This window comes from Miniopterus schreibersii (assembly GCF_964146895.1).
Source record: "Miniopterus schreibersii genome assembly, chromosome: 11".
Taxonomy (NCBI): domain Eukaryota; kingdom Metazoa; phylum Chordata; class Mammalia; order Chiroptera; family Miniopteridae; genus Miniopterus; species Miniopterus schreibersii.
Window position 1 is genome coordinate 70002843 of NC_138111.1, and position 142644 is coordinate 70145486.

Here is a 142644-nt window from a genome sequence, read left to right on the forward strand (position 1 = left end):
GCAGAAAACTTCCCTAACCTGGTGAAGGAAAAAGCCACACAAGTTCAGGAGGCACAGAGAGTCTCAAGCAAGAAGAATCCAAAGAGGCCCATAACCCAGACACATCATAATTAATGTACCATCAATTCAAGACAAAGAGAGAGTATTTAAGGCAGCAAGAGAAAAGCAATCTGTTACCTACAAAGGAGCTCCCATAAGGCTGTCAGCTGATTTCTCATCTGAAACTACAGGCCAGAAGGGAATGACATGAAGTATTAAAGGTAATGCAAAGCAAGGATCTGAAACCAAGACTACTCTATCCAGCAAGGCTATCATTCAAGGTAGATGGTGAAATAAAGAGCTTCCCAGACACAAAAAAAGCTAAATGAGTTTATCACCAAATCAGCATTGCAGGTAATGTTAAAGGGACTGCTGTAATAATAAGAAATAGAGAGAGAAACATAGGCATAAAGAATCGAAATGGCAATAAATAAGGTCCTATCAATAATAACCTTAAGGACTTTAAGGGAGAGATCAACAGCAATACAGTCATAGTTGTGGACTTAAACACCCCACTGATTTCACTGGGTAGGTCGTCCAAACAAAAAGTCAACACAGTAACAGTGACTAAATGGCACACTAGATCAGATGGATTTAATTGATATTTACAGAACATTTCACCCAAAAGCTGCAGAATATACATTCCTCTCAAGTGCACATGGGTCATTCTCAAAGATAGACCACGTTAGGACACTAAACCAGTCTCTACAAGTTCAAGAAGATTGAAATAATATCAAGCATCTCAGATCACAAGGGCATGACATTAGAAATCAACTATAGTAAAAACACTTAAAAACATTCAAACACGTGGAGGCTAAATAGCATGTTATTAAACAATGAGATCAAGAAAGAAAGAAAAAATTTCCTGGAAATAAATGAAAATGAACACACAACAAACCCAAGTCTATGGGACACAGCAAAACAGTCCTAAGAGGAAAGTTCGTAGCACTACAGGCCTCCCTCAAAAAGCAAGAAAAACTTTTAGTAAACTATCTAACCCTACAACTTAAGGAATTAGGAAGCTCCCCTGTGAGGCTGCCCAGACCAGGGCTTTTGTTTGCTGGGAGGTTTTTTTATTACTGCATCTATTTCATCAGTTGTTATTGACCTATTCAGGTTTTCTGATTTTTCCTGATTCAGTTTTACATGATCTCACTCATATGTGGAATCTAATAAACATAATGGGCTGAGGAACAAACTAGATCCAGAGACATAGATGCATAGAACAGACTGAGGGATCTCAGAGGGAGGGCGGGGGTGGGGGAGTGGGTGGGGAGAGATTAATCGAAGAACTTATATGTACATAGGCATAACCCATGGACACAGACGGCAGTGTGGTGAAGGCCTGGGGGAAGGGGTGTGCAGGGGGAGGGGATCAAAGGGGGAAAAAAGGGTACACATCTGTAATACTTTCAACAACAAAGATAAATTTTTTAAAAATGCAGAAAAAGCATTTTACAAAATTTAACATCCTTGCATGATAAAAACACACACATAAACCTAGAGCCCAGCTGGTGTGGCTCACTGGTTGACCACTGATCTAGGAACCAAGAGGTTACTGGTTCAATTCTCTCTCTCCCTCCCCTTCCTCTCTCTGACAATAAATAAAAACATATTTTTAAAAACCTACAAATAGGCCCTGACTGGGTAGCTCAGTTGGTTAGAGCATCGTCCTGACACACCAAGGTTTGGGTTCCATCCTGGTCAGGGCACATACAGTTAACAACCAATGATGCATGACTAAGTGGAACAACAAATCTCCCTCTCCCTCCTTTCTTCTATCTCTTTTTTTTTTAAAGAGTTTTATTTATTTATTTTTTAAATATGTTTTTATTCATTTCAGCAAGAGGAAGGGAGAGGGAGGGAGGGAGAGTTGAAACATCAATGATGATCGAGTCATTGATTGGCTGCTTCTCACACAACCCCCACTAGGACTGAGACTGTAACCCAGGCGTCTGCCTTGACTGGGAATCGAACCGTGATGACCTCCTGGTTCATAGGTCGATGCTCAACCACTGGGCCACGCGGGCCAGGCTCCTCTCTTTCTTGAAAATCAATAAATTAAAAGAAGAAATACTAGAAATAAATAAATAAACAGAAGGAAACGACCTCAACTTAACAAAGTCCATGTATGAAAAGCCCACAGCTAACCTCATAGTCAATCAACAGTGACAACCTGAAGGCTTTTCCCTGACATCAGCAGCAGTCAGGGCGCCCATTCTGTTCGACACAGTGCTGGGAGCCAAGTCCAAGCCAGAGCAATCCAGAGCCTGTGCTCTTGACCTTGCTGGTGACTACATTCTCCATCTAGGCTGCTGTGACAATAGAGGGTTAAGTATCAGCTCCAGAAGGCACCCTTCCCACCAAAGGAGGGAAGTCAGGAGGTGCAAGTGTTCATTGATATGAGAAAGAACTTTGCAAAAACTGGAACAGAGGCTCTAGGACTGCCCTGATCCTGGGTGGGGCCCCCTAAAAACAGAATAGCTGGATGCCCCTCATGCACCCCAGTGGCACAGGCACACAGGCTGGGAAGCAGGGAGCCTGCCTTTGCAGGAGGTCCGAGGCCCTGCCCCAGCTCTAGTCTAAGTGGAAGCTCACGTCCCCCAGCACAAGTCAGCTGGGAGAGGCGGGCTGTCCAAGCCCCAGCTGGGAAGGGGTCTAGGCTACGACAAGGCCGCCCGAGAGCAGCTGGAGGCAGAGGCCGGCTGTGTTTCTAGAAGCAGAGCTGCGGTCCAGAGGGCAGGTGAGTGAACTCGATTCTCCCCCAAAGGCCTCAGCAGAAGGGTGCTGTCTGGGAACATCAGAACACGTGGTTTCTTCAAATCAGGTTTCCCCCACTGTTTTAACAGGAAACAATTTCAAACACAGAAGCACATGCTCGGTGTGAGAGCTCAGCCTGCAGGAGGAAACTGTGTTCCCTGCGGCGAAAGTGACGCGCTGAGAGGTTTTGCTGGAGGGGAAGAGAGGCTGGCAAGTTTTTAGATGTTTTTGGCTCCTGACTTTGATTTCCAGGCTTCTGTGACTAAAAGCCTGATGTTCTCCTTGCCAGCCTGACGTCTCAGGGGAACTGCTGCCCCTGGGAGCCCCCAGCCTCCAGGGGCTTCCAGTACTCACAAGGGGAGAGGAAGGAGCACCTGGCAAGGCCCAGCTGGTGCTCTCCTGTCCCTCCTGCCATTGCCCAGACTGTCCCCCTGATTCTGGACATTGCCTCTCCTCTCTGATGGCCACCAGCTGCCAGGTCCCTGGCTCTCAGGACATTAACCAAGCAACCAGTGATTATATTTTAATAATTACAGTGGTAAAGTCTTTGTCACTCCTGCTGAATTAGACTGACAAAGGAGGGATTTATTTGGAACTTAAGAACTTTCTGATTATGAGTTTCGAGTCTCTAGGAAAAATTACCATGGGTTTCCTCCTGTCAGTATGGGCTGGGCATCTACCCAAAGATCCTTAAAGCAGTTAGATGTAAGCAGGGGGATTTTCTCTCTCTCATGTGGTTTTTATGTTACAGAATTTTAAAAAAAGATCTGAAAGGAATCTTCAAAAGCAGAAGGTCCAGTCTTCTTGCTTTAAAACCCTAAATGATTGAGATGTGATAGGTAGCGAATTTTGAGCAGGGAAGGCCCTGAGCCAGCACCGGGCCTGGGGCTGGATCCCAACACAAGGAAAAGACGTCTGAATACAGTGTCAGTTCAGTTCGCAGTTGTACCAGTGAGCACCTGCCCTGTGGTGTGACTGCCCCATGGTCACCCCCCGGGGGAAGCCAGGAAGCATGCCCGGCCCCTATCTGTGCCATCTTTGCAGCTTGTCTGTAAATCTAAAATTACCCCCCAATTAAAAGTAATTTATTAAAAATAAAGAACAGACTTCATTTGTTATTTGTTTCTGAGTCAAATTTGTTTTCTATATTGAGAGATGAGATTTTTAATCCTTGAATGTGTATTTAACTCAGGGTCTCCATTCAACGTTTCCGAAGATTATACTAACCAGCAAACTTCTCTTTCACATTTAAAGTAAGATTTAATGCAACCCAAGACAACCTCCGGCTTGTGGGGAGTGCCAGGAGGGCAGGTGGACCTGGTCCCTGGAGGGCCACAGGGAAGGAGGCGGAGACGAGCGGGCAGGCATGTCAGAGGCATGTGCTGCTTCTGACTATGACCAGCCCCAGGTGACCGCATACGCCTTTCAAAGTGGGACGTGGCCTCAGGTTAAAGCGCTCTGTCTATGTAACTAAAGTGTCATGCGCAGCTCTGTGCCACCGTCTGGCAGGCGTCAGCGCCAGAGGACCTAACCCTCCCCAGGAGCTCCTGGATCAGGCGGCACCTGTCAGCATGCTCTGCAGGCAGCCAGCAGGCCACACAGACCCTCTGGGACAGAGCGTACTTTGCTTCATTTTTTTTTGTTTTTAAGAACCCTTTAAAAATGTGGAAACCAGTCTGGGCATGGAGGGGCGAAGGGCACGTACAAGACGCCAGTGCGCGTGGCCCACGGCTGCTAATCCTGCTGTCTGTTGGCAATATCTCTAATTATGTTTTATGAAAATGCCAAAGGAAAAAACAGATGAAAAGTCCTGTCAGTGATGACAAAACACTCCAGATTTAGAGGGCTCAGGGCCTCTGTGAGTTCCCCGGGGGCTGTGGTGTGGGCTGTGCAGAGAGCCAGAGGCTTCCACAGCCAGGCTCGGGATCTTCCCTGGGGCACGGAGGGTCCCCAGAGCTCACGGGCACTGAGGCTCCAGTCCCTGGGGAGCGGAGGCTGGTCTGCCTCTGTCTCAGCTACTCAGCTGTCACCCGGGCACCTGAGCTCAGTGGCTGCCGTCCCTCCACCTCTCCCCAGCCTTTCCTGCCCCCTCCACCACAGTCACTGTCCCTCCAAATCCTCAAGGGCCCCAGCCACATTCTAAAATTTACATTTTCTCATACTGAAAGGTAGAGTAAGGGACGTGTTTAATTCGTTGCTTGTGAGCTGGAGAAATCAGGAGCAGGAGCCTCTAGGTACTAAGGTCCTGTGTAGGCCCAGCGTCTGTTTTATTTGACTGACAGCCACTCAATGTCCAGTTCTCATGGAGGGGTCCACTTCCTATGGAGGGGTCCCCTCCTAATGTCAAACACTGAGGGGGGAAAGCTGGTTAAATCAGTTCCTCAAAGAGATGTCAATAACAGACGCGGGCCTCCCAATTACACAGTAAGTTACCGTGAGCATGTTCTACATTCAGTTAGAATCTCATGAATTTATTAAAAATGCGCCCTTCAACTACCTTTGTAACAAGACAGAGTGCGGGGCACTCTGCGGCATCCTGCGCTGCGCCCTCGCGGCCACCGGAGCCCGGGGTTCGCCCAGGGCAGGCCCTGCTGACCGGCTCTTCTACCCGCGGCCAGGGGCGGAGGACAGCTTCCCTGGTTTCCTCCTTTGTCTCCTCAAGTGGAACCAGAATGTAGTGACCTAGGAACCCCCCCACAGGCACATTCTCAGCCCAGGGACCATAAAGGCAAAAACCCTGTCTGCTGGGGGAGGGGCTTTTTCTGTCCAGGAAACGTCAAATCCTGAAAAAGGTGACAATGATGCAGAATTAGGAAGCTACAGCCGTCAGAGCAGCAACACCCCAACACATCAGATGAAGAAAGCAGACGGCAGGCCAGACGCGGCCTTCGTGCTGACGCAGCTCAGTGTGGACAAGGTCGCCGAGCCGCCCGGGAAGCCGCCTGCTGCATCAACGGGCTCACCATTTGGGGAAGGGAATGAAGCCCCTCTCACTGCTTATGAACAAATACATTCCAGGGGGTTATAAAGATCTAACTGTAGAAAGTTGTGAGCATTTTATACGCTTGAGGAAAACAGAGGCACTAAAGCTAGAAACCACGGGTGATTTTTCTATGTAAAATGTTTGAAATCTTAATTTTGGCATAAATAAGTAAACACATGAAACATGGAAAGTTGAAAACAAAGGACACGTTGCAGAAAGTGTTTACAACGTAACTGGTAAATACAGACAGGAGTAAGGTTTACAGTCACTGAAACTTTTTTACAGATGCACAGAGAAGCATTAGCAAAACACAGTATTGGAAAAGGCGATAAATGGGTATTTCACAATGACGTTCAGGCTCTCCAGTTAAAATGACACAAGTTAGAAACACGAATGGGGTTTCTGTCACCTCCCACACTGCTTGGGATGAAAGCATGAGCAGAGCTTGGAAGTCATTCCTCTGGGCAGGAGGAGGGGCACCCCCACGATCTGCTGCCCGCAGGCGCCGGCCGCCCGCCCTCGGCCTCTGCTCCCGCAGCTCCTCCTGCTCCCGCAGAGCGCGTCCTGCACGGATCCGCCTGACCCCGCGCAGGCACCAGGCCCGAGTGCAGCCCCGCCGGCGGCCGGTTCCTTCCGAGACCGTGGGGGTCACGGGTGTGGGCGCGGCTGTTGGCGGCAAGGTTGTCCGTAACAGCGAGGCCCTGGAAACAAGTAGCCGCGGGTCATCAGGGTCATAACCCATGGTTCTCTGATTCAAGAGAATACTATGTATGTAGCCAGGGAGGAGGTGGAACAGTGTTTCCACACCGAGCTAACCCAGTAATCGGGTGACAAAACAACACACAGCCACACTTCACGTCCATGCGCCCGTTTGCACACGGACGGCTAAAACCACGGCAAGGCACGTTTAAGAGTAGTCCCCTCTAGTTTGTGATTTGGAGTGGCCTGTGTATTTCACCCTCTTTATTAAGGCTCTTATTAGACACGTATTATCTTTGGAAAACAGAGTTCTTTACTGACTCAGTTTTATTTATAAATGTTCTCATTTTTCCCCACCTATATGTCTTCATGTACCTGTTGACCATCTGTATGAATTAAAAGAGTAAAAGTTTTCGCTCTTATCTGACCTGAACCCCAGTCAGTCCTGAAAGATTCAGTCAGTCAGCTTTTTCATGACAGAGGAACAGCTGTGTGAGCAAGCAGGAAACGCCACCATGGAACTGAAGCGTATTTGAGTCAGAAAATATAATCTCTGTTCCTTGTTTCTAGGCATGCTTTCTTCTGGGTTCACCTAAAATAGGTTGTGCTTCCCAGGGTGGTACTGGTTAATAGGATTTCATACCCACACACTTAATGCTTTACGTTAGAAGACTCTTCTAAAATCACGTGATAGTTACTTTAGGTTTATTTTTCCAATGAATCATTAGCCCTCCCCCTAAGGCCACATATAGATGAAAGGAGCCAAGTCCCTTTGAGTACTACTGAAATAAAAGAAAAATGCCAGTCATTTGTCACAGTGTCTACTGTCTGGGATAGGCATTTATAATCTCTAGCACACATGCCAAGGACTGTCTGGGTGCGCACGAGCAGGTTGCTACTAATACTTCAGCCCCAAGGACATCATTATAGGCAGTCTTGCTTTCAGCCGTCTTCCCACTGCTGGATCCTTTCCCTCTACTCAAGGCCCTCCTTCCGGCAACCCCCTGCCCTACCCTCCCTTCTGCTGAGAGACACATGCTCTCTCCACCCCAAGCCCTTCATAAAAACCCTCAAACTTCAATGCCTAAGAGAAAAAAGAAGAGTCAGGTTATTTCTGGAATAAGGAGTTTGGGGAGTTTGGTGGAAACTCTCCAGCGAAACTATTATGTAACTGGAAAAAATTATATATATACGTGTGTGTGTGTGTGTGTGTGTGTGTCTTCAAACAGTTCCAAATCTCTGGAAATTGTTCTAAGGTCACACAGCAAATAAAAAATATTTATTAAAAAAAAAGCAAAACATCAGTAAAAACAGGAGTGTGTGCATCTGAGTCATGACTTGCTCCCACCTCCTCCCCCAAGCCCAGCAGGACAGAGCCTCAGTCTGGTGGATGCAGCCAAGAAGGCAGGCTCCCTCCCACCTCCTAGTCTACAGCTGTGGCTTCACCAGGGAGGTGCCGCCCACCGGGATAGCTCATGCTCCCCACACCCAGCTCCATGTTGCAGAAGTTCTACTCCAGGCAAGTTCATCCAAGAGAACGGGGCTCCGTCACCCAGCCCACAGATGTAGGGCAGAAGTTCCACCAGGAGAAGCCCCAATGTCCTGCTAGGGCATAACTCTAGGAGCAGCAGGCCATGGTCCTCAGCCCAGCCCCTGGGCAGAAGCGCAGGGTTTCTCGAAGGGAGAGGTAGGCTGTGAGAACGGGGGCCTCCCAGTGCTTCCTGCAGGGGCTAATGTCAGTTCCTGGGGTAGGACAGTAAGAAGTTCACACCTAAGAGTGCTGTGAAGACAGCACAGGTCTTGGAGGTGAGCAATTATAAGTTGGCTGGTAACTTTATGAAATTAGTAACCACAAGCAACATATAGACCAGCTGGAGCGTCAGCAGAGAGAAGCAGGGCAAGAGGAGCTAAGGAGATTCCCCTCCCCCCCAGCCTCAAAGATGCCTGTCCTTTCCAGGAGAATGAATTTTAATTGGATCAAAGAGTGAAGCAAGTTATACCCCAGGGTGTTGTAGAAAACAACAAAGAAATGAGCAGGCAACTGAAAAAGGCTGAAATCTGGGTGTTACCCACCAGCAAACCATCCAGAAGCTCATTGGGGAGGCCAGAGAGAGTGAGAGAGCCCTTTAGACCAGTCATTAATGGTGGTCAGAGATGTGGCCCCACGTCCAAGGCTCCCACGTCCCTGGGAGGAGCAACTTCATAGGCTGCCCGCAGCCAGGGACTAGTCCAGCAGGAGACTAGAGAAATGCACACTCCAACAAGCAAACATCAACAAGCGCTGGAGGGAGAGATCAGTGTTCTGACTTCTCCATATATTACCTAAAATGTCCAGTCTAGAGCCGAAAAAGAAAATGAAACCTGCATAGATTCAGGAAAGCACCACCTATGTGAGGTTTGCATAGATTCAGGAAAGCACCACCTGTGTGAGATTTGCATAGATTCAGGAAAGCACAACCTGTACGAGACCTGCATGGCTTTAGGAAACACCACCTGTCCACAGAAGTAGAAAGCAGGCAATAGAAAGGGCCTTTGTAGGACCCAGGCGTGTGGACCTAGTGGACAGACTCCCGAGGAATTATTATAAATATGTTCCAAGGAGTAAAAGAACCATGCTTAAAAATTAAGCAATTAAAGAAGATCTAAAAACAAATGAACCATGTTCATGGATGAGAATATTTGAAATTGTTAATATGGCAATATTCCAAAATTGATTTATAGCATCAACACAGTCCCTGTCAAAATCCCAGATTCTGTTACAGCAGAAATTGTCAAGTTGATCCTAAAATTCTTATCACAACTCAGAGCAAGCATAGTAGCTAAAACAATCTTGAAAAGGAACAAAAGTAGAAGACTCAAACTTTCCAATTTCCAAGGTAACTACAAAACTACAGTAATTAGGACTCTAATTCTGGTGCAAGGAGAGATACATAGATCAGTGAGATGGAGCTGAAGAGTCTAGAAATAAGCCTTCATATTGATCTTCAGCAAGGGTGCCCGGACAATTAATTGTGGACAGAATACAGCTGACTCTTGGACAACACAGGCTTGAACTGCATGGTCCATTTAGAGGATGTCTTTTTCAGCAAATACATACAGTAGTGCAAATGCATTGTCTTTTCCTTAGGATTTTCTTAATAACATTTTCTTTTCTATAGCTTAATTTATTGTACAAGTGCAGTATATAATAAATATAACATGCAAAATATGTGTTAACTGATATGTGTTTGTTATGGGTAAGGCTTTCAGTCAACAGGCTGTGAGTACTTAAGGTTTTGAGGAGTCAAAAGTTACATGCAGATTTTTGACTGCAAGGGGCTTGGTGCCCTTAACCCCTGCATTGTTCAAGGGTTGACTGTATTGTTTCCATGACTACTGTTGTAGGAGGACAACTAGCTATGTGCACACACCATTCTACACTGCACATACTAATTCAAAATGGATCTGAGACACAAATGTAGGAACCAATGAAACACCTAGAGAAAAACAGGACTACATCTCATGACCTTGGGTTAGGCAATGATTTCTTAGCTCTAATACAAAAGCACAAGCAACGAAAGAAAAACTAAGTAAATTTAACTTCATCAAAATTTAAAAAAATAAGTGAGTCAATTGTGAATAACCTGCGTTTGTATTATAGGCAAATGAGTATATGCAAATGCGCCTACACACCACTTTATTTGTTAGGGGCAGAAATAGAATATGGGGACTAGCTGTAGTTATAAGAAATATTACTCATGCTCTATTACCTGTGATTGTTCTGTTCTGCTTAGAGAAAGCACATTCTACTCTGGCTGGGAGTTGTTCGACTCGGGACATGGGAGTTACCCTTGGAATGCAATGCGGTCCATTCTCTTCATCTGAGAACTGCCTTACACAGTGGAAAGATTAACAACCCTATTCCTGAAACAATGGAGTCCTGGAGGCACCCGCCCTTTGCGACCAGACCCCCAGCCCGAGTTGCCTGTAACCTGTTAGCCTTATACCTTGCCTACTCCCCCATGCCTGTAATTCCTACTTTCCCATGTAATCTTTGCCCTCCTACCCAATAGAAGCAGCTGGCTTATGGGGGGCGGTAGAGCAGATTTTATGTGACTGGATCCTGCTGCTCTCCCATGCTGCTGGCATTATTGGAATAAATGCTCATACATCAGTCAACCCTGTCTCTGCTTAATAAGTTCAGCCCTGACCCCTTCACTGTCTGGTTTCAGATTCAGTGTAGCACTCAGATGGGGTGAACTCAAGTTTTGCTTTTTGGAAATTTCTGGGGTTTTTTCCCTAAATATTTTTGATCTGCAGCTGATTGAATCTGCAGATACCAAGGGCCGAATGCAATTATATTTTGAAAAAGTAACCAAGGCAGGTGCATGGCTACCTGGTGAGGTTTATGAAAGGGAAGCTGTTTGTGACCAGAGTTTTCCCTCTTTTTCCTTCCTTTCTAATCTCTAGTGCTTAGGATCATCTCCAGCAGTAAAGACACACATTAATTGTTTGATGATTTGAATTTCGCAGATAATAATAAATCAGAGGTACGGTACACAGAGGAGACCTGACTTGCTCAGCGCCACAGGCCCAGGAAAGGAGCAGCGTTGGGATGACAGCAACGTTAGACTCTGGGCTGAGACTCTGCACGTGCTCTAAGTTCAGATGCTATCCTGGGACCTTAAGTAGCCTTTGCTTTCTTGTTCAAAACCTCACTGACAACAGAAAAAGAAGGAAGTCCACCATTTGTAGGTGAAAAGTCACTTAAAATAATTATTTTTTTAATCTTCACCCAAGGATATGTTTTTATTGATTTTAGAGAGTGAGGAAGAGAGAAAAACATGGATATGAGAGAAACTGGGATCAAACCCACAAACTAGGCATGTGCCCTGACCGGGAATCGAGCCCACAACCTTTCAAGCTAATGGATTACGGTCCAACCAACTGAGCCACATGGGCCAGAGGGAAAGGTCGCTTTTACATCAGGGCTGGAATGGGAAGGGAAGCAGAAGCAGAAGGAGGCTGCTCTCCTGCCGCGTCCTGTGGCGTGCTGGCAGGCAGAGGCGGCCAGGTGGTGGGCGTCCCTGAGATCCGGGGACTCTGGCCGGGCAAAATGAACTTGCCTACAGGGAGGATTAAAACAGTTAAAATGGTGAATTTCATGCTGTGTCACTTTTCTCAACTTAAAATAATTTGTATAAAAGTATACCTGATGCTGTCCTAACTCTGGAGATTTTTCCTTTCTGTGCCAATAAAATTTTACCACGTCAATAGTTGGAGTTAAATGTTCTTTTACTTCCAAACTAAAGCATCGACTGTATATCAGAGTAACTCATGTATTATTAACTTAAAGGAGTTAAAAGAAGGGCCTTGCAATCCAAATCTTAAAGTGTACGCTGTACATTCTACAGTAAAAATGTGTGGCTCCAAATTCTGGAAGAAAGTGGTGAAACATTTAGGGAGTATCAAGGCCCCGCATGTAGAAAACAAAAAGGTCCCTCCCTCCTTGCACCCAAGACAAAAGGGAAGAAGACAAGACTGTAACAGTTACAGCAGTGAACCAACAAGGAAAGGAGAAGGGCTGGGTGAGATGAACTCGGGAAAGTGCTGGCTCATGTGAAAAACAGAAGTCGGAGAGGATCGGGGTGAGGTCATGCTCCCACCTCCCAGAAACCACTTCTGGCGAGTCTACAGAATCCTACAATTCTTACCCAAATCTTGATAGAAGAAAAAGGAGTCACAGTGCATTCTTGGCTTTTCCCACTTTTGATTATGAGGTAGTGAAAATGGCTGCAGTGCAGCTGAAAGAAGAGAGAGAAATGTCAGCCATCTGCCTGCCTGCCAGAGTCTGAAGCCTCCAGGGACCCCCATTAGTTGGTGAACTGAGCTGATGCTTAAAGCTGTCTCCAAAAAAGTGGGGTAAGCTATTCTCTCTCCATCTCTCAAGGAGGGGCGAACCCTCCTGTCTTGTGCAGGAGGGAGGCGCCCAGGCACCGCGACATGCTCAAAGGCTACGGAAAATCAGGCCTAAGGGGGCAAATAAGCCCTCGAACTGCCACCCAGAAAGGGGAAGATAAAAGGATCTGATGAAAGGACCAGCTGTCACCCAGGAGGAGAAGAGCACCTGGAAGGTCTGCACAAAGCCCACAAGCATGGACAACTACCGTCCAGGGATGAAGAATCAGAATGAGGGAACAAAAGACGAAGACTCACATGGTTTGGATTTTTCAACAGCAGCACCGGAAGCAAAAAAAGCCCAATAGGTTAATGACTTAAAACAGTGAAGAAAAGCAAGATCTGAACTAGAATTCTATATAATCCAAACCATCCATCAAACTTGAGGTTAGAACTTTTTGGATATGGAAGGACTTTAAAATATCTACTTCCATTTCTCTGGAAACTCGTGGAGCTCGTGATTCACCAAAATGATGGCTTAAGCTAAGGAAGTGAGCCCGGCCGGGCGTGGCTCAGCGGTTGAGCATCGACCTAGGATCCAGGCGATCAGGGTTCGATTCCCGGTCAGGGCACATGCCCGGGTTGCGGGCTCGATCCCCATTGACTCTCTCATCATTGATGTTTCTGTCTCTCTCTCCCTCTCCTTTCCTCTCTGAAATCAATAAAGATATATTAAAAAAAAAAAAGCTAAGGAAGTGAAGGCGTAAGCCCAAGAGGCAGGACCCCAACAAGAAGAAAGCGAAAGGAAGCACAGAGCAGAAGCAGAAGAAAATGCATCCTGGGGAAACTGGAGCCGCGCATTGACCGGAACCATGCCCAAGTTCACATCACTTAGCTGCTCCAAAAAACAGAAGCTGAGAAATTTTCTTAATTTGCCCAAACACTAGTTGTACCCTAGGCTTCTGACAGAAGCACAGGCAAATTCTCTCTGAAAGAAGATACCCTCTTCCTAGGCCTCAACCGATTGCCACAAATAATGATTCAGGGTAAATCAGTGGCTCCAAGGGGAACCAGGCCACGAGCACAAGGGGGCCAGGCCCACGGACAAGATCCACGCAAACCCTCAGACAGCGCGAGCATGCTCGGGAGGGACTTCGTGTGGTGGGATTCTCACAGCAAGCCCAGAATTACCTGCTGACTATTTTTAAAAGAATTTTTAAAAAGACTCTGCAGGGAACGGGAGACTTTAAAAACGGACTTGTGGGGTGTCCCTGAGATGGCCGTGGCCCATGTATTGCTAGAAAGGCTTCCAGGACTCAGTGCACAATCACACTTAGAATTATACAGCAGCAGACACAGGGCGAAGCCAGAACACGAGGCAAAGCAGGGAAGCCTGCGAGAAATGTGTTCGCTTCTAGGAAGACTTTTGCTAGGTATCTGTGTGGTGATTTTAACATTTGAAAAAAAATCACTTCAAGCATACTGATGAACTTTGCTAAGTTTACTAGTAAAGGACCCCAGCACTGCTAAAGGGAAGCATGAAGTTGGACCTAGAACATCTCATCCCCGTTAGCAGCCCCGAAGGAAACATGCGACCTTGGTAAACTCAAGACCGATGTCCTAGTGCCCATTTCCAACAATATCACCAATTCTGACAACCTGCATGGACATCCTGTAGCCTTCATTTAGAGAACAGCGGCTATTTGGTTGGCTCTTTGAAGCACTATTAAGTCTGGTGGTTAACAAATATAAGCATGATAAAAACCTTTCACTTGGGTTAAAAAGTTAATGGCAAAATGAATAGAAGAGAATGTCCTTGTGGAAAGGCTGAGGGGCCAGAATGGAATGTAAACATTCCCCGGTATAATCGGACACACTAAATACTTTGTTTGGGTTATCCTATTTAGGCTCAGGGGCTAGGGAGATTTATTTATTTATTTATTTTTTAAAATATATCTTTATTGATTTCAGAGAGAGGAAAAGCGAGGGAGGGAGAGAGAGAAACACCAATGATGAGAGAGTCAGTGATTGAGCCGCAACCTGGGCATGTGCCCTGACCAGGAACTGAACCCCCATCGCCTGGATCCCAGGTGGATGTGGGCAGGGGCTGGGGCGATGTAAACAGGGCTGTCCAACAGGACAAAAGAGAAGGGAGGGGGAGGGGGAGCCAGGCAGGAGCGTTTATTTATTCATTCATTTATTTATTTTAATCCTCACCTGAGGATATTTTTTCCATTGCTTTTCAGAGAGAGTGGGAGGGAGGGAGAGAAACATGACTGTGAGAGACACATGGACTGGTTGCCTCCCTCAGGCCCTTTCCTGAGCCCGGATGGAGCCCCCGACCCAGGAGCCTGCCCTTGAAAGGGGCCCGAGGGAGGCCCTTCGCCCCGGAGGACGCGCTCCCACCGAGCAGCCGCAGGACCCCCGGGTTTGTAAACCGTTTTCAGGACTACAAATAAAGGGTTACACTTCTTTATTTTTTTTAAGACATCTATTGATTTCAGAGAGAGAACAGGAGAGGGAGAGAGACAGAAACGTCAATGATGAGAGTCACTGATGGAGCCGCAGCCGGGCGCGTGCCTGGCCGGGAACCGAACCCGATCGCCTGGACCCCAGGTCCACGCTCCACCGCTGAGCCGCCGCCGGGGTTGCACTCCTGACAGCGAGCCTCTGTTGGTGAAGCGAACGAGTTAAACTCACTGTCCAGAACTCTGTAGTAAGCAAAGGCCCCAAAACAGGCTGCGTTGGACGGGCGGGGCCAGCCAGCGGTGTGCGGTGAAGTCCGGTGCTCGCCGGAGGCCACCGGGCCTGATTCCGCGGCCTCCTGGTCCCCGGTCAGCAGGGGCGTCTTGGGTCGGTGGCTGGGAATACACCGCACGGGGACAAGGTTCTCTCCTGGGCAGTGGCAGGGGAAACGGGCAGCCCGAGGGCACGGCTGCAGGCGGCGGGGGCGCGTTCTCCTCTTGGCTGTGGCCTCTTTGTAAGAAGTCCCCTGGCCCTGGCTTCTGTGCCCCGGAGGCGGCTTCTCGCCTCCCCTCGGGCCGCCCGCCTCCCAGGCCAACCTTGCGGGCGGGTGCCGCGCGCTCAGGCTGCCGCCGCCCTGCTCCGGGCTCGGGGCGCACGGGGCGCAGGGGGCGCAGGGGGGCGCACGGGGCGCAGGGGGGCGCACGGGGCGCAGGGGGGCGCACGGCGCGCAGGGGGCGCACGGGCGCTGGGGCGGCGGCCGGGAGGAAGTGCGGGCCTGCCCGGGCGCGTTAAGGAAGTTGCCCAAAATGAGGAAGCGCCGCGCGCTGGGCGGCTGAGGCGACTCTGGCGGCGGGAGGAGCGAGGAGGAGCCCGTGGCCCGCGCTGCTCCGCGACAGCCCCGCGGACGCGCCGCTTCCCTGCGCCCGGACCCCGCGCCGCCCCGCCCTTGGCTCACCTGCGCAGGTAGGTGTGGCGCGCTCCCGCCCAGGGCCCGCGGGACGCGGCGTCCGGGCACCTCCGGGCTGGGGAAGGCGGCGAGGGCGGGAGAGGCCGTGCGCCCGCTCAGCCGGTTTCTGGGCGTCCACGCGCTGAGGCGGGGACGCGCGGAGCCTTTGAAAAACAGGGGGGAATTGGTGAGAATAGAGGCAGGGAGGTGGTGCCAGCTGTTCTCCTAAACCTAGAGCCTCGCGGGGTCTGGCTCCTGTTCAGGGAGCGAGGCCTGGGCCGGGACTGTGCGGGGACCCGGGACCCCAGGGGTCCCGGCCGCACAGACAGTGCGGAAGCAGCAGGTCCTGGGAAACGGGCTGCACTCTGCAGGCACCGCAAACTCGGTCCCCGAAAGAGCACATTTTCGTTTGGCCATTTACATGAATGGTCTGGAAAATTCCACAGTGTTCACTGAAGTGACTCAGTGTGCGGCGCTCCCGTGCCAGCAGTTTGATACGCACCGCGCTCCTTAAGGACAGAGAGGCGGGCAGAGCTCGGCGGTGAAACTTGCTCCCCGCTGCCGAGTTCAGGGCGAGTGCTCCTCGCACACGTTCTCACGGTGAAGTGGTAACTTATGCGGCCAGGGGCGATTTGGAGGCAGTAAAGCTTTAGGCAGCAATGTGTAATATATGTTTGCAATACGGTTCCAAAATTTAAAGCGACCTAAATAATTCAAAGGCCCTTCATTATTTCGGTTTGTTTGAATGTTCAAGCATTAGAACAACAGCTAAGGGAGAAGTTCGGGTGTGGATCCTTCCCCGGTGGAAACAGTGTTGCAGGTTGTTCTAAGGAGCTCGCCTGGCTCGCCACAGAGTCCACACTGTCGGGTGGCGGAGTTGCTCTTTTTCTTAACGCCTCAGAGCATTTCAGCCGGTAGTTGAGCTGATGTCAGAAAATTGAATATTCGTAATAAAATCAAAAACATGCAATGACGGAGAATTTCTGAAAGAAATGGAATTGACTCTACTATCCGATTTCTTTGTTTTAGTGAGAACAAAGTTGTTGTTACACAGCAGCCTTTCAATGCAACTAAACGCTCCCTTCGCCCCCCCCCCCCAAGTCTGGATAGTGCATGGATGTATTTGTATTTGAACTAAAAGGCTTAAATGCTTGTAGAGTATTAGGTGTTTTAAGTGAGGAATCTGGTCAGTTAAAATCTATATCATACTTCTGATGTATTTAGAGAAATTTTGCAGTAAAATAGAAATTAATTTGTCACTCTGCGTTTGTAGTGCTTAGACATGTAGGATTATATAAATAGCCTTAACTGGAATGTTTTTAATGTTTAAGCTAGGATAAGATTTAGGTGTGTACTTTAGGTCTTTGCCTTTCCCGAGGGGTGAAATTGACAGGGAGATCATTTTATTGCTGGGTTTGCATTTCAAAACCCCCTACCTTCCTGAGGCTTATAATTAGTAATCTAAGTATAGGTCTGATTTCTCTGTTTTTAAACCAAAGACTTCTTAGTAGGACGACACTTATGCAGCACGTTGCATGCCCTATAATCACTATTCAAGACCCCTGTGCTTAGATGCGTTTTCAAATTCAGGATTTTGCAGAATTTAAAATTCAAAGTTCAAATCTGAATTTGAGCACTGAGAAAGACATTTCCCAGAACTTAGGAAGGTGCGCATGCGTGCTGACATCCAGCACTCCAGTGCAGCGTCCTGTGATCCACGCAAGCTTTCTGCACCTGTACTGTGAATAATCTCATTAGGTGACATAAACAAAAACTGTGAATAGCTGAGCATCAGTTTAGGGCAGGTGTGGTCGCTAAGTAAGGGTCCCTAAATTTCCTAAGAAGACTTATTTTTTTAGGGCTTTTTTTGAGTTAGGCTAAAGAACTGAATCTGGATTTGACTCCATCAAGCTACTGTTTGCTTTTGACAGCAAATTACTCTTCCGTTGCCCAGTATTGACACTTTCCATTAATTAGATGGGCAGTTTCCCCCTTTTAGAGAGTCTGAAATATCAGGATTTCATAGAATTTTCAATGTTAACCATCAAAATATGAATTCTGCAAGTGAGAATAGGATGTTTTATCCTTACTGATATCCTTACTGATGTTTTATCCTAAACAGATTTTCTGACAGTCTAGGATTGTAGGGCAAAAGCACAGTTGCTGAAGGAAAGGGCATTGTCACCATTTCCAGCTGCAGTGTGTCCTTGGAAGAAATAGGGTCTCCCGTCTACTGTGCAGCTGGCTCTGTCCTCTGTGCCTGAGGAGTGGAGCGCACTTTCTACACTCTGAGCTAATTTTTGCTTTTTAAACTTTAACCGTATTAGATTTTTTCTAACTACACCCTAACTCACCTTTCTCTCCTCATTTGCAAGTTTTAACATTTTCTTCCCTTTTGGAATAGTTTAACTATAAATGAGTGGAGAAAAAAATGGCAGTTTAGGTCTTTGGGGAAAATTTTTCTTAAATGTTTACATACTTAACTTTATTTTTCTTTGAAAGCAATTAAAATCAAGAGGCAGAGTCTTAGCGAGAGTTTGGAGTTAGGTTGCCTGACATGTCCTTTCCTACCTTACACTTTGGTTTGAACAGGTTAGTTTCTTCTCACTTGAAAGAGTTTTTATTTTTTTAACTGAAGAATTGTGGGGAGATTTAAAAAATAAAACTAGGCTAATTCAATTTTAAAGGAAAAATTTATTCATTTTGATATTATATTATCAGAGAAATTTTCTGTTAGCTTAAAACTTCATCTGACAAAGTTATCTTGTATCAACTTGATTTTTTCGCCCTTAATAATTAATTATGTAAGTTTTGCTATGAGTCTTGAAAAGTGGTTGAATTGGAATCTTAAGTATAATCAAATTTAGCCAAGGCAATAGATACCAGTCGAAAGAGAGCATTTAGTTCATGTTACAGTAGATGGAACAAATAAAAAACAACTCTCTCTTGATTCTTTAATTTTTGGGGAAAATCATGTATTTATTTTTGGAGGCTGCCAAAGGTGGGTGATGAGAGGAGGAAGGTAGAAGCGATTTAGACTATTGGTGATGCCTGGATGACAAAGGAGGGTGTACGGAAAGCTTTTATGGTGGGCGTTGCCTGGCGAGCAGCATGCTCTGTGTGGGGTACCAGGATCTGAACCGGGAGCCCTTGCTCCTGAAGCTGGTGGCAGTACCCCTCACTGCTGGGCTGGAGGGCTGGAGGGCCGGAGGGGAGCCCGATGCGTGCGGGGTGGGGGCTGGCCTTCCAGACCGGCTCGCCGAGAGTGAGAGGCCTGGTCTGAGCGGAGGCCGAGCGGGCTGGCGCGCTGGTGAGCGACCCAGGCCGCACAGTCAGTGGGGCTGTGGAGGAGGGAGGCGCCCTAAGGCAGTGGCAGCTCAGGATGGGCCTGAGCTTTGGTTCCATGGGTTGTACTCTGTGTGGCTACAGAGTGCATGCAAATTCCAACCCGTGGCCTTCTAGTTTCTCTCTCTGTCTTAATTGGCAAATCTTCATTCTGCTCTGGCCAGTCTGATTAGTTTCGTTTATTAAATCTATCTGTTTCTGTTGAGTTGTCATGGAAATGTTTTGGTATGACAGGAGCCAATTTTTCTTTTTATTTAATTTTAATTAATAACAATACTTTCCCATTCTATAGTATTGTTCCCCGAAAGAAACCTTTTTAATTTTTTATTGCTATTTCTTCTAGAATTCTTCTCATTTTCTTATAATATGTTTATTTGCTTATGATTGGATGTATCAGTTTTAGACAGTGTCTGAGAAAGGAGCCGTGGCGTCCGGGACTGGCCGCCACCCAGCATGAGAGTCCTAGAGCGGGGGATAGGGTGCTGTTTGGTGTGCACTTTATTGTGGTGATGTTTACTGCTAGTGCAAGGCCTATAACATAGCTCCATCTTCGTTGTCCCGGGGTAAACTCTCGTCTGGCTCTGTGCTTTCTCAGCGGGCCCTGTGCCTGTTACACTTGTCCCCTGACTCTCGGAGACTGAGCTAAGACTCCTCTTGGCACAACCTCCCACTGAGCCAGACCAAGCTCTCTATTGGTTCCACTTTCCTCTCTTTTTCTGGAACCCTCCACCCTCTTGCTCCAGACTGTTTTTCTGCAGTCTCGCTACACACACACTAACAATTGAAGCACCTGTGGGGATTGGCTGACTAAATACATTTTCTGCAAATTACTTTATCAGACCCTTTGCTTTGCCCTGTAGGGTCTTAACATACCTCTCACTAACAGTCATGTACATTTCACCTACTGTAAAACCATGTCATACTTGTTGAAAACATTTTCCCAACCTTGTTATTTCTATGGCTATTTATTTATTTGTAGCATAGAACTGTTGTAATTTCTTCCATCAGAGCATGTTCTGACTCATGTTAGTGAAAGATTATTTTTAATTCCACTTTAGCCATTGGTGTCTCCCTTTAAAACCAGTCTCCATGTTACCTCTGTATTTGTCTGACACTGATGTATTTTAATCTGATTGTGGGAATTTGTCCTTTCCTGGGAATGTTGAGTCTGAGGCTTTCTTCCGATGGCTGGCCAGGCTGCCCTGGATCCCTGAAGCAGTGCTGTGTGGCTGTGGGTGGTTTTCCTCGGAGCACCTTGGGGACTGGAGCTCCTCAAGTCCGCTTTCAGAAATACTGGTGACCTTCTACTGCCCCTTTACAGGATTCTCAGTGTTTGCTTGGGTAGAGGCAGAATACTGTGCTCAATTTTCTCTTAAATGCTAAGAATATTTTAATCATTTGATTGCCATAAAGCCTCAAAGTCACATTTACTGAGTATTTGTACCGACAGTAGTTGAAAGTAGGGCTGTGAGATTAATCAAAGAACTTATATGTTTATAAGCATAACCTATGGACACAGACGTCATTTAGGGAAGGCCTGGGGGTGAGGTGGATGTGGGGTAGAGGGGATCAATGGGGGGGGAGGGGACATCTGTAATACATTCAATAATAAAGATAAATTAAAAAAAAAAGAAAAGAAAGTAGGGCTCTGAGTCCTCAGTGGGTTCAGATCCCATCCCGTGTTTTAAAGCTACCCTTAGTCCTTGCAGATGGAATGATCACAGCAGGTTTTACTGTGATGGACGGAGGGGATCACATGAGCAGTCCCCGTACCTGGCCTGTGGTCAGAGTGGACACAGCTGTCACAGCTCTTCCCCCCCCCCCGTGGCTCAGGGAATCTGCCCTGCAGCCCTGGACAGAGGCAAATAATAGACTCTCAGGCAGGCCCTGGGGCGGGGTAAGTGCCATTGATACAAAGGTTAGCTTCTCTGACCGCCAAGGTGGGAGAACTTTCGTCATTTTCTTTCCAAAAAGTGTTAGGTTGCATACCTGATGCACAGGTGCAGTCCAATAGTGGAGACTTCAGACAGGACAGCAGCACCATCCTGGCCTCTGCCCGAGCCCGGCCACCCCCACCGTGGGGGCCACTTGGGGTATTTTCTCCCACATGGTCCTCCTGTGTATACATGTGTGCGTCTTCAGAACATACACTCTCGGGTGTGCGTGTGTGTATGTGTCTTCTTATTACCAATATCATTAACTTTTTTTTAATCAACATCACCATGCCAGGCGTGGGGCTCCCTTCCCATCAGTGACTGCTGTGTTTTAATCTCAGAGGGGAAAATACCTTTTGCTGATAGACATGTGGAGGCTCTGCTCTAACCCTGGTGTCGCGAGCTGGGCATCAGCAGGGCGCCCCTGTCCCTCTCCCTCTTTGCCCTTTGCACTGTGCGTCATGCAACCATCGAGTCAGTCTTTAGATCAAGAAAGACCTCAGCCCTGTCTGCCCTGTTGTCCAGGCCATCCGCTGTCTTTTACATTTTGGCAAGTAGGTGGTTAAAGTCAAGGAGTGTAATTCGTCCTGTGTTGTTTAAGGACACATTAGGCTCTTGGTTTTTCATTTCTGGTTCCACTGGGGACGATCTCTTGCTGCTCCCTGACCCCCCCCCCCCTTTGACAGCCGCTCATCTCATTGGTGTCGTCCTTCATGGGGTTTGCTTTCCTGGTCTGCTCGTATCTCACCCCACCACTGAGCGGGTCTTTATTTTTGGAGGGTGCCCTAAGATGGGTCTTTTAAGGCTGGATCTGTTGCGTGGCCCTGTCGCAGCCTGTCCCCATGAGCGAGGGGGCAGGTGACCTGTGCACGGGGAGGATGGGCCAGTAACCAGTGGGAGGGGACCAGGCTCCCTGCTCTTTGCTGGCCATGCCTGCTCTGCACAGGAAGGCCTTCCTGCAGAGGGGCCTCTGCCGCTCTTTGGGGAGCCACAGCTGAGGGTTTGGAGAGGGCTTGGCTGTTCCTCCCCCACCCCACCCAGGCTCGGCCATGTCCAAGGCTTCTCCCATCCCCACAGCTGCCCCGCCTGCGCTTGCGCTGTGGTTTCCCTCTTCAGCTGGAGCCCTTCGTGCTTTGTGTCCGTGGCGCTCGTTTCCAGGGCATCAGCTTTGCTCCCCGAGTGATCATGGATTTATGTCCTGTTACTGCCTCTGGTGCTGCTTCTTTCTCTGCTTTAAAGCTGCTGCTTGGGCTCGCAGCGGAAGTCCACCGCTTCCTCTTTTGCTTTTTTAGCAACACCAATCAGCTGCTGGCCCGAGCTGCGAGGGGAGTGACAGGCGAGAGGGAGAGGGCTCGAGGGCTCGAGGGCGCAGGGCTGGGTCCCAGCACCCAGCTTCTCCGTTGCCCTAGGAGCTGGGCTCAGGCAGAAAGTGTGTGTGAGGAGAGGGCGGCATTGTGAGGCCTTCTGGTTCCAGGAACCCCCAATGCACACGCGTAGTTTCTCAGCAGCCTGTGAGGACACCCTGAGTGTCAGGGGTGGCCGTGGTCGGGGAGCCCTCTAACCCAACCTGCGGAAAAGCAGGACACCCCGAATGTTGCTGCTAGGCGAGGCCTCAACCGGGTGTTTCTCGTTCAGAGCCAGCATTACCAGGACTCTAATGAGAGTGTAAAGAAGGGCTGCCACCGCACCAGCACCAGCACCGAGGCGTGAGGGCCTGTGAGCGGCCCCGGGAAGCCGCGAGTGCAGCGTGCGGGGCGCTCTCAGCTGCACGTCAGTTTCCCGCGCTCGCCAGGAGCTCTGGGAAACATAGTTATCTTTATAGCGTTGCGTTGAAAACTTAAACAAATTCAATATGAGTTGGACCAAAAGAATCCCAAATCAGTGAGAGTTTACTATGAAAACATCCCTTGGGCTCAGACGAGGCTGACGCGCCCCTGGCCCTCCAGCCGAGCCGGCCCGCGGGCAGCTGCTGGGGAGGACACGCGGCCACCGGTGCGCACAGCGGCTCCGCACGGCCGCCCTCCCGCCGCGCCTGCCTCACACGGGGCAGGGGGCTGCTTGCTGCACGCGTCACACGTCACTGTCACGGGGCCGGAAGGACAAGGTTTCCCTAAGGGTTGGGCTAGAGCAGGGGGAAGAGGACAGTTTCAAGTTCATTTCCGTTCCATGTGGAAACACTGATGATGCAGGCGGGATTTCGGCAGACATCTGCCTCCCGGTTCGGAGGCTAGGAGCTCGATCCCAGGGTGTCACAGGCTGGTTTCTCCTGAGGCCCTCTTGGCTCTGGATGGCGTCTTCTCCGGGTCCTCACAACATCTTCCCTCGGGGTGTCTTGTTCGAGTTCCCCTTTTATACGGACAGCAGTCATATGGGTCAGGGCCTCCCTGAGGACCTCATTTTAACTTAATCAACTTTGTGAAAGCCTGTGTCCAAGAGTCCCATTCTGAGAATGGGGTTAGGGCACCAACGTACGAACCTGGGGACCATGACGACTCAGCCCGTAGCGGGCTGAGTGGAGTCTGGCCTCCCTCTCGGTGGCCTCGTGCGGGACAGAAGCTGTCGTGCCAGCTGAGGCGAGCGTCACATGGTGATGGAGCACTGCAGACGTAAACACCAAACACACTGAGCAGGCATGATGCCTGAAATACAATTTTTCTACCTAGATAGATGAAAAAAAGCTCTAAAGGAACTTAGGAGAACACCCAGAGAAAACATAAAAAATAGGGGTGATAAGGGGAGACAAATTCTACAAGGTCTACGGCAAAGCTGCAGTGTAGACCCAGATCATTTGTGGAAAGTTAGTGCAAGGCAAGGAGGGCATTTATTTCCCAGCAGCCAGGGGAGGGAGAATGGGCTGCTATCAATTAATTGTCTTGGGAAAATTGGCTAATACTCTGGAAAAACATAAAGCTTTGCTCTTTATACCAAAATAAGTTCCAGGTTGAACAAAGAATAACAATATAACAGTGAAATCATAAAAGTTCTGTAAGAAAAGTTATGTGAGTTTTTGAGTAATTGTGGAGAAAAGAAAGCCCTTCTGAATATGACAGGAATATGAAACCGCAATAGAAGAAAGGCCAGTGAGCATGGTTTCTAAAGCTTTGAGCAAGTCCCCATGTGAATGAAAAATACATATAAATACGTGGGAAAACTGTAAGATACGTGTATTTTTAATGCCTGTGGTAAAGTGTCAATAGACTTAATATGCAGTGAGTTCTTTTAAATCACTGAGAAAAGTAAATACAGTCCAGTGGGAAAATCAGTCAAGGACACTAAACAGCAGTTAGACATGCAGAGGGACCCGAGGTGCTCAAGCACCCCTGCTCCCCGCAGGTGACCAGATGCTGGAAAGCTTTATGCCCAAAAGCTGGGGCACTGCCACAGCTTTTGGGCAAAGTCTTCTGAAGTGTTTGTTTATTTATTTGTTTGTTTTATTGCTGGCACTATTTCTGATGTGCCCATTTCCCCGTTTCAACGCACATGTCCTTTGACTCAGCAGTTTCAAAGTTAGGAACCTGTTACACACATGAAATGACAAAGGTGGAGAAACGTGTGCCTGCAGTAATTCATTGCAGTGTTTTATTTTGTAAGGCAACAAAGGAAGAAGAAAAGGAAAGGAACCGTGTGCCCGTGGGGGCTGGTAAGTCCACTAGGGAGCGTCCATGCCCTGGGCCCCCTGTGGTCTCTGTAAAGCGTGGAGTCCTGTGAACCAAATTATGAAGATGCCCAAGTGATACTCAGCTAAAAAGCAAGATGTAACTAATTCATGTTTAAAAATCACATACATGTTCTTAATGATGTAAGCTGCAGTGTTATTTACTACATACAGATGCAGGTCTGCCTGTACAGGTGTGTGTGTGAGAGAGAGAGAGTGTGTTAGTGTTTGGGTATGTGAGTGTGAGTGGGTGTGAGTGGGTGTGTGCCTGAGAGTGTGTGCACAGGTGTGTCTGGGTGTGTGAGTGTTGTGTGGTTATGCGGCTGTGTGAATGAGTGTGTGTGAGTGTGGGGGGGTATGGGATGTGAGTGGGTGTGTATTTGGGTGGGTTGTGAGTGTGGGGGTGTGAGTGTGTATGAGAGAGAGAGAGGAAGGGAAGGAGGGAGAGAGCGAGAGAGGGAGAGACAGATTGAGAGGGAGAGAAGGAGCCCAAGTCTTTATGTTGTGGACTCCGTTCCTTGGCAGCTGCAGTCAGCAGGTCAGGAGGTCTGTGGAAGCTTCAGAGGAAGGCTGCCAGGTGAGATGCCAGGTGTCCTCAGCACATTCTGTGAGACCTCAGGAGACAGGTGAGCGGGGCTGGATTCTCAGAGACAGAACGAGTGCCTGGTCTGATGGAAAACCCACCTGTAACATTTCTACACAAGACTATTCGAATGGTTTCCATCCTCAAGAAGAGTGTTCAGCATTTTCCCACTGTAGTTACTTTCTGCCAGACAATTTGCTGTCCGACTGTTCCTCTTTCTCATGAGGACATGAGCAGTCTCATTCTGGCCGGGAGCTGGGCTGTGGTTTCTTGGTGTATGTGGCTTGGCTTCTGGGGCTTAGGGCTGCAGCAGATGGCGACATGAGGGCCATTTGGGGATACTCTGTAGCTGTGTCCTCCCTGGCCTGATTCTGTCACACACACACACACACACACACGGGAACACCATGCAACCCTCACGTGTGTTCCTGCATTTATACTTAGTAATAAAACTTTTAGGAGCAGGGCCTTGAAATATAAACATCCAGTTCCAGAAAGTGGCTCTAAAGGCCCTTTCTGGGGGCAACGTAGTTGGCAGAGGCAAACCAGGCACATGGCTGTGAATCCCATCGTTTGTTGAAAGGGCTTAGGCTCTGGCAACTCCACCTGCAAAATGAGGCTGCAGATGCCTGGCCCCAGGGGGTCGTGGAGCTCAGAGACAGGCTGAGCAAAGCCTTGAGCAGACTGGCATGCAAGGAAGAGGCTGTGCCAGATGGCCCTGGTCGGCTGCAGGAGATCAAGGAACTAAATAATCTCTGCTTACCTGAGGACTGAAAAAACAGGTGTTTTAGGGAAAAAATGATTTTAGAAGACCTAGTGGGAGGGTAACGGAAACAGGTGGCTCCCACCCAACAGTGTCAGCTGACTGAAGCAAGTCTGGTCCCTAAGAGTTCGTTTGGGAACCCTGCTGGGCTTTAGCGCACTGGGAGTGTTTCCCTCCCCAGTCTCCTGTTCCCAGTCATCGCATGGACACCCCTCCCCAGGGCTCACTGCACCACTCTTCCTGCAGCGCTAAAACACTTTGTGACCGTTTTGGCCCTGGTCATGCACTTTGAAAAATCCAGCTGGAGCCTGTGCTATAGAAATCCCTGTGCTCTGTGTGCCCAGCATGTGGCATCTTTGCCCATGCAGGCACTCCTAAAGTTCCTTGCTTGCATTTCAATAGGTCAGGTGTGATCTGCAGATACAAAATCTAGACGTCTGGAGTAAAACGTGTCTCTCCTTAATAAAAAGAACACCTGGTATCTCCACGTTTGGCCCAAGTAGGAGAAATGTCGGGGGGGGGGGGGGCTCTGGACCACACAGCCTATTCCTTGGGTGAATTTGTAAGATTCCCTTTGTCCACCTGCAGGCCCTTCGCCTTGGTCCCAGGGAGCACTGTCTGCTACTCCGCCTCTAACACCTGGCCCAGGCGAAAGCAGAGGCCTTTTCCCAGCCTCCAGGCCAAGAATCTAGTGCCGCGCTGTCCCTTACATCCCCACAGCCAGGTGTAGCCATTTACATTCAAGCACTTAATACAATTTAAAATGCAGTTCTCAGTCACACTAGCCATACGTTGAGGCAGGAGCCACATGTGGCCTTGGCTTTGTGCGGGGCAAAGTAGACAATCATATGGTCATCTCAGCCTGGTGTTGGGACAGATCCAGATGCCACATTGTACCTGAGCCACACACAGCACGTTCTGGGACTCAGGGAGGGAAGCAAGCTTCTACCCCTCACACCTTTCCTCATCTCAGTGCCACTGAAATGGCATCATAACACTCCCCACTTGTCCAAGTGCGGACCCTGAGCATTTCTCTTTCTTAAGGGGATCTGACCATGGGAAATGACTGCGACACCAAGAGACCCCAAGTCTTGTCCACAGGATCTGGCCTGGCTCTTTCATCCTCAGCATAGTGACAGTCTCCTACTCAACACGGCAGCCCCCTCCCCCGCACATGCATACACACAGCATGCGCACACAGCACATACACACACAGCATACACATACACAGCACACATGGCATATGCACACAGCACATGCGCACACACATGCACACAGCATGCACACATACAGCACACACATGCAACACATGCACACAGCACATGCATGCACAGCATGCACCTGCATACACAGCACATGCACACAAGGCACAGACACAATTACAGTCTGGCTCAGTGACAGGAACTAAAGTGGTTCCCAGGGTTTCCCTGGAGGAGCCTAATGGGAACTTAGCCTCGGAGGACGTTAATTAATGTATCTTCAGGCTAAGCACTTGGTTCAGTATGGTTTCTGAAAGAATAAAATAGTTTTTGTTCAAGAGGATTTAGAGGTAATGGAAAAACCTTAGTACTTATTAATTTCTCTGCAGTAAAAATAAGTCCAACATCATTTTCTCAGATTATTTGGGACCCAAGCTTCTGTCCATTTAAAAGGGGGATTTGAAGAGGGAACGCGCCCCTCACGAAGGTGAAATGAGAAGGCGCGAAACTTATGGTGTGGCCACGTCTGTTCTCTCAAGCACGAGAGACAGGACTGTCATTTCGGGGACTGCGCGCCATGTGCTCACCGGGGAACCCGGAGAAGCGCAGGAGCAAGGGCGAGAGACAGGCGCACCTGTGCGAGGCAGGCCCACCTTGGCAGGAGCCTGTGCTGGCAGAGGCGACGCGGGGACCTGTGCCCTGGCTGGAGGCCTGGCTTCCCCTCTTCTGGGTGGTGGTGAGAGGGGCAGTTTGCTGTCTCTGGAATTCCGGAGCTGCTGAGTGTAGGAAAGATAAAAGACCACAGAGAAGCAGTTTGGAAGGTCTGTGAGTTACGGGCTTCCTTTCATGACTCAACCCGACATCAGGAAGTGGGGCAACACATGTGCCCTTCCTGCAGCGGCCTCAGCAGGGCCGTGGGCACAGGGACACGGGCACGGCCCTCCCCTTGAGTAACTGTGGTAGCAAAATTAGTCTGAAAATTAGCGTGCGGGTGCGTGCGTGCGAGGGTGTTGTTAACTAAAAGTGCTTTCTTGACTTATGGCTTTGATATTGCTTTCTTCCATCTCTCTGTGAAACCCTCGACTGTTGACCTGGTCTGGGTCTGGCATTCCCTGCGCCCCTGCCCATTTCGGCTCCTTGGCTCCTGGACCTCCACTGTGGAGGCCATCTGGCTGGAGCAGTGATCCTGCGTCCTGGCCGAGGGGAGCATCACTCGGCAGCTGTGAAAATACTGATGTCTGGGCCCCCAGAGGTTCTGAGTGAGGACCGGGTCACCAGCACTTCACAAAACAGCACCCGCGTGACTGCAGCCTGCAGAGAGGGGAGAATCCCTGTCCGCCTAGAGCGTCTCTGCTGCAAGTCCGGCTCGTTGATGAGCAGCCACTTTTACAGTTGTCTGTGCATCAGAAACCCCAGGGGCCGGGCCTGTGTGCACAGGGTTCAGAGGCACTGGGGGATTGGGAAGCTGGTGTCCTGGAGGCCGACGCCCTGCTGAGGCCTGATGCTCCGCAGAGCCGCAGAGCCCGCCTCCTTCCACCCTTTACTCTGCTTTCGTCCCCGCTGAAACATGCAGCGCCCAGCAGCCCTTGCACCAGCCTCCCTCCGTCCGCTCGCTCGGGGGGCCAGGAGGCGCAGGAATTCACTTTCCTTGGTTGGCTCCTGGATAAGAGAATCCAAGAGAAAAACTCTCTTCTATTTCTGGACATTCACTTATTTTAACTCTGAGGGTGTGTTCCTCTTCGTTACTTAAAGTCTCTACTTCGGGGACATCCGTCTTCATATTTTTGATCTCCTTTGTCCTTGTATTTTTCTGTTGAATTCGGTCACTCTCTGTTAATTCCATTTCATTTTTGGAAGCTACTCCATCCTGTCCGCTGTGTTCTTTATGATTTAATGTCTGTTCTCTTGCTGTCAAAGTAACACCACCATTTCTCTCCTCCTTTGTTTCCTGATCCCTGTCAGCCTATTTCTGATGACTTTTCTCACCTCCCCTCCTCACCCCCTAACATCTGCATCTCTGATTGAGCTATTGTTTTATTAACAAAGCGACTGCTATCTTCAAGTTCTTTGATTTCGTGGCTCCGTGTGTGGTCTTGATTCATCTGCTCCTTGGAAGGGTTCTCTGGCAAATGTGTTGTATGTACCGTGTGTTTCTCCTATTGCATCTCTCATTTTATTTAGTGTAATTGTACAGACTTGGGGTCAGGGCCTCACCTGGGAAATGGCTCATGTTGGGAAGCAGCCTAGGATGTGTTCCAGCCTATCAGAATATTCTCCTCAGTCTCACCAACGCTGTGTGTGTGTGTGTGTGTGACAGAGCAAATGGGTGAAATGTTTCTCTCTTCCCAGAGAGGCAGCTGGCCATTCAGAATCTCCTGTCTACCCTCGAGAAAGTGCTGGCTCCCCAGGGCTGTGCACACCCAGCTCGCAGGCTTAGTCTGAGGTCTGAGGCCCCTTCTGTGGCAGTCTTCCCTGAGGGTCTTCACACTCCAGGTCCAGCCTTTGCTGCTCGGGGCTCTGTTTGCTGTAGGTTTGGGGCTTGAGGTGTCTACTAGTCTCATGGCAGTTCTCTGTCTTGTCCTTGGTGAGTGATTTCAGAAAGAATGGGATTGTGAAACCTTTATTCTGTCAACACCCAAGCTAGCTGACATTTTGATATTTATTTTACAGAGCAACTTAGAGTCTTTGGTATTTTTCTTGAACAACTAAGTGTCTGCAGGAGCAGTTTAGAACAAACAAATGAGCACAAAACAACTTAAAAATGTCCAAAAAAGTTTACCCAGCTCTCTGCTTCCACTGGCCTCTCTGATCAGTGTGGCCAGCCAGGGCCATGGTGCTGCCGGTTCTCTGATCTGTTCAGCTCGTTGGTTTGGTGGCCACTCCTGCCGGCCAGGACTGCTAGGTGCTGGGGGCACAGCAGCGGCCAGCAGCCTTCCCAGCACTCGTGTGGTTTACAGTCTGGTTGAAAGCAAAAGTAGGACCGAGCACCAGGCCTCGGTCAGGTGCAACCTCGTTTATTTTTCACAGCAGCCAACTTAAGAAAATAATTTTTTGAAGTACAGAAAAGAGCAGTGCCTCTCATAATTAACAAACTTGTATTTTCTCATTTTTGCCCTTATTTCTCCTAAAATAAGAGCAATCCAGATAAAGTGGAAGAGTAAATTGTGAGGGCCGGAGAGCTGGAGAGAGCAGGGCTGCGCCCGGCACCCAGGCGCCTCTGGGTGTGGAGGCTGCGTACTCTTACTTGGTAGAGAAAACTCCTGTTTCTGAGAGCACCAGGGAACACTTGCTGGAGCCTGGACAAGCTCAGGAGATGCTCTTACAGCCCTGAGGCTCCCTGAGAGTGGAATTTTCCAGCAGTGGTGCCTTCTTACCCTGGTGCTGGTTTTCACAGTAACCTGCACTTTCCCATCATGTGTTTGTGACCAACAGGCCCCTGTGAATACTCTCCGGTTACCCACAGTGGATAAGTGAGTCTGAGACCCACGGTCAGCCCTCTGTCAGTCCATCCTACGCTTGCGCATTCGCAGGTCTGTGCTGTGAACTGGCCTGCTCGCTAGGGTTGGTTTGAGGCCACCTCTGTCCTCGTGGTGAGTGAAGCCCGAGTCACCCACCAAGTGTGCACACGCCCGCTGAGCTGAAACACTAGGATGCTGTGCCCCAGTGTCCTTTCATGTCAACTGAGTGCCACATTTTTGATTGTTTGTGCTTTTTGTGGGTGACTTTGCTGGGAAGTGTTAGATGGGCTTGGTTCACCACAAGGTACAGTGCTGTCGGCATGAGCTCAATGCTAAGTAATGAGCACTGCATATTAAATGAAGTGTCTTCAAACAGAAATAGTTGGTCGAAAGTCTTGTCACCAGGGGCCTCTGGAACCTTGGTCTGTGTTCTCCCAAGAAGCAGTGTCTCTGTGTCTCTGATTCTGTGTTTAGGGCAGCGTCATAGGGCAGCGTTTTCACAAATAATCAGAATGGATGGTGTGTGTTTTTCTTTTACAAAGTAAAGAAGTAATTTTTAAAACAAAGTCAAATTTGACTGTCTGTATGAGACCTGACTGAAACAGATCGACTATTGTATAGCACAGCACAGACCTCTTAGCCTTGTGTTTCATGCTAGTTGGCTAAGTTGGCAGATTTTTCTTGAGTTCCTGCTTTGTGCCAGGATGTCAGTGAGCTGGTGCAGAGATGGCATCGGATTAAAGGCAGTCTCATCACTGGATGTTTCTGTGTACTTGTGGCACCAAGCCCAGTGAGTTCTCCTCAGAACAAGGATCTTCTCACTCTCACACCATATTTTTCTCATGAAAGAATAACTTTTCATAGCCAATAGTTCTAAACAGACGTTTTTCTCATAGCCAGAGGCAGGTCTACTTCCAGCTCTACGCGTGGAGACTGGAGATGTGATATACGCACCCCCGGGCAGTGCCAGGCTCACGGGAGTCGGGCCCCGGCCCGCACAGCTCACGTGCGCGCGGCTGGCCAGGCCGCAGGCCGGAGCCCTCGTCCCGGCAGCGGGCAGCCGCACCGGCGCGGGGGGCAGGTCCACAGCTGGAGCGGCCCGGGGTGCCGGGTACGCCTTGAACGCACCTAAGGCAGAGCTCCCATGTTCCCACCAGAAACATGCAGGCCCAAAGCTGTGGTTTTATGGGATATTTATGGCTCCTGCCACCCAGATGCCCGTTCCCCAGTAAGCGATGCTGCCGGGCAGTGGGTGGGGCCACAGCCAGGCGAGGGAAGGGCATCCTCGGGTGGGGCAGCACGGCTGTTACCAGCAAATGCTGAACCCAGGCCACTCGTGTGATGGACCATGATGATCCTCGGAGGTAAAATGCTGGTCACTTTAGCAGTCGAGGTTTTAGTGAACAAAATACTTTAGGTACTGTCATAACAACGGAGAATTCTTTTCTGTGTTTTCCAAGCTTGTCACACACTCTTCTTGGATCCTCCTGTCACCCATGTGCTCAAGGGCAGTGGGTCTACGGTGCAGTGTTCCCCCACTTGTCTGGTGAGATCCATAAACACGGAGTCGTTACTGCTCACTGTGCCCGCTGCCCGCCGTGGGTGTGCCCATGGTGGATGTGCACAGGACTCACGCAGGGGCCTTCCTGCAGTCAGAGCCATAACCGATGGGCCAGGCTCTAAACTCCCTTTAAAGCTCATGCGATGTAGGGGGAGCTTTATGCTTTGTTTTTATATTCCTGCATGAAAAACTTACATTTCTGGTCATGAATATTTTCTACCATGCACGTAGAGAATAGTATAATCACCATGCATGTAGTCATGACTCAGATGTAATCTTTCGCCACATTTTTGTGAAGTGTTTTTTAAAGTAAACTGAGATCATAAAATTTCCCCCCGTAAACACTTCACTATACCTCTCCTAAAAATACATCATGAGAATAGTTACCCCACTACGCAGTTAGCGCAGAACACTGTCATTCTGGGGGATCCTACTGTAGATGCAGGTGAAGAGGAGTGTGGGGCCTGCCTTCCCAGTGGGGGTGAGGAGTCCACCTGAGGAGGTATTCCCAGCCGAGTAGTGCGGGCGAGCCCTGAGTCACCGCCCTGCCTGTTGCAGGGACACCCATCCTCATTGCCAATCCGAGGCCTGAGGCAGGCACCGGGCTGCAGGCTGTGAGTACCTCAGTGGCTCAGCCACAGAACACCCCCCTCTTTGAGGGGGGCTTTACCATAATCTTCGTTTTGCAGATGAGGAAACTGAGCTCTGCTGTGGCTAAGAGCAGCACAGCCAGTGTTTGTCCCCAGGGACTCTGCCTTGGGCTGGGACTTGTGGCCATCACAGACCACCTCTCAGGTTCTCTGTGACCACGGAAGGGCTGTGCCCACGGTGAGGTGCAGAAATGCTGCATGCCCTGTGATGAAGAGAGGAGGGAGCAAGGTCTTCACAGCACTAGGCCCTGGATTTGGTAGTCATTGTAGTTTCCTGGGTTTAGACCTCAAATTTGTTAAAGGCTGTGCATAAGAGAAAGAAGGATAGTAAGACGGTAAGGCCCACGGTGTCTCTGTAATTTGGGACAAGGTTTTGCTTTATTAATTAGCCTAGTAGAAAATAACACTAGATAGTATCTAATTGGGACATATCAAAGTTTGCTAACTGCATTGCATCGGGGGGAGTATGAAAAATGCGTACAGAAAGGGTGTGCACCGTGTGTCGGCGAGTGAGCTCGGGCCCTGGAGGCTGTGGTGCTCTTGTGACCGGCGGTGAAGCAGGGTAGACTGGACCCGAGCGCCTGGGGCGGCCTTGGAGTTGAGATGAGCAAGTGGGGTTCCTGTCTTGAAAAGACTGCAACCTCATTTCATCACTGACTCACTCATTTATTATTAACTTGACAAGTGTCTGTGGACCAGGTAGTCCGGTATGAAATGTTCCTTCCGTCGTTCATTCCTTTGTTCGTACATTTGACATGATTATGGACCATCTGTTACGGGATGATCATGTCTGGAGCGCGCATTCGCTCTTTCATCTGACAAATATTATGGACCATGAGTTGTACAGTGATCATAACTCGACCTTTACCTGCAGAAGAGCAAGGGTGAGAATCACGGCGGCTTCCCATCACACACAACACAGACCTGAGCTGAGCAGTGAAAGTGAAGGAAAGAAGCGCCAACCTACAGCCTGACATCCAGCTAAATCTTCCTTCAAAAATGAGGGAAAACTAAGACTTCCTTAGACAAACACTGAGAAAATGTATCACTAGCTGACTGGCCAAAAAGTTATTCAGGCAGAAGGAAAATGATACAGGTCTGAAACGAGAATCTACCTGAATTGCTCCAGAGAAGGCAAAAATGAAGGTACAATGAAATAGTTTATTTTTCTTAGTTTAAATTGATCTTAAAATATCAGTAAGTGGCGTGGGTGGGGCGTTGTCACAAAGGGCAGGAGGAAGGAACTGGAAACACTCTTCCATGAGGTACCTGCGCTGTGCGTGAAGCGGTAGAGTGTTACTTGAAAATGGAATTTAGGTTTAAAAATGTATATTGTAAACTCCAGGGCAGCCAATAAAAATTTTGAAAAGATATATCTCAGAAGATATAAAATGGAATCATATGAAATGTTTGATTAAAACCAGAGAAGGCAGAAAAAGGAACAAAGAACAAAGGCAATGAATAAAACAGTTACAAACATGGTAGATAGTAATCCCACTAAATCAATAAGGAGTTTAAATGTAAATTGTCTAAGACAACTGATTAAAACACAGAGCTTGTGAAAGTGAAAACAAGACCCAACTCTATGCTGTCTGCGAGAAACCCACTGTAAATGTAAAGACATCCATAGATTAACAGGAAAGGCGTGGGAAAGTTCCTCCATCCGCGCCAACGCCCAGCAGAAGGAAGGCGGGGCAGCTCTATTAATTTCACACAAAGGGAGAACATCGGTGGTGAAGAGGGGTGCTGCCTGACTATAAAGGGACAAAGGGGTCAGTTATGGGGGACATCATAATGGAGGCATAACAATATCCAAGGCAAACGCCGACAGGCCCAAACGAGAAAAGACTATTGTAACTGGAGGTTTCCCTCACCCTCTGCCAGGAGCGGACAGATGAAGTGGTTGGAAAATCAGGGCCATCCAGGGGACCCCACAGACTGTCAGTCCACCTGACCTTGAAAATATTTAACCCAACAATAGGAATACACATTCCTGTAGCTCACGTGGTGTGTTCACCAAGATAGAGCACATTCTTGGAAAACATACCTAAATAAATGAATGAAAAGTGATACAAATCATGTTCTCAGAATACAATGGGATTAAACTAGAAATGAGTAACAGAAAGATAGCTGTGAAGTCTCAAAATATTTAGAAATTAAACAATTTTCAATTATAATAAATACTCTGTGGGTCAAAGAAGTCTGAAGAGAAGTTTAAAAATATTTTGAACTGAATAGGTATGAAAATACAGCTTATCAAAATGTATGGGATGCAGCCAAAGCAGTGTGTAGAAGGAAATTTATAGCATTAAGCACATATATTAGACAAAAGTTATAAAATCAATAACCTGTGCCTCCACCTTAGACAGCTACCAAAAAAAAATGCAAAATGAGCCTAAAACAACAAGAAGAAATAAAATAATTAAAATTATAGCAAAAACCGTCAAGATTGAAAACAGGAAAAACAATAGAAAAAAATGAAAAAACCCAAAGTTGGTTCTTTGAAAAGATCAATAAAACTAATAACCCTTTAGCCAAAGTAAACAGGAAAAAAAAAGAGAAGACACAAATTACCAATATCAGAAATAAAAGAGAGGTCATCATTCCTGATCCTGTGGACATCAGAAGGACAATAACAGGACACTGTGGACAGTTCTGTCCTCACAAATGTAATAACTTAGGAGAAACAGACTCATTCCTGAAGGGTACAAACTACCAAACTCACAGAGAGAAAGTAGCCTGAATAACCCTGTCTTTTCACTTTAAATCAATAATTAATAACCCCCTCCCCAAAGCACAGTGCTCACAGGGTTTCGTCAGTGAGCTGTACCATACATTTAAGGAGGCAATTATACCAATTTTCAACAATTTTTACTTCCGGAAAATAGAAGCAGAGGGATGAAAGCGTGAGTCTGACTCACACGTAGATGTATCAGAAGCAGAGGGAGGCGTAGAGAAGCACTTTGGGTGTGTGCACATGTACAGGTCAGGCACACACACATACATCCCCTTGCTCTGTCGTCTGAGAGGGCCTAGAATGATGACACCCTCGTGTCAGTGAGCACACCTAGCACCCAGATTTGGTTTCTGATACCACTGTTAATTAAAAGGATTGAGAAAGGAGAGATTCTGGGACTGGAGCAGTAAATATACAAGATGCACCGGGAGAGTCCTGAGTGACAGAAGTAAGGGAGTGCCCAAAACCAAAGGGGACAAGCCCCCCAGGCTGGAGCCACGTCACAGGGACACGGGAGCCGCAGGAATGCCCCACGGTGGACCCGGGACCACCAGAGCAATAAAATAAAGTGCTGTTGCACTGTAGCCTACTGTGTGAGATAAATACCCTGGCATTCCTCTTTGATAAGTGATGACTGACTGACTGAGGGGACAGATAAACCTACGGCCCTGGAGAATTCCAGATAACGGAGGACAATTCACACTCAACTCACCTCTCCTCTCCCCCAGGGCCACGCAGGGCCTTCCTTCCAGAGAGGGCGGAGGACGGGACAGGGTGGGGAAGGAACGTCCCAGTGGAGACCAGACAGGCACCACCGCTGCCGGGGTCGCGGTCAGCATCCACTGTGACGAGCCGTGCCGACGGCAAGCACCTCGATACCATGTGAGGACAATGACCCTTCACTTCCATCACCTTCCTCCCCAAACACATACCCCAGCAACCAGGAGGAAAACGTCAGGCAGACTCCAGTGAGGGACGTGCCCAACCCTGACGAGTGCTCATGAGAAACGCGGAGAGTCTAAACCCTGCCGCAGTCACAGGCGCCTGGGAGGCACAGCTGCGGCATGTAATACGACATCTGGGTGGGGTCCTGGAGCAGAAAAAACAGACATCAGGTGACAACAAAGGCAATCACAGAAAGTTATAAAGTGTGGGTCTTAGTTAATAGTGATCTGTCACTGCCGGCTCACTAATTGTGAGAAGTGTAGCGTAATAGCAGCATAAGATGTTAATAATAGGGAAGCCGCATCTGGGGTCTATGGAGACCCTGTACTATCTTTGCAATTTTCCCGTAACTCTAAATACATCCTAAAATTAGAAGTTAACTTGAAGAGTAGAGATGGAGCAATGTCATCTCTGCCCTGTCGTGGAGACAGCCGTTCACCAGCAATCACAAACATCCAAGTAAAGTAAACTAAAATCAAGCCAGAGCTGTGGTCAGTGCTGCCAGAGAAAGGCACAGGGAGCCCTGCAGGGGCTGGACAGCCTGGGAGCATCAAGCTGCTGTGCAGAGAACGCGCAGTGGGGGTGAGATCTGAGGGCAAGCTGTGCGGGGCGTGGGGGTGGGGGTGGGGTGGGCAGGTTTCTCCCTAGGTCAGGGGGTGGGGTGGGCTCGGTGGGTCCTTAGCAGAGAAGTGGTGTGACCAGCTTTGTTTGAAGAGTGAAGGTGGTTGAAAGGTTGGAAGGTAAGATGAGTGGGACGGTGATGTGTTACTCCCAGGGCTGAGTTGGAAGGAGCTACCTAGGAGGACCCGCATGTCTGTATCCTGCAGGCACGCGGCTGGCACTCTTCTGTCCGAGTTCTCAGACATGGCCTTGTGAGAGCAGGTTGCTGGGCTCCACTCCCAGAGCCTCTGATTCTGCAAGTCAGGGTGGGGCCCTGAGCGCTTCCAGTCCCTGCAGGTTCCTGGGGATGCTGATGTAGCTGGTGCCAGGGCTGTGCATTGAGGACAACTACTGTAAGGCGACAGGCAGGGGCTCCGGTGTGGCTGGGAAGCCTGAGCTTGCACCTGGTGTGCTGGTCGAGGTGCCTCTTCACTGAGCCTTCCAGGCTGTCACCAAGGCGGGCGCTGGCCTCCAGGCTGCCTCTGCCCCCTGCACCTGCGAGTCCTTCGGGAGGTGACCGCCCATCTTGAGCCCGATGTTGTCTGTGAATTTGGAAGAACAGTAGCTGTACTTTCACGGGGTGGTGGAGGTGGACACTGTGAGAGTGAGCACTCATGGAATGGTGCGTGGCCTTCCTTGTTGCCTTCAGCCCCGTCATTCTCAGGGCCATCTTAACCAGCACTGAAGATGTGTGCCTGACCTCTTTAGGGTCAAGTTTATTATCTGTAAAATGCAATGCTTTCATCCTAGAGCTGTCACTTTTCAGGCATGGGGTGCAGGTTGGCTCTTGTTAGTTTTTGGAACAAGTCCCCTCACTGCACCCTGGTAAACCTACCCACAGGACTCCTCCAATTTCCTGTGTCCAGAGATGGTTCCTCTCCAGTGACATTTCCTCACTTGTATGGAATGAAGCCTGGCTGGCCTTCTCCTGGCTGCTTTTCCAAGTGTGGGAGATGACAGAGCTGGAGTAAGAGACTTGAGGGCTTGCTCGCTGTGGAGTATGCAAGTGTGTTAGATGCTTGAGAAGCACTTCTGGACTCAGCCTGAGGGACGTGGCCAGGAGCCCTCTGCAGAGGGGTGCCTCCTGCTGCTCCCCTGAGAAACTGTGTGCCTGGAGACCTGGCCCAGGCTCAGAGAGAGCTTGCCCATCGCCACCCCAGCTTCGCCAGTCCCGCTGAAAGTCAGCAGCCTGAGGTCACAGAGAGGCCTTGGTAGGATTGCTCTCCTATTTGGAATTTGATATTACAATGTCCTAGGGCTTTTTAAAAATATGAAATAAGGAAAAAAATGTTGGCATGCCCCACCTAGCAGCCTGAGACCCAGTTCACCTGGTAAGAACACTGGGCGAGGGCACGCGGAGCCCTCAGCATGCTCCTCGACTCCCGCCTACCCGCCTTGCTTCATTTTACCGCGCAGCTAGGAGCCCTTGGAGCGGGAGATCTGCTCGGCTGCTTCCTGGCCAGCTTCGCGCGCGAACGGGGGAGGCCTCTTCCCCGCTGACACGCGTGCGCAGTGGGAAGTGCTCCAGCTTGTGGGGCCCGGCCGCTGCTTCCTCTCTGTTCCCACTGTCCTCCTGTAAGCCCTTCTGTCTGCTTGGTGGGCTGTTTCCTTCCCAGGCTCCATGCTGTCCTGGGTCCTGATCTGGGCCTGCATTTGGGTCAAATATATAGGAACCAGGTAAATCCAGAACCGTGAGCCCCGTGGGAAGGACACTCATGTCTCAGCAGGCTTACGTCTGTGCTCCTGGGTTCTCCCCTGTGCAGCCGGCATGCCCCTGCTAGCTCCTGCCGGCAGCGCGGGGGTCATCCCTTTGCCACCCTAGTTCTTGCCTGCACTTACCACTTGGCCAAGCCATCTTTCTCTCCTTCATATAGCCTTTGCCACCTACTTAAGCACTGGGTATATTTATGTCACCAGTTCATGAAATCTAAGGACACTGTCATGAGCTCCTGTGATATTCTGCATTGAGTCACCCCCAGTTATTCTTTAACTGATTAGAAAAAGTGATAGTGATTTTTTATGCCTATGTTCAGTGAAACTTTCTGTAGATATCCTCCTCTGCAGGCACCTGTCCTTTTGTGTAGAGCAGGAGGTGTGCTCTCTGCAGCAGGCAAGGGGGCCCTGCAGTCGTGCGGGTGAGGGGAGGGCTGGCACGGAAAACCGTGCCGAGACTGGCGACCTCAGCAGAGCGCCTGCGGACCAGCCTGAAGGCTCTCGTCTCAGAGGGGCCCAGGCTCTCCCTGGAGCCTCTGACCTCTGAGAGGGAGGGTCCTGGGCAGGACCTGGGAGCTCAGCCACCTCCCGCCTGTCCATCTTCCCCATGGGTCTGCCCAGATGAAGAGAAGCTGTTTCCGTGGGTATTCTCTCGTGTATTATTTTCTCTCTCATTTTGATCTTTCCCCAGAGGAGCGTGAGCAATGAGGTGGCTTTCAGGACACAGTGGCCGGCTGACATTCATTGGGGAGATATCCTTGGACCCACTCGGGGTCAATGCCACCTCAGCCCAGTGGATGCACCCCCACCCTCCACTTCTGCTCAGGACGGACATTACCCCTGGCTGGGTGGCTCTGAGGGTTGAAGCATTGGCCTGTGCACCTGCAGGTGGGGGGTTTGATTCCCAGATGGGGCACATAAGGCAGGCAACCATTCCATGTTTCTCTCACACATGGATCTTTCTCTCTGTCTCTCTCCCCCTTCCCTGGGTGAGGATTTGAAAAAATAAAGAGGGACATTACCAAGTGACACCTAGGAGGGACCTTGATTCATTCATCATTCACTAAGCCCAGCGCTCTTTTTAATAGCCAGTCACCTCACGAGGTGCAGGCCCGTGTGGGGGGGCCTGGGGGAGGTGCCGTGCAGAGAGAGCCTCTCTTCCCAGTGCTGTCAGAGCTCGGTTTGCTCTGGGTTCACTTCTCTGAAACTGACCAGCGGCCCCGACCAGCCCAGGCAGAACCCTCTCTCTAGGCCGGCTCTTTCCTCTTTCATATGCAAACCGATTGAACCCACAGAGCATGTTTTTTCTTTTCCCCAGGGCCTGACACTTAGCTTTTTTCAGCTTCAAGCTGCAGAGGAAATTTCCAGGCAAATTTTATCAAGGCTGCTTTGCATCAAGGTGGTGTGTGGCTTTGGGCATGAGCAGCTCAGATAGCTTTTGCATTTTCTTAATTTGGTTCACAAACATGGTAGGCTATGGCAGAAGTTGACCCTAGATGTTTTTCCCCCAGAGCACCATCCACGTCTCCCACTGTCACCTCAGTCACATCATATGGGAGGGCCTGTGGTGGGCGATGTGAACGCGGCCAGCAGCCGCCTTACTGTGTTGAGCGTGTGGGAAATGCTCCCTGCAGGAAGTAGAAGGGACTGCACCCTGTGGTTCGGTGGGTCTCGGGAAAAGCAGAAGCCTTGAGTCCTAGGTCTGGGCCTCTGCGAACCAGGACAGACAGGGTTTAAAAAAGAAGTACAAAGGCGGGCTGCCTCTTCTGGCTCCATGCCAAGGTTAAAAGCCCTGAAATGAACACAGATTTAGGGAGCAAGAATACTGCCTTTCAAACAGTCTTACCCCGAGGCAAGTGGCGTGTCCTCCTAGATGAGGCTGTTTCCATTTAGGAGGGGGGAGAGCAGAAGAGTATTTATAGTTGACTCTCACTATTCATGAAATTATTTACAAACTCACCTTCACCCTAATGTATATTTGAAACCCCAAGTGAATGCTCACTGTACTTGTCCGGTCATTTATGGACATGCACAGGGGAGGGGAAAATCTGCATCACCCACAGGGACATTCCCAGCTGAGGCTGAGGGAAGTGACTCGCTGCCTTCTCTTCTCAGCTCACACCACACGTAAGTGTCCTGTTCATGGTCTTTCTGGCATTTGTTGTGCTTTTTGTTGACTTGCTGTTTGAATAGCCCAAGCATAGCACTGAGTGTGATCTAGCGATGGAGAGTGCAGGGAGACTGGGACAGCCTCAGGGAGGAGACATTCGGGTTAGGTCAGCTGTGATCTGCTGTGCGGGGAGGCTGAGAGGCGCCTCAGGGAGGGGACACATGGTTAGGTCAGCTGTGATCTGCTGTACGGGACGGCTGAGAGGCGCCTCAGGGAGGGGACACATGGTTAGGTCAGCTGTGATCTCCTGTGCGGGACGGCTGAGAGGCCTCAGGGAGGGGACACATGGTTAGGTCAGCTGTGATCCACTGTGCGGGACGGCTGAGAGGCGCCTCAGGGAGGGGACACATGGTTAGGTCAGCTGTGATCCGCTGTGCGGGGAGGCTGAGAGGCCTCAGGGAGGGGACACATGGTTAGGTCAGCTGTGATCCGCTGTGCGGGGAGGCTGAGAGGCCTCAGGGAGGGGACACATGGTTAGGTCAGCTGTGATCTCCTGTGCGGGATGGCTGAGAGGCCTCAGGGAGGGGACACATGGTTAGGTCAGCCTCACTCGGTGATAACCTGCAGCACTGTTGGCCCTGAGCTCAGTGTGACTAAGTCAACAACATGTATGAAGTAAGTTTATTTAATACAGGAGCACGTAAAACAAGGCTGTATATTGATCGGCTGACTAAAATGTCATGACCTGAACGGTGACATTGAGTGGGGGAGGCCGCGTGAGAGAGGAGCAGAGCTGGGAGCAGGCAGCCGAAGGCCTCAGGGAAGCAGAACTGAAAGTTCTGTGCACCCTGGGGGCAGCTGAGGATCAGGGCTGCGGGAGCAGAGGCAGGGCCTCGGCTGAGAAAGTTTCTGTCAGGCGCACCCTCCCAGGCTGGAACAGGCCCTGGAGCTGGGAGCCTCAGGGACTGGGCCAGTGTGCTCCAGGCTTGTCGACTCCGGCACCATGCTCTCCGCTTGGGCAAAGCAGCCCTGCACATGGAGAGTTTGTGCTGCAGATGCCCTGTGTTTTCACTGTAGAAACGCTGAAGAGGAGATGTCTGTGGGCCTCCACTTTCAGGTGTTTTGTAAGCACCTGGGCAGCCCCCCAATGTTGAGGGTGCGGTCGACACTCCAGACCGTGGGGCTTACATTTAGGGCCAGAGGGCAGGCTTGTGTGGAACAGTGAAGGAAATGCACACTTTGGTGAGATAAAAAATAAACGAAGGCATGAAACTGCCTCAGACACGGTCCTCGGCATACACCTCTGAGGTGACAGGAGCTGAGACCACAGGCCCAAGAAGGAGAAACCGGTCAGGTCTGAGGGAGGCAGCTGGGTCAGGCAAGGGCCCTCCACGCCAGGGCAGGAAAGAGGGCAGAAGGGCTGGACATGAGAGTGTGGGCATAGGTGGGCAGGACGTGGAAGGGGCTCAGACCAAACCATATAGGGTTCGAGGAGGGTTTGGGTGTGACAGAGCTGGGAGATGGCTTGCCAGCCTCACACTGCCTGAGGTGCAGGGAATGCACGAGGAGGGCTGGCAGAGGGAGACCTGGGTAAAACTTCAGCCTCAGAGTGGCATCAGGGAGACGAAGCCAGGGCTTTGGGGTGCATGTTGGAGAAAAGCTGGAGAGAGATCCCTGGAGACAGCTGGGTCCGCCTCCTTCTAGGCCCCCAGCCCTGCAGCGTGGTCCCTGCTGGAGCTCAGGCTTCCTGAGGGAGCCCTTCCTGGGATGGTCTCATCCCATAGAAACGTCTCTTCTGACTCGGGCTGCACACTGGGGCTGGGTGCAGAGTGAGCAGAACGGAGCCAGGCAGGGGAGTGGGCGGCACAGAGGGAGACGGACCCACTGAGGCGGGCGCTGCCCGGCAACCAAGCAAGCTCGGCCGAGGGGTGACCTCAGACGCGGCCACGGGGGCGTGGGTGACACTGGGAAGAGCAGAGGATGGGCAGAGGACAGAGGGTGGAGGGGCAGAGGCGGGCGGTGGTTTCAGCAGCAGATGCACAGGAAGTCAGCAAGTTTTCTCTCCCCTCTCAGGGTGTATGATCACATGTGTGCTCATAGAACTTTAAAGACAAAACGGACTCTCTGTTCCCCTTATTTTGAAATTGGCTTTCATGTAATCCCAACTCTCTTTGACCACCCGCACGGGCAGGAATGTTCCAGCGGCCGGGATAGGCAGGGAGCTGCTCTCCGCTGGGGGCACCAGGCCGGGGTCAGGCCAGCAGTGAATTGGGTGCGTTAAAGGGCCAGGCCTGTGGAGAAATGCGCGGAGGAGAATGGGACAGGGAGCATGCGGGCCCCCAGGCGTCGCAGGCCGACTTCATGCCACAAATATCTTTATGACGAAATGCACATTTAACCTGCATCATAAAAAGGCCCCGGAGAGCAGGCGATGCTGCGGTGTGCGGCGGGGCTCACCCCACAGTGACCTGAGGCCTCGCCTCACTGACGACTGCCTGCCCGCGCAGGTGGCCCTCGTCCGGCTCTCAGTGTTGAGCCTCTGAGCAAAGTGGTTCCACACGGGGAGAAGTAGCGAGTGTGGAGGGACAGAGAAACAAGCAGCGTGTCCTAGGCACTGTGAACAGAAAGCACCCCGGTGGGTGGGTGGGTGGGAGGGAGCCTGAGCCGCAGGCTTTCCCACGGTCCAAGGAGAAGGCGGGTTTAGTGGTGCTGTCAGCAAGCACCAGTTGCTGGCCTAGTTGACGGGCACCAAGGAGAGTGCACAGCAGGAGGCCGCTGTCTGAACCTGACCCAACAGTGGCAGGAGCTGTCGAGGTCACAGCTGTGTCCCAGTGAAAGCTGAGCTACAGAGCAGAGGCGAACCCTGGACTCGCCACAGCGAGCAAGAGCTAATGTGTACAAAACAGGGCTGAGAACAGCAGGGTGGCAACAGGCTCCGTGGACAGTGGCTGAAACGGAGGAGGTGACAGTCCCCATCACCACGGTCTGTGTTGTAGAAAGGAGGTTGGACACCAGAAGGCCTGGTGGGCACGTGGGAGCCAGTTCTGAGAAGACCTGAATAGGTATCACAGGGGTTGTTCATCCCCAAGTCAAAGAGCCCAAGAAAGTGCCCTGAGCTGTAATAACCCAGGTCTACTATCCAAACCTCCACCAACACGCAGGCGTCGCCTTCAGCTCGGGCGTCACCCCAGCAGCCCTACCGCCAGCGCAGCCAGAGTGTCACCTCCCAGCTATGCCAAGAGGTGCCGCCGCTGGAGATGACAGAGGGTTCCCTGGGAGCGTACAGAGTGCCCCATGAGCCTGGGGTCAGGCCCTGGCAAGCTGCCTTGTCCGGCCTGTCTCACCTCGATTTGCTCTGGTGTGGCGCTCACAGCAGGGCCAGCACCAACTATTAGTGACAAACGGTGAATTCAACAAGTGATAGTTGTGTTAGGATTCATAGAACTTAAAAAGTATTTGTTAGCACTTAAAATATTGTTCTTGAAGACCTACGGTTTTAGTTGAGGCTCATGGTGGCGGCAGCCATGTCGAGGGTGCCTCTGAGGCAGGTCTCTAAGACGGTGCCCCTGCCAACCCCCTAGCACAGTAAGCAAGAGCCAGGATCTGGGGAGGTAGCTGTGGCCGGGGGGACTGGGCCTGCTGAATGAGGCTGACAGGCGTGGAGGACAGAGGTGGGAGGGACAGGGACATGCTGCAGAAGGTTGTGGGGCCGCAGGTGAGTGGGGGAGTGACAGGACGGGAAGGCGCGGCCAGCAGCCGGCAGGCCTGCTTGCAGCCTTGCAGCTGGGGTGATGTGGCCCAACCATACAGGTAGTGGGTATGGAGAGAATGGGCTCACACTTAAGACATTTGCCACACAAGCCTGAGAGAGCACCGTCTTCAGAAGGAGGCGGTGTCAGGACAGCACCTGCGCGAGGAAGGCTCAGGCCTGGTGGACATCTCAGCCGCAGGCGCTGTCAGGGACCGGCCTCAGCATCACCGAGACCGTGGGCCCGTGGCCCTGCAGGCCCTGCGTTTTCTGAGTTCAGGTGATGTGCACACATGTGGAAGTTTGAGAGGCGCTGGGCGGCAGGAGAGTCAGGATGCAGCGGGGCTCACGGCGAGGAGGGTGGCTGAGGCCTCAGGAGGCCAGTGCAGGGGCAGAGTGGAGTGCGGGGAAGGCGCCAGCGCCCAGGGCCTCGCTGCGGAGGGCCAGGGCCCACCCACAATGCGGGCACCAGCGGAGGATCTGCCAGAGCAGCAGCAGCAGGAGGGAGCAGAAGAGCAGCCAGGCTGCCGACAGGCGTGCGACTGACTCCCTCCCCGTGTCTGGGGTGCGTCTCCTCACTGGTGCTCTGAGCCTGAGGTGCGCGTGCTGAGAAGTGAAGTTTCAGAAACCAGACAGAGGAAGACAGTCAGCGATAGTCAGATGCTAGAAGCAAGCGGGAAAATTATGTTCCTGTCTAATCAAATTATAATAAGCTCGTTGTTGTTAGGGGCTCCCTGGGGAGACTGGTCAGCCCTGTGGCCTGGAAAAGTCGGCTGCCCCTGCTGGCCGCTTGCTTCCTCTCCAGCCGCCTGCCCGTGATGATTCAGGTTCCCCGAGGCTGTTTCACAGTATTCTGTGTCGGTGTGCGTGTTAGTGTGTGCGTGTGTGTCGCTGTCTGTGTTTCTCTGTGTCTGTGTGTCAGTGTCTGTGTCCCTGTGTGTCTGTGTGTATGCGTGCCTGTGTCTGTGTCAGAGTCTGTGTGTCTGCGTGTGTCTGTGTTTACGTGTCAGGGTCTGTGTGTCTATGTGTGTCTGTGTTTCTGTGTGTGTCTGTTTGGTGGAGAAGTATCTGCTCTGGGACAGGTGTCCATCAAATGTGAGACCCGCGCTGTTTCCTCAGTGTGGGATGGTACGTGGGGATGCCGGGAGTGATCTGGAGGAGGGCAGGGAGGGGACAGTGCAGCCCGAGTTCAGAGGCCCTACGAGGCTGTCGCTCTCCCTGCCTCAGGGCAGAGGCTTGTGGTCCCGTCTCTCTGTAGGCCGTGCGCCCGCCATCTCGGTTTTACGCGGCGTGCACCATGCCCAGAACCTCACCTCCCCGTGTCTGACGGCAGGGTGTGGGACAGGCCCTCGCGTTCCGGGGAAGTGTGTGCAGGGATGTCCTCCCTGCCCGGGGCTCTGACCAGCAGAGAGGGCTCCTCACAGCCGTCTCCGTCTCCAGGGAGTGATGGACATAAACTCATCCGGGCTCCACCCTGGTGCCTGCTCACTGCCAGGGCCCACTCCTAAGCCCTGCTCTTTTCAAAGAATCGTGTCTCTCAGAATCCTCTGTTCCCACTAAAGGAAGAAACAGTCCTGTGGCCACGTTTGTCCAATGCTCTGTTTCCAGGGTCCATACTGAGCGCATGTGTTTGGAAAATCCAGTGACTATGAGGGCAGATGGATGGACAGCTCGCTAGCCAGGGCTGCACCCCACTCCCGGGAAGGGCTCCCAGATGGGGCCCGGCTCCAGGGTTTGAAGGTTGGCAGTTTTACAACTTCCTGCTGCTCGGTGCTGACCTGTGTCCCCCTTTGTTTTGCCCAGGTGGACGCCGTGCGCCCTCGGCCGTGAAGGGAGGCAGGCATGGCTACAGGCGTGGCTGACCACCTGCCCTTCTTCTTTGGCAACATCACCCGGGAGGAGGCCGAGGATTACCTGGTCCAGGGTGGCATGAGCGACGGGCTTTACCTGCTGCGCCAGAGCCGCAATTACCTGGGCGGCTTCGCGCTGTCGGTAGCTCACGGGCGCAAAGCGCACCACTACACCATCGAGCGCGAGCTGAACGGCACCTACGCCATCGCCGGCGGCCGGGCGCACGCCAGCCCCGCCGAGCTCTGCCACTACCACTCCCAGGAGTCCGACGGCCTGGTCTGCCTCCTCAAGAAGCCCTTCAGCCGGCCGCCCGGGGTGCAGCCGAAGACAGGACCCTTCGAGGACCTGAAGGAGAACCTCATCCGGGAGTATGTGAAGCAGACCTGGAACCTGCAGGTGAGCGCCGCGCCCTCGCAGCCACAGCCGGCGGCGCTTGCGGGCCTGCAGCGGCACCCCCAGGTGTGGGCCGGCGGGGCTGCCTCAGATAGGCAGCCTCCGCCGTGAACCTGGAGCGAGCAGGCTTCGCTCCAAGGCGGCCTGTCCTCTTCCTGGTCACAGCTGAGAGGACGGCCCCACCCCAGGGGGTGGGTCTCTCCTCCTCAGGCCTTGAAAGGTCTCCTGGGCGTTCTTTACCCCAGGGGGTTGTGCTCCACGGAGGATGGGACCTGGTTTTATAGGCCTGTGACCTCTCTCAGAATGTCTGTGTCAGCACACTTATTTATTAGTCTGCTGTGGCTGCCCGATCGATAATCCCTCGTAGGCACCGTAATTGATTCAACTGGTTCCCGCTGATGGACACTGTCATTGTTTACAAACAGTGCTGCTGGGACCGTCCCTCAGCACCCGTCCTCCTGAGCTGTCAGGCAGCGTCTGCAGGAGAGACCTGAACGGCTGGGTTTGCCACAGTGAAGGGTGTGTGTGTTTAATTTGTGTGTATTGACAGTGTCATCACAAAGGTCCCAGAGGCTGTGATGACTGTCTCCTCCTCAGACTGTGTCAGCCACTCCTCGGAGCGCCGGGTGGGCGCTGTGTTCCGCGGTGCTGTCCAGCACGTTCAGGGCTATGACTGGACACGCTTTTGAGAATTATGTGCCGTGATTCTCTTTTCACTCCTGTGGTACGTTCTGCACTAAATTCAACCTCGCAGACGTGTAGCGATGCTGTGTTCCCAGTGTTTTCATCAGCATCTCTTGCTGTGTGACCGACCATCCCTTTTTAAAGTCAGGAAAATCAGATCCACTGAGTTGTAGTTTACACACCGTAAGGCCATCCTTTATGGGTGTACAAGTCTATGAATTTTGACAAACACACAGTATAACGTGGTCCCGTGGCAGTCAAGATATGCAACAGCTCTGTTACCTGTCGAGCACCCTGTGCCAGCCCCAGCCCAGCCCCAGAAGCCCCTCATCTGATTTCCGTCCCATAGTTTTGCTGTTTCCAGACGCCCTATAAACGAACCCACACAGCACAAGGCCCTGCCAGAGTGGCCTCTTCCACTGGGTGCGGTGCACCCGTAAGGCACTGGGGCAGCGAGGCAGGTGGCCGCCTGCAGAGCTCTCTTTGTCCTGGGTGAGTGAGCCCACACCCTTCCACTCTGGCCTCACTTGCTTTGCTTTGCAGGCCTCTCTGGTGGGTGAGGTATCACTGCTTTGGTTTTTTATTTCACTTGTGAGGCATGACAAAATTCCCACCCACACCTGTCTGCCTTCTCCCCTCCTTTCCTCTTCTCGTTGGGGTCGGTTAGATTTTCATTTCATTTCTTGTGATTCTTTGTATAACTTCAAATAGTCAAACTTGGCTCTTCACTTATGACTATGCAGAACATGTGTTTCTCCCCCACTTAGAATGAGGATGCAGATTCACTGCGCAGCCAGCTCTCCCACATTTTGTCTCTGTGCCAGTCATGTCCACAGTGTGGTGTCATCCTGTACTGTCTGTGGTCAACACCACCCGAGTTACAGGCGCGGAGTGTTGGCACGGAGTGTGGCCTTTGAGCAGAGGGCACACGTCTTAATGCTTCTTAATCGTTAGTAGATGATCAGTTCTGTACAGAACAATCAGCTCTCTAGACAACTGACCCAGGGAGGGCATGGCATGTTCTCTTGGCCTCTTGGGTTTTACCAGGTCAGTTCTCAAGCTGCTGGCACTTCTGGAAGGCCAGTACATTTCAGTGTTCTAAAGTCTACCTTGTCTCCACACTGGAGGGTATTTAAATAATCCGTAAAATCTCGCTGGCTTTTTTTTATTGAGTGAATGAACAAACACACACGCTCAACTGTGTTTTGCCATTTCAGAACTCAGAGCAGGCAGGGAGCAGCTTCAGTGCCATACTCACTGCTCTGCCCCCCTCCCCCCCACCCCCTGGCAGGGCCAGGCGCTGGAGCAGGCGCTGGAGCAGGCAGGAAACGGTTTCAGGGCCATGTTCACTGTTCTGCTCTCCCGGCAGGGTCAAGCTCTGGAACAAGCCATCATCAGCCAGAAGCCCCAGCTGGAGAAGCTGATCGCCACCACGGCCCACGAGAAAATGCCCTGGTTCCACGGGAAGATCTCTAGGGATGAGTCTGAGCAAATTGTTCTCATAGGATCCAAGATAAATGGGAAATTTTTGTAAGTAGTGTATTTTCTCCTTTCACCCCACCCACCAGCCAGCTGGGACCGTCAGGGATATCTTGGGCTTTCCATTGCTAGACCCACCCAACCAGGGAGGGGCCCTCTTATGTGGCTTGGGAGGCGTTTCCAGTCAAAGCCACCCCTGCAATTCAGCATTTGTTTTGCCCAGACTGACCCCAAAGTGAGCACTCTTCTTAGGCACTGAGGGACATAACTTAAAGATAGTGCCGTTGAGCCCCGTGTCTGTCTTTAATGGCAAATGCAGGCTGCATAGCAATGCCTGCAGCTCTCCTTTCAGTCCAGAGACAGCACAGTGTGTGCACTCACGTTTCCCATGAGGTCACGGACTTTCCTTCTGTCCTGCCTGGAACTAATGCCAAGAGAGCGGATATTGAAGAAAGTTCATGGGAGGCTCACAGGGAAGGTAGCACTGAATTTTTCCCACCAATTGCATTTTTTAAACTTCTACCAGTTTTATTTGTTGTTGTTTTTGCTATTGTTTCAAATATCCATGAGCATTTTTTGAGAGTATTTTATTGCTTGCTAGTTTTTGTGATTGCATCTTTTGTTTCTTTGAAGATTTCATACATAATTAATCTATATTTTATATTTTTTTAAAAGCTTTTTTTTAAAAAAGAAATATCTTTTTTGATTTCAGAGAGAGAGATAGAAACATCAATGATGAAAGAGTCATCATTGATCGGCTGCCTCCCACATGCCCCTGACTGAGGTTTGAGCCCGCAACCCAGGCATGTGTCCTGACCGGGAATTGAATCCTGATCTCCTGGATCCTAGGTCACTGCTCAACCACTGAGCCACACTTGGCTGGGCACATATTCCATATTTGATTATTACGGTACTGAAAGTCCTTGGGGATATCAATCTCCATCTCTCCTGCTCTCTCTCCCTATGCCTCTCTCATAACTCATGTTTCCTTATGTTTTTGGGTGATCTTTTTGAGCTCGTACTTGGTTACTATTCACTTGTAGGTATCTGGAGTGTCCAGGGTTGGGAATGCTGTTCTCCAGAGCTGAAGAGGTTTCCTTTTTCTCTAGTCTGTGCTTGAGTGCGGGACACGGGCTCAGCTGTCCCCTGGCTGCTGGCCCAGGATGCTGTCCCTTTGTCCACTGCAGTGCTAATACTGGTATCAACCCTTAGACCAAACTCACATTTTTTGCTCTTATTTGCCACTCACCTTTCCCTGCTCAATTTTCAACTCACTTTTTGCTCGACACTTAAATTTCAAAAGCAAATGTGGGTGTGGGAAAAATTTTACCCTTGTTCATTGATGAATAAGACAGTGTATGGCTGTCTTGAGCCTTAAATGTGAAAATAAAAGCTAAATTCTATCGGCACCTTCGTGAGCTGCCAGCGTTGATCAAAGTTCACCACTTCATTGGACTTGGGTGGTTTTGTAGCTGCAGGTAAGCACAAATAATCCCAACCTGTCTGAAGTAAAAAGTGCAAAGGGGGCAATGGATGGATGTCAATATCAGGACCTCTTATCAAGGTCCCCATGAAGCTGACAGAGAAGAGTGACCCAGTTCCGGCCCATGAACTAGTGCCCAGGGAGAGGAAGAGGGGGATCTGTGATGAAGTCTCTAAAAGGCAGATGTGGGAGAGAGCTTGGCCTGGCCCCAGCTTTGGATCTGTGCTCTGTCCTGATCCTGCTTTCACTATTTATATGGAATTCATGTGTGCCTGGATTTTGCTGTGGTGCAAGGCAACAGCATCCAGGTGCTGCATTTCTTATGTCTTTTCTGAGTCATTAGGGCTGGTACCTCTTCTGAGTCAGGGGCTCTCATCTTCATATCAGCATGCACACCGCCCAGCACAACCCACAAACTCTCCTGCCCTGCTCCCAGCTCTCTGTCTCTTTGAGAAGCCGCTGCTGGGCCTCATATGGCAATATTTGACCACCTGATACAGTGTCAGGCCTGGACAGGAGGGTGAATGCTGGCCACAGATGCCCCTGCTGTCATCTGCCAGACCCCCGACCCCAGTGGCCATCATCATATGCATGCTGCCCATCCCAGGTACCCTCCTTCCCCCCCAGCAGCCACGCTCTGCTCTGCCCCAGGAAACCACAGATAGGAGAGTGAGATGCCTGGTGGGTGGGATGTGCCCCAGCTGTTCTGTTCCGCCTGCAGCAGACACTGCAATGTCCCGGCACCTTGGCGGGTGAAGGCCACCCTGAGGGTCCCACCACCTCCCGCGTCCTCACTCCCCGCCCCCTAGTGTCAGGGCATCACCACCTTCTCTCTGATCTGGGAGGACCTAGGGGTTCAGCACCCCCGCCCCATGAAACCAGCATTCTCTCCCCAGCCCCGCTCATCACAGGGCCTACAGCTTCCACCTTGGGGGGTGGTGGCTTTCCTGCCCTGGCACCAAGGAGAGTCTTCATGCAGCATGACAGTAAGGCAGCTGTGCAGCCCAGCTCCACATCCAGGCAGCGACACCCACGCTCTACAGCTGAACACGGATCTGTTGAACTTGACTCTTCCCAGAGACCATTGGGAAGAGGTGTGCCAGGGCGTGCAAGCGTGCCAAGGCATGGCACGGCGGCTAAAGGCAGCAGCCCCGAGAGAAACCTAAAGGCTGGACTTGGCTCTTCCCCGCTCTGGGGCCTGTGTGACAAACCTGCTGGGGGTGGGGGCAGAGGGGCACTTTCCTGAGAAACAGGGGCCAAGAGGAGGTGCTGCTTTGGCTTCCAAACCAGTGTTTCCCCTATTTTAGATTTAAAATAGCCCAGCCCAAGATCTGCCTGCAGCCAGCAGACACCTCACAGTTGATGGCCGTTAATGTCACCAGGCCTCTGGTCTTTGCCGCCTACAGCTGTTGGGCCTGTGGGTTTCCCTTTCTGTGCCCTCGTTTCCTGCCAGCTGGGCGCTGCTCAGGCTGCATGTCCACAGCCTGTCCCCATGCTGCCATCCTTAGACTGTGCTCACAGGGTAATTGTCCCCACTGTTGCCCTGGGAATGGGCACAGGCTGGAGCTACAGGAGAGAGACCGTCCTCGGGCCCTGCTCTCTGGGGGCCTCAAAGGAATGTGCGCCTTTGCAGCCGTCGCTGCCCAAAAGCAGACACCTGTTTCCACCTCACACCAGCTTTTTTCATACTGTTTTTATGATGAAATATAAAGCACACAAAAGAGAGTGCCTCCATCTGTGCAATGAATAATTATAGAGCCAACACCACTGGTGTCCAGGAAGCAGACCCCAGGTCTCAGAAGGTCCCTGCTCGCATCCGCCCCCGAGGACACCACTTCCTGGGCTCCTGTGTCCAGTGTGCCTTCACTGTCTTCTTCCTGTTTTGTTTTGTTTTTAACTTTTTAATGTTTATTTTACCACCTAAGACCTAGTGTGCACCTCTGAACAAAAGCATTTGCTTCGCCTGCTTGGGAACTTCGCGCGTGGGGAATCCTGGAGAGGGTTTTATGCTCGTGAGCGTCCCCTGCGCTCCGTGACGGCCGCCTGCCCCTTTCTGCTCTGTGGCTGTCCATCCTATGAGTGTCTCACTCGCCGGCAGTGGGCACGGGGTGTTCACAGTTTCTGGTGGCTGCAGATACGGTCTGGTGCAGAGTGCAGAAACTCTGTGTACCTGGGGGTGCCCTGCTGACCCACAGGGTATGGATAGGTTCGATTTCAGCAAAAATTCCCAGTCGCGTTTTCCAAAACAGCTAGATTCACACTCCTGCCAGCAATAAACAGAGGCGCTTGTGGCACATTCTCAGCAACACTTAGTGTGATCAAGTCTTGTAAGGTTTGCCCTTGAAAATGTTGTCCCATGGGTCCGTTTTCCCATTGTGGTCCTAATGGGCATTTCCCAGATTTCTAATGAAGTGGCTGCACCCTCTCCCTGGGCAACCTGTCACCCTCGGTCCCAGTTTTATCAAGAAAATGCCAACCCAGGCACGAGGCAAGGTGGAGCGGTGGAGGTCGGACATAAATCTGAAAACCAGAATTCAGATCCCATTTACTGTGCCTGGACTCTGAGGTCAGGATGTGAAGGGCTCTAACTGAAGGACAGAGGCATTCGGAGTGGCCTGTGGACACTGCACTCCTACCATCCGTTTGCATGTATCCACATATGTTCTTAATGCTTAGTGTTAAGACTTTATGTAGTTCTTATACCTCTAAACCATGTTACTTGCTTACCACCAATGTTTATATATAAACAAAACCCAACTAGCCCTCTATTCCACACTGGAAAGTAGACTCAGTTCTCCCCTGGGTAAAAACATGTTTTGCCTTCTCTGTAGGGTTGGTTCTTAGTTTGACAGCAACCGACTGGCCTTCATGGGCTGCGTGGCTGGGAAGTGTAGCTCAGGCTTTAGGGTGCTGCGACCTGGGAGGGTGGGAGGAAGGGGCTGTTGTCAGGGTGCAGAGGCTCCAGAAGTGGCCTTACCAAGGCCCAGAAGGATCTGTGTGTCCCTCCACCCACGCCAGATGCCCGGAGCCCCAGGGCGTGGAGGGAACCCGTCCATTGTGCACAGCTGAGCACGACCTGAGAACTTTATTTTTAAACCAAGCTCCACCCCACACACCATAGCTAAGCTCTTAAGTCTCGGGTGAGCTTTTGAGATGAATCTATACCACCGAGGACAGGAAGGTATGGCTATATCTGTCCAAAGCCCATCTAGTGTGACCGGTTGTGATTGGAGGAGGCATCACAAATGTCCCCAAAGCGCAGACAGCCCTGGCATGTTGGCACATTCGAACTCTCCCCACAATGTAGTGCACTGGGGCACTTAGCATTTGGGGCCTCCGCTGTTCCCTGGTTTTAGAAAATGTCGGGTGGCATAGCTGGGTCCCACCTCTGACCCACTCTCTCAGATCTCATGATCCAACTGCTCGGGTTGCTTGAAGGGGAAAATAGGCTGAGGGTGGGGGTGGCGAAACAGCTAAATGGGGGGGTCACTCCCATTCCTTTGCAGCCCCCCTCCCAGCCTTGCCAGGAGGCCTGTCTCTTCCCTGGGGGCAGAAGTCCTTTCTCTTGTGCATTGTAGTGTGTGTTCCTGCTGGTTGTTGGACTCACAGGCCTCATTCCCTTGGATAAGGGAAGGGGTATCACCCAGTGACCCCACCGGAATGGGGAAGCAGAGCCAGGCAGTCTCTGATCTTGCCTGTCCCCCCCAGGGGATGGCATTTCCTTCTCTCGGTGACTCCATCTCACCGTGTCATATGCAGCCACACTGAAGGGAGAGTGTGAGGGAGTGAAACAGGACCTGGGAGTGGGAGCCCCAGCAGTTCCTAGTTAAAATGCCCATCAACCCCCCACCGAGCTGGGCTGGGAGCAGCATGGCTGGGACTCTGGCCTCAGTAAGGAGAGGAGGCGGGCGAAAGGGCTGCACGGACCCCGCCTGGCCCGGGTCCCGTAGGTCTCTAGGGCTGGTGCCCTGAGCAGCTCTGCTGCCCCAGGTGAGCCTCAGCTTCCCCTGACGCCCCTGGGGCTTCGGGCCTCCTGCGCGTTGGCCACAGGGTTTCTGTGACGAGCTCTTGGCGCCCCGAGCTGTGCGTGGGGCCTCCCTGGGCAGGGTGGGCAAAGCCCTGACCCTGAGGTGGGAGCGCTGCGGCTGCGGCCGGCTCAGGGCGCTGCCGGCGGGGGGAGACCCGGGGTGACGGGCTTCCCTCTCCCCCAGGATCAGGGCGAGGGACAGCGGCGGGTCGTTCGCGCTGTGCCTGCTGCACGAGGGGAAGGTGCTGCACTACCGCATCGACAGGGACAAGACCGGCAAGCTCTCCATCCCCGACGGCAAGAAGTTCGACACGCTCTGGCAGGTGCGTGGGGGGGGGCAGCCCGGAGCTGCTAGGGGAGCCTGCGGGCCGCCCGGGGCCTGCCCAGCCAGGGCCCGCCTCCAGTCCCCGGGTGCCGCGCACAGCAGCGTCCAGGCTCGAGAGTGTGCTCCAGAGCCCTCGGGACGGGAGTGAGGCTGGAGGCTCTGCGGCTTCCCCGGGGCAGCCGGCGCTGGGAACCTCAGGGGGCGCTGCTCGGGCTGTGTGCAGGAGAGATCAGCAGGGGCCTGCCTGGGGGCTAGAAACGGCCTTCCAGACACACGTGCGCACACACACGCACGCACACGCTCACACGCACACACACGCACGCACGCACACGCTCACACGCACACACACGCGCACGCACATGCACACACGCGCACACACGCACGCACACACACGCGCACACACACGCACAGCAGGAAGGTGTGTTTGGGAAGGAGCGGGGAGATGCCGGTCACACTCACTCTGTTGGGAAAGGTTAGGTTGAATATAAGTGTCGGTGTCATTCTTGCTGCAAAATGAGTCTCCCCTGAAATGAAGCAGCTTAGGCAGGAAGGCAGCGTCCCTGCGCTGGGACAGCGCCTCCCTGGGGCCGCTCCACTCTAAGGCCCTTACTCTGAACTATTAGTAGCCCGGAAACAATCACAGTGTGGGAGTTGCTTCAGCACAGCGAGCACTGAACCCGCGCTCACTGCTGTTTTCCATGGGCCGTCATGAGCATAACTAGCTTGTATTTTAAATCATGGCTGTGTGCAGAAATGACAGCCTGGCAAGTGAGATTTTAGCAAACGTAGTGGGGCAGAGACAGAGAAAGCCAGAGACTTTGCTGCCCGGACAGCAGCTGCTGCACCGGGCTGTTGTGGGCGAGGGGTGTGTGCGAACGGCCGCACCCAGGCCAACCCAGGAGCCTCCTGTGGTATCAGCAAGGAGAGGTCCCAACTCAAAATCTCGTCTTTGTAAATACTGAGACCAGGGATCCTCCTTACCTTTAATGCACTTCAGTAACCACCACCTACTGTGTTTTCTTTCCTAATGCTGTTGTTAGAGAAAGAAACGCTTCTTTCCCAAATGCTGACTATCACAGCATTATTCATATCAGTTACAACATTGACTTGTCTTTTGACTTGTAGCTCGTTAGCATATGGCTCATTACTGACCACAGACTTTGCTTTATTTTAATGGTATCAATTTGAAAGAGCACTTGGCCCATCAAGTAGCCCACTGCAAATTAAAGAGAGGAGTAGAGAACGCTGCCTTGCGCTATTACTTTCCCACCAAAGTCTCTCGACTCTACATGACGTGTTGACGGTGTGGCTGTTTTCTCCAGTGCGTCCCCTCACAGTTGCAGAGCCTGTCACTCCTACAGGGCTGAATGTCTCTGCTTGTTTATTTGTCCCATGTTTATTGATTTCTATGGCATATGATAGTAGTCAGCCCTAATTAAATCCTTTCCATTGTATGTTTTCTAGCCACTGTGCTTAGGAAAGAGCATTAAAAATGCTAGAACTACCTTTCATTTTTACAGGTGTGATTTCATGGGTTTTTCTCAACAGCCCTGCCCCACCCGGGAGTCTGTGCTGTTTTTGAGCTTTTGTAATTCCTTCACAGCAGTCAGCAAGTGCTTGTTTGAGTGCAGTCCCTGAGGAGAGTGGCTTGTGTACTTTAAAGGGTTATTTTAAATAAAGACTATGTGACAGAGATAGTATGTGGCCTGGAAAAGCCTAAAATATCACTGTCTGGCCCTTCACACAAAAAGTTGGCAGACCCCAGCCCAAATGGGGAATCCCTACATGTACACCCAGCACAGCCACCCTGTAGAATAGACTGTCGGAAAACACAGGCATCGGATGGGGGTTTGAATGACGCTGGAGAGATGGGCAGCCTGTGGACTCCTGTCCTGAGTCTGAGGGTGAGAGGACAGGGACGTGGGGAGGGGTCACGCAGAGCCCTCCTTAACCAAGGAAGTAAGGGCTGTACTTGTCACCAGGGTTGTCCTTGAATCACTTTTAAGTTTGAGAGGGGAGCCAGCGGCGCCAGGTAGGGCTCCCTCTCCTGCCTGCAGTATTTGTCACACTGTCTTCCTTTTTTCCCTTTCAGCTGGTCGAACATTATTCTTACAAACCAGATGGTTTGTTAAGAGTTCTCACAGTTCCATGTCAGAAAATCGGCGGGCAAGCGGGTGAGTCACTAAGACCCTGGAATTTCTGTCTTTTAGGAAATAATAATAATCTGATAATAGCCAGCCTTGTTTTAGATCCGGCCCGTTGCAGATTCCGGTGGGACCACGAGGCTTTGTTCTTACTGATTGATTAAAAATGTCAGATTGTTCCAATTTTACATATATCATTGATCAAAAAGTAGCCAGGAACTAACTTTAAAAAAACTAGTGCCAGTCGCATGGGTGAGAAAGTGGAGTAGAGATGATAATAAAAAGAAATGCCTGCGGAGGCCGTCACTTTTCAAGGAGCAGCGCTTTCCCACCACATTGCCGGGCTGAGTGGGAGGGACTGGGTGGTTCTCAGGAGAGAGCAGTAATCTCCACGCTTTCTCACCAGGACATGTTAATTTTGGAGGCCGTTCGCTCCCGAGCGCCAGTCCTACGGTAAGTGTTACTTGAAAGACCGCCGGAAGTGAAGCAGTTGTGGGTTAGCATAGTGAAAGGCATGTTTGCTACTAGGCGTAGGGGTAGTTGGTTTTTTAATCACACCTGATAAACTGGGGTTGCTGGTGTCAGCTAGAATCAACCTGTTTCCAGCTCCAAGCTGGCCAAGTTACTTTTTTTAGTGGGTTAAATTCTCTCCATTTCCTAAAAGTATACAAAACGACCATGCAACCCAATGTTAAATCAGAAAGAGGCCTCCTGGCAGGTTTGGGAGATGGTAACGTGCTGTGCAGGCTCAGTCTGAACCGTCCCTGTGGCATGACCCACCTGGGCACGCGCACGGCTGGAGGAACGGGCCTGGTACACAAGGTGTCTCAGTGATGCTGTTGGCCCCATTCGTTTGGCTAAATCGACCAAGTTGTTGTTATGGGAAGACTTGCCCTCTCCAGAAGGGCTGTTTGCCAGTGGCTGAGCGGAGGAAGGCTTAGGAAGGGGCACTTGATGGCATCAGAGAGAAGCAGAGATGCCAGTGGGAGGCCCGAACCCCCCCCACTCCCTGTCAGCAGGAGGTGAGACTGCTCCCTGCAGACTGCTAGGAGCTGACACACAGTGGGACTCAAAGCATGAGCTGATTCCCTGCTCCTTTTGGAGGCCCTCGTGTGGACCTTAGGTTCCCTTTAATATCATCCGTGAGGGGTAAAAATCACCCCTTTGTGAGCTGCGTGCTCTGCACCTCACTTGTTGTCTATGAACCCTTAAAAAACCTGCAGAGAGCGGATGCACTTCCGGCCCCCAGTGGGGACCAGTGACTGCGCAGAAGCTGTGTCTACCCTGAGACTGGGAGGCTCCCCGGGGCAGCGCGTGTCACCGGATTGGGAGACCTGGAATTTGCTGAATGTCAGTGAGCTTTAGGATCAACATGTGAACTATAGCACCTCAAGAGGCCATTTTATTTTACTCTTTACGTGGCTCATGGGCCTGTCAGCTCTGCTTTACCACGTGTGCTCCGCGGGACAGTCCTTTTCCTCGAAGATGGATTGGGCTGAGAGCTGTAAGAATATCAAGCCCTATATCTAGCCACATACTACCCAGTGGCTTCAAGAGTTAGATTTTTTTGGAAGGACTTTTTGTTGACTGATGAGATGCGCACGCCCTGAGTGTTTCCCTAGTGAGTCCTACAAACACGTGGAGCCCACACCCGAAGGAGGAGCACACCGGGGCTGTCAGACTAACTTTCAGCTTCTTTAGAAGGATTTACCTGGAGTTTTCCACTTAACTATTCTCTATGAAGCATGGGCTATTTAATGCAACATCCTTTTGTGGAAAATAGTGCCAAAACGATTTTCCAGGTCCCTCTGCACAGGGCCCAGCTTTCCTTGAAGTGTGAACGTTTCCTGATGATCCCATGAGAATCAGTGGGCACAGCCGGCGGGGCTGGCATTGCGGGTGTAAATCGAGTTAAAGTAGCCTGTGATGTGTTTGCTTTCTGAAACATTGACTCTTCCTCTTATGGTTTCTAGATGTGGTCAGCGGGTGGAATAATCTCAAGGATCAAATCATACTCCTTCCCGAAGCCCGGCCACAAAAAGGTGCTAACGCGTCCCCTGCTTACTGTCCCTGACTGCGCGGTAGGACTGCCCCGGCCTGTGCTGCGCTGCCCCCTGGCCGCCCGCCCTCCGTGAGCCGCCCCTGCTGCTCGGGCCCCGTCTCTGCCGGACGCGGCCTCGCGGGCAGCCCGCCGGGGCGGGCGCTGTGCTTTCCATGTAGGTCCCGGTCACTTCGCTGCCTCGTCCGTCGCTGTGCGCGTGCCGTCTCTGCTGGGCTGTGTGCTTGAGGTCACCTGCGCCAGCGTGGCAGGTGGGAGCTAAGTGTCGCACTGGAAAGTCTTTCCCAAGGGAGCCGGGTCACGGTGACTGATGCGGTGACCACAGGCTGAGGAAGGGACCCCAGGGTGGGTGTGCTGCCGGCGAGGGCTCTGCTTGTGTGTTTAATAGACATCAGGTGCCTCATAGCTTCCTCACGGCTGTGAATTCCCAGCACAGAACTTTAAATATAACGGGGACAGAGATGGGATGAAATTGAAGGATTTACACCAATTGACGTAAACACCCCTTTGTTTCTGAGGCAGTAAGATTGACATATGATGCATTTTTATATTTTGCTATGTGATTGAATTATGAGGGAAATGAAAAGGTTTTTTTAAATGACTTTTATTTGTAATGAAAATCCCTCACAATCCATATGTTATGTATATGGATTGCTTTTTTTCCCTTTTCTATTTTCATCGTTGGTGTAAAATTGATTTTTCATTAATAATTCTTCCCATTTTCATATAGTTGGTATTTTCCAAACATTTCAGCTTATCATGAAGCAGATTGTCTGAAGTACTTATGAGAAACAAATAAAAAAGCATAAAAGCCCTGAGGTTTTATTTAGTAAGTGTGTTCCAAGCAGGGAGCCATGCTCCACGGTTTCTTAGCCTTGTGGACCATGGAACGTGGCGACACAGCAGTGAGTTTAAGGTGGTGTTTGAGGGGAAGTAAGGTGACGAACCTGAATGGAATACCTTTATTTTAACGCCCCAGCCCCACTGAGTGTAGGGCACCCACAGAAATGTCAGCTATGATGGGCATCGCTTCTGGGGGTGACGGAGGGCTACCCATGCCAGGGGCAGTATGTGAGGAGCTGGGGACCAGGTCGCCAAGGAGATACATCCTCTCTGTTAGTTCCTGTTGCCCTGCAATTTGGCCAGGAGGTGATTGAGGCCTTGGCCTTTAAAAGGTCAGCATTGCCCTGATCCAAGACAAAATTCTCCACAGCTGCCACCCCTGGCCCCCCCGGCCTGGACCCCTGGCAGCACTCTCCCCTTCCTCTCGGAGAGGGCTCTGCTCAGTAGCCAGGACGGCACCTCACGGACTCTGGTCCAGTAGGAAATGGCCTGGTGGCACCCCGTCAGCTGAGCTGACTCCGGTGTGTTCTGATTTGGGGTGCCTTTCAGTCCTGAATCATCCTTTCGAGGTTATGGTTACAAATTCAGATCCAATCAGCCACTTCCCACGTGGGTGGCAGCAAACCCAAGATTCTAGAGTTCTTCATCAGATGGGGTTCTGACAAATGACTTGGGCGAGACATGGCATGCCTGGGGTCCGTCCGCAGCCTCAGAGCCCCTCACTCCCAGCTTCCCATGCCGCTCGCTCACAGGGCTGCCTGGTGGCCGCAGGAGCCCTGTGGACGAGCCCCCCCCTCCGGCTGCCCCTGCTCACTCATCACTCTCTTCATAAGGGCCGAGAGTCTCTGTGCCAGCGCATGCCTGGCCCGGGGCAGTCCCAGAGGGCGGCGCTCACTGCGGGCAGAGCAGACAGCTCATCTCAGCCTGTGGTTTCCAGGTGTGTCAGTCAGAGTTCAACCAGGGGCGGGACCCCCCTCACATATAGGTACATATGCAGTGCACACATGCACATACATATACACATGTATGTGCACATACACGCCCACATATAGACTTAGCCCAGGGATTCGCCTCACACAGTTGCAGGAGCTGGGTAAGTGGCCGTCAGGAAGGGGTGATCAGGTCAGGAAGGGGCCTCTCAGGCATGCTGAAGCTGTCACCCACAGCCAGGGGACAGTTTTGGACCCTCCCCACCCTTTTCTCTCTCTCTCAGGAAAGCCTCTACTCTCTTCTAAGGACTCTGGACTGATTCATTCAGGATAATCTCTTCCATTTAAATTAACTAATTAGGGATTTCAATTACATCTGCCAAATCCCTCCCCAGGAGTGCCCAGATCCTGGTTTGATGCAATCACGGAGGACTTAGGTTCAGGTAGCCAGGTTGACATATCGAAAAGCCTGGAAACAGCAACGCCGCGTTGCGAGGAGAGAGCTCTTCCCCCACCCCCATCACGGTCCCAAGCAGGCTGAAGCCAGCTCAGGCCACACACACTGACGAAAGTAAAATCCAGAAAATACATTTTAGTAGATCTTTAGACGGAAGGAGAACACATCTAAAAAAAGTTGAAGCAAATATTAGGAAGGCTGCCTAAAAATAAAGAATCATGGATAAGAATAATACACCATCAAAAGAAAAAAATACACCAGAAGTATTGGTAATGGTGATACATATACGGTTACTGTCTTTAATATATAAAGAGAGTCTATAAATCAATCACAGTTTTAACTATCTAACAGGATATTGGCAGAGAATGTCAGTAGGTCGATTATCGTAAAGCAAATATAAATAGCCCTCAAATATCGGCAGAGATGTTCCACTTTAAGTGAGATGTGCAGGTTAAAACAATAGTGCTCTGCCAAGTCCATCTGTGAAACAATGGGCGGCAAAGGCGTGGTAAGTGAGCTCCCTCACACGTTGTTGAAGTGTGAAATGATACACTCTCTAAGGAAGGCATTTTCACAACATCCATCAAAATTAAATGCAAGTATAACTTAACCACAATTTTATTTCTAAGTATACACATATTCTTGCATTTATGTGTAATCACGATATATGAAGGTGTTTATTCGAACATTGTATAATTGACAGTCTGGAAATAATTTAAAAGTCTATCAATGGAAAATAAATAAAATCATTTACAATAAAATGCATACTGTGGGAGACAGCTGAGATCTAAAACTGTTTCCAAAATCCAGTGTTAATTGCAAACAGCCACTTCATACACATATATTTGTGCTAATATAGTATAGAATATTCTGGAAGAATGCAGAAAATCCTGGCAACACTAGCTGCCTTGGAAGTAGCAGACAGGGGTGTCAAGGAGATCCACTTTTCATTGGAAACCCTGTTGTAAAATTATTTAATCAATTTTTTAAAAGAATTAAATATTGGGAAGTAATTATTCTGATTAATACTGTGAAAATACTTTTTTGGCAAAAAAAGAGAGGGTTTATTTAAATTTATAACAACTTTGAAGTATGCATTGAATTTCCATAGATGCCAAAAATATCAATAGTTATTAATAAAAGAATTGTGTGATTTAAGCTATAGATTGAAAACATTTTAATTGCTCATCAGAAATATTTAAGGAGAACTAATATTTATGTTTTCACAAATAGAAGGGGATTTTCCATTATTTAACCAGTTATGAGAAAAGACGACTGGGCATTATGTCAAATATTTCATTTGCTTAGCTGAGGTGTAAATAACTTTCTTGAATTTGTTAATTTGATCCTTGTAAATCGTTTTTAATAATTCAGGCTCAACAAAAGTGCCTCTTAGAGCTTGAATGAAATCTAACATGTAGGCAGTTAATGAAAAGTATATTTTGATTTGAAGATGATTATTAGGTAATTTTAAAGTTTATAATAAAATCTTAAGGCAAGTGTATTTTAAACTTTTTTTAGGTATTAGTAACATTTCAATACTTAAAAACGGAACTAAATGTAACTAAAGATCCCCCTGCCCCTGCCTACACGTCCTTGGCGGCCTGGTGGCCGTGACTGCGTGGCGGGAAGCCCGGTGCGCTGCGGTGCGGGCGCCTCGAGGGCGCGGGCGCGGGGCGGGAGCAGGCGCAGCGCCCCCTCAGGGCCACGGTCAGGGCGCGCCCTCCCAGGCCCCGCAGCCCACGGGCCTCAGCGTGCAGGCGTATCCCCGGGTTTCAGCCTACAGCTCGCTCCCGTGTTTTATTCCAGCGAATATTTAAGACACTTAACTGCACAGCCCGCGGGGCCGGGTGGGGGGGGAGAGAAAAGAAACGCTCGGGCTGCACCGTTTGGAACGCGGAGGCAGGGCCAGACCCCTGGGAAATGTGTTTTGTATCAGTAGGAAAGGCAAGGTCTAATACCTTTGCTTCTCGGGCGAGGGAAGTTCACTGTGAAGGCGGGTGTTTATCGTGGTGGATCCGAGGGCCTAACGTTGCCCATGTCCTGCCCAGGAGCTCTGCCTTGGCTGCGGGACCTCGTCTCCTGTGGGACCACGGCCATCCCCCAGGGAGCAGGCCCGTCAGTGGGTGGAGCCGGTGTTCCTGACACCGGCTGGTTCTTCTTGTCATTGCAGTTGTGCCAAGCGTATCTATCTTGATTACTGCTATCGCCCGGTTCAAAATGTCCTTCAAGGACTCTTAGAATTAAGGTCTAGAAGCAGGTGTTCCTAGAACACGCCTAGTACTCCCATTTCAGGAAACTCTGGATTAGCCTGTCGGCTCCCTGAGAGCAGTGTTTTTCTCTTGTTCGTTCCTGAGCCCCCACCTCTTAAACGTAGGCATGCAATGAGTATTTATCAGATCGTTTTCTCCTTGAAGTTAACCCGGAAAAAAAAGAGATCAGGCATTGTAATTGGTAGCCTAACCTAATTTTTATTTTGTTATTGTGGAGTGACCTGTTTTTACCAGAATTTATAAAACTTAAAAGTCACAAATTTCTCTCTGCGCGGTGGAAAGCTAGGGCAGCGAGCGCCACCTAGTGGGGGCTGCCAATTTGACGTCTGTTTTGAGTATCAGCAAAAACGGGGAAGAAGCTTTTGTCAACATGCCTTGTTCTCTAAGCAGAAAAGGAGATGCTGTTGATTGAGGCAGAATAAATCGTCAAATACGCAGCAGACTGAGTAATGGCCAGTGATTTAGTGAACCAACAATATGCTTTTCATTAAATTTTAAGTACGAGCCACTACTGTTATAATCGACGTTCGTGCCTCGAAGTCCACGGGGCCTTCCTTTCCCGAGCCTTGGATCCCAGCGGGTTTTTGTTGTTGCTGCGGTTCCACTAAGTGACATATTCTCCCAGCACTTAGGAAACACGAAACGTGCTTTCTGTACCTTCATTTCACCATAAGGCCACCACCGCCCTTTTAACTGACCCAGCAGAAAGCCTTTGCTTCTTCCCAAGGACGCCCTCCCAGGCCTGGAGCCCTCCTCTGCCCCAGTGCGGGCAGGAGGCACGGGGTCCGGGTGGGAGCTGCGGTGGCTACTGGGGGTGGGGTGGGGGTGGGGCTCACCCGGCTCTGAAGGCTGGAGCCACGTGGGGGTCTGAGCCACCTCGAGTGAAAACTGGGGGCCCCACCTTCTAGAGGGGACCCTCAGCCCTTTTCTTAGCCGTAGTTCAGAAAGACTGGGGTGAGCACCAGGCGCCCATCCTGAGGACGCATTACTCTGTCCGGGGCTTTAGGTTGCTGGTCGATCACGGCTCATTCGGACTTAGTCCTGATGCCCTGGCTCACTTTTCAGTGTTTTTTACATCCGAGTCCTCTGTCAGATCATTGCATTCTGGCTTAACTGGAACAGCTTTTATGAAGTCCTCCTGCCTGGAGAGCATTCGATCAGGGGGTGAGACTGCAGCCCAGGAGATGGTCCTAAGCAGGCAGAGGGCAAGAGGGAGTAAGGTGAAGAGAGGGAGCTGCGCCCCTCTTCGTGTCCTGGTGTCTTGAAGTTTTGTCTTTGGATCTCATAACTTTCCTACCTGCAGGGAAAATGAGAGAAGTTGAAATGATAGGATGTGGACCAAAAAGAGACTTTTTAAAAATTTGCAAACTATTTCTATCTTGGAGTTTGATTTCAGGAGGGAACTGAGCAAAGGGGGCAATGGAGAGCCTTGGGAATTAGCTAGTTTCTCCTGGGACAGTTTTTCAGAGACATGGTAATTATATTACAAATGAGACATGAACTCACAGCACATCCGAGGTGCTTGCCCTTGACTGGGAATTGAACCCGGGACCCTTCAGTCTGTGAGCACAGCAGTGGGCGCCACAGCACTCTAACGCCCCGAATGAGTTACTCTGCCCTGATGTGTCATAGCTACTTCTATGAACAGTTCGGCAAGAAGGCCGAGGTAGTCATAAAAAAAATGGATCCAGTGACATCCTATTGACACATAAGAGCAGGTGCCCTTTAGCCACGTGCAGCGGGCCTTTGTCACTGCAAGCGGCGGTCCTGGAGCCACGCAGGCAGCTTGAAGAAGGAAGTGAGCGTTTGGGAGACGAGGGGCCGGGTGGTGGCGATGGCGCACTGACTTCGCGATCGCACTTTTGGTTCGGGACCCTGCAGTCAGGAAGCAGTTGGGGATGTGCAGTGTGTGCCACAAGATACGCGACTGTGCACAATTAAGCTTAGTATCTCTGTTTCTTTACATTTCTCCAAAACCTGGTGGTATCTCATTTCTTCGTGGCCAGTGTTTGGGCACTGGCCAGGTCAATGGATACAGAATTTCTACTCACCTCACACCAAAAAAAAAAAAAAATCTTTTGAATTGTGGTTTCCCCATGAATACCTTTGTTTAAGTTGGGGGTGAGGGTGGGTCAGGAAAACTTGAGATAGAGACTTTCAACGGGGAAAGGTTATAGGAATATCAGGATTAGATTTTCCCCAATTATTTCATGATGCAAATTTATGTAAATCAAATAATGGGGAAGGTTGCCATTAACAACAGCCAGCAAAGCTTTGCTTCGATATCTATGGTTACCTGCTCTGGGTACAGACAGATGGCTCTTCTCAGGTTAGTGGAGTCTTCTGCCTCAGAGTCCGTGACAATGACCATGACGAGGGTGGTTACTGACTGTCCAGGGCTACCCTCAGATGTCACCCAAATGTTGCTTGGTCTCCGCGGAAGCTAAAGCCAGAGGCTGCAGCTCGGCCCGCGTGGCCGCCTCGGGGCCGGGTGGGTGGGTGAGCGGGTGGGCAGCACTGTTCTGGTGAATAACGTCCCTGGGGCGCGCTAAGGGAAGAGTTCATGAGGAGCGTGGGCCGGGCTGAGGAAAACCCGCAGCCAGGATGCGGGGCTCGAAGGCAGGGAGGGAGCTGTGCCCGCGCAGTCACGGTCACCCCTCCGGGCGCCGGAGACCACGGCCCCTGGGGTCCTGAGCTGCTTTCGGGATCCAAGCAGTTGCCCGAGGAATGAGTGAGCCGCGTGGGTTTTGTCCTGCTCTCTTCATTCTTCCCCTCGTCCTCTCTGCGTAAGTTAAAAGTGGGTATTTGAAAAGAAAAGTAATTCCACGTGTCAGTGCAGCAGAGTAGCCGTGAGGAAAGGTGACGGCTCTGTGTGCTTCAGCCCTCAGCTCCGGGGAGCCGGCCGGAGAGCTCCGTGACCTTCAATCCCTACGAGCCCGAGGGGGGCACCTGGGCCGCGGATAGAGGTGAGAGGCGCCCTCAGCCGGACGGGACGGGATGGGACGGGACGGGGCTGCGGGGGGATGGCCCCCAGCCTCCCTCACCATGCGGTGCAGGGAGAGGCTCTTCCCGCAGCCGCTTGGAGCTTCGGCCTCCTGTGGTGCTGACACAGCCCCACGTTCACGTCCAGGGGCTCTGGTCCCGGAGGCCGCGTCCTGGCAGGACGTCTGTGTCCCAGCAGGGGCAGTAATGGGGCTGCAGAATGACCTGCTGAGGGAACTGGGGGGTTGTGTGAGGCCCCAGAGGCTGCCGCTCAGGGCGGTCACCCTCCGTGAACCCAGCAGTCCTCTACTGGACTTCTTATAGGAAACGGGGCCTCTGGATGACCTCCATGGGTTCTCTAGGTGACCCAGGTCCATTTTTTATTGGTGGTCTTGGTCTGTTCATTGCTATAAACCCACCCTAAAACTTAGTAGCTTAAGACAATAGTCACTTAATGGATCTCTCCCTTAATTGTCTGGTGCAGGTTGGGCATTTGGGCAATGCGCAGCTGGGTGGTGTGGGTCAGGGCCTCCCCCAGTCACACTTTGCCAGCCTGCGGGGGTGGAGGCCACGATGAGGCCGGGGCCTGGGGGATGACCCCCATCTGCCTGTCTGTACTTATGGGGCTCTGGCCTGGTCTTCCCACCCACACTACTTGGTCCCTCACAGCGTGGAAGGTATCCAGGCAGCGGGACTCCTTGCAGGATGTCTGAAGCTTCAAGAGCCACATTTTCAGCAAATACACCTCTTATGACTTCTCCTGACTATGTCACCAATATCACGTGCTGATTAGTTGACACAGTTACAAAAGCCATGGAGGAGAGGTGACATGGACTGCACCTCTCAATGGAAGGAGGGTCCGAATTTTCAGAAGTGATTAAAGTCACCATAGCCCATGAGCAGCCCCATCCGTATTTGCCCCGGCATGAAAGACCCTGTCGTAATAAACATTTAACACAAGAATGGGGGTCAAGTACAGTGGGCATGGGGGGCTTTTAGCTGCGCCCCTACAAGCTGGGTGAGACCATGCCTCAAGTACTCACAGCACCGTAACTACCCAAAGTGAACGAGGTCTTGAAGGGGAAGCTGTGACCACCCGGGAGGTAAGTGGTGGATGATGGGACTTTCGCTAGGGATCCAGCCCCAGACTGTGTTTCTTGACTCTGCTGCAGAGGTCCAGAGAGAAGCCCTGCCCATGGACACAGAAGTGTATGAGAGCCCCTATGCGGACCCCGAGGAGATCCGGCCCAAGGAGGTCTACCTGGACCGGAAGCTGCTGACCCTGGAGGACAAGGAGCTGGGCTCGGGTAACTTTGGCACCGTGAAGAAGGGTTACTACCAGATGAAAAAGTAAGTCGGAGCTTTGCACCAAGGCCATTCGGATAATTACTTATTGATTTATCTTGTAATTTCAAATAACAGTACATATCATACAACAATTAGAATTGCTAAACTACCAGAATCTCTTCCCACTTCCTTTGGTCTTCAGAAGACAACCCACAGAGAATGTTCAGGAAAAACCCTGGTCTCTAAAGTCCTTTGGAACAAACCCTCTCTTTGAATATGTGTGTTTGCATTAGTATATTACCGATATGAATAAAGTTGGTTTTGTTGTTAGATGCTATTTTAAATTTAAGGACATTTTGTAAATTTTTTTTGAGTAGATAATTAACATGATTCAAGGGTCAAGAACATTGATCAAAGTAGGCACAAAACTCTGCTTTCAGTCCTGCTCCTTCCGTGTGTGTGTGTGTGTGTGTGTGTATGTGTGTGTTAAATATATATATTTGAATAGTTTGCTTATTTTAGTGTATATATATGTATGTATACCAGTCATTTTGTAAAATGGGCCTAAATTAGCCCGTATGAAGGTATACATTTTCACAACTGGCTTGTGATAGTTAAATTTCTGCCATAATTATATATGTAAATTAGCATAGATATGATTGTAGACACATAAATTCTCCTGGAGGGCTTGGGGGAAGGGAAGGCCCTACAGGTCCCTTTGGGACACAGTAAGGTCTTTATGGCATTGAGTCCCCAGTCGGTACATACGACCCAGCCTTTCCCCAAGTGTCCTCAGTTCCTCTCGGCCTCTCAGCAGGGTGAGCTCCCTGTGCAGGGTCTTGCACAACTTTCTTGTTGGATCCATTTGTAGTTATTTAGTACTTTTGATGTTCATATGTACAGTGTCATTTTTTTTAAATTTTATTTGTTTATCCCTGGTGTTGGTTGAATATGGAAATATAACTGGTTTTGCCTGTTGACCTGATACCCAGCAACCTTGCTGAATTCACCTATTATTTCTCACTCATTATTTCTAGTAGGTTACCTGTGCGGCCTTTGACCCAGAAATGTGTCACCTGTGAATAATGAGTTTTGTTTCATGCTGTTTAACTCTTACACAGGTTATATTTCTTCCCTCCTCACTGGAGTAGCCAGGAACTGCGGCTCAGGGTTGGATAAAGGGGCCGTGCTCCTGCCTCATTCCCGATTTCAGGGGGAAGCTTTCGGGGTCTCACTGTTAGGTTTGTAGCTGCTCTTGTCGGCCTAAGAAAGTTTCCCTTTAGTTCTTACTTTTCTGAGAGGTTTGTTTTGAATCATGAACGTGTATTACATTTTATTGCATACTTTATTTCCACTGCTGGGATAAGCATAGTTTTGATCCTGTTGTGTAATGCGGTAAATTATACAGATTTTCTTCTTTTGAATCCTCACCGAGGTTATGTTTATTGATTTGAGAGAGAGACAGACAGTCAGACAGAGACATCGATGTGAGAAAGGAACATCAATCAGTTGCCTCTCATATGCACCCCAGCCGATCGAAACCGCAACCCTTTTGTTGCACTGATGATGCTCCAACCAACTGAGCCAGCCGGCTGGGGCTGCACCGATTGATTTTCAAATATGAAACCCATGTTGCATTCTTGGAATATACTCATCTTGTTCATGAATTATATATTCATAGTATCTTTTTTATAATTCACTGCATTTTCTATTATTTCGTGGAGAAACTTTGCATCTATGTGCATGAGGGACATCAGTAAATTATTTTCTTGTAATTCCTTTGTCTGGTTTTGGCATCACGGTAATGCCAGCCATATAAAAAATTCGTTGGGAAGTTTCCTTCTCTTCTCTGTCCTGGAAGAGACTGTAGGTGTTATTTTCTCCTTAAACATTGGGAAGAATCGAGAGGTTTTTGCTTGTTAACTTTGACCCCTACCTCACACCATACACAGAACCAGTCCGGGTGGGTGGCTGGTGAAATGTGAAGGTAAAACAATAAACTGTCTAGAGACAGCGTAAGACAGTGTGTCCGTGATCTTGGGGGAGGAGGGCTTCTGGTGCTGATGCCGGGGTGCGCCTCCGTCTGTAGGGCTGCCGCGTGTGCCCAGTGTGGAAACACTCCTGCGTCTGCACCGAGGTGTCTATGCCTGTCTGAGTGTATGTCAGACCTGCTCTGCTGTCCCTCCCTTGACCTGCTGTATCCCGTAGTTCTTGTTTTAGTCTCCATTTGGGAGTTCAACAAAAGAGCTGTGCTTCCTGCATTGGTGGGAATCGCATCACAGAGATGCAGTTTTCAAAGCAAACATAGTTAATTTCCATTCATTTATGTGAGTCCCACTGTGTCAGATGTTTTCAAGAGTCCCAGCACGACCAAGGTGAAGTTTTTATTAGGAAATAAAAAATAATTAATTTTTTGCAAACTTGCTCAGAATTCACAAAGCTGTTTGAAAGTGTTTTGTAAACTATGGGCTTTAACAGCACAAGCTTTTCATTTCTGCACCTATACATCAAAGGGGTGTTGTATTTACATACATTACACATAATCTGAGTGGTAAATCTCAAAGTGTCATAGGGATCCATTCACGCCAGAGTTTGTAAGTCTCTTAGAAAGTTATTTAGATATTCGGTTATGTCAGGTGTTTGCTAGGTTGGGACATTCTGCGACCCCAGCCCTACCCCACTGTTTTTAACTAGTGAACTGTTGCTCTTTGTCTGTAAAGTGACGGGACATTGTTGGAAACGGCTCCTACGATGCCAGTCCATTCCACTGCTATCTGTGCCACCGCCTCTAAAAGGCATTTATCCAGAAGAGAGCCCCTTTGAAAAGTTTCTTATGTGATACCATTTCCTTTTCAGGGTTGTGAAAACTGTGGCTGTGAAAATCCTGAAAAACGAGGCCAATGACCCGGCTCTGAAGGACGAGCTGCTGGCAGAAGCCAACGTCATGCAGCAGCTGGACAACCCTTACATCGTGCGCATGATCGGGATCTGCGAGGCCGAGTCCTGGATGCTGGTCATGGAGATGGCGGAGCTCGGCCCACTCAACAAATACTTACAGCAGAACAGGTATCTTCAGGCGCCCAGAAGCCTACACCACGAGGGCAGGTCCCCGCCGCACACACGGGAGCTTGGCTCCTTCTCGAAGCCTCTCTCCTCCCTTCCTTCCTGGGACCTTGCAAGAGGAGAGGAGATCGCTGTACACTTTAGATCCAGTGGTGGGTTTATTTTAGCTCCTTTTGAAAAAAAAAAAAAAAAAGAAAAAGGCAAAACCAAAAACCCTTCTAATTTAACAATTTGGTTTTCATTCCCCTTTGCCCACTCGGTACTGGCCCAGTGATGGACTCGGCTTTAGACTATCTTGGCAGTCAGCATCACCTCACTAGGAAAACCATGCTTTTCACAAGAAATATTTAATACACTATTTTTTAAATCCTCACCTGAGGATATTTTTTCCATTTCTTTTCAGCGAGAGTGGAAGGGAGAGAGAGAAACATCGATGTGACGGGTTGCCTCCCGCACACACCCTGACCAGGGCCGGGATCAAGTCTGCAACCAAGGTATGTGGCCTTGGCCAGAATCGAACCCGGGACCTTTCAGTCTGCAAGCCGATGCTCTAACCACTGGGCCAAACTGACCAGGGCAATAAACATTTTATAAGGAGTAGCAGTGACCTCTTGCTTTCTGACTGACCTCTACATTCCCGTGAGCAGTCACTTCTGAACACATCGGCTGCCGTGCTCTCTCCTACAGCCGTGGTGGGGATGGGAGAGCACGTGTGGAATAGCTCAGAGAATAGCCCCTGGTTACTGAGCCCATTCGCTGCATTGTGTTTCTACTTAGAGTGCATCTTTCATCTCCATAGAAGGGAGGCGTTAGTCCCACTTCACAGGTGAAAAACTGAGACTCAGGGTTGGTTTTGTCTTCTGTCCAATATTGGAACAAGGATTCCAGCGGAAGCCTGGCTCTCCTTTAGCCAGGTCTGCCCAGCCCACTCTACGGTTTGTCATGCAATTCAAAGCAAACCTTGGAAGTTGCACCAGTTGAACACTGGGAGAACGGTGCGCACTTTTGAACAGCTATAGCTTAACAAGGCTGTTTGTCACCACTGTGAGTCTTGCCTTGAATATGGGAACGAGAGCACCTACCTTCTGTCTGTGAGGAGCGCAGTTGGCTGTTCCGAAACGGGCCACCGTGCACTGTCACTAATGACACACTTGACTTGCAGGCACGTCAAGGACAAGAACATCATAGAGCTGGTCCACCAGGTTTCTATGGGAATGAAGTATTTGGAGGAGTGCAATTTCGTGCACAGAGATCTGGCTGCAAGAAACGTGTTGCTGGTTACTCAGCATTATGCCAAGATCAGTGATTTCGGACTTTCCAAAGCGCTTCGTGCTGACGAAAACTACTACAAGGTAGGAACAGCTCGGCCAGGGCTCAGGCAGCAGGTGGCGAAGCGGGAAGGCAGGTGGCCCTCCTGTGGGGGTTGGTACGGAGGGTCCCGGGGGACAGTTCCCTGTTTAAAATAGCCGCACAAAAAATGCCCTTCTTAGGCTTGACTCTACTGTTAAAAATGGAAATACTGTACATATCGCAACTTAAGATTTACTGAGAGTAGTATCTTCCAAACTGTGTTCCTTGGAACGATGGGGAATCGACAGTTAAGTATCAGAAAGGGAAATTAAGAAAACAATCCCGGTTACAGTTGCAACAAAGGAATAAAAATATGTAGGAATAAATGTAACCAAGGAGGTGAACGACCTGCACTCAAGGACACATCCCCTCGCGCCTGTCGAACGGGTGTTGCCACCCGACAAAGGCCGTGGAGGGGAGCAGCGCGCCGCTGGTGGGGACGGCTGTCAGCACAGCCGCTGCGGGAAGCAGTACGACCGCTCCTCGGAAACTGAGGCGGAGCCCCGAACCCCACACCCCACGCCTGCTCCGTTTCCCGTGCGGCAGGGGGTCTGTGCGCCCCGTCTGTGGCAGCGTTATTTACCATGGCCAACCTTGGGAACAGCCTGGGTGCCGCCTGCCGGCCGGTGGATAAACAGGTAAAGAAAAGGCGCGCGCACCCACACACCCCCCACACCCACACCCACACCCACCCGCACACATACTCACACTCACACCCACACACACACACCCGCACACACCCACACCAACCCCCACACACCCGCACACACACCCACACACCCGCATGCACACACCCACACACACCCACACACACCCACACGCACACACCCACACACCCGCACACACACCCGCACACACTCAGCCACACACCCACACCCCCCACACCCACACCCACCCGCGCACACCCCCACACACCCGCACACCCACACCCACCCGCACACACCCACACCCACACCCACCCGCACACACATGCCCACACACACCCACACACCCACACACCCCTGCACACACACCCACACACCCCCACACATCCACACCCCCCACCCCCCCACCCCCGCACCCCCCACACACACACCCACACACCCACACACACACCTGCACACACACCCACATACCCGCACACACCCCCACACATCTGCACCCCCCCACCCCCACACCCGCACCCCCCACACACACACCCACACACCCACACCCGCACACACACCTGCACACACCCGCACACACCCCCACACACCCCCACACACCCCCACACATCCGCACCCCCCCAACCCCCACACACACAGCCGCACCCCCCACACACACACCCACACACACCTGCACACACACCCGCACACACACCCGCACACCCCCCCACACACACTCAGCTACTGAAAAGAAGGAAATGCCGCCGTTCGCAACAACACAGATGCAACTTGAAAGCATTACACTGAGTGAAATAAGTCTGACAGAAACGGGCAGACACTCCATCATCTTTCCTACGTGTGAAACCCACAGAAACTGAGCACACTGAACGAGAGTGGGCTGTGGGGGAGGACCTGGAGGGGGTCTCGGTGTGTCCTGGGGACCTGTTCAGCGTGGTGCCTGCAGTTAACAGGACTGTCGTGGACATGGGAGTTGCTGAGAGAGCAGACAGTAAACGTTCTCAGCCTAACAGCAAGAATGGGGTGTGTCACGTGTCGGGTGTGCAGCGAGCGTGACTGTTGTGACCAGTTCACAATATGTGTGTCCATCAAATCAGCACATTGTGCCGAAGACTAAAGGCCAAGGTAGAACCTGCGAAGAGACTGAGCCCTCAGGGAAGATGGTAACGTGGAGGGTTCTTCTTAAGAAACAAAGTGAAATGAGATGGAAGGAATAAAACGTTGAACAGGATTGAAGAGAAATGACAGCCACGGAGCGGGTGAGCGTGGCCTCGGAGGCTCGTGCCACAGCCGAGGCCGGGCGCCTGCCCGTGGCCGCAGCTCCACGCAGCGCCCCACAGCTGTCCTTGTCCCACTGTGCTTTGCAGACATTGCTCCTCTACAGATCGAAGGTTTGTGGCAACCAGGGGTCGCCCAGGTCCGTCAGCACCATTTCTCCAACAGCAATAAGCTCACTTTGTGTCTTTGTGTCATATTTTGGCAATTCTTGCAATATTTCTAGCCTTTTCGTTATTATTTTTGTCTCACTGATCTGTCCACAGTGATGCTTGGTGTTACAGTTGCCATTGCTTTGGGGCGATGTGAGCTGCACCCAGATAAGAGCAAAGCTGGCAAATGTGTGTGTGTCCTTATGGCCCTGGGACCAGTCTCCCCCTCCGTGGCCTCCCTGCTCCCTGAGACACAACAGTACTGAAATCATACCCACTGTTAACCTGCAGTGGCCCTGATGCTGCCACAGATAGAGGATGGGCCTGGGCAGAGCAAAGTGAAAACCTCTGCAAAGGGGTCACTGTCCTAGATCCATTGAGAACGTTCGTGAACACGGGAAGAGGTGAAACACCAACATCCAACATCAGCAGGAGTCTGGAAGAAGCTGATCGGTGACTTCAAGGGGTCCCAGGCTTTAGTAAAGGAAGTACCTGCAGATGTGGTAGAAACAGCGGAACTAGAATTAGCAGTGGAGCCTGCGATGGGTTGAGTCGCTGCAATCTCGTGGCAGGACTTTGAGGGATGAGCAGAGAGAGTGGGCACCTGGGACAGAATCGGCTCCTGGCGAAGGTGCTGCAAAGACCATTGACATGACCACAGAGGCTTCAGAATATTAAGTCAACGCGGTGAAGCAGCCACAGTGTTTGAGAGAAACGACTCCAATTCTGAAAGCTCTGTGGGCAAAAGGCTACCACACGGCATGGAGTGCGACAGAGAAATCACTCGTGAAAGGAGAGCCCATAGTGCAGCAAACTTCACTGCTGTCTTAGTTTCAGAAATTGCCAAGCCCCCCCCAACCTTCACCAACCAGCACCCTGATCCGCCAACACTGAGGCAGGGCCCTCCACCCGCAACGGCAGGACTCCCGGAAGGCTCGGGTGACAGAGTATTTCAGCAATGAAGTATTTAATTAAGGTAGGCACCTGTTCTCTTAGACTTAATGCTATTGCACATTACTGGGCTACGGCACAGTGTAGACACAGCTTTATACGCCTGGGAAAGCAACCAGCTCCCGCGACTCTCTCTGCTGTGGTCTCGAGCTAACTCGCAGTGTCTCTGGGTCTGGCCCTACGTGCGTCAGTAATGCTCATCCTCGCATGACGGGTTATAGCAAGACTCGGGAGCCACTCAATGCCCCTCAGTAGGAGGCTGGTTAAATTAGTTGTGAGAGATTTATATGAAACATACAATTAACTCTTCTAAAATTGACTTTATCTACATGTACTGACAAATATATATAAGATATGTGGTTAAGTAGAAAAATTAAAAAGTAGAGTGCAAAAAGGGTGTGCCTCTAACTGTATGATTCCCCCCGAAGTATATTCCCTATTTACCCTTGACACGTGTTTTTCTGGGAGGACCCAGGCACGGCTACCTAACACGGTCGTCTCTGTGGGCTAGAATTCAAGGTTGTGGTGGACAGACTAACTTTCACCCTATTTAAGATTTGTCAGAGGTTTACCTTTTCATCAGTTCAAATTTCAGAACGAATGGAAATAACACACGACCATACTGTTCACAGCTTTGAAATCAAACCTAAGACTAGTGCATAATGAATGCGGCGGAGATGCAATCAGTGTGCCTCTTAGACAGCTGCCACGGCTCCTGTGTCTCAGATCCCTGCCCCCCAGCACCCCTCTGATCGCCTTGGGGTGGGTCACCTCCCTCCCTCTGCCCTGGAAACTGCTCCAGATTGAAGTGACGTCCCAGGAGGCAGCGGCACTTGCCATCACCACGCTGAACCCCGAGCCCCGCAGGAAAGGGCTTTGGAGGCACGATTCTGACCCCTTTACTAACACTTTTTAAGTTAGAAAGTTTAAGCCAGTTTAAAACGATGTTAGTGGACAGTCTATCCAGAACAGTCAGTGTTGGCTTAAAACTGTAGACAAGTGCGCTTCTGGGAGCAGGACCATGACGTGATACTGGGCTTGACTCCCGCATCGCAACGAGTCCACGAAGCTGTGAGCCGCCAAAGAAAGAGGTGAGAGAAAATGTCTAAAAGATACAAGAAACTCTATCTCAACCATTTAAAATGTATTTAAAAATGAAAAGTTTAAGATTTTAGGATTTAATATGTTTAAGATTCAGAGCAAATGCACACACATGCACATGTGCACACATGCACGCGGCGTTTTGTGAGTCATGATTTTACTCTTTTATAAAGTTGAGTTAAAATACCCTTAACATAAATTTTACATCTTAACTATTTTCAGGATTACAGTTCAGTAATGTTAAGGGCTTTGTTTACAGCTAATCTCCAGAATTATTTTCATCTTGCCCAGCCGAAGCTGTGCCCCTCGAGCACTAACCGCCCAGGCCCCCTTCACCCTGGGCCTCAGCCCACTCCGTCTCTGCGTCGGGCTCCTCGGGGGCCTCGGGTGAGGACAGCCCCCCTCGTAGGGCATTTGCCTTGTGGTGACTACACTGGCTTGTCTCCCTCAGCGTGATGAAAGGCAACCTCTTGGCTCACCCATGTCGTTGTGTGTCAGTCCCCTCCTTTGCCGGGCTGAGTGACTCTCCAGTGTCTGCACAAACCATCTGGTTTGTCCGTTGGTCTGTCCGCGGACATTTGGGTGCTGCCGCCACTTGGCGCTGCTGTGGAGGTGGGTGCCCGGTGTTGTCCTCACGGAGGCTGTCGTCTGCCTTGCAGGCGCAGACCCACGGGAAGTGGCCGGTGAAGTGGTACGCCCCCGAGTGCATCAACTACTACAAGTTCTCCAGCAAGAGCGACGTCTGGAGCTTCGGGGTGCTGATGTGGGAGGCGTTCTCCTACGGGCAGAAGCCCTACCGGGTTAGCCACCCTGTTCCGTGTCCTAGCTCTGCGGCCATCAGAACAGATGAGCACCCCAAAACCGTAGTCCTGGCATCCTTGGGTCTGGCTGTTTTTTGACAGTTAACACAACCTCAGTTTATTCTAAGCTGCAAGAGAAGTATTTCATACTAACTGAATAGTATGTCTTTTTTTCGTTGGAATTACACATGTAAATTTGCAAAAACATACCCAAATCAACATTAATTAAAGTTGAAATAGAAATTATGGCCATTTCCAGTCTCAAATTGGCAGCTCATTATATTTTTTTAGATTTTTAAAATTAAAGTATACATATCAAAAAACGCACAGATGCGAGGATGCAGCTTCATAGACCTTCCCAAATGGAACATGCCCCGGAAACCGGCCCCCAGATGAAGCCACAGAACAGAGCCCATCCCTTCCCCCTGCATGCAGGCCGCCCCGAGGGTAACCACACCTGACTTCTAGATCACAGTTAGGTGCCCGTCTGACTTTTAGATCACAGTTAGGTGCCCGTCTGACTTCTAGATCACAGTTAGGTGCCCATCTGACTTCTAGATCACAGTTAGGTAGGTGCCCGTCTGACTTCTAGATCACAGTTAGGTGCCCGTCTGACTTCTAGATCACAGTTAGGTGCCCATCTGACTTCTGGGTCACAGTAGGTGCTCCTGTGTCTGTACTTTCATGACTGAAATTGCACTCCATGTACCCTTTTGTTTCTTGGTGAGGATGGGGAATGGGATGTGCTCCTGGCTTTGTTTTGTTTTGCTGGATGCTGTGTTTAAAAAGCTCAGGTATATTCTGCATGTTTTAGGGGATGAAGGGAAGTGAAGTTTCCGCTATGCTGGAGAAAGGAGAGAGGATGGGGTGCCCTCCTGGGTGTCCGAGGGAGATGTACGAGCTGATGAACCTGTGCTGGACCTACGAGTGAGTACCGCTCCTCCCTGCGATCGATGACGCTCCGAGGCACACAGAATGGATGGGCATGGGCGAGCATGAACTCCGTCTTTCAGGAGGCAGGACATGCTCCCTTCATGGTGGGGAGAGGGCTTGCCATGCACAACTATTCTTTAGTCTAAAAAATAAGTTTACACGGTTACTCTGATCCAGGACGTTGAAATTTAAATGTAGGTAATATTGGCGCCCTCCCTGGGACTTCGCACATCTCCAGAGTAGGGTCCGCTCCCAGGGATGCCCGCAGCCACCAGGGCCCCCTGACCAGCTGGGTGCAGGGCGCGCAACACCTGCCGAAGCAGGGCAAGCCCGGGCTGTTCCCAGCGAGTGAGCCCGTGGGCCTTTACTAGTTCTTGAGTCTGCCTGCAGCTTCATTTGGAAGGTTTCACTTCCTCTGGGAAAAGTGAACTTCAGATCATTCTGAAACAAATGAAAGAAAGCTAGAATTAAAATGAACTCTGGAGGAGATGGTTAAAGTTGGTGTTTTGTTCTTGATGTGAGCACTGAATGTTATTCTCTCCCCTGTTCTTTGTGGTGGACTTGGCCATTGAAGAGCGGAAGGGTGGGTGGGGAGGGCACTTAGGGTGGGGAGAGGTGTTAGGGGATGTGCCCCTGGGGTGAACCAGGGTGGGCAGTGATGCAGCCAAGACCTGCTCAGCATGGCTTGGAGGTGGGGGCACAGTGAGCCTTGAATACCGTTAGCCCCTGGAGCATCTTCCTGCGATGGATTCAGGACCAGATCAGCTCCCCTGCCTTTGTCCTCATGGACGCACAGCTCCTCGTGCTATTATGGTCAGGATGGCCCAGGAGGGGAAGACAAGGAGGAGTCAGCTTGTGGTGTTCGCTGGGGCTGGAGCTGGGGCTGGGGCTGGGGCTGGGGCTGAGGCTGGGGCTGGGGCTGAGGCTGGGGCTGGGGCTGGGGCTGGGGCTGGGGCTGGGGCTGGAGCTGGGGCTGGGGCTGGGGCTGAGTCTGGAGCTAGGGCTGAGGCTGGGGCTGGGGCTGGGGCTGTGTCTGGGGCTGGAGCTAGGGCTGAGGCTGGGGCTGGGGCTGGGGCTGTGTTTGGGGCTGGGGCTGAGGCTGGGGCTAGGGCTGGGGCTGGGGCTGGGGCTGGGGCTGGGGCTGGGTCTGGAGCTAGGGCTGGGGCTGGGGCTGGGGCTGTGTTTGGGGCTGGGGCTGAGGCTGGGGCTGGGGCTGAGGCTGGGGCTGGGGCTGAGGCTGGGGCTGGGGCTGGGGCTGGGGCTGTGTCTGGGGCTGGGGCTGAGGCTGGGGCTGGGGCTGGAGCTGGGGCTGGGGCTGGGGCTGGGGCTGTGTCTGGGTCTGGGGCTGGGGCTGGGGCTGGGGCTGGGGCTGGGGCTGGGGCTGGGCAGAACACTCCTCTTTGAGACAGCATTGTTTCTCAGGTTGTTTTCCCAGATGGAGACTTAAGTTGCAGCAGAGTGAGGTTCAGGGGCAGTGACCTTTCCCATCAGGTCCCCTCGGGAATGCTGCCTAGTGAGTTCCACGTAGACATCTAGGAATTAGCAACAGGACAAGTGTCAGCTGAGGAGAAATAGTGAAATAGCGATGGGGCCCGTGCCTAAAATTAGGAATGAGGGCTCCTTATCTAACTTTGATTCTTTCTCAACATGCCATATTTCTGAAGGTTAAAAGTTTTCTACGATAACCTGGGATGTTGAGGCCAGTCAGGGAGACACAGTCAGACACTTTGTCTAAATATAAGTTTGTAGCTAAATGATATGTAGTTGAATGGGGAAAAAACACAAAACATGTGGGGCCATGGCCGACAAGGAGAACTCAGAAGCACAGGAGCTGGTCTGGCTGCCTGGGCGCTAACTCAGCAAACCCCACAGAGACCCCAGGCCCTGCCCCTGTGGAGCCTCGGGCGGAGGGAGGGCCAGCAGCAATAAACGACAAGCTATAGATATAAAAGCAGTGCATTCTGCTGTGTGTTCTTGGAAGAAGACGAGCCCGATGGCAGTTCAAAGCCAGAGGACACAGGGCCAGGGAGGCTGCTGCACGTCCGTGTGGGGACCTCCCTGTGCACGCGCTTATTCTAGAAGGAAATGAAGTCGATGCCTGGGGCGTGGAAGCACACGGAGCTTCCAGAACCCAGTCAGCTCAGCCTCCAAGCCTTCCTCCAATGCAGTCAGCCACCTTTACCAAGGTGATAGATTTTTAGATAGCTAGGTAGGTAAGAAGATTGGATAAATGGATAGATAGATCCTTCTATAGATGGAAGGAAGGATGGAAGAGAGGAAGGGTGGGTGAATGATGGATGGACAGATGGATGGTTAGACACATTGATTGATAGATGATGGATGGGTGGATGGAAAATAGGTAGATAGATAATAGGTAGACAGATGATACATCAATAAATCAATGCATGATGGATGGATGAATGGATTGATGGGTAAGTAAGGAAGTGGAATAGATATATAATGAATAAATTTAGACAGAAGGACATATACAGGCACACCTTCAGACTGATCGCTGACATCTGCTGACTGCCTTCCACTTCCTGAGGTCTGCACACAGGCACCAGCCGACGCTCCCCTCATGGAGGTCACAGTTCTGGGCTGGCTGCTCCTAGGCCCACAGCAAGCAAACTAACCCACATGAACATGTGATGGCACAGGCGGGGGGCGCTGCCGAGCACACCACAAGGAGCAATGACGGGAACAGAGGATTATGAGGTCGCACTTACGTTAGAGCCCATATTGGCCCCTTTATGAAGGGGCTTCCACCTGACAAACGCAGGAAGGGGAGCTTGCTTCGGGAAATGAGAGGGGAGGAGGGTGGTCTGGGCACAAGGGGAGGCGTGGGAAACGCATTCCAGGCCTGGCTGGGCAGGAGCAGCACCCGCAGGACACTGGCTCACCCTCCTCCGCCCAAGCTTGAGGTCATCCTAGGTTCCTCCGGCAACCTTCCCTGCGTAGTAAAGGAGAGGTTCCCTGGGACACCTGACCGGGCCCTCCCAAGGTCCACGCTGTATTGCTGGTTTTCTACCTTAGTGTCCGTGGAGCTTTAGTTCTGGGTGAGTGAGGCCCCCAGCAAGGTTCAGATGTGCGCTTTGTGTATTCAGATCCCATCGCTGGGGCGGAACTTCCGGAGTTCCTTTGGAGCAGAGCGGCTGTCTGTGTGGACACAGGTTTCTACGTGTCTGTGCGCCCTGGGCGTGGCCATCACTTCCCTCTAAGAACACCCTGGTGGCCCGAGGCATGGCCCCACAGTGAGGCCTGGGGCCCCGGCGCGACCACGGGGGTTCGCTTGCTCTTGAAGCTGTAGGTGCAGCCATTGCAGCAGGTCCTTAAGTAACATCACTTTGTTATAATAGTGATGAGATGTCACGGGAACCTAACTCCTGTTTATGTCAACTAGCCTCTGGTCAAATTGGTTTCGTTCTATGTGGTTTCACCTGAAGTCACAGGACCATTTGAAGGTTTACTGTATTTTGATGCCATGTGACAAGGCAGCCCATTCCAGCTCTGAAGGAACCACTGTGCCCTTATGTTGGCGGTGATTCTGGGGCCCCAGGCATGCCCCTGACTGCTGCCTTATACCGGACCTTATAAAATCGTAGTTGTTGCTAAACAGGTTGAATGTGGACAGTTCAGTTTAACCTCATGTTCTGTTCCACTTATTGGGCAATTTTACCCTCTTGCAGTATAGACAAAAATCTTGCAAAAATAAGAAAACTTATTTCCAAACAACGATAGATTCTTTGAATTTTAAGAAATGCTTGCTTGCAACAGGTCCCGTTCAGTGTGCCTGTGTTAGAGAGCAGAGGTGTCTGCGAGGTTCATTCAGAGATTGCAAGTTGTGGGCAGCTTTTACCCACCGTTTGCTTCCATCCTTACGTCACAGGCCGTGCTGTGCTGCGTGTGGTAGGCGAGGCCCGCCTCTCAGCTCCTCCTGACAGATTGCGAGTTCCGAGAGAACCCCGTCAACAGCACATGCTCAGAAATCCAGAGCCATCCAGTTGGGGTGTGGGGAGGGAAGTTTAAACTATGTTTACTTTATTAACGAGGTTAGAAGTCAAACGTTAGAGGTATGTCTGCAGCGTGCTGACCCCTGAGTCTCTCAGACACATCCGTTTTACTAGATCACAAGGAGACAGTGTCTGGGTTAAAAGATCTGGAGTTTGAGTGCAAAGCTTCGCCACCTTCAAGGTGGACACGAGTCACCTGGGGGTCCTGTAGAATGCAGATTGGGCTCTGTAGGTCTGGGCTGGGCCTGACACTCACACAGGCCCTGGTCAGCGGCGCTGGGGAGCGGGACAGGCTGAGAGCCGCAGCTCTGGAGGAAGCCACCAGGGGCGCACATGCGCTCCGACCTCCGAAGGCCTGGCTGCGCCCGTCCCTTGGCCACTTCCAGGACCAGCAGTAACGCCAGTCTTCCCTTTGCAGGGTGGAGAGCAGGCCCGGGTTCACAGCGGTGGAGCTGCGGCTGCGCAATTACTACTATGACGTGGTGAACTAAGACCTCCCGCCTGTTGGCGGCCACCTGTGAGCAGAAGAGTCATCACAGGCAAACGTATTACAGTGCATTGATTTTGAGTCTCCATCTCCCTCCCCCATCGGGAGAGCCAGCCTCATGGGGACATGCCCGTGACTGTGGGTCCCCAAAGCCTGTCCTGGAACTACCCTCTGCAGAACAAGCGCTCCCCAAAGAGCGTGGGATACAGACAGAAGGACAGCAGGGTCAGAGGGACTGTGGATTCCTTCGTGCTTCTCTGTGTGGTTCTCACCGCAGGTTATTTTCAGGGTCTGTGTCCACATTTCCTTGTTGTCTTTCCAGTCCTCTGGCTCCTGGCTGCACCTGAGGCCTGCAGTCTGGAGACAGCCCACGAGGTACTGAGTGCTCACTTGCCCTGCACTGTCAAGGGTCTGCAGGGGCAGTGACACCCACAGGTGATGCCTGCAGTGGAGGGAGGGCAGGAGGGAGGGAGACTCACCCTGCCCCTGCAAAGCTTTTCCGATGGTAAAGTGCTTTGGGGCTTAGAAAAATCAGGTTCTGCCAGTGCCCTTTGTAAGGTGCAGCCAGGTCAAGGGGACCGTCTGGATGCTGCTTTTGCTGTGTGCGCTCTGAGCCAGGACGCCCGCGTCTGCACAAGAGGTGTCGCCTGCGAGAAGGATCGGCTTGGCTGGCTGACCCCCTGAAGCCCTCCTGCGGACTCTGAAGACCGTCCTTACTTGTGAACTGTACCTGAATGGAGACCGCAGGAAACAGGCTCCTGTCATCTCGAGCGGGACGGAGGACAAGGACAGGCCCATGCTTCTCCTCCCCCGAGGAGAAGGTGCCTCCTGAGCGCCTGCTTTTTTCTGTATTCATGGTGGGGCCACCCTGCTGGCCCAGGGCAGGTAAGGGTGAGTTTCTAAATAAAGTGTTAATTCATAATAAAGTCACAGATCCTGCACCTCCCACAAGTAGGCTTTATTGAGTGTGATTTTGGGCTGACAATACAAAAACCCAACAATTGTTTTCTAGTCCCCTAGTCTTAGTTAATCCTTAACTAATGTTCGATCTTATGATGGTCATCAGGCCGTTGGTAGTCAGTTTTGCTTGGCCCTTGGAAACAGAGCTACTCAGCCATCCGTCTTCAGTCAGGACACAACGCCCAGACCTTCTCGTCTTCAGCTCCTCCTAAGACATTTTAAAGGGTGTGCCCCCCACGAGCAGGAGTGGAGGCCCTACTCCTAATGGGAGCTGGGCACGTGGAAATCCGCAGCTGGCTGCTTGCTTGGCCAGAGACTTCGCTCGCAGAACTTCTGTTGAGAAACTTTTAAAACCATCATGTCTTGTAGAATTGTGCTCCCTGGTAGTTTAATGGTTTTGTTAAAGAGAGGATCCCTGTGTGCTGAGCAGATACACAAAACAGTGGCAATACGCACTCAGAGACCTGGGCGTTAAAAAGATTAATGACAAACTCTCTGTGGCCAGGAGATAGATTCAGAATCATAAGAGGAAGGGCTGGACACGGCGGAGATGACCTCTGAGAGAGGCTGTGCCCTCCCTCTTCTGCCCCAGGGTGTGGCTGTCGGAAAGGCTGAAGGCTGTGGGGGTCCCAGCACATATTCAGCTTCTCCCTGGGGCGGGTCCCTCACCCCCTTGCAGCTGCTGCCCCTCCCAGAAGCCTGGGGATGAAGAACCTGTCCCCAGGGAGAGGAGTGGGCCAGAGAGAGGAGGGGCCGGCTTCCCCAGGAGCCCAGCCCGGAGCAGCCACACCGATGTCCTGTGCCTCCCCCTCCTGTGCCCGCCCCCGGGGGGGGGTCCCTGTGTGTAGCATTCCCCCTGCGGCCCTGTGCCAGTCTTTTCTAGTGGAAAGGGTCCTGTGGAAGGCCCTTTCTCCGGGGTTTACAGAGGAGGGCATGGAGGGAAAGGCAGCCCCACTGGAGAGGGGTTATGGCATGAATGGGTTGATTTGGAAGGCAGGGCCTTTGTACCGGCGTCGGCCTGTCCTTGATTGTCACATGCCCGCTGCCCTTCTCATGGTTCTAGCCACGTCTTCACAGGGTCTGGGCTCACTCCACTTGCTGCCACCCTCTGGTCCTTGTTTCAGGGGAACCGAAGGGCATCGTGGGCAGGCAGCTTGCCCTGGCCAGGCCAGCACCACTGCCTGCTGAGGCCACGAGCACCTTGACCCAAGCGGATCAAAGGTCTTCATAACAGAAAGTGTCTATTCTGTGGTTAAAATAATCACTTGTGGTTTTCACCTGAGCGTGTCCCTTCCCCGCACTTGCTGTCACCGGCCTGGCTTCTGTTTGTTGGATGGTCACTTCACATTTGCACCAACCAGTTCACAGACTGCAGCTCCGCGTGGATTTAATTTAACACACAGGGTGACCCCCGGACTCTCATCCCCCAGCCTCCCAGAGGGCACACACAACCAGTTCAGCAGTATCCCTCATCCATTTTGGGAGAGTGCTGGACTTGTTTTCAAACTGTGATTTTTAATAAAAATTTAAATTGTGACAATTTCCAATTTCCATGGACTGTGTTGAGTATGAGAGGTCGCTCTGTCAAATAAACAGTGTTAAGCAGTGTCCTCGAAGCAGCAAGATTTTCTTGTTTTTAAATGATAAGCTCCCAGCCATGCCCTAAAGTGATGGAGTATGTGGGCCCCTCGGAGCTGGCCTGTGAGTGTCTGCTGTCCGCAGAAGGGACAGGCCGGTCAAGGAGGTCCCTGGCCGCATACACACATTCATCCCCGGGATTTGCCTGGCGAGGGCCTGACCGCCCATGCTGTCCCCTAACGGAAGATGGCTGACAGGAGACAGAAAAGCCAACAGGGTGAAGCGGGTGTGGTGTGAGCTCTCCCTTCCTCTGCAGACGGCACACAGGCCTGTGGAGTCTGGGAAAGAATTCCATCAGCTCCCCTTGTAACAGAGGTTACACACGCACACACACTCGCAAACACCACAGACACTGCACACGGAGCCTCATTCCAAGTGGCAACTTAAAGGCCAGTGTGGGCAGTTGTCACATGTGCTCGTGGCTGTAGTCATCTCTCTTCTGCCTACTCTGGGCCTGACCGCAAGTTCCTCCCACCCCAGGCCCACTGAGGCCCCTGGCCCTGGCCCTGGCCCTGGCCCAGCCCTGGTGGGCAGAGGTTTGGAGGAGACCTGGGTTGGCTGACCTCACACTCCCATAGTGAGCCCTGCAAACAGGACAGAGCAGAGATTGGAATGACAGGCTCACCACTGCCCCTGGCCCTCCCCTCCTGGGAGAGTGTGGGTGGTGTGGTGTGCAATGCAGAAGCTGGGTCTCCAGCACTGGCACTCTGCACAATGCAGGTGAGGGTCGCCTGTGCTGACACAGGTGCGGCCAGGCACAGAGGCTTGGGCCATATCTTATCAAGTCAGAGGAAGCCACGGTCTGAGCCCCAAGGCCACTGGTAGCCTAGTGGTGGGGACTCTGCAGGCCAGCAGATGGGACCGTGATGGCTCAGGAGAGCAGCTGATTTGGACTCTGGACCCTCCAACCTGGGGAGGGGCAGAAACCACTGCTGCTCTATATGTGGTGATCGCTGGAAGCAGTGACTCAAGTGGCCTTAGCCTACGGTGAGCTCGGGCACAGGGAGATGGTAAGACCCACCCATGCTTGCTTTTCCGAGGTTAGGAGGGCACAGTAAACCCCTGCTCCTTTCCAGGAGCGAAGGAAGCATTTTAACAGCCAGGATAAGACTTTGCTTTTTCCAGTCCTCCCAGCTTGGGACTCAGAGTGCAGGCTTCAGGTGGCAGTCACTCCCTTCTCCTCCTGCTTGCTGGTGGCCTCAGGATGGAAATTCACATCTACTTCAGGAACAGCAAGTCCCTTCAATCAGAGCATTTTATCAGGCAGAGCCCAGCAGAGGCCTTGGGCCCCGCCCTACTCTTTCTCCTCCCATCCAAAGAGAAGCCAGAACCTACCCGCCAGGTGTCTTCTAGAGAGTGTGAGTCCGGACACACAGCCCAAGGTACAAGCAGCAGGCTCCCTGATAGCTCCCAGTGCCCTCCCACTGGGGCCCAAGTCTTGACATTTTTCTGACCTCTGACTGCAGAATCACCATTTTGCTCAATGCCTATTAGCAAGACAGACCCATTTTCTTAGACACCGGACACACCACACCGGCTGCCCATGATGGAGGGATCTCTACAAGAGATGGACACTGGGAGCTTCTGGGAATGTAATTCCGTCTTGCCCCTGAAATCAGCCAGGGAAGCAGTTGTCCATCATGGTCTGATTAGCTGAAAACCTAGCAGGCCATGGTCTCGGACATCAGTGGTTTGTGCATCATGTCCTCCCTTCCTCCCTCTCTCATGCACACACATACATACACACATGCAAACACGCATACACATACACAAATGCACACATACACTCACACAAACACACAAATTCACATACACATACAAACACAAATACACATACACACATGCAAACACATGCACACACAAAACATATATGGGTATGCATACATGCACACACAAACATCCACATGCACGCACATGTACATGCATGTGTGTGCACAAACATGAGCACATGAACTCGTGCACATGCATACTCACACACAAATGTGCATGCAAACACACATACACACATCCCGATACATACATGCACTCATAAACACATACATATACACACATACACACATGCACACACAAGCATACTCATACACATACACATGCATACAAAAACATAGACACACAAAGTACACATACACATGCACACACGTGCACATGCATACCCATACACAAACACATACATACACAAACACACACATATATATGCACACAAACATACTCATGCAGACACACATGCACACATGCACACAAACATGCACACACACATACACACAGCACACACAATCATACACACAAACACACACAGGCACAGGCACATAGCCATATGCAAACATACATACACACATGCATGCATATACACATGCACGAACACATACATATACACATATACACATGCACAAACACATACACCCACGAACATACATATATACCCATACACATATACACACATGCACACACAGACACACAGAGACAATGCACACATACATACACACACACACACATGCATGTACATGAACACACATACACACATGCACACATGCACACACATTCATACACACACATTTAATATATTTTCCCTTGAAAGGAAAAGGACATTTGGATGTAGCAGGACCGTCCAGGCACCTGTGTTTCACTACAAAGAGCTCTTCTGAATCCACTTACTTACCTTCCAGTTGTGTGATATTAACCTAAAAAAAGAAAGAGCATCGTTCCAGAGCCACCCCCACCCTGGGAGCACCCTTGGACACCGAGCACAGCCTGAGCCGCGGCCCTGCCCACAGGCGTCTGCACTCACCCCTGCCGGGGCACTGCGGCCAGGCGGTGCCCTCAGCCCCAGGGCCACTTGGCCAGGGCCGCCTCCCGGGCAATTGCTCTAGCTGGGCATTGTTGTACCACAGCCGTGAGCCTAAGGCTTCACTCCTTGGCAATCTTTTGGGTCTCTGAATGACTGTTTTCCATGACCATGACCATCATTAAACTATGGAACAATGCGTGAAAGATGCGTGCTGCTCATAACAGAGCAAGTGTCTGGGACGGTTTCTCTCCACAGCTCGGACAGATGGCATTGTTCCTGCAAAGCACCCAGCTGAGCTGTGGACATTCCTTCCTTCCTGCTTGGGGCAGAGAAGTGGCCTGGGCATCACGGGGAACAAGCAGCTAAGGAAACATCCAAAAACCATCCTGCTAAGTTCCAGTCCTTGTCAAGTGAGTCATGCCAAAGAGGAGATTCCACAGGACCATGAGTCCCCGCTTGCCCAGCTTAGGAAACTGGTTCTCTGAGACATCCAGCAGCATCCCCTCCGCACCATTAGCACCTGGTGGAGCCTGGCCTCTGGCAGTGGACGTGTCCCCCAGCAGCACACTGTCGCTGCAGGCATCCATCAGCATGTGGGGGACAGCTGCCCAGTCACCCACCTCACCTCCCTGCTTCTCACCTCTGTCAACACAACCCTGCAGAAGAAAGCACGATGTTTGACAGAGGCAGTCCCAGTGACCTCAACTCCATAGCTCACAAGACAGTGTGCAGGGCAGGGAAATCCTTAGCAGAAAGCTGAGCTGACGTACAGTGAACCCCAGCAGAGCAGGCTCCAGGCTTTGCTCGGCCAGAGACAAGCCCGCCTCCCAGACTGTGGAGAAGCTGAGGATCTTCCTCCACGGGACAGTGTGGCCCAGTTAAAAGCACAGCAGCGACCGAATTGCCATTTTAATCAAGTTTTCTCTGCAGTCAAAGCATGCAGGTGTTTGTTCGTTCTGGAACAGTCTTGTCTTGAAGTGAGTAAGATGCCTGCTCTGCTGCGAGCTCTCTTGGGGTCACTCGTGCACTAAGCAGTGATCCCCCACAGGCTGCTTCCTCACTCAGGGCGAGGGTGCCCAACACACCGCTGAGTTCGTTGTATTTGGGTCCCTACTTCTATGGATCGCAATTTGGGAGCACAGGGCCTCGAGACTGCTGGTGGGGGGGGCTGCTCCTTGTACTGTCCCCAGAAGTGTGTGCGAGTGTGTGAGCCTGAGTGTGTGTGAGTGTGTGTGTGTGTGAGTGTGTGTGTGTGTGAGTGTGTGTGAGTGTGTGTGTGTGAGTGTGTGTGAGTGTGTGTTTGAGTATGTGTGTGAGTGTGTGTATGTGTGTGTCTGAGTGAGTGTGTGTGTGTGTGTGAGTGTGTATGTGTGAGTGTGTGAGTGTGAGTGTATGTGAGTCTGAGTGTGTGTGTGTGTGAGTGTGTTTGAGTATGTGAGTGTGTGTGTGTGTCTGAGTGAGTGTGTCAGTGTGTGTGTGAGTGAGTGTGTATGTGTGTATGTGTGTGAGTGTGTGTGTGTGTGTGAGTCTGTGTGTGTGAGTGTGTGTGAGTCTGAGTGTGTGTGTGTGTGTGAGTGTGTGTGTGGCTATGTTAAACAGGTGCGTTTTTCTTTTTCCAGACCTTTGTACTCCGTAACTCCTTCAACAGGAAAATGACTTTCTGTTACCACCCCGTTGGCCACGGCCTCCCCCTGGGTGCAGTGTGCAGGCCGATTTCCTGCCCACCGGCAGTCACAGCACTTACCCGGCCCATCGCCGGGTCCTGGGTGTGGTGCACTTTCTTTAAGGCTCCCTAAGAACCAAGAGCTTCTGCTCACCGGGAAAGGCCTGGGGGCCCTGCTCTGGCGCCTGGGGATGGAGAGGGCGGGTCGGTGCTGGCACAGCAGCCTCACACACACACAGGCGGGGTGGCTCACCGAGGGGGCAGCCTCTTCCGTCCTGCGGCCCTTTCTCGGGAGCCCCCTGAGCAGCGGTCTAACCTGCGGGAGGCTCCACAGCACAGGCTGCCTCTCTCACTGGTGCCCTGAGGCGAGGGGCCTGCAGGGGGCACCAGCTCGTCCCCCACACCCGACAGCCAGCCCTGGCCAGGTGGGCCCCGGCCCCGGCCCCGGGGGTCCCTGGAGGCTTCACCGGGAGAGAAAGCAGACCGGCCACCTGAGGGGCGCTAGCAGCTGGGGGCCAGTCCTCTCCATGCTCGGCCTCGGAAAGCCCGGAGCACGTGGGCAGCAGGGCAGCCCCCTGACGCTCCGCCGGCCGCACGGAAGGGCCCCTGGCCGCCGGGCAGCGCGTGGCTGCCGAGCGCCAGCTTCACGCTGCTCAGGGAGCGCCCCGCAGTGTCTGTAGGATACTCTCAGGAGCATTTTCTATTTTAAGTCTAAAAACAACCAACTTTTGAGATCACTGTTATTATTAACTCCTCATTTTACAAATGAAAAGGCCAACACTTGGAAAACAGCGCCCAAAACAAGGCCGACCCAGGTTTCTTTGTAGAACAGCACCAGCTCTGGGGCCCGGCTGCCCGGCCGTCCCCAGGGCGTGGCGTGGGCACAGGGGCCCCAGGCTGTGGCGGTGGGTGAGCCTGCACCAGGAGCTAGGGCTGGCCTCCCATTGCCTGTGCTCCTTCTTATCGATGCTCCGACGTGGGGACCTGGGAGCCATTTGGGGACCTGGGGCAGGAAGGTGAGAGTCGGAGCCGGACCTGAGTTCCAGCTGCTGGGCTTCTCCATCCGAGGCCCGGTGTGGAGGGCGACCGTGGGCCACCGGCTGCCCCAGCCATTCCACACTGGCTCCACGGTGGGGCCTCGACCTCTCTGGGCTGATAGAAGAGCGGACGCTTTCATCTTCACTGGGAAGCGTCACCTCACTTGTGCTGCAGCTGTGGACATTCCCTGGGAGAACAGGGACACCTGGTGCAGGGAGAAATTAACGCAGGTCGGGAACAGAGCTGAGACGGGCTGCATCCTTCACTCTGTCTGCCTGGGGAGGCTGGAAGAGCGGGGACAGGTCAGCGGGGACCTGAGGAGGCACTGGGGGCCTGGCCAGCCCGGAGGACTGAAAGGAACCTGTGGGGTCCAGGCCTTGCCCAGGAGGATAGGAAGAGCCCAGCACCTGTGTCCCCACAGCTTGGAGCAGCCCAGCAGTGAGCAGAACCCACACAGACACCCAGCGGGTCCCCAGGGGTCAGTGCAGACATCCCGGACATCTTGGGTGAGTGACTCTCTCCAAAGGGGGACCAAGTGTATCTCACGAGGTCCCAGCCCAAGGTAGTGCAGGCTGTGGACCTGCTGCTCACAGGCAGTGGCGCAGCTGCCGCTAGAAAGAGAACGTCACCGGTGCCACCAGAGCTGCTCGGGTCCAGCTGTGCACAGGGAGAAGGCTTGGCCCAGGGTGTTGGGAGCAAAGAGTGCACAAGGGGACACACGCCTGTCACTGCCACTTTCTGACTCAAACCAGGTGCTCAGTAAAGAGGGTGGTGGCCTTAGTGCACCGGCCGGCTGGGGTAGTTACGCCTGGGGGGACCAGAAACCATGTAAATGGGTGCCAAGGGCCAGGCAACTTGATCACTACCTTGGCTTTCCCTTCCCAGCATCTTAACCATGCCCACAGCTACTCCAGGGCTGCCCAGGGAATGGAGAGAGACAGCCACCCTGATAAAACTCCTCACTTTGGGAAATTTTATTTTAAAATGTGACCACAACACTAGAGCTTCTCTCACAGCATCTTGGAAGGAGCCCATACAAATGTGGGTCCCAGGATGACACCCCATTAGCTTCCTGCAGAACCTGCCTCTGCCCACTGCCAATGTGATGAGGAGGAGCTGGGAGAGAGGGGCAAGGAAGAGACAGGAGACAGAAAAGGGGGACAGGAGAGAAAACACCAGGAGGAGGAGAGGGAGGGAGGGAGGGAGGGAGGGAGGGAGGGAGGGAGGGAGGGAGGGAGGGAGGGAGGGAGGGAGAGGGAAGTGGCTGAGTCCACTGGGCTCAGGCCACAGCCTTGCTCCCAGGTCACAGAGGCTCTAGCTGACCGGCCTGGCAGTTCCTGCCGAGCTAACCAGCTGACAGTTGCCCAAACTTCTGAGGCCGCCGGGGACTTTGGAGGCTGCAGCCTTCTGGGGGCCTTGCTCCATTCGCTGCTGTGGTGGCTCCGGCACACCCAGGGCTGCAGCGCCAGCCGGTAAGGAAGGGCCGATGTGGAGGCTGGAGCCCAAGCTGGGGTGATTTGCCTCCAGACTGTGGCTTGTGGAGTTGGACCCAGCCCCAGTTCCACTCTCTCTCCCACAGACCTTGAAGAAACCATGTCCCAGCCCTGCTTTCGATGTCAAAGCAGCAACTGTCATGCACCTGAGGGTCGTGGGAGGTGGCAGGAATGTGCTGTGTGCAAAGACGGGAGGGCCTGAAGAGGGGGCACGGGCGGGCCTCAGCTCCGGCTCTGTGGGTCATCAGCTCTGTGTGGTGCCACCTAAGGGAGGCACTGCCTGGCAGTGCTGAGGGCCCTCTGAAGCCACCACGTGGCTGCTCAGAATCGGGCCCAGTGTTGGGCCCCTAGGCACCCTATATAGTAACCCGCTGACACAGCAGGTGACAAGGCCAAGCTCAGCCTCCCCCAGTCCACGGGCGGGCAGAACTGCTGGGCAAGGGGGCAGGGCTGCCGCCTGGAAGCTGAGTGCAGAGCCCGAGTCCACCTGTGCGAAGGCCAGCGCTGGGCAACCTCTCCACGGGGGTTCATTTATTTGGCTTGAGCCTCTTGTGGGCCCCGAGAGGGAAGGACAAAGACAAGGAAGGAGGGAAGGGTGCCCGCCACACCCAGCCTCCTACAGGGGTGCCTGGCCCGCGGGGCAGGGCAGCGGGCAAGGCGGGCACAGCAGGCACAGCAGGCACAGCGGGCGTGGGAGCGCCCTGACCAGTGCAGCGCAGCCGCTCCCCAAGTGTCCACTAGGTGGCGCCCGACACCTGGGCAAGAGCTCCTCCGTGCGGTGCAGGGGCTCCAGGGCCCCGCTATTTTCACCAAAGCTGAAAGCCCGCCAGCGGGGTGCACTGTTAGAATCAGGTTGACAGGTGTAAGAAGACACAGTAAGGGATTTATTTCCAAAGTAAGCGCTTGGCAGCTGCCTCCTCTATTCAGGAAAGTAATGTCTAGTCTTCCTGTTAGGAGGTGGCCAGAGCAGGCTGGGAGAGGTTTCCTCATGTCCTCTCGCTCACGGTCTGCCTGGCACATGCCCATTCCTGCCTTGACATTGCCCACCTCGAGGTGGACACTAAGTAGCTGAGCTGGACGCCCCCCAGGCCTGCAGTTCTTAGGGACGCATACCTGGGGCATGTCACCCACAGTGGAGATACATGGGCTCCCTACTTGGGCTCAAATAGCCCAGGCCTTTGACGCCGGATGGACCAGAAGGTGTGAAACTGGGTTTACTGAGTGGTCCACGTGTGTGGAGAACTAACCCCTTTCCAGTGCAGATTCTCAGGAGGTGACACAGGACCTAGGTCTAACGCACCCTGTTTTACACAGGCCCAGCTGAGTCCCACAGCCTGGAGGTGCCCCGAGAGGGCGTGCATGGAGCCCAACCTCATCACCTCCTGCTGGGAGCTGCGCCGCGCCCGGCCACCTATGGGAAGGACGGCACAGCAGGGCCAGATGCTGCCCCCAGATTCCCAAAGAGGAAGCAAAGCCAGAGGAAGCCCCTTCCTGACACGCCCAAGAAAATGTTTGAGAAATGTTCGAGAGTAACAGGTAAAAAGATGCGTATTATGTGCATTTTCTGCATTTTCCACCCCTTCCAGCTACCTGACAGCAGGCCTAGGGACAGCACCACCCCGAGGCCAGGGATTCAGGCCCCAGGCGGATGGGTGTTGTGCTCAATCCCCCACGCTCTGGCTGCAGTTCAACCAAGAGCCGCTTGCAGAAGGGTTGAGGGACTCGCTCCCACCTGGGGTTTGCCCTTATTTCGTTGTTAATCCTTGTCCAGGGGTATTTTTCCATTGAGAGAGTGGAAAGGAGGCAGGAAGGGGGAGGGAGAGAGAGAGAGAGAGAGACATGGACATGAGAGAGACACATCGATTGGTTGCCTCCCCACTCGCGCCGACCAGGTTCATGTCGCTCGGCCGTCTGGCTGTCTGCTGGTCTGTTTGGGGCCCCCGACTAGCACGGTTCTCTGTGCCGTTTCCTTATTTGTAAAATAAGGGCCTCAAGTAGATCCGGGGGTTTAAATTGTTTTATCTTTGGAGAATGTGAAATCAGGTCTTATTTGTGGAAGTGCAACGTGTGCGTGTAAAGGGCGCGGCAATAACGGCAGCAGGTGCAGCCCTGGAGGTGCCCCCTCGCCCCCTTAGAGGCCTCCTCCCCCGCAGCCTCCCTCACAGCGGCTGGCCCTGGGCTCCCGCGCCCGGCGACCCAGGCTTCGGGCGGCCTGGCCCGCGGCTCGCGGACCAGGTGTCCAGGCGGTCATCTCAAGCGCCAGGATTACAGGGTTCCTTGTGGGGAACACCCAGGCTTGACCGTCTGTGAAATCCCTTCTTGCACATTCTTCTGCCAGCTTCTAGAAATGGAAGGGTTCCCAAGGCAGGGAGACCCCCAGTGACTTCGTCGCCCCCATACTCTGGGTGAGAACCGAACTCCTGCCAGTGGCTCCGGATAAAGTCGCATCAAAACAGTTACAAAGGACGGTGGGGAAGCAGGTGGCCAGAGGACACACGTTGCTCCTCTGGTTTCAGAGGGGTCATCTCAGGGAAAGGCTGGCCAGGCTCCGACCCGGGCTCTGTGCGCGTCACAGCAGATGCCGCAAATGGCCCACCCCAGGAGAGACGGAGCGCCGTTCCCGCCGGCCCCGGCCGCTCCGGAGCTCAGCGCCCACGGCGCAGGTGGCACCAGGTGGGCAGCAGGTGGGCGGGCCTTGCGGACCCGCCACCCAGTTTCTGATCCAGAAATAAGTCAGAGCGCAGTGTGGAAATACCTGCTGTTCTCCAAATAGGCCTGTGTGTCCGCTCTCTCCCGGGTGCCCTGAGAGTCGCACAGAAACGGGAAGTGAAAGTCCTGAATTGGTTTGCTGTCTTCCATCTGAGGACAATGGTTCTTTTGTGAGGGTTTCTGAGAGAAACTGAATCTCTTCCTCTTAAGAGGTTCAGTTTTACATGAGCCGAACCAATAATAGTAGTGGCAGTGGATCCTGTATCACAGCCTCAGACTCCGGCCACGGGGAGCCTATGTCCTCGGCCTGGGAGGCTCTCCGCTCGCTGTCCCGGCCCAGCTGCCTCCCCGCAGAACCAGGGACCAGGGCCGCCCACACCTCTGCGTCCCACACTCGGGTCTCTGTCCTCTTGCAGACATTCTAGAAGAACCCGGGGTCTTCTCCTCCGGGCCCCAGGTGCCTCAGGGGTGTCAAGTTTCTGGGTAACCTGGAGTCCTCATGATGAAAAGGACAACGAAGCACCTTTTCCACACCCTCCGTTGGGGACCTCAAAGCCGAGATCCCACAGTGGGAGCCGCTCAGGGATTCCACCGCAATCGGCCCGGCCATTCCCTCCTGTCCCCCAGCTGGTCACAGCCAGGGAGAGGAAATGCAGACCCAGCACCCAGCAGGAGAACGTGTCGCCAGGCAGAGGACGGTGGTGTCTGAGACGGGCCGAGCGGCGCTTTCCTCCTGCTCGCCCAGGGCAGTGCCGGCCCTCGCTGTTTTAAGTCTCAGGTATGTGTGTGCACACACGCACGCAAACACAGTTTTTGAAGTCCCACCAGCTGCTCCTCCATGTCCCCAACCCAGAGCCAGAGCAGAGGCCAGCAGCAGGGCAGGGTCACCACCTGGCGACAGCGGGGCCCTGGGCCACCGCCATCCTGACTTCGTAATTTGTATCGATGGAATCAGTTTGTATTTTCTGCCCCCTTCTCTGCATCAAATTTCACTTGTAAGATTCTCCCGTGTTGTCTCAGGCGCGTGGATCACCATGTCCTCAGTGCAAGCTGTTCGCCTCCGCGTGGAAACGCTCTGCAATGTGTCCGAGCAGCCCCTGCTGCTGGGCATGGGCGCCCGCTCCCACTCCCGGGCCGAGGGCCGCTGCTTTCCAGGGTATTTTCAGGTTGGAGCAGCAGCTATTATCTAAAGATTTTAGAAACAAACCAAGCCCAGTCCCACCCAGTGCACAGTTCTCTCAGTGCACAGGGCTGTAAAAGCCACCCCCAGACACCCTGGATCACAGCCCATCTCCCCTCCTCAGGGGCCGCAGAGTCGGGGGGCTCATGGGGACTTTAAATGTAGATTTCTGTGGTACCGGGGATGGGGGGCTGCTCAAGGTCCCACCCTCAATGTGCTGGAAGAGCTCACTGGAAACGAGGGAGGGAGTGGGTAGAACAGGGGAGAAGGGAGGTGCCTATGGCCTCATTCATGGGGAATATCTTTGAGGGACACCTGCTTCCCTGACTCCACAGACATTCCTCCAACCTAGACAGTGGTGGAAACACATCGGACCATCTAACTTGCTCTGCTGCCCAGAAAGTGGGAGAAGATCACTCTCCACCTCCTCGGAAATATTCCCGGGGATTCAAGGAGGTCAGGGTCCGCGAGGGACCAATGCCAGAGCCTCGGAGGATGCCATGCCACTCAGGCGAGTCCACGGATGTGCTGCCTAGAAATTTCTGCCCAGAAATCAAATTTCCCCAGAAAGGCAGTAAAACCACTTGTAAGATTCTTACCTGTGTTATCTCAGGCGCATGGATCACCGTGTCCTCAGAGGCCTTTGATGGAGAATCTGGAACTGGGGGTACTTGTCCTGTGGAGGCGCCGATCCAGCCCAGCGTCACTGTATCTGTGGAGCCGAGCAACCAACGGTTTTAGCGGATGTTCACAGGCTCTGGGCATTTCCCCAGAAAGTGCCATTTGTAAATTAATTCAGTGAACACAACAGTAAATGAGGCTGTTTAGCGAGGGAGGGACTGGTGTTGGCAGACTGACCGGGCCTCCAGGCCGGAGCCAGGTGCCAATCCCTCGGCCCAGCGGCAGCTGCCTTGCAGTCGGGCCCGTGACCAGGTCCCCGTGTTCCCCGAGACCGCCGCCCGGTGCTCCCCACTCTCACTCAGGGGGGTGTCAGGTGAGGCTGGCCCACCCAGGCCGGCAGCAGCACCCCATGTCTACCTGTCGCGTGGCCTCCTAGTCCAGATCTTGCTGGAAGCCCTCCCCAGGCCTTCCCCAGTGGCTTCGTGCAGGCCACGGGGGAGCCCTCTGGCCAGTGCCTGTCTGCCCACAGCCACCCATGTCCCTGTCAGTTTCTTCCTATGGCACATACACTGTCTCTGCTCTCCGCTGGCCCCGAGGCTGAGTGTCAGATGGCCGACAGGGTGGAGTGTTTTCAGGGATTTAAAGTGCTTGGTTATGCTTTCTGATTTCCTGGGCAGGGCTACAGGACTGAGAGCCCCCTCATCCGAAGCCTGGAGAACTGAGGCCCCCCTCAGAGCAACACAAGGGAGCGGCTGCCCAGGAAAGAAGAGCGTCAAAACCACCCGCGGAGAGGACCCTGGGAACACGGTCTCCTCACCCGCTGTCCGGGGAAGTGGCCGGAATCCCTCTGAACCCGCCAGGAACGCACGACTGGCTCCCCACCGCGGCGGGACTGATGCCGAGACAATCCCGTCGGCGTGTGCAGCCTTGGCCTTCACAGAAAGACGCAGCGCGGAGGGGCAGAGGGCTGACCGCGCCCTGGCCCCTGGCAGGAGGGGCACCCGGGCCCTCGCCGTCTGCCCTCCCGCTGCTCCTGCCCCCCCGCCTGGCAGACGTGCTCTCCTGGAGACCTGCAAGCTTGGGCCTTTGCCCAGGACGTCTACTTTGAGGCAATAGTATCAAAGCAAAGATTTTAATCTTTTATACCAAAAGAGCTTCTGGTATAAAAAATAAGAATTTAACCTCTATCCGATGAAAGGGAACTTTAGTTCCCGGCAAGGAGTGGGTCCCACTGGCCAAATTTAAATGCTGACGGAATCTTAATGCCGTCTTTTAAAGGTTAAATACTCAGAAACCTAAGCATACACGTTCTTTTTTACAGGCAAAAGGAAAGAAACCATTATTTGTACAGTTGATCCTGGAAAATACATGGAGTTCGTATGATGCTGTCTTTTAAATGCAGTCTTTTAAAGGTTAAAAGGGTTCTAAAAAGCCAGAGCTGACTGCGCTGTGCATGGCATGAGTCACCCCTGAGTAACGGGTTAAATGGTAACAGATGAAAGACTGGCCACCCAGGCCGGTGAGGTGGCAGGAGGAGGACCCCCCGGAGCCTGGTCACGGCATCAGAGAGAAGAGGCTGTGGTCCTGTGGGGCAGGAGAGGACGGGCTGGGTGTGGCCGAGGCAGGGCACCCGCCTCGCAGGGGCCCACCGGAGGGAGCCTGCCCACCCCCCTCGCACTCCAGCGAGCCCGGAGCACGTGCTGCATGAGGAGTGCCGAGGCCTCTCCCGGCCAGATGCCCCTCAGCTGCCCTCACCCAGCTGCCCCCAGGAACGATTCCTGGGTGTCCTGAAGGCCATCCTCAGCTCTTCTCAACAAGCCCACGTGGCCCAAACGCTCCTGAGGCCCAGCACCCGGTGAGGCTCCAGGTTCTCAGAGATTGTGGCTTTGGACAGAAGGGAAAGTCGTGGCGATGGTAACTTTGCGTCAATGTGCTGTGCCCACGAGGTTCCCAGATGTCTGGTTAAAGGATCCTGGGTGCGTCTCTGAGGGTGTTTCAGGGAGACGCAGCCGAGCAGATAGCCCCCAGTGTGTGCAGGCGCCTCTAACCAGCTGAATCCTGAAAAAAACAGGTGGAGAAAGGAGAATTACTCTCTGGGCCTGGCTGTTGGGAGCTGGGACAGTGGTGGCCTCCTGCCCTGAGCCTGAGACCCACGCCATGGATACCCGCGTGTCTCAGGCCTTCGGTGTGGCCGGGAACGGCACCGTCAGCTCCCTGCCTCTCCAGCTTGTGGGTGCAGACAGTGCGACCTCTGAGCTCCCAGGATCGTAGGAGCCAACCTGCCAAAGAAACCCCCACTCTGTGTGCGTGTGTGTGTGTGTATCTTCTATTGGTTTGATTTCCTTGAAGAACCCTGACCAACATAGTTTCCACCACTGTCTGCGGTGGAAAGATTAAGTTTAGCCATCTCTCTGAAGGACACAATGACAGTCCCTCCCCAGCACCGTTCCTTAGCCTTTTGCTCCCATGGAGGAAGGAGCAGGGAGAGTAGAAGCGGGGAAATAACCCCAGGCTCATCCCATGTGGGTCGTGTGGCAGGGCTGCAGCTGTCCCTCTGGATCCCCACCCAAGCAGCTGCCAGGGAGGACCTGAGACCCCTGTGAATAGATGAGGAAGGAGGGCACCCCCAGAGGCTTGTTCCCCACTGTGTTTCACTCCCAGAGAGGAGCGGCTGGGGCGCCACCTGAAGTGCTCTCTCCAGCACCAGCCAGGGGTCAGCGGGGGAGAGACGCGTCGGCTTTGCTGTGACATCGGCCGGCCCTGCGCACAGCCCCACCGGCCGCAGGCCAGGAGTGAGGCTAACCTGAGCCTGGAAGGCTGCAGGGAGGATGGGGGTGGGGACATTACTACGGGGCACTGATGGCACCAGGGCCAAGGGGACCCCACGCATGCCTTTGGGGAAGAGGGCACAGGCCAGGGGCTGATTGATGCAGACAGGGGTCAAGGGAGGCAGGTGATGTTGTAATAGAGTCCCCGAAACAGGCCCTGATCTGTGCAGAGGCAGAAGATTGGGGGGCCCTCTCAGATGGATCCTGGGGGGCGGGCAGAGGCAGAATGGGAACCGTGGAGGCAGCCACAGGAAGGGCGCTGCTGGTAGTCTCCAGGCCTGGCGGGTCTGCACCTCACGGCTCCCCGTGAGGACGCAGGCGGCTCTGGGAGAGGCGTGCTCTTGGCTGAGGTGCTTCTGGGAGGGCTCAGCGGGAGGCCTAAAGCACCCCGGGGCGGTGTCCCTCTCTGCCCCAGTGTCCAGCACAGGAGGGAGCAGCCAGGGTCCTTGACAGGCCAGGCCGGAGGTCCTTGAACAGTAATTCCCACACAGTTCTAGGACCGCCAGGGCAGAACGTTCCAGAGGTGTCCATGGGCAGCACCTTTCCTCTGGGCTTTTAAATAGAGACACATGGTGCAAGGGATTCATAGCACAGTGACAGTTACCACCAGCAACAGAGAAGGTGGCTGTGTGTGTGACACATCATCATATGCAGTTCAGAGTGTAGCAGGAAGACCAGAAGGTCTGGATCGCTGCCCAGGTCCCGTCCCACGGAGCAGACCCGGCATAGAGCCCTCATCGCCTCCGTGAGTCAAACTATTGCCCGGAATCATCCCGAATTAAAATAAATATATTCCATAAGGAACCCAAATTGGAACTTACCAAACAAAAATACTGCCCCTCACAATTCTAACTAGGTCACTGCTTGGAATTTTAAACAGAAATGCAGATGCTGACGGGTCCTGCTGAGGCCCTCGGGGCTGTTTCTCCACTGTTCCTTTTGCTGGGTTGTCCTGTGCATTTCCGGTCCCCTGTGCGGACCCAGAAGCAGGCAGCACCTCAGGCTTGGTGACAGGAGCTGGGCCAGAGCAAGTGGAATGTCCAGAAGCCTTGGGAACTGCGGCCACTGCATCTGAGTGTTGGCAAAACTGAGCCAGAGGGGCCTGAGAATCAGCGCAGGGCTACTAGAGGGTGGGCAATGGCCTGTCGCTGATCCGCACACTGACACCCTAATCACCGAGGCTCCGAGGCTCCGAGGCTCCGGAACTGTAGTGTTGGTTTAAGATTTGCACCAACAAAGATGTTTCTGGAACGAGTTTGTCATTCCTGGCATTGTTTAGAATTCCTGGTGCCTGGACACAATAAAATGCCCCTAATTTAAATCACTTTTATGACTGTTCCAAATTCCCTGCAGTCCGTGACTTCATGCATCCTGCACCAGGGCAGCCCGCCCAGCCTGTCTTTGGTGTGCCCCCGGAGGCGCTCCTGCCATGCAGCCGGTGCCACCTGGCTGTCTTAGCAAATGGATAACATTTTCTCACCCCAAACATGTGCTAACCTCCGGCCTAACACCTCCAAGCTAGAGCTGCCGGTCTCAGGAATGAGAGCTGCAGTGGTTCCGAATTCGTGACCGTTGCCAGTCAGAAAACATCCTTCCCAGTGTGTGTGTGTGTGTGTGTGTGTGTGTGTGTGTGTGGTTTCAGGGTGAGTGTGAGCAAGAGAGTGTGCGTATCGATGGGTATATGAGAGACTGAATGTGTGAGTGTGTAGGTGTGAATGTGTATGTGACAGTGTATGCAAGTGTGTGTGAGTGTGGGTGTGAATGTGTATGTGAGTGTGGGGGTGTATGTGAGTTTGTGTGTGTTTCGGAGTGTAAGTGAGTGTGTCAACATGGGTGTGTGGGAGACTGAGTGTGTGGGTGTGTTTATATGAATGAGTGAGTGTTGTGAGAATGTAAGGTGTGAGTGTGTATGTGTGTGGGAGTGTGGGAGTGTGAATGTGAGTGTATGTGAGTGAGTGTGTGTTTGAGTGTATGTGAATGAGTGTGAGTGTGTGTGGATGTGAGTATGCGAGTATGGTGTGAGTGAGTGTGTGTGGATGTGAGTGTGTGTGTGTGGGCGGGTGCGTGTGTGTGGATGTGAATATGGTGTGAGTGTGAGTGTGATGTGAGTGTGTGGGGGTGGGTGCGTGTGTGTGGATGTGAGTATGGTGTGTGAGTGAGTGTGATGTGTGGGTGGGTGCGTGTGTGTGGATGTGAGTATGGTGTGAGTGTGAGTGTGATGTGAATGTGTGTGGGCGGGTGCGTGTGTGTGGATGTGAATATGGTGTGAGTGTGAGTGTGATGTGAGTGTGTGGGGGTGGGTGCGTGTGTGTGGATGTGAGTATGGTGTGAGTGTGAGTGAGTGTGATGTGAGTGTGGGTGGGTGGGTGCGTGTGTGTGGATGTGAGTATGGTGTGTGAGTGAGTGTGATGTGTGGGTGGGTGCGTGTGTGTGGATGTGAGTATGGTGTGAGTGTGAGTGAGTGTGATGTGAGTGTGGGTGGGCGGGTGCGTGTGTGTGGATGTGAGTATGGTGTGAGTGTGAGTGAGTGTGATGTGAGTGTGTGTGGGCGGGTGCGTGTGTGTGGATGTGAGTATGGTGTGAGTGAGTGAGTGTGATGTGAGTGTGTGTGGGCGGGTGCGTGTGTGTGGATGTGAGTATGGTGTGAGTGAGTGAGTGTGATGTGAGTGTGTGTGGGCGGGTGCGTGTGTTAGCCGTCGCTGGGAGCAGAGGCAGTGAGGATGGGCCAGGAGCAGGCGGTGCTGTTGGAAACTTGCGTCGGGTGAGCAGTCACTCGGCCTCTCCAGGTCCCATGTCCTCCTCTACCAGGCAGGGCCATGACTGCACTGGGCAGGCCTGTGAGGGGATGAGGGGGTCCTCAGGAGGCCACCAGCACGGGTCGGCAAGCTCACACGCGAGCTGGCTCTGCAATACCGAGAAGACAAGCACCTCTGCGCTTCTGCCAGCAAGGAGACCGCAGAGCCCAGAGGCCACTGCTGGGGACCCTCTCGAATCTCCAATCCCCAAGGCCTTTCCGGAGCCCACCTGCAATGTGCCCTTGTCCTGGGGCCCCCGCCTGGACCTTGTCCCACAGGTGTGGTGAGGTGACTCATGATGGTGGGTGGTTTGCACAAGGAGAGCAGGTTCTCCAACCTTGGGGGCTAAGTATCAAACAGGTGCACAGTTTATCTGTAACATCAGTCCAGGGGTTGGGTCATGTATTTCTACAGAATGTCTACATTGGGATTAGGAAACTAATCCTGTTGTGATGGAAAACATTTCTAGAAGGAAGTGACAGTAATGAACATTTTCTACTTGCCAGTGGGGGGCAGGGCAGGGAAGGGCAGCAGGCCACAGGGTTTGTGTCACCCAGTGGCTCCCCACATGTCCCCAGGAGTTGGCTAGGAATGCACAGTCTCAGGTCCCTTTTGGACTTGTCTGCTAGCACTCTGGGAGGGGTGTTCACAAGCCCCCCAACGACTCCAGGCCTAGCCAAAGTTTGCAAAACCTGGTGTCACAGACAGAGGGAAGCAATGAGGCCATGCTGACAGCTGGGCGGGCGCCTAAGAGGAGCTCCCTCACAGACAAGCCACAGAGGATCCCAGGGCCCCGAGGCTGCACCGCAACATCCGTCCCCTGGGTAAGTAATGTCTCTGTGCTGGATTCCACGTACACCCTAGGACATGGGGCTGGGCAGACACACTGTCTAGCTCCGGGGTCCCTCGGCCTAGAGTTAGCTCATTCTTGGGGTGGGTAGAGTCTAGTGCATGTGACTGGGGGTACTTCTGAAAGCAGGGTCTCTGGGGGTGCCCTGAGCAGACAATGTGAGGAGATGTCCAGGGTTCCTGCAGCCTCAGTGCTGAGTCACAGAGGGGTTGAGGGGAAAGGACCCCACCTCACTGAGTCATCTCTTTGCCCCTTGGTACACTCTGGGAAAAAGAAGAGGTCTGGGCTCTGCTCCAGGCTGACACTCAACCACCCAACCACCCTGGGCACACATGCGGCACAGGCCCTTCCATCATATGGGAGGCAGGAGGTCTGGGTCACCTGTGACTTATGGGGTCCTGGCTATAGCTCTGCTTCCCAGCTCTACATAAGGGGGTACCTGGATGTCTACCATTCCCTAGTACCCCAGGAAGCCACCCCACCAGGAAGGACAGCGTGATGGGAATGGGCTCCACGGGGCCTGCTTGAAAGCCTCCAGGACCTGACCACCAGCTAGCTCAGTGCACTAGCACAGACCCAACAAAGAGGGGAGCCGATGTCCCACGAGGACATTTACATGGACGTAGCTGCCTCGTCACTGGCAGGAACAGTGCACCTTGTTTTATAGCTTAATAGTACTCTAGTCAAATTAAACAGAGGGTGTTCCACTCCTCCCTTGACTAATCCCCTCAAAGCTAAAAGACAATAGAAAATTCAGAATAATTCTGTACGTAACATTAGCCGCACCTGGAGGTAAAGCCTGGAGACCCTGTGTTCAGTAGGGGTGAGATTTTTACAAAAGTACCTTCAAACGATATGGAGCTGGGCAGACATCTGAGGGAAAGCCCTGGTGTTCCTTCCACTGTGGGGCACAGAACCCACAACTCTCCCCGCTCAGGTCAAAGCTCCTAGAGAAGTGAAGACCACTCTCCACCTGGACGGAATTGCATTGCACCTTATAGGTAACCCACGGTCCAGGCCAATCTGCAGGTGCCACCTTAGGTGCCAAAGACATGAAGCCTAAAACCTGCTCAGTGACGAGAGTCTCCTCGACCCCATCTTATTGTGTCTTCTCTGCCTAACAAGGGCTTCAGGACTTTTAACTATAAAGTCAGTATCCCAAGGAGAAGAAAGCCCATTGTTTTCCCATGAGGGCTCTCCTAGGTGGCCTCTCCCAGCGCTGCGCATCTCGGACACCAGTTCCGCCAGCACCAGCACCACCAGCACCAGCACCACCAGCACCAGCACCACCAGCACCACCAGCACCACCAGCACCACCAGCACCACCAGCACCAGCACCTGGGGACTTGCTAGAAAGAAAATTCTAGGCCCCTGCAGGGACTACTGAAGGAAAAAACCCTGGGGGTGGGCCCAGGACCCAGGGCTTTCCCACGTTATCTGCTGGTTCTTATGAAGGTTCAGGTTTGATGAACACCCCCTGCTTTTGCTCAGGAGCATTCTTATCTCCAAGATCTCAGGGGGTCCATCTCTTCCTAACCCCAAGACAAACAACCATGAACCAAGCCACATGGGCCAGAGTCTCACCATTTGTCTAAATCATGCATCCCCAAGGCTGCCCTCTGGCTTCCCAAGCAGCGCTCGGCTGCCCTCGCAGGGTTATGACTGAACTGTGTCTCCCCACGAAGTCGTAAGCTGAAGGCTGCCCCAGTACTTCAGATTGTAACCGTATTTGGAGACAAAGTATTTAAAGAGGTAATTCAATAAAAATGAGGTCATTAGGATGGGCCTCATTATGACTGGTGTCCTTATAAGAGGAGATTTGAACACAGAGACATGCATGGGAAGACAGCGGGGCAGACAGCCATCCGCAGGCCAGAGGGAGGCCTGAGCAGGCCCTTCTCTCAGATCCTCAGGAGGAACCGACTCACAACATCATGTCTTGAACTTCCAGCCTCCAGAACTGGGAGAATGTATTTCTGGGATTTGAGCCCCGTTGTGGTGTTGGCCACAGCAGCCCAGCACGAGGCCCACGGCAAACATCTGCAGCCACAAAACCTGGAGCTCCCAGGTGCGAAGTCCTCTGGTGAGAGGGCGCCTGGCTTAGCCAGTGTGTAAAGAGCCGAGGGCACCTGTCGCGAACCACTTCAGGGGCCGAGGACCCCTGCCCAGGGTGATCTACTGCGGACACCAGCCTGCCGCCCTCCCCTGAGCGCGGAGACGCACTCAGGACGACCTCACATGGTCACACCCATTTCTGACACTGAGTTCCACTGTATTATTAAGAAAGTTAGCAGGCAGGGCCACTGGGTCACGTAGCTTACCCTTGTTTGGCAGGAGCATTAAGGAGGAATGAGGATGGCTCCAGAGTGTTTGATCGGAACGTTTTCTCAGGAGCCCTGTCTACCGCAACCAATTCACTGTGCCACCCTAAGCGCAGTCAGGCCTCTCTGTCCCCTGTTGCCGTTTCCCGAGGCTGTGAGGACGGGAGCTGCTGGGCTGGAAGGAGGGGTTGACAGAGTGCTGCTGACTTCCATTTAAGCTTAGGTGTCCCCCAAAGGGTTCCATTTCACCAAAACTTGCCCATTCCGGTATTGTTGACTGGGCAAGAGAATGCATCTCCCCCATCTCACCCACATAGGCCAAACGGAGGTTGTCTGGAAAGCAATGACTGTCATTTCACTAAAGAAATTCATTCGGTGACCAGGAGGTTACCCTGAACTGCCTACTATTTGTAGGACACATAAGACCAGGAGCATCAGTGGGGGTTGGGCACTGCCTTGATGGACTCTGTGTGTGAGGAGGCGGGATGCCGGTTCCGCAGGTCTGCTTGCCCCTGCGCTGGCGGGTGTGGCCCTGAGCCAATCTCTCTCTAATGCAATTTACTCAAAAGATGTCAGGCAAAGCCAAGGAAAAAATCCACTGGCGCAATCTTCATATAAACAAGATGCAAAGATAATTAAAACGTCTATTGTAATCAAAGTGCCCTTTTTAACAACTGCTCCAGTGCTTGCTGCTTGGCAGATGGGAAGGGAGGAGAGGAGAGGGCACTTACCAGGCCCTGGACCCAATGCCCACATCACACCCCGAGGCAGCGTTAGAGCCCATCTCACAGACAAAGACCTGAGACTTAGATCACTCACATGCCTCATCCAAGTGGGAGGAGCAGCGTGGGACTTGAGAGGTCTGACTCAAATCCAGCCCAGTGGGTGACTCAGTGATAAATCCCCACTGAAGAAAAGTGACTCTAGTGGCTTTCCACCAGCAGTCATCAGTGTTATTTGCTTTGAGGGAAAGCAGAGTATTCCCTGGTAGGCAGTCTCCAAGGCTCTCTGCTCCTGGCATCCACCCTCCTCCGCTGAGGCAAGGGCGGCCTGCTGTGACCGGTAGAATGAAGCCTGAGTACAGAGGGAGACTTTGAAGCTTCCACCTTGGCTTCTTGAATCACTTACTCTGACGAGGAAACTACGGTGTCATGAGGATACTCAAGCAGCTCTGTGGGGAGGCCCAGGTGAGAGGAACTGAGGCCCAGCCACAGCCGGCACCGGCTTGCCAGCCACTTCAGAAGTGGGCCCTCCAGCCCCACTTGGCCTATCAGATGAGTGCAGCCCTGGCTAACATCCGGCTGCAATCTCATGAGACTGAGCCAGCCAGCCAAGGTGCTCCCAAATTCCTGACCCACAGCAACATGGAAGATCATAAATGACTATTTTTGCTTTAAACCAGTATGTTTTGGGGTGACTTTTTGCACAGCAATAGGTCATATATGTCTCCTTCTTTCCAAATCTGTAACCCAGTGATGTTAGGTTTGCACTCCGCCTGCTGTGAAATCAGGTAGTGAGGAAACAACACTGCCGGCTTTGCCAGCCCGCTGCCCACAGCAGGCCTCAGGCCAGCAGCTCTGGGCTTGGGCCGACCAGCCCCGAGATTTGAGTCCAAGGTTAGGAACTACAAAAGCCGTGTACTCAGATGGCCCCATGTCAATGCCATTCACCTGGCCTCTGCCCTTTCCCGCTCTCACCTCACTCAGCTCCTTCCCAGACCACCCGACCTGAAGTGGCAACCCTGCCACCCTATCCCTGCTCCCTAAACCTGTTCCCTTCCCACCGCCTTCACGCCCCATAGTTTTCTTTGTTTTAGTCACTTAATTCTGTGCCCCTATCCTGCGCTCACCTGTGTCCTGGGTGCCTAAGGCGGCGCTGGCACCTCAGGCGGTCAGTAAGTGCGGGTGGGTCCCGAGTGGAGCAGGTGAGCCCGGGAGGCTGGGGGGCGAGGAGACAGGGGCGGTGGAGACAAGCTCTGCCCGCTGAGCGGGGGTGGGGGGAGGGCTGTTCACACGGGGCTGCATCTTCTGCTTGGTCTCAGTGCCCACTGGGCCCTACGGGGCTGATGAGACCGCTGTGTCTCATCATTTATGAGACATCATTTATGACTCACGAGGCTTTCTCACAAACATGACTTCATTTGCTTTCCACCGTGTCTGCGGATACAGCGAGCATAACATTCGGCTCCTGTCACAGAGCAGAGTCCCAGGCCTCACCCGCTGAAAACGCAGCGCTCACTCAGCTCGGACTCAGCTGGGAGCAGGGTGCGCTGTGCTCCCTGGGCCACGCCTCTGGAAAGCTGTGAGTCGCAGTCGCCAGTCGCGGTGCTGGCAGCCCACGGGCGGTCAGCTGGGCCTCCCAGCTCCCCAGCAGGCCAGCCCAGCCCAGCCCAGGCCTGTTCCTGTCATAGGCAGCCCTGCTCACAGCATGGGGAGGGGGAGTGCGGCTCTACCCCTCAGTGCAGGCGGACCCGCCCAATGGAAGGGCCTGGCGCAGGGGCCGAGGGGCGTTGGGGACTTTTAGTAATCAATCTGTAAAGTTCACATTTTATAGAAAAGAATGGTTCAGAGAAAATTCAGTGACTTGCTCGAGGTCACTGGGCTCAAGCAGTGACTTGAATGTAGGTTTTCTGCCCCTAAACTCACTGCTCACCTCTCAGTGCTGAGTGCACATGAGGATCTCATCAGAAGCTCGGTCCCTTCCCTCTCCTGGCCGAGCTGAAGGATTTCCCCTGCCCCTTGTCATCTGCGGGCTTCAATGACTGGGCCCAGTCAAAGGTTGACTGACCACAGGCCCAGAGAGCCAGAGGGTGTCTCTTGTTGAGCAGAAACTCCAGCTTTGATGTAAATATTGATCCTTCAGGAGCGATGTGCTCTGGGCAAGCAGACGTCTCCATCAGGGACGGTGCAGCGAGGCTCCTGCTCCACTTGCTGATGCTCCGGGGGCTCCGCAGGGCTCTCAGAACCACGCAGGTGCTCTGGCTCCAGGCGACGGGGAAAACACAGGCCAGTTGGATGTGGCTATAGTGGGCGACAAAAAGGAAAGTCCACGCGCTCTTCAGAGACACACAAACAGGAACAGAAAGACTGTCACATCTGACTCAGCCACTGTGGAGCCCAAGGAAATTCCCACTGGAGTCACTCAGGCAGAAAACAGACTCAAGGGCCAGGTGTCTCACAGGGCGCGAAAGAACATTCCAGGCTGCCTTTCCCCTTGTTGGCCGGTTTAGAAAAGATTAACATGCAATGCATCACATTTACTGAAAATGGCAATTAAAATGCCATTAATAAGTGTTTAAGTCAATAAGTGAATTAAAATGAAAGAACAATTAAACACGATTTTTACACAATTCTTTCTCAAAATAGCATTATTGATTGACTTAGATCAGGAGACGGTAACCTACAGCCCACAGGCCAAACCCAGCCGCTGCCTCTTGTTGTTAACAGCATTTAAGGGCCTGGCCGGGTGGGGCTCAGCAGCTGAGCATCGGCCTAGGATCCAGGAGATCGCAGTTTGATTCCTGGTCAGGGCACATGCCAGGGTTGCGGGCTCGATCCCCAGCTGGGGGTGTGCTGGAGGCAGCTGATCAATGACAACTCTCATCATTGATGCTTCTCTCTCTTTCTCTCTCTCGCTCTCTCTCCCTTCCTCTCTCTGAAATCAATAAAGATATTTTAAAAAAAAATACAATGTTTACGGGAACGTGACTGTAGGTCTGTGGCTGCAACTGGGTTGAGTAGAGATGATGGAATGCAGACCATGTGACCTTCAAAGCCTAAGTCACTTACTATCTGCTCCTTGTTGGGCCCTGGTCTGCACCCGTGAATGCAAGCTTGGCAGGGAGCCCTGTGGTGGAGCGACGGGCAATAGCACATCTGTGAGGCAAGAGTGACTTATTACCTGCTTGGTCACCAGCACTGGGCATAGTGTTTGCTCCACTGAATGGCACAGAGCCCAGACCAGACTGGCCCCAGGTGGGAGAACGTGTATGTGGTGACCCTCCTGGTCCAGTCATTTAGAATCTCAGAGATCCTGCTCAGCCCGGGCTGCTGAGCTCTGCCCCCGCCTCCAAACAAAGCAAGGCCACAGCTATGCCGCTATCTGTGCTGGAGCCGCCTGAGCCCCCTCGGTGCACATGGAGAGGCCACGGGCTCGGGGGGCCGAACCAGCTGCAGGACCAAAGAGCAAGGCGATCAACCCGCCAGGAAGCTCAGCTTGCCCACAAAGCTGCTCCCAGATACGGCCAAGACCTCGTCTCAGGCAGGAGCTGGGTCTAAACTTAGGAGTGCTATGAGATTTCTGTCATCTCTGAAAGGTGTTTGCATCTGAGAAGGCCAAGAGTGACAAGGGCCCTCTCGAGTGGTTTATTCCCGGGCTCTGGACAGTCCAGGCCTGCGCTGTTGCCAGCCCGCCTCCGCCCAAGCCCCTCCATGCTTTTCTTCCACGGGGAGCAATCCTGGTGCTCGCCCAAGCCTCTGGATCCACAAGCCGGGAGTGGAACTGAACCACCTGCACAGGGGGACTGGCCTGGTGGGACACTTCGGGTGTCGAGAGCAGGATGGAGGGCGGAGGGGGAGCTAAAATGCTTTTCCTGGGGTCGAGTAACTGACACCCTCACTTCTTGCTCAGCAGCCGTCCTCAGCCTTTACCCTCTGTTACCTTCCTCCTCCACCTCTCTTCCCAGTCTCTGCCTTTGCATCCATGGCCCTAGCCCTGGCCGAGACCCTATTAACAGGCCTCTGCCCATGAGCCTGCCTCCCCTCACCCCTCCTGCCATGCATGGCTCAAGCCTACGCTTATTACGCCTCCCCAGCCCCACCTTCTCCGGGGCTCAGAGAAGCTCTTTGGGAAATGCTGGTGGGCGTAGCTCAGTCCCAAAGACTGACTCATAACCCAGCCCTCCCCGGGGGTGGGTCAGACCTTTCGGACTGTAGACACATAGGGAGGTCTTTGGGAGCCTCAGGGGAAGTTAGTCTTTGTGAGGCCCACATGCTGAGAAGCATGTTCTTTATGTTACCAGGGGAATTAATTCATTGACTCTGGAGTCACCCTGCATCCCAGAATTTGCAATCTGTGAGAACATACACTTCCCTTGTCATGTAAGCCATTGTGAATTCGTTTGTATGTTCCTCGCAACTGGGTCATGTAACCTTAAATAAGCTTTGGAGCGTCTACCATTTCCTGAAACCCTTCCATGGGCCTGAGGTCTTCTCTCTGCTGGGTGTCTCTCTGCTCCACAGTCTCCCCCAAGTTCTCTGAACTTGTGCTCCTACTCTCTCCTGCCACGTCCAAAGGGATTGCAAATCTTATTTAAAATTAATTGCCAAACTTTATCTTCTAGTAATGATGAATTGTGTCACTCAAAATAAAATTTCTGCTGAGGACAAGCTAAAAGCTGAATAAAATATGAAACATCAGTTTAAGAGTATCAGAGAGCTCAAAGTAAGGTCGAGAATTACTGAGCCAAACACCCAAGAGGCTCGCTCATTCCCGCCTGCTCTTCCAGGGCATCTTCCAGCTGCAGAGCAGGCCGCCGAGAGGAGGCGCACGTCCCGCAGACTGGAAGGGCAGTGACTGACGTCAAGGCGGGGATGACACAGAAAGCCAGGGAGAAGCTGGCCTGGGAGAAATGGAGTCTGCTCAGCGCGTGGCACGGGGTCGGCTGGAGAGCCGCGTGGAAACGAGGGAGACTGGCCGCTCACGCACGGGAACAGGTCCAACTGTGAGAGGCGAGGCAGTAACGCTCTCAGGCAGAAAGACAAAGACTGTTTTCTTGAACATGGGAAGAGTAATTAAACAAGACGCAAAAGCATTGTCCATTAAGGTAAAGACTTGATAAATTGTTCTACCATAATTTTAAGACCCTCTAGCATCGAGAGCCTCCAGTAAGGAGGGAAAGGTGAGCCCTGAAGAGGGATCGGCCCCTGCGCTGCACTCACCTAGCAGAGGGCTCTGCCACGTCTGCCAGGGGCTCCGGAAACCAAGCGAGAGAAAGACACCCAGGTAGAAAAGTGGGCAAGAGACTGCAAGTGACCATTTAATAACCAGGGGAAATTAAAGTCACAGTGTGGGGCCCCCTACACACCAGAATGGTGGGACAGCTTGATAATATTAATGGCAGCCAAGGACACAGATAAGGTAGGGCAGCAATTTCACCCCAGGTGTGTTTCCAACAGAACTGCGTGGACGTGTGCACCAAGGGATATGCAATAATATTCACTGCAGCAGTATTTGTCACAACCCTAACTAAAAATAACCCAAATGTACATTAATAATAACGATGTACTGTTCATAAGGTGTTGTGCTAGACAGGAATGATCTTCAGCGAAATGTAGCAAGCCAGAGACAAAAGAATACTTGCTGCATGCTACCATCCTAATAAAATCAAAACCAGCCAAACCAAACCACAGTCTCCAGTTGCTAAGGAAAAGCAAGGAAACGATTTCCATCCAAGTCAGGATGACCATTAGCTTTAGGGGCAGGGCCGAGGGGGGGAGTCCTCAGGGGGTCATGTTTTCCTTCTTGACCGGGGTACCTGTTGAGCCGGTCTTTACTTGGTGATGAATTACCTTGGCTCTGTCATTTTCTGACTATGTTTTATATTTCACACTAAAGGGAAGATAGAAGGAGGACTTGCACGTAGACACCATGAAACAAAGCCTGCAGGCCAGGCTCCGACACCCAGTGTTTCCTCACAGGCACGTAGTCCCAGGGACTCCCGTGGCTTTTCTTCACTGTGGGTCCCATAACCGGTCACATCTCATTCAGGACGCAATTGCAAGCCTTCCTGGGAGCTGGCCTTACTTAGGGCTTTATTATTTTTTCTACTCCTAATTTTTCTATGAAACTTCCTCAATGATTCATTGGATCTTTTCTTATTTTATGAATTTTGGTAAGTAATTTTATCTTTTTTATCTTATTGCAGTTTTTATAACAAGTACAGTCTCAATTATCTATTGCTGAGCAATGAGCAATGCTAAAATGTAAAGAGTTCAAACAGCGATGACTGTCCCATGACTCTGCGGTCTGAGCTGGGCCACAGGCCGCGCTGGGACGAACGTCCGGGACGGGCTCTGCCCTTTGGTGGGCTGTGCTTTCTGAACCCCAAGGTCTCCCCGCGGGGCAGCTGGATCTTTTTATGTGAGACTCGGGGCTCCGAGAGAGAGCCTTCCGCAAGTCTGGCCCAATGTGCAATGCGCAGGCTCTTACGCTCTGCACGCTGCTGACGTCCCTTTGGCCAAGGCAAGGCATGTGGTCAAGATGACTGGGAGGGAGCAACACAAGAGCACGCGTGCCAGGGCCATCGGACACCAAACAAACGCGGGTACTCATAATAGTGGGAGTATAGTAGTAAACAATAACAATGACAAATCGCAGGGAAAACCAAACATATATCCAGGAATACCTACAGCAATACAAAGGCTTTGGAAGTATTTACATATTTCTGCGCACTAGTCCCTTCTTTGATGATCTGGCCCACGGTTTACTAGCGACCGCAGCTCCACCCGACAGCGCGCACTGGCCGTCGGGGCCGCTGCCGAGTGCGGCCGTGACCAGCGCTGCGGCCCTCACCGGCTCCGGCAGCCCCAGGCCCAAGCGGAGGTCTCGGCGCCCTAACCGCTGAAGGACGGGGCGCCCCGCCTGGCCGAGGGCCTGGCTCTCAGCTTCCCTGAGCTCCTCAGAGAGTCCCCCAGATCACCCCGTCCCACTGTCGGAAGTCACTGCCTCGGTATTTGCCAGTGGCCACCAGGAAGGCGCAGGAGCTGTGGGACATTCTCCTGGGCAAATCAAACGGTGAGAAAGCCCTGTTGTGAGGCGGCAGCCTCGGACCCCACGCTGCAGCCTGGGCAGAAAGCACCGCACCGCTCGAACCTCGCGCTGATCGGCGATGTGGAGGGGCTGCCCCCGGACATGCGCGGGTGGCGCCCCTTCGCCCACCACCCTCGGGGGCCGTCCGCATGGTGGCCGCCGGGGGCTGCGGGAGGCCCCGGGCTGCGGGCTACTGCTGCTTCCTAGCAGCTGGGCCCAGATTCCCCCCTGCTGGGGTTTCCGTCGCGGTGACACTGCATCTCGCCCACTCCCCTGCCTGCCTGAGGACCCCCACCCAGGCCACCACCACAGCAACTCACAAAGGGTGCCGGCAGGACTGTCTAAACAACAAATAAATGTGCTGTACAGTCCTTTTGTTTTGCCAAACAGAAGGAGCTCCATTTGTGAGGGCTTACCATGTGCCAAATGCTGTGACTGCCGGCTGATCCTCGCCACTTTTGTAAGAGATACCGTTGTGTCCCTTTCTGGTCCTGCAGACAGGTGCAGAAAGCTGTCACCTGGCCGCGCTCACATAGCCAGTGAGCGGAGGTGGGACTGAGTCTGCCGGCCTGTGTCGGGGAGCCTGCTGTCTTCCCACCCTCTCCCCGGGGTTCAGGCGGAGCTGGGCCACAGTCTAGATGGGTGCTGCCGCCCCTCCCACCACCCCGGGGGAAATACAGCACGAGCCACAATCGTGAGCCGCACATGTAAGTTCAAATGTTCCAGTAGCCACATGAAATATTAAAAGATAGTAAAATTAGTTTTAATAATAAATTTTATCTAACTCATAAGGAAATATTATTTCAATAATGTATTTTATCTAACTCAATATAAGGAAATATTATTTCAGGACATATATAAGGAGAAATTACTAGTGAGCTCTGTGACTTTCTTTTTTACCAAACACAGCGTCTCAGTGTGGGCCTGACACATTTCAGACCCGACTGGCGCTCTGGGTTGCTGGCTGGCCCACTGGACGACGCAGATCTCAGTGTTTTGAGAAACCACCGTTTTTCAAAAAGTGCTGAAACCAATGTTAATTGTAAAGATACATTTGTCCTTCAAAGCACATGGGTGTGAGAGGGCACAGGAGAGAAAGATGCGGTGACCCAGCTCAGTGGCAAGTCAGGCAGCACCCCTGCAGGACCAGGAGCAGAGCGGGGCCGCCCCGCCCCTGCTTGCCGGGCGTCTCCAGCACGGGGACCTTTCTCCAAGGCCCCGCAGTCCTAAGCCCACTGGGAGAAACATGGCTGAAAGTGTTGTTTTGTCAGATGTCTTGACCTGCCTAAAGTATTTTAGTTATTTCAAAAGAAATAAACCCTGTTGACTGGAATCTAAGGGAAAAAAGTGTTTTTTAAAAAAAGTTGAAGGCTTGCTTTAGGGAAAAATGTTGTCTGATGTTTGGTAAGGATTCCGAGTCCTCAGGTGGAGACACGGTCGGTGTCAGTAAATAACACGAATCGGCTGACGAAGGCCCGCCTAGGTTCCCTCTGGGGAAGCGGTCTCAGCGAGGACGGTTAGATGAGTGTCCCTGCTGTGCCCTCCTCAGGGATTTTCTTCCATTATCCGTGACGCAAGAAGGCAGAGAAGAATGAATGGAAACCGTCCAGCCCGGTGACTCGAGACCTGTGCTGCTCTCCCAACAACGAGAGGGGACAGCAGGGCGGGGAGCCTTCTCCATGTAGTTGGAGAGGCCAGGGGGCACCGACAGATGAGACTAGCAGACAGGCGCCCAGCGGTCACCCCAGAGAGCTTCACCTCATGGACGGAGCAGAAGGAGGTTCCAAATTGAGCCCGTGTCGCGGCGATGGATAGAAGTCAAGTTACAGGTATCTACTGAGCGCCTACCACGTGCCAGATTTTGTGTGATATGGAAGTGATAATGTTGTCCTTAAATAATTTCAAGTAAACCTGAGCACAGCAGTTCTAATTATTTAAAATATTGACAAACGTTGAATGTCTGTTTAACTGTATGTCAGGATTGAAGTATAATCATTTGTACACTGTTATTTTCATTACGAGTGGGAGTTTTCTGTAAGATAATACTTTTTGGTCTTACTTGCCTTTCTAAGTTTATCGTTTCCTGATGAAATTGCCCATTGGGTGTACATGCTCTGGCAGGAATGGTAGTTCTCCCCCCAGGGCTGATGTCCAGGAGCAAGACTTGGCATCCGCGGTGCATCGGCATGGCACTCCTCCTGAGAAATGGGCTCTCACATAAACCTATCAAAGAGCAGAGCCAGCCCCTCCCTCCCAGTGGGTTTTGAAGTGCTGGGACAGGCATGGCAATCTCATATAGGAGCGTGGACACATTAAAGCAAGTTGTTTTAAATTTAGTCTGAACTTCACAATATCTGGTTTTAACACAACGGCACAAAATCTTTGTTTCCCTATTTCCTTCTGAGAGATCACCCAACAGCAACAAGGAATCCTGAAGACGGAAACTACCTCTCTGATGAACCTAGAGATAGACAAACCCCCAAACTATGATGTAAAAGGGAAGGCTGCCCAGACGAGGGGCCCAAGCCTGTGGGAAAATGTGGGAGGGAAGGTATCGGGACGCCTGGTGAAGACAGCTTCTCAAAGCAAGTGATGTGCCTGGAATGCCGTCCGCCAACCCGTGTGCAGTGACGGGCACAGACGGCAGGCTGCTTTGCTGTGACACACTCTGTGCCCCTGGCTGCAGCGACGGGCACAGACGGCAGGCTGCTTTGCTGTGACACACTCTGTGCCCCTGGCTGCAGCGACGGGCACAGACGGCAGGCTGCTTTGCTGTGACACACTCTGTGCCCCTGGCTGCAGCGACGGGCACAGACGGCAGGCTGCTTTGCTGTGACACACTCTGTGCTGGTGCTTAAAAGCTGGGGCACCACATTTGCTGGGAGCGGTTTGTTGCTGAGGAGGGAAGGAGACTAGAAGGCCTAAGCTGTGGGCTGGAGTCTCTGCACGTGGGGAAAACAGGCTGAAATGGCCAAGGCACACACAGCCTGTGTCGTACGGAGTCTCACTAACGTGGGCCAGCCCATGCCCCTTCCTCCAGGAAGTGCTGTCCACCGGCTTGCCCAGGAGGAACTCCTCTCATTTAAAGATAAATATTCAAATGAGTAGGTACAGAATCTAATCAAATAAACCACAGGAAGGACAAGGAAGAATGTAACAGGAAAAGCAAATTCCAGGCACAAGCATTCTCCTGAAAAATACTGTTAGAGGTCAGATGAATTGTGAATAAACGTACTGCTACGGAATCAACACAGTAATGAAGGGATGGCTCTCGCGGAGCAAATGCGAAAGCAAAGATACACGATTTCTCGATAGGAGTTGCGAAGATGACAGAAGGAGGCAAAGGACGAGCCTCCAGAGCTCGGAAAGAGGCGTTCTTCCAGAAACGCCCACGCGGGAGCAGCGGGAAGAAATCTAACTGCTGCAGAGAGGGGTGTGGAAGGCAGGACCGGAGACTGCGCCCAGGGAATGGGAGCAAACACAGCGCTAAGGGTCTGAGAGCAAGACAGGCGGCACAGATCCAACTCACGCCTCATGTCGCTGGGCAGGGCCTTCTGCAGCAACACAGGGCAAAGGTTTCTAAATTAATGCTAGAAAACTGCCCTGAGATCAAAGACGACATGCACTTTCTTATTAAAAGGGCACATTGTTTCTTGGGGGAAACTGGCCAAGAACCATCAGCACTGAGACACATCCTGCAACGAGACCACGCTCGTGAGTCAGAGGCGTTCGGGCTGCGGCCACTCGCCCATCGCACCCGCCCGCAGCCGGAGACGGAAACAGCCTCAGATCCCCAGACAGAAGGGACGAGAAACATTTGAACCCAGCCAGACTGTTGTTTAATTTAAGAGGCAAGAGGGGAAAGCATTTGTTAAATGCACAATAACTTGGGAAACTGCTGCAGCAGACCCCTGGGACGGTGGGCGGGTGGCAGAGAGGCACGGGGCAGGCTGTGCAAACCGCCCGGTGAGCGGTGGGCCCGGACCCATGCGGGGTGGGATGTGGGGTGCAATCACCTGGGGAGGGTTTACAGGAGAATAAGGAGAGGGGAGAGGAGGGGGGAGGTGGAATTGGATGGGGTCACAAGCCTGGCGGTTTCTTCATTTTTAAGAACCAGAGAGAGATCGAGGGAGACCAATGAAACTGATAAATAAATGAAAAGATAAATACGTTTTTTAAAATACAAAAGGAAATGTTAAGGAAAACAATTAAGACTAGAATGGTTTGTTGGCAGGGAAGAGAATACACTACATTTGTGAGCGTTTATGATACGGAGTCAGTGGACTTTATTCAAAGAAATAGAGGATTCAGTGCCTTCTATTTAATTACAGTTAAAAGTTAACTACTTTAATCTAATGAACAAAATAAAGTGAGGAACAAAATAGGTCCGGAGACATGGAGGCACGGGACAGACTGAGGGATCTCAGAGGGAAGGGGGCAGGAGGGGAGGGAGGTGGCCGGAAGAGATTAACCAGGGAATTTATATGCATCTATGCAAAATCCATGGACACAGACAATAGTGTAGAGAAGGCCTGGGGTGGAGTGGAGGCTGGGTAGAGGGGGCAAAGAGGGAGGGGAAAATGGGGGACATCTGTAATACTCTCAACAATAAAAAAAGAAATTTTAAAAAAAGATGGCATATGAATTCTTTTTTTGTTTTGAAGCTTATTTTATTTTTTTAATGTTTCTTTATCTTTATTGTTGAGACCATTACAGGTGTTCCCCTTTTAATCCCACTTATCCCCTCCACCCCACATCCATCCCACTCCCGGGCCCTCCCCACACCAACGTCCGCGTCCGTGGGCTATTCCCATAAACATACAAGTTCCCTGATCAATCTCTCCTGACCCACACCCCCTCCCCGCCTTCCCTCTGAGATCCCTCAGTTTGTTGCAAGCTTCTATGTCACTGGATCCACTTTGTTCATCAGTTTCTTTTGTTCATTAGATTCCACATATGAGTGAGATCATGTGATACTTGTCTTTCTCCGACTGGCACATTTCACTCAACATAATACTCTCCAGGTCCCTCCATGCTGTGCCAAAGGCCAAAAGGTCCTTCCTCTTCACAGCCGCATAAACGAAAATGGAGCCCACTGAAGGGGAGAACATATTTGCCAATGACAAATTGGATAAAGGGTTAATATCCAAAACATATAAGGAACTCATACAACTTAACAAAAGGAAGAAAAGCAATCCAATTAAAAAATGGGCAAAGGACCTGAATAGACACTTCCCCAAAGAGGACACACAGATGCCAAGAGACACATGAGAAAATGCTCAACATCACTAATCATCAGAGATGCAGATTAAAACCACAATGAGGCATCACCTCACATCTGTCAGAATGGCTCCATCAACAAGTCAAGGAACTACAGGGGCTGGCGAGGGTGTGGGGAAAGGGGAGCCCTGTGCACTGCTGGTGGGAGTGCAGACGGGTGCAGCCACTGTGGGAGGCATATGAATTCTTTACTGAAAATTAGTACATGAGTAGGATACAGAAAACAAAATCAGAATTTGAGACTTAAAAAAGTTTAAAAAATTGCAAAGAAAGCACTTATATCAAACTAAACAAAGATTTTTTTATTTTTATTTTTTAAATATATCTTTATTGATTTCAGAGAGAGGAAAGGAGAGGGAGAGAGAGAGATAGAAACATCAATGATGAGAGAGTCACTGATCGGCTGCAGCCCGCAACCCGGGCATGTGCCCTGACCGGGAATCGAACCCTGATTGCCTGGATCCTAGGTCGACTCTTAACCACTGAGCCATGCCCGGCCGGGCCTAAACAAAGATTTAAAAGAATGTATAACAAAACAGAAGTAAAACTGCATCAAATCAATGCATGTAAAAGCATTAAATTAATATATAAAGAGGAAAAGACTCAAATATTAGACCACGAAGCAAAATCAAGCAATATGCCGTGGGTTAGAAACACTTAAAGCGAGTCGGCATGTTTGAAGGGAACAGCGTGAGCAGAGGCACAGCAGCAACTGCGACGGAGAGAGCAAGCAGGCCCACCGCTAGGGGCGTGGATTCAAGGGAGCGGCTTCAGGGCCCGAGGAGGCCCAGGGCCATAGCCACAGCCCCCACAGTCACAGCGGCTACAAACACCCGCGCCCGGGGGAGCCCTCGCACTCACAGGCCTGAGCAGGTGACGGGCGGGAAGGTCCACAGAGGGCGTGGCCACAGAGGGACCTCAGCCACTGCCAGGTCATAACCCACTAAGTGGGCAAAATGAGTTGGAGGAGACCGAAACAACATAATCACTTTTTTCGAGTGCCAATGACAGATAAAAATTGACAATTTAAACAGAAAACCTCAACATGCTTCAGAAACTAAACCTCTGACCAAACTTGAATAAAACATGCAATTAATAACCAAAACAAACAAAATAGCCATAAACAAACAGGCTACCCCTACCTAAGATCTGAACATCTTGAACCCACCTCTTTAACCAACTCTTAGCTCAAAAAGGAAAATTAAATCAAATAGCAGAATATCCAGACGAGAGATTTTCAACCCTTTTCATCTCACGGCACACATAGACTAACTACTAAAATTCTGCAGCGCACTAAAAAGCCTATTATGTTTTTGCCGATCGGACAAAAAAACAGGTATCATTTTGAATCATCCACACTGGTGGGCTATTGTTGTGTTAGCTGTTGTCCTTTCTAAAATTTATTTTAGAGAGATGAAGGGAGAGAGAGAGAAGGAAACAGATGTGAGAAACATCGACCAATTGCCTCCTGCACACGCCCCTACCAGGGATTGAACCTGCAACCTAGGTGTGTGTCCTGACCTGGAATCAAACCCACACCGTTTTGTGCCTTTCTAAATCCTCACGCAAGGATATTTTTTCCATTGCTTTTATAGATAGTGGAAGGGAGAGGGGGGAGGGGAAGAGAGAGAAACATCAACATGAGAGAGACACATGGGTTGGTTACCTCCCACGCTTGTCCGGACCAGGGCCAAGGATGCATCACGGAAAGGAGGTACGTGCCCTTGACCAGAATCGAACCCAAGACCCTTCAGTCTGTGGGCTGATGCTCCAGCGAACTGAGCCACACCAGCCAGGGCTGATGTCATTTTTTTACTTGGCAATCTAAGGGAAAAGAGGTCAGTGCCCCTGAATAAATAGTAAGGTAATGCATTTTTTAAAATTCTTGCAGCACATGGGTTGAAAATCACTGATCTAGACAATGACAATAATAAAAGCTCTACATAGCAAAGCCTGAGTTACACCTAAAAAAGCCCTCCTCTGGAAGCCATGGAGGACTTGCATTGCAAACATCAATTTTATTCTGAGTTTCATAAAAATCATACTCGGTTCCTCTGGGATGAACCTCCAGTCAGTAGGACCCTGTTCTCTCAAGAGAAGGGCCTCCCTGGAGCTCTTTCAGCCATGCAGCCGATGCAAAATAGATGCAACCAGGAAAATAAAACCATGTAAGTAAATATGTTGCGGATACAGGGTATTTGCTGAAATTGACCTATTCCTTACATCGAAGTGCGATTTCTTAGTGATCCCATATGTGACGCTGACATACCATAACCTCAAATCTGTGTTTGTTTGAGAGTTATAAAAAATAGAGCTAGTACCTCAACCTATTATTTAGAAGCAATGTGAAGTTTTCTTCATGAATTAAGATAGAAAATCATTTTAAGGTAAAATGTTAGATAATGACCAAGTTGGTGTGTGCTGGGGTATCATTTTGCTGATTGTGGTGCCTTATGAGGCTGGGTTTTCCCAGTTCAGTGAGCTTTTAAAATGTACAGAATTTTCCATGGCTGCTCTCCCCCCCTCTGACGCAGTGATCATCCCCTCCCCCCCTCTGACGCAGTGATCCTCCCCTCCTGTCCTCTGATGCAGTGATCCTCCCCTCCCCCCTCTGATGCAGTGATCCTCCCCTCCCCCCTCTGATGCAGTGATCCTCCCCTCCCCCCCTCTGACGCAGTGATCCTCCCCTCCCCCCCTCTGATGCAGTGATCCTCCCCTCCTCCCCCTCTGATGCAGTGATCCTCCCCTCCCCCCTCTGATGCAGTGATCCTCCCCTCCTGTCCTCTGATGCAGTGATCCTCCCCTCCCCCCTCTGATGCAGTAATCCTCCCCTCCTCCCCCTCTGATGCAGTGATCCTCCCCTCCTTTCCTCTGATGCAGTGATCCTCCCCTCCCCCCCTCTGATGCAGTGATCCTCCCCTCCCCCCTCTGATGCAGTAATCCTCCCCTCCTCCCCCTCTGATGCAGTGATCCTCCCCTCCCCCCCCTCTGATGCAGTGATCCTCCCCTCCCCCCTCTAATGCAGTGATCCTCCCCTCCCCCCTCTAATGCAGTGATCCTCCCCTCCCCCCTCTGATGCAGTGATCCTCCCCTCCTCTCCTCTGATGCAGTAATCCTCCCCTCCTCCCCCTCTGATGCAGTGATCCTCCCCTCCCCCCTCTAATGCAGTGATCCTCCCCTCCCCCCTCTAATGCAGTGATCCTCCCCTCCCCCCCTCTAATGCAGTGATCCTCCCCTCCTTTCCTCTAATGCAGTGATCCTCCCCTCCTCTCCTCTGATGCAGTGATCCTCCCCTCCCCCCCTCTGACGCAGTGATCCTCCCCTCCCCCCTCTGATGCAGTGATCCTCCCCTCCTCCCCCTCTGATGCAGTGGTCTCCTGGTCGTCCTTTGCTGTTCTCGGGAAAAGGTTGAGTGTAGTGCTTTCCTATGTGTGACCTGTCCCCTCTCCCTTTGGTGGTGGCTGCACAGGATTCTCTCTGTGTCCCAGGGATTAAGCAGATGCTGTCTGTCACAAACAGTGGCCTGGGAGGGGCTGAGACCACACAGTGGGGAGGGGACAGCCTATGGTCCTTCCTTTTCTGCACTTGTCCCGGCACAAAGGTGCCTCCCTGGGAAAAGCTGGACCCTCTGTGTCTTCAAGGTTTCTTTTAAAGTGGCCAACGGAGACATGCTCCTCCCATGCAGCTTAGGCAACCACGGCGCCAATTCCAGTGCATCGCAGCCCCTCACGGTTTCCCATCAGCTCTCTCAACACCACTTCCCGTTTTCTACAAGAAGGCACCCGATGCAGCTGTGGGAATGAATGCAAAGAGTGCAGACCACGTAACTTAGGCAAGAGGAAGGTGCTGACCATCTGTGGAGAAAGACACAGGTAGGTTTTCCAGGGACAGCTGCCCAAAGCCCTCAAACAGCGAAGAGCACTGTTCTTCGGGGGCAGCTGGAGACAGGAGTGGAAGCTTCATCGTCTCTTTCAGCCAAATCCACACACACAGCTCTTCTGTCCAGCGAGGTCGTTCGGAAAAGGGCAAAGCGCCGGGGGTTTTCCCAGGGGCGCAGGCCCGCAAACCGGCCGACTGGAGCCCTTTCCACCACTGCGATCAGCGGAAACCCGAGTTCAGCGAAACTGAAGTCTCTGCATTCTGCTCAGACCAGGTCTGCCTGGATTTCACAAGTGTCTGGAAATGCCGTCGCCCAGCCTCAGTCCTCACTGTGCTTCCAATAACAGTTCTCAGGCCCAAGTACTTTTATGAAGAAAACAAAAAGATCACATTTCCTGAGCGCTCAGACCTGGAGGTCTCCTTCTGAGGACTTCACGACTGCAGCTTACAGGAGCCCTAGGATGGGACCTGCGGCCAGAGCGGCCGCGCCTGACACACGGGGCCCCGCCGCCCGGGGGAGCGCAGAAGGGCACCCCTGCGCCCCTGCGCCCCTGCGCCCCTGCGCCTCCGGGCCGCGCCCGCGCGGGAGCATCTCGGGCGCGGCTCTGCCCTTGGGAAGAGGCGTCGGCGCTGCTCTCACACCCACCCGCGCCCTCGGGACAGTGCGCTCGCCCGCTCCGTGCCTCTGGCGCCGCGCCCACGCGCCTCCGCGGTGCCAGTGCTGCGCCCGCCCCAACCCACCAGAGAGGAGCCGCGCTCGGGCGCAGGGGCCAGAGGCCAGCGGCCAGCAGGCCGGCCCCAGCCCCACTTCCCTCCCCCGCCCCCGCGCATCCCTGCGGAGGGTTTGGGGCACAGAGCAGGCTGGAATGACTGCCGCCCGCCCCGCCCTCCCACGCAGGGCCCGTGTGGAAATGCAGGTGGGAGGTGGCGTCCCCGGCTCTCATTAGGAGAATGTTTGCACATACCGAGAACCGGAGAGACCGGTGCAGTGAGCGCCCTGCGGCCACCTGGGCGCAAAGATTAACATTGTGCCATGCTTCTCTCTCTCTGCCCTCCCCCCGAAAGTTAGGTACAGACATGGCAATGCACCCCCAAATTCCTCAGCTGGTGTTTCCCAAAGATAAAGACGTAGCTGGGGTTCTGCAGAGAACTGAACAATAGGACGTGTACTAGAGATGCACTTGAAGGAATTGGCTCCAGTTACCGTGGGGCTGGCCAGCCACAGTCTGCAGGACAGGCTGGTGGCCAGAAACTCAGGTACGAGTTGTTGAAGTCCTGAATCTGAAATCCTCAGGGCCAACCTGCAGACTGGAAACCCTAGCAAGGTTTCTGCGGGGTACACTTTGAGCAGAATTCTTTCTTTGAGAAAACTCAGTCTCTGTTTTTAAGGTCTTCGACTGATTGGGTGAGGCCCACCCACACATGAAAGATAAGCTGCTGTACTCAGAGTCTACTGATTTAAATGTTAATCTCATCTTAAACATGCCTTCACGGTGATGACCTAGGCTGGTGCTTGAACAAACAGCTGGTCACCATAGCCTAGCTAAATGGACACAATAATTGTCCCAATTATAATACCATTCAAAGTGATATCATTTGACTAATAGTCCAAACTTGATGGTTGAATACTTACTCCCTGGAAGCAAAGGCAGGAATGCTTCTCTGTGGGAAAAGGGGAAAGGAAGGGAAGCGTTAGAGCTCTGCCTGCTCTCGCGTAGAGAAGTGCAGGACTCACACAGCTTGCGAGGCTGGATGCCTGGGGAGGAGGGGGACAGGGGAAGGCGAGGGGAGATGGCCACTCAAGGCCTGCTTGGGCTTATCAGCCATGTGAATGTGGCACCTGCTAAGTGACAGGGAAAGTAACAAATGGAGCCTCATTCCTAGTTTATAAAACAACAAGAAAACCATCTTTTTGTGAACCCCTGCCCCAGGAATCCGCACACCGTAGTTTCTCCATTGGAATCTGCCGCCCAGTGATTTAAACCCATCCTGAGGAAAACAAAACACAATTAGAAATAAAAAGTGTACCAAATGTTGGCATTGGGTTTCTCACTGTCTTACCAAAGCCAAGGCGGCATCCGGGGGTCTCAAGCCGGCTAAGAGCCCTGAGGGTCTGGAGTGTCCGGAGCTGGGCCAGGCAGGGTGAGGGGCCAGACCAGCAGTGGCCGTGTTGGGGGTCTGCACACATAGACCAGGCCCTCTGACCTGTGATGGGACTGAGACCCCCCTGGTGCTTTCTGCAGGCTGCTTCTGTGCCTTCAAGGGTGGCCCCTCTGAACCTCAGAGCCTCGGCCTCCGTGGGAGCCCCCGGCATCTCCTGGGGACCACAGAGGGCCTCACACTATGACACCACCTTGACCCCTTTATTCAGCAGGCGGCTGCCTCGAGCTCCCCAAGGAAAGGCTCCAGCAAGGCAGCAAGGAGATGTGTGAAACTACTGGGTGAGAGCAGATGTGTTCCAGGGACTATGTAAATGCCTGATTCCCAACCCCTCACGCCCTGTCCCTCACAGCCCGGAGAGGTCCCTGCCCCCCAGGCCCGCACCCGGGGCCGCGTCCACAGACCCCCACACCAGGCTCCGCGCTGAGAGTTTTTCCACCTGACGCTGTGACTAGGAAACTTCCAGATGACTAATGGCTCACGGCATGTTTCTCGGGACGCGCTTTTCACTTCGTTCTAAACCGGACCTGCAGGAAGGCATCGCATTCTGTTCCAGTTGTCGCTGCAGCCCAACAGCCCCCCGACTTCCTGGGGTGACATAACAGCTCGTGCGCACAGGAACCACGTGCACAGGCTGTGCCCGGGGTCATGGAGACACTGCCCCTCCTCTGGGGCGCCTGGGCCTCGGTGGCCGCCTCGAATGGCTGAGGGCAGGATCATCCAGAAGCCTCTGTTAGGACTCAGGGCTGGGCCCACCTGGGACTGAGCCTGGAGAGCTGGGGCCTCTCACCGAGGACTCCCGGGGGCTCCGAGCTTGGGAGGCCTCAGTGGAAGCTCCACGGCTCCAGATGCCCCAGCACCAGTTCTGCTCAGGCCGTTGGCTACCAGCCACCCTATGACTGGGACAGGGCCACAGGGAATGATTTGGAACCCCAAACTCTGGAGAGGAGAGGCAGCAGGAGCTCACTGCAGACGAGCTTTGAGGCAGAAGATGGCATGGGTGTCATCTCTAAAACCCCCAGCTGCCCCTAATGGATCCTGGCAAGCTGGACGGCACCGAGGACCTCTGGGTCCTGCCTCCAGGCCGCCTCGCACACTCCCCTTTACGTGTCAGAGGGAGATGATTTTGTTTTGCACTTTGCATGTTTGGTTCTGCCTTCTGCGTTCTGTGGATCAAGTGAAGGCCCATTTACTGCTTATTCCTGCTATGTCCTAGGTTCGATTTCTGCTCAGTGATCCTTTAGGGTAAAACTGAGGAGTAAGACGGGTTTTCACGGTTTAAACGAGAGTCAAGCAGGACCCTGGGCTGTCGGCAGAGCCGCCGGCGCCTGCCGGGTCTTGCTTCTGGTGCTGCCTTAGTCTTTCCTTCACGGTGGCATGTAGTGAATTCTCGGTGTGAAAAGTAGAGCTCGCGCCCAGACCGCGACGCCTGCGAGATGGCCAGGCGGGTGGGCGCTGAGAGCCGGAGCGGAGCCGGGGGAGCGGCGGGGGCTCTGACACCGATGAGCCCTGGGAGCCCACCTCTGCCCTGGGCGCTAGGAGGAAGGCTGCGTGGCTGGCACGAAGGCCACAGCACAGCGGCTGGAATCGCTTTTTCTGTCTAACGTTGGCTTTGAAGCAAAAACCCTGGGCGGGCCGCCAGCGCTGCTTGGCACGTGGCTCCTACACCGGGTGGCAGCGGCTGCTCCAGCTGTCCTGCCTTCCCAGCGGCAGGCCGGGTGGCAGTAGCGGGCGACCCCCGAGTGTCTAAGCAGCTCCACTTCCCCTCCCCTCTCTTCGGCCCAGACGGGGTCACATGGTCACCTCCAGCAGCCGGGGAGGCTGGGAAACACGGTGTCGGTCCACGGGCCCGATTCAAACGCTGAGGGTCTCCTCCACTGGAAGGAACAGGGCAGGGCGGGTGTCAGGGACAGTGGCTGGCCCTGCCCTCCCCCGTTTCCCATAAAGAGCAGAGTTTGTAGGATTGCCCCGGGTGGGACACAGCAGGCACTTGTTATTGACTGCGGACACCAGTCGCCATGGCAACCACCCCGGCTGGCGGTGCTGGCCGCCTGCGCTCTTCCTTTCTGCGCCCTGACCTGCATGCAGGCCTTTCCTGAGCAGCAGGTCGGTGAACTGACGGCCACTGTCCCCTGGTCAGTGGCTTTCTCTGATATTGTCAGCCTTGATCTCACTTCTCCTGGATGGAACATGATTTGCGGGTGAGAAACAGAAATACTATTCGCTAATACCTTTCTCCCCAGGTTTCTCGAATGCACATGTAGAGCCAATCTTAGCACACGATGTGTGTGTTGGGGGCAAAGAGTGGGGGGAAGATTTCCTCTGGGCTCCGACTCTTGCTTTGGGTGTCTTTCTTTCCCTTCCCAAACCTTTCCCTGCCCTTACTTACCCATCCCTCTCCCACCCAGTATGTAAGTCCCCTCTGCTGGCACTCTATAAAGCTGTCTTGTGCAGGCCACTGTTTCAGGAGAGGCTGCTAGAAATTCCAGTGCAAAAGTATTTACTGCCATATAATTTATGCAAACTGCATTCTCTCTCCTAGACAATCACAATGCTAGAGAAATTCAGAGGCTCTTTATGAAAAAATAACCTGATAGGAGTTTACACTATCTGTCAAATTTATTTGCACAACAAACACGTTGATGAGCACCATTGGGAATCCCACCCTCGTCTTGAGGCAGGGAAACGTGCCCGGGCGAAACCAGGAACTTCAGAGTCGGGGCGCCTGAGTCCAAATCCCAGCTCTGCCTCCAGCTGTGTGTGGCCCTCAGTTTCCTCACCTCAAAATCACATTATTCACCACCCAGGTTTAGTGTGAGGATTGATGGAATATCATGTGCAAATCACAGTGCCTGGGATGTCATAGGAACTCAATAAAGACTGTCATTTTTACCAGTCGGGGCATTGTTTAGTAAGAGCCTGGTGTGCCACTCTGCTGAGTGGTTTGTGCCAGGCATGGTGAAGTTTCCTTCAGAGTCCTCTCTCATGCTGACTCTACTGGTGCTCGTTGGATCTACATCCTACCACGGAAATGGCTTGGGGTGAGCCAGGAAAGTCTCATTAAATTCATTCTGCCTGATTCTCACCTTAGGAGTTGCACAGTGGCAGCCCCAAGGACAGTACTGACTTCCCACCAATCCCCACCCTACTTGGCCTAAGCTGAGCGTCCCAGGAGCACAGCTGGCAGCCAGCGCCCGGCCTCAGGCGCAGGCGACACAGAGCAGGGCCGGGAGCGCTCAGGGCTTCCCTCCCTCCAGAAGCACGTGGAGGCGGCTCTGCCACCCGGCGCGCTGAGACACGCTGCCTTCCGAGGGCTTTGGGGCTTCAGGGTTATCCTCTTCGGCTCCACGTGGCCCTGGTTCAGAGTCGGGTGCCCCGCTGGGCTTTCCACATTTGAGATGCCTTAACCAGGGCATCTGCCCTGATGGCCCCCGTGACAAGCCCGGGAAGCTGGAGTGAGCGTCCGTGGGCTCTGCCAGCAGGGAGGCCCATCCACTGATGGGGTGAGGGCTGTGGCAGAGCCAGTCCCGCCCGGCACCCAACCCAAACGGAGAACTCGGCACACAGGAATCGTGCCAACCTTTTAAGTCTGTATAAGCGAGTGTATTCCTGGCACAGGAGTGGTCCTGCTGGTAGTTAGCAGTCGCCCTTAGTGTCTGTCTAATGCCCATAATGTCCCCAAGGGGAGTTTTGTCATTCCCATTTCGTAAATGAGTAAGAGACCGAACTTGACCAGAACTCAAGGGTTCTTCTTTTTAGGGCTATTTAAACTGGAGCAGATGTTTGTTTGTTACTGGCTGACTGGCAACATCAAAGGGGGAGAGGGGATGGAAGAGGAAGGAGGAAAGAGGGAGGAGAGAGGGCGGCCGGCTGGTGTGAGCTGACATAGGCTGCCAGTGTGTACTTCAGAGATGTTAAAAATAACGGTTGCTGTTCCTACCTACTCTCACCACCTGAGCAGAATCTGAGACAAGAACAAGTTTTCTCAGAATCCTAAAGGACAGGTGACAACTTTGACTGGCAGCCTCCCATTTTTCTAATTTCCACTTAGACAGTGACTGAAAGGTTAACGTGGTGGTGCAGGCCACTCAACAGCCATCTCAGATGGTGAACAAAGAAAACCTGAATTTATTTAAGGAAAGGGGATGGGGAAAGGGGATAGCCAAAGGGGAGGGCTACAGGGCACTGAACCAAAAGGCACTGGGTGCTTTGTCTTGAGCATATTTATCTTTCTTGCAGGCGAGGTCTCAGGGGAGGGTCTCCACAGAATATTCATCAGCTTTCCAGGTGGGCTCTTTCGGCGTCGTGGTCTCCACTGATTAGTCTGCACCAGGGCAGGGGGTCGTTAGTCAGTGAAGCTGGTCCTGAGGCCACCACAGGGCCGCTTGTCTGGTTTTAAGGAGGAACGCTCAGGGGTCTAAACCGCATGACCAGCGATATGTTAGGGGAGGGGAGGTTACCTCGTTTTGCCCTTTGCCTGGCACCTGGGGCTTTCTGCCCTGCTGAGTCTCTGTACCCAGCTCGTTGTCCTTACTCTGCTCATGTCTAACAGTGACAACTTGAGCATGTCCACATGGGCACAGGGGCCACAGGGCCATGGGGACCCACCACCAGCCCCTTTCCCTGCATCCCCACAACAGGCCTCCACCAGCCTCACCAAGGCAGAAAGCCCCAGGTGCCAGGCAAAGGGCAAAACGAGGTATCCTCCCCTAACACATCGCTGGTCATGCGGTTTAGACCCCCTGAGCGTTCCTCCTTAAAGTTAACATCTAGGCCTCAGTTGTATTTCAGCTCCAGGCCCAGATGAGCAACGAAACCAGACAAGTGGCCCTGTGGCTGGTGGAGGCCTGCTGAAATCAAACTGTCCATCCTTTGGGTTTTCTGAGCTGCCAAACATGTGGATGACAAGGGGCCACATACTAACCCTGACGAGCTCAAGGGAGGCCTGCATGGTGGCCTTACAAACTCAGAGACCTAAAGGAACCACACAGGATGCTCTGATCATAGAAGTTCTTAACTAAAAGAGAGTCATGGCAAACGTCAGTCTTCACCTTCACTGAGCCTGTCAGTTGTCTTTTGCACCTAGGATAACATACCTGATGACCATGCCTTTGCAAAAACAAAATAATTTCCCTTTTTCCAGACCCCTCAGAGCACAGTCACTGCACCAGAGTAAGCCCACAAGCCCCACACTCTCATTGTTGTCATGTTGATTGTTGACCCTTAACCATGCTGCACCCGCCTGAGTGAAACAAGTGTGTGTCTATCATTTTTCCTCCAATCCCCGAGGTTCCCCCTTTGCTTTCTCCCGCCTCCCTCATCTATCACCCATGGATTTCATGTAGCCCACTTGTGTCTCCTCTTGTGGTTGTAATGTATAAAACAAGGTGCGAAACTGCCACTCTCCAGGGCCTTTTCTCCGTCAGGTGAGGTTTTGCTTCCCAGAAATTGTCAACAGCTTGACTCAACTCATAAAAATTCTCTACAGGTTTGAACATTTGTTATGTTGACATACGGATAAAGTATTAACAAGTAACAAACCACAAACATACATGTATGTGATGTAGAAAAATGGTGTATTTTAAAGTGAAAGCAAAGAATTTGTAGTGAGTAAAAGTTAAATGTTTTTGTTAGAAAATGATGTCTCATAGTTTAGGGGTGAAAAGAAAATAAATCATTCTTGGGCAAAGCATCTAGTAAAATGCTCGGGCTGACCCAGCCACTCTGCAAAGGCAGAGGCCGCTGACCTGTCAGGGAAGATGCGGAGCTCTGACCGAGCGGCTGCAGCAGGGCCCTGGAGGCTGAACTCTGCGCTGCGGGCCAGCTCTGCTCTTCGGGCCGGCTCTGAGCTGCTGCGGGCCGGCTCTGCGCTGCGGGCCGGCTCTGAGCTGCTGCGGGCCGGCTCTGAGCTGCGGGCCGGCTCTGAGCTGCGGGCCGGCTCTGAGCTGCTGCGGGCCGGCTCTGCGCTGCTGCGGGCCGGCTCTGAGCTGCTGCGGGCCGGCTCTGCGCTGCGGGCCGGCTCTGCGCTGCTGCGGGCCGGCTCTGAGCTGCGGGCCGGCTCTGAGCTGCGGGCCGGCTCTGCGCTGCGGGCCGGCTCTGCGCTGCTGCGGGCCGGCTCTGAGCTGCGGGCCGGCTCTGAGCTGCGGGCCGGCTCTGCCCTGCTGCGGGCCGGCTCTGCCCTGCTGCGGGCCGGCTCTGAGCTGCGGGCCGGCTCTGCGCTTTCTCCAGAGCCCAGGCCTCGCTCCTGCTCCGCCTCCCGGGCAGGGGCCCTTCACGCCCCGACGGGTCGGGTCCACAGGCAGCAACCCGCCGGCTGAGGCCCTGCCTGGCCGCAGCCCTCTCTGCCCAGCCCTCCTCCCCGCTCACTGTCCTGTGTGCACAGAAGGCCAGCAAGTGCCCCTGGGTTTGAAAGGGCATCTCTTGCCCTGCAGATGTGAGGTCCCTTCTCAGTGCTCACTGTCCCGCTACTGCCTGCAGGACTGGAATTACGGAAAGGGCCAACACCTCGGGGCTGTTTTATTGTTCCCAGAGGGACGGCCTTATATTTGCTCAGACGCAAACAAAATAACAATCGTGCCCACTTGTGGAGCATTTGTTATGTGGCAAGGGGCCTGTTAGCGTTTCCTATTCAATCTAGTTGCTATTCTATCAGCAGAGAGTGGGGCAGACCGTTCCTGTCTGCGTTTTACAAGGGAGGGCACCAAAGCCCAGGGAAGTCGTATTGCAAAATCGCACAGCGGATGAAGGAGAGTCAGATGCCGGCCTTTCTGACCCTCAGACCCCCTTCCACTGCCGCTGCTGGAGGGCCAGGAGCGGCCAGCAGGCCACCCGGCAGGCCACCCCACAGGCCACCCGGCAGGCCACCCCGCAGGCCACCCGCGCTGCCAGGCAGCCTCTGCTCCAAGCCCTGCCGCCTTTGAGAAGGATTCCACCTCACAGCATCTCTCCAAAATGCTCTGCTTCATTGTTAAAATCAGAGAGGCAGAGACTTACTATACCAAGAACAGCCCTTTGTCTGCGGGCTCAGGGATGCCCCCGAGTCGGCCCTTCTCCCGAGCCGCTTCTCATACCCGGCTGCCCACACACGCTACTCACTGTGGTGGAGCCCCCGAGACCCTGTGGGGTGGGGACCACCAAGGAGTAGATGTCAGAAGGCAAGGTCTCCGCCAGGGGCAAGGGGAGATGGAGGGGGTGGGGCTCTGGAGGAAGAGGGGCCGGAGCGAGCAAGGCAGGGACTTTCTGGGGGCCAATAGCTTCCCTGTCTGAAGAAATGCTGGAGACGAAGAAAGCTGCCAGACCCTTCAGTCACCATGCCCGGGGTGACCAGCTTGGTGGGGGGTGAACACTGGGCACTGGCACTGGTGTGGTCGCTAGTGCTCAGCTTACATAGAGCGGCTGTGTGGTCACCAGTGTCCTCTCCCCCAGGGCTCTGCCCCCGCACCAGTGGGCCTAATTCCTTCACCGCAGGAGGTACTGCTCAGGCACAGGTAGGGCCAGTGCCCAGGTCCAGCAGAGCCGGCGGGTGGGAGGACCTGCCAGTTCCTGTTCGTCCTGTGACCTGTGACTGTTCCGCAGGGAGGTGGTGCGGAAAAAGCCAGGTCCTCTACGGGAAACTCGGAGGCAGTACCCAGAGCAGCGGTCACCTGGGTGGGAGAGGGACAGGAGCACAGAGGATCTTTAGGGCAGTGAAGCTACTCTCTGTGCTACGTGTCACACATTTGTCCAAACCCACAGAACGTCCAACACCAAGAGCGACCCTAAGGTAAGCTATGGACTCTGGGTGATGACGATGCATCAGTGTAGGTTCATGGAACATAACAAATTACCACCTGACGGGGGTGTTGACAGAGGGGGGGACTGTGCATGGAGAAGGGGGGAAGTAGGAAATCTCTGTGCCTTCCCCTCGTTTTCGCTGTGGACCTAAATTTGCTCTAAAATAATGTCTTTTTAAAAAGTCAATTGGTGGCCCTGGTCGGTGTGGCTCAGTGGTTAGCGCATCAGCCATCACACCAAAGGGTCGCAGTTTCGACTCCCAGTCAAGGGCATACACCTCAGTTGTAGGTTTAACCCCAGCCCCAGTCGGGGCGAGTGCGGGAGGCAACCAATCAATGTATGGCTCTCATATCGATGTTTCTCTCTCTCCCTCCCTCCCTCCCTTCCACTCTCTGTAAAAATCAATGAAAAAATATCCTTGGGCAAGGATTAACCAAAAAAATAAAAAGTCAATTGGTGAATTTAGCTGAGTCAGGAATACCAGTTGGTCTTGGATAATGTGTTTTTTTAAGTGAGAAAGCAAGAGGTCTCAGAAAGAGCTGGCAACTGGGCCTTCCCTCTGATCCCTTCTCCATGGCAGACACCAGGGAGAAGACAAACAGCCTGAGCCCTGGACAAGCCCTGGGGCTGTGGTAAATCTGTCACTCAGGCTGCTCAGAGGCCCCCGCAGCTGACGCCTGAGGCCCTGACTGCGGCCCAGCACCTCCCAGGGCTCTATGGGTTTCTCGTCTAAAGGGGAACCGCTGGCTCCGGAGGTAAGCCAAAGGGACAATTACACAACCACGGCCCCGCAGTTTGGAAATGTGTGCTCTAAGTCTGTCAAACTAAGTTTGAAAATGGAGTTAAGTTTTCATAAGTGGATAAATCTAGTTAATTGGTTAATAATTATTAATTTTCAAAGTAAATAATGTTTGTGTTTTTTCCTTATGTCCAGACTCATGTAGGCAGATGCAGAATTTAAAGCACGCAGAGGACATCAGGTGTTGAAGTTTGATGTTGGGAAGTAAGGGGAAGAGAGCAGGAGCAGACCCCTCCTTCTGCAGATGCCCCTGGGACAGGAGAGGTCTGCTGTAGGGCAGAACTGCTGAGCAGCTGGGAAGTCCCAGGCCCAGGCCCCTCCCAGACCCCGCCCAGACCCACTGGTCAGAGACGGGGATGGCACTGGCATCTGCCCGGCATTAATCCCCCACAGGGGTCACACCATCAGGCAAGGTTGGAACCACTGCTCCAGGTGGCTTGGGAGCACCTTGTCCTGGAGCTGCAGCAGGGCCGTGAGTTCTAGCTGAGCCCTTTGCTCAGAGGAAGGACCCTTCTACCAGAAATTAGAAATCAAGATACCTTGTAGCTTAAGAAAAAAGCAGAAGTGGCATCATCAAGAATGTCTGCTCTCCCCTCATGGCAACTGTGATACTCTCACCAAAAAAAAAACAGCAAACCCACACCTGGAAGGCTTTGTTGCCTCCTCTGTTTCCATGATCACTCAGAAAACTGTGACCCTTGGTTTTGTCACAGAAAAAGAAAACCTGGATACAGTGAGCTGGGAGGAACTGGGAGGAGCAAGTCACGTCTCTTTGCTCCTAATGGGCTCAAAGGACCCGGAGGGCACCTTCCCTCACTGGGGGTCTCATCTCTGGGTGACACAGGGCCCGTCTTTGCTGCAAACTTCATCACCACCTCTGTGAGCTTTGGGGCTCAGAAAGTCCCAGAGCCAAAGGAGCTGTAGGACCAGAGATGAGAACAGAACAACACGCCACGTGACTCATGCCGAAATCCCACGAAATGGACCTCCTCCCCAAGTGGCACAGCGTTCAGGGTGGACCAGGCGTCATTGAGCGAGGCTTCATAGTGTTTTTATGAGCTGTGTTAGAACAAGAACTGTCTCTTTTTAAAAGAAACAACATAAACGAAAGTCTCAGAAGCTCAGGACTTCTGTCAGATGCACCTCCCCTGTCCCCACCTGGGGAGCCCTGCTCCCATTTCAGGGCCAGTGCACGGGGGCTGGTGAGCCAGGCAAGAAACCTCCTGCTCCTTCAAGCAGACTTGATCTCCAAGGAGTGACAGGCCCAGTCTTCTCAGAGCCAGGAGCCCGGCTTTTGTCATTTAAGGTGTGAGGGCCACGTCTGTATCCTGGAGACCATGGGCACAGCTTTAGGGGTAAAGGACGTGGGGAAGATGTAGTGTGACCCCCAGCAATTCACTGCAGCCCCTTTGCTCTGGGAAGGTTATTTTATTATTTAATGAAGAAAGGTGTACCAGGGGTGGGGAATGGCTGGCCCACGGGCCATATATGGTCTGAGAAATCACTGGGTCCGGCCCTGCCAAGGCAACTGGCAGATGGGACTTGAAATTCAATAAATCTAGGAGATTTTTTTCATAGCTAATTTTTAAGTTGATAATTTTGTATGGCCCATGAATAATGTTATAAATATACAAGTGGCCCTTGGCAGAAAAAAGGTTCCCCACCCCTGGAACAAACAGTATTTCATCTGGGGCTGTTAAATCAAAATGAAAGGTATTAATATTTGGGTTCCTGTATTTATTTTACAAATCATATTAATAATAATTCTTCCCCATCTAGTCCCCCTGAGGTGTCATCCTTGCCATGTCACACACCTTGTTGCTTTTTAAAGATTATGTCACCACCACTTATCCTCTGTGTCTGTACAGTAGCTGTCAGTGCATAACCGAGCCTCTCCCACGTCACATCTTCTTTCAGCCTGTGTGTGGGAAACGTGCCCCAAAGAATCTGCATGTCTGGGATTTGCCACCAAACGCATGGGCAGATCACCTACACGCCACATGGGATATCCTTCCCTCCTTGCACATCTGTTCCTTTAGGTTCTTCCTGGATCCAATTCTCTATGACCTATCTCACCCAGGTCGGATCCTCTATGACCTGTATGATCATGAATCTAATTCTCTATGACCTACCTGATACCAGATCTGGTCCTTTAGGACCTACCTGATCCTGGACCCGCTCTACTATGGCATATCTGATTCCAGATCTGATCCTCTATATCTTACCTGATCCTGATCTGAGCCTCTATGACCTATCTGATCCCAGATCTGATCCACTATAACCTACCTGATCCCAGATCTCATCCTGTGACCTACCTGATCCCAGATCTGATGCTCTATGACCTATTTGATCTCACATCTGACCCACTATAAACACGTGAGCCCATGTGGAGTGAGCAAACCTTCCCAGAGGCACTTGCTTCTCCCTGCCCACCTCCTCAGAGGAACTGTCTTACACCTTGAGTTGGAAATTGCAAGATCCCCACTAGGAGGTCAGCCCTAACATGAAAGGAACAGCAAACATTCTTATTTTATCTTCATTGGCTCAGCCCCTTTAGCTAGAAGAGTTTCCTGTGCAAAAACTTTTAAAATCTCAGTAAAATTATGGAATTTTCATCTAATTTTACCTTTTAATATTTGAATTAGTTCATCTAAATGTCCAGATGAAACCATCCACCTGGTCTTTCTTCACCTGCACCTGGAGATATGGTTTTTCTGGTTCCTACCTTCTTGACCAGGGGCCATGGACAACCCCTGCCCCAGAGTCTGGATAAAATCTGGAAGATGGGTATAAAAGGGAAACACGAAGCTCTGTTCTCACTCACCCACAGCTGAAGGTTAGTACTGACGTCGCCTGTGAAAGGTGCGACTACCGCATGGGATGAGCGGCTCTCAGGGTCCTGTCGCCTTAGAAACCTCGGGTGTTTTCGCAGCAGAACTGCGGTCATCGCAGACGGACACACACAGAGTGGTTTCTTGTGGCATCTTATGGGTTTTGCGCAGATTTTCAAATATTCTGAGGAGCCCAAAGGCCTCACACGCCACGGAGTCCGTGATTCAGACGGGTAAAAACTGGTCAAGCTGAGATAAGACAGGAGCAGCTCAGTTGGGCATCGGGCATGCTCGTGCCCCTGGGAACTCAAGAACTCACCTTTACGAGGAAGCTCACAGACAGCACGTTACTTCCCAGGCTGTGTTCTCGCCACGCAGCGCGACCAGGGAGGCAAGCTGAACTGGCGACGGGGTCGCCCTCAGAGCCCGAGCAGGGAGGCCTGGGAGGCCCGGGCCGCACAGCGGGTGAGCAACGAGGTGAGCCGCGTCTCCGTGGCCCACAGGCTGTCCTTCCGTCTGCTCTCTGGCCCTTCATAGGAGCCTGGTCCTCTTGTATCATGGCCTCCAAGCTATCATGCTCCCAGGTGTCCCACTGCTCCCTGCCCGGCCGCCCTCACCTTCCTGGGGAGCATGTGGCTCTCTGGGGAAACCACGACAGCCCATTTCACAGACGCGGCTCTGCGCGGGCCCAGCCCGAAGCCGGGGTGCAAATGAGCTCCCCCCGAACAGAGGAGGTGTCGGCTGCTCAGAGAACAGGCCGGCCAGGCAGACCGGGGGAGATGAGGCGGGGACAGGAGGGAGAAGAGGGGGCGTCTGGGGCAGCGGGGAGTCGGACAAGATGGTGAGGAGCAGGGATGGGGCGCAGGAAGGGCAGGAACGAACACACAGCAGGCAACTGACTGCAGAGGCCCTGAGAAAAGACCCGGCCAGAGGAGGGGCGCCAGGCGAGGGGCAGTGAGGCTCAGGGGCCACGGCAAGTTTGTTCCACCTGCTTCGCTATTATTCAGGGTAATTTTTATGCTTTACAATAATGAAACTGTTGATCCTTAACTTTTGAGGTCCTCTGGTTTTCTCCATTTTCAGAGCAGCTCTCATCCTGGATTTTTCATTTAAGGACAGAGGAGACCTAATTCAAACCCCAGCCTGAAATAGCCAAGCCACGAGACACTCAGCCTGGATTGCCCCACCTGCAGGGCCCCAGCCCCTCCTAGGCTGAGGGCTGCATTTGGAGGGAAGGTGTGAACCCCAGTGGCCAGCCGGCTGCCCAGCCCTTCATCTGCACGAACGCACCTGCCACCCTCCCCACGCAGCACCTCGCGCTCAGCGCAGCTGCCTGCCAGCCCATCCCTGTGGCCCCTCGGCTCCTGTTTTTCTTCCAAGGCATCTGGCACCATCCTACATACTCTGTCCTCAACTTGCTTATCTGGTCATGGAGCACGTACCCCCTCCCCGATCCCAAATTGAGCTCTGTCTGCCCTGTGCTCCTTGCCATGTCCCTGCCCTGGACTACACCTGCCTGGGGTCCCCTCTCAACAGTGACTGGCCAGCCAGGGCGGACTCCAGGCGCACAGAGAGTAAACATGGGAGCATCTGTTGGCTGTCCATAGTGTCAGGGTCCTGCCCTCAGCATCAGCCTGGGCCCTGGGAGGGTGCAGGGGCTGTGCGCTGCGCTGGCCCCTCCATCCATGCTGGACGCTGCAGGGGTCCCACTGACACCAGTCGGAGAAGAAGAGGCCTGGTCTGGAGGAAGGGGCTCTGGGCTGTGGGCTCAGATCTGCCTGGATCTTTCCACACTCCAAGCTGGGTGCGCTCGGCCGCCCTGGGGCTGGCAGGTCACGCTGAGCAGACCTCTTTACGCAACCGTGTTTGTGGTGGCTCTCCTGCCTGGTATCTGGGACATCTGCCGGAAGTCAGGCACCGCCTGTGGGATCCGCAGCCATCTCAGCGGGCATCCTGCTGCCGTTGACTGAAGCCACAGCCCCGGCCTGCACCTCAGGGAAGGGCTGAAAAAGGCAGCGTGGCCGGGGCTGTCAATCAACCTTGCTGTTGCTATCCAAGGTGGATCTTATGCAAAAATAAAATAAAAACCCTCAGTCCAAAATACCCTCCGAGAGAGGCCTGGGGCTCTGCCCGTGGTGGGAGAGCTGGACCGCAGCATCTGGGATTCCTAATTATAGGGACGCAGGTCCGAACAAGTCCCGTGTGAGCAGAGATGTGCCTCTCTGCACAGCCTTCTAACTGTCACCCTGGCCACCAGTTTCCTCGCAGCAAGAAGACAAAAATATAGACATCCATGTGCCCCAACGAGCTCCCCACACCTGCAGGAGTGCTTTCCACCTGCATTTGGGACATTTTTAGATGGGGCCATTTAGTGCCCCTCCCCACTCTGGATGAGGCCTGCTATCTACGAGAACAGTCTCTTTTTCAATTTCTCATCCCAAGTGAAAGACAGCCTCACTGATAGCTTTGGGTGACAAGCATTTATTGACAATGTATTGAAAAGTGACATTTCCTTCCAGGCTCTTCCACCGAGGAGCTTCCTGTCTCTTCCTTCCTTGTCTTCTAGTTCAGGGTGTTGGGACATGGCCAGGGGACAGTGAGGAGCCACCGAATGTCTTGGACAGAGCACTGAAGGACCAGGGGCCTCTAAGGAAGACAGAGCAGAAGCTGCGCTGGGCCTGTTGGAGGGCGCCTCGTCGGCCGCCTGGAGGCCAGCGGGTGGAGAGGGGAGCAGACTGTGCAGGGCAAGAGGCCCACGCCTGGCACAGGCCGGCCCTGGGAAGATGTATTCTCTAATACATCAGTCTCCGATGAAGGAGCACAGAGAATAGGAGCAACAGCACCCGAACAGAAGAGGGCAGGAGGAAAGGCGACCGGTAAAGAAGAGGGTCCACTCGTTCGGGCTCCCTGGCGTGAGGCAGAGGTGGAAACAGTGGTGTGGAGAGTGAGCGACACCACAGGAGGGGCAAGCCTTCCGAGGAAGTGGGTGTTGAGAAATATTTTATCAAGAAGGCAGATTACACTAACATGATATTTGAAACGATAAAAACAAATTAGTCACAAAAATAAATCCATGAAGAGGCAGAAAGTAAGAAACATGACCAGCAGGAAGCCAGCAGCGGTAGCGATTCCTGTGCAATTGAAGGGACATGAGATCCTGCTGATGGAGAAACAGGAGTAGGGATAATGCATCATATGCATGAGGAGGGGTGTCTAGGTGCTGCTGTGGCCCTGAGAGCAGGACGGGGTTCGAGAGGCCCAGGCTGGGGGCTGGTTCCAGCACTCGCTCCTCCTCCTGCTGGCTGACAGCTGTGAGGCGGAAAGTCTCTCCCAGGCCCCAGAGGTTCAGGGTCAGACAGCAGAAAGCACGGACTAGTCCCATCACCAGAAGGTAAGTCACCGGCTCACCTAACCCAACCAGACACTGTCCCCACAGTCCTGGCATCGGAACTGTCCTTGGGAAGAGTTAAAGCTTGTGGTCACCACACTGAACACACTCCCCAGAGAGCAAACAGGCCAATGGGCCAGTACTACAGACCAACAGGAAACACCTGAGGGTGGAGTCCACAGGACCAAACACAGGATGTGCTAAAAGGAGCCTCATCAATGTCCTCGGAGAAGGTCTGAGAGGGCACTACATGCATAAACAAGAGAGGGTTGGATCCCTGTGGGTGAAGCTCTGTGCTCCCTCCAGGCACGGCCCGCCCCCCGTGTCCCTTCTCCATCCTGCATCCTGCGCTTTCCCTCTGCATCGGGCATCTGCATCAGCCCACATGACAGCACACCCAGTATTGAGAAAGAGAAGCCCATCTTTTATTTACATGCCTCTCCAGCTACTGCCCCATTCCTCAGAACCCCTTTATGGAAAAAAAACTTCTGAAAGTGAATCCTGCCATCCCCACTACCCATTGCTGTTTTCTTGGAGCCCTCTCCACCGGGTTTCACCCCATCCCCAAGACTGCTGAGGTCAGGGTGGCCTTGGAGTCACACCAGGCTTGAGCACAGGGAGTCACCCCTCCAGGCTTGGCCTCCAGACCCCACAAGCTCCTGCATTCACCCCGTCCCGGAGTGCTCTTCCCTGGCTATGAAGCCAGAACAGCCTTTCCCCCCACTGCAAAGTGCTGAGCTGCTGGGCTCACTCGGTCCCTGCACCTCTCTCACCCTCTTAGGGTCATCTACACACTGGCCTCCAAATCCACCCGACCTCCCAACCTCAAACTCAACATCTCTAGTTGTAGGTCAAATAGGCATCACCAACATCCCAACACGAAGCCCACACTATTCACTCCAGCCTGCCCTCCCCACTCTCCCCCACTGCACAGTGCCCACCGCTCACCGTAACAGCCTTGGAGGCAGCCTGGACCCCTCCCTCTTCACATCCCCATCCCACAGTCCTGGCCGCCATCACCTCCCGCCCTGCTGCCTCAGTGGACTGCAACTTATCTCTATGTTCTCACTTGCTCAAGGGAGGATCTTAACAGGCAAATTGGTGGAGACACTCCTGGTGCACACTCTCCAGGGGTTTCCAGTGCCCTCAAAACCCAACATGGCACCCACGCTCCTGCGCACCCTCCACCTCGGGCCCTGCCCTCTCCATGCAGGTCTCCTCACTGTTGCTGGCATGCACTTTTGTCAATGAGATAAGAAAAATAGTGAAAAGTCAATACTGAAATAGAAAAACACCCGAGAAATTAATACTGTGAAATACAGTCATCGTTTGAAGACAAGATAAAGACAAAATGATTGCATATCTAGAACACCCAAGACAATCCTAACAAACCATGACACTGAGGGGAGTTTGGTAAGCTCGCCAGGTGAGACCCCGCAAATCAACGCGGAGCTCTTCTCTGCACAGCAGCCAAGCAGAAAACGTAACGGGAAAATTCCATTCACCGTGAAACCACTTCACGTATCACCTACAAGAACTGTGCAAAACCTACCCCAAACCCACATGAAACATAATACTTTAAAGGCCAAAAGGATCCCTGAACGTATGGAGACACATTTATCTTAATGAAGGATCAATATTGTAAAGAGACCAGTTCTCCTCCAACTAGCTCTGTGGGTTCAGTGGGACGCTGATGAAAATTGCAGCTGGATTTCCTCCCAGTATTTTATTACAAAAAATTCAAACCTAAAGAAGAGTTGGAAGAGTGTTAGTGAGCATCCGCACCCCTGCCATCTAGACTCCATCATTAACACATTGCCACATCTGCCTGACCACAGCCACCTGCCCATCCAGTCCCCTGCCCACCCTTCAATCCTCCTTTTTAAATGCGCACCGACCACATCACACTCCTCTAAGCACGATTAATGTCTCATTAGCTGAAGTCATTACATTTTTATAGTGTTTTTAAAATTTACATACAGTCCAATGCACAGATCATAAGTAAACATTTCCAAAGGTTTGAGATGGACACACCTGTGTAACACAAACAGGTACCAAGTATGAAACATTGACATCACCCCAGAAAGTTCTCCCCGCACCTGCCAACGGATCCCTACTCCCACTGCGAGGCAAATACCTTCCAATTTTTTCCACCACGGGGCAGGTTTGCCTCTTCCAGAAGTTTGTACAAAGGGGGCCTCCCAGTATGTGCTCTTTTGTGCCTAACTGCTTCTACTCAGGGCAATTATGTTGAGATTCGGCTGAGTGGCCGCCTGTACCTGGAGCTCGGGTCTTCTCTTCCTGCCAAGCAACCGTGTCACTCACTGTGCACACAAACCAGCTGTGGTTATCCACCCAGCGGTTGGTGAGAACCTGGACTATCTATCAAGCAGTTTTTAAATGAAAGTTGAGGAGCTAATTCTAAAATATATATGGCAGGGAAAAGTCCGAGGGCCAAGCGAGAACTCCTGGAGGAGGGACTTGCCCGTAGATGCCAGAGCACAATAGCAGCTGTAACAATTACAAGAGTGGATTTTGACACAGAAAAGGCAAATAAATCAACAGAATAGAATTTAAAAATCCAGAAACAAACTGATGTATATAAAATAAATGCATTTAAAATAAAGTAGGCATTCTAACAATCTTCACTGCTTATCAGATACAAATTTGAAAAAAGGAAAGAAAAATTAGAGAACTTGGAAGAAACCCCTCTAAGGAAGGTATAAAACCCAGGAGGCAGAAATGAAAAAACCGACTAACCACAGACAATTACAAACCACCTGCACAATAAAAAACATGAAAGCTAGAAAGACAGGTAGAACGAGGGAGGGGAAAGCACCATGGCCTTACGTTTTTTAACTCCTACAAATCAGTAAGAATTAGATTACTCCTAAAAAGTTCAGCAAATGATTGAACAGCGCCACAGAAATGAAGAAATACACACAACCAGTGTGTTCTCTTAAATGTTCAATCTCATTAATAAATAAAGAATGGCAAGTAAAAGGCCATCCACTGGCAACGTTTTTTAAGCCAA

At 52.4% G+C, this 142644-nt stretch overlaps 1 protein-coding gene across 1 annotated transcript; it reads left to right on the forward strand.

The window, feature by feature from the left end:
• The first annotated feature begins 15642 nt into the window (after nucleotides 1-15642).
• On the forward strand, nucleotides 15643-83760 carry SYK (spleen associated tyrosine kinase). The gene is made up of 14 exons (XM_081150497.1): nucleotides 15643-15787; nucleotides 46635-47078; nucleotides 49129-49289; nucleotides 54933-55071; nucleotides 57166-57247; nucleotides 57624-57670; nucleotides 59191-59259; nucleotides 66660-66744; nucleotides 67933-68110; nucleotides 70904-71113; nucleotides 72273-72462; nucleotides 77240-77380; nucleotides 78195-78307; nucleotides 82742-83760. The coding sequence occupies exons 2-14, from the start codon at nucleotides 46674-46676 to the stop codon at nucleotides 82812-82814; spliced, it is 1893 nt and encodes a 630-aa protein (XP_081006623.1). The 5' UTR covers nucleotides 15643-15787; nucleotides 46635-46673; the 3' UTR covers nucleotides 82815-83760.
• Nucleotides 83761-142644: the final 58884 nt, after the last annotated feature.

Coding starts and splice junctions, on each gene's coding strand:
- SYK (XM_081150497.1), top strand. CDS start 46,674: ATGGCTACAGGCGTGGCTGACCACCTGCCCTTCTTCTTTGGCAACATC. Junction 72,463..77,239: donor CTGACGAAAACTACTACAAG/GTAGGAACAGCT, acceptor TCTGCCTTGCAG/GCGCAGACCCACGGGAAGTG. Junction 78,308..82,741: donor AACCTGTGCTGGACCTACGA/GTGAGTACCGCT, acceptor TTCCCTTTGCAG/GGTGGAGAGCAGGCCCGGGT.